Below are 121,185 nucleotides of genomic sequence, written 5' to 3'. Positions count from 1 at the left end.
ATTCACTTCTCTTCAGTTCTCTTAGACCAATGATGAAGCCTTTGAAAATGATAAAAACTAAAAAAAAAGTGATACTAGGATGAAACCCATTGGAAAAGGATCGCCAGTTATTTATTTTCCATTCATTTTTGTTATATTTCCTTCCTTCTCCAATGGGTTTCATTTTACTTATTATTTTTTCTCGTTTCAAAAATCGATAGATCCTACTCTGTCTCCCCTGTCAGTAGAGATGATGTTGGAGAAGACGTTATAAAATTCAACACCTTTGTATGTATAGCGAGGCTAAGAGAAAAACTAAAATAGTTGGCTTTACAAGTAGATAAATTAGCAATAAGTACAAGAGGGGGTGATAAGGACATGGTAGTATTATTAAAGATAAATAATACATACCCATATTGAGTACAACTCCTCGACACAATGTAATTAATGTAAGAATAATAGAAACAGTCTTTACTAACATTGTTCTAGAAACAAAAGTAATTCAAAGACAACCAATTAGCAGTCACACCCACAGACGAATAACAGTGACCAGGATATTTAATTATAGGTGGATCCAAACAATTGCTTCATCAGCTCACTCAATGCTAACAACTTGAATTGCAAAAGTTACGATATACCGTGGCTGCAAAATTGCAAATATCTTTTAATTTTGTCCAAACTTGTTTCACAAGTCACATTAATTTGAATTTGCAAATAAAATTGTATATCTCAGCTCTAATGTCCTGCTAATATTAATTAGTAATCAAAGAAAAAATCAAACATTATTTTTGTAAGGAAAAATATTTTTATTTAATCTAGTATTTACCATTGTTTTCTACATATTTCTGCCAACTAACGGGAAGGTTATTGTGCTCTTACGATAGAAGTCTAGAGATCTGGAGTAAAAAGACCTTGTGAAGGCATTTTTGTATTGACTGTTGAAAAGAAGAAAAACATTTGTTCATGTAAAAAACTCTTGAAATCCCAGAAAAGATCTAAGTAGGTCGATTGGGGCTATGTCTGCAGAATAAGGTGAATTTTTTTTTTTTTTTGAGAGGAGGTAACACGGTTACGTATTTACGCCCCGGAACGGGGCGTAATATGTCGGACTCGAGTGTCCGCGTAAGCGGACACCCCATACCGACTAAAACCTCCTCTGTGCTGTTAGCAGCCCTGGCTTTCACAGCGAAGTAGGACGTGGGCCGTGGAGGCCGCAAAGACTACGCAACAACAGTCGCGGGGCGTCTCCTAAGGTGACTCGAACCTCAGACCGGCTGTGTGCTTGTGGGAAGGAGAGAGAATGAAAATGAAGATGAAATGAAGATGAAAGATGAAAAGGTGATAAGAACACACTCGCCGGCGAGTGTGGTGATGTTTTGTGTAATGTATGTAAGTGTGTATGTATGTATTTATGATTGTATGTATGTGTGTTTGTATGTACGTAGTGTAAATGTTTGTGTGCATGTATGTTTGTGTTTGTGTCTGTTTGTGGAGTGTGTTTGTGATTGTGTAAGTGGTGTATGTCAGTCCGTCAGTCAGTCCGTGTGTAATAAGGTGGATGTGAATCCTGTATGATTAAAAGGTCTTGAGTCGTGTGAGATTTGGGGATCAAGATCGGCTGAAGAGTCGGGACTGTCTCTAAAGGAGTTTAGATAATAGTCCATAACACATGAGCTATTGATATTTTTCTTTTTACTTCTTATTTTTTATTATTTTGAATTATATTAATAAAATTGACTATTAATTGAGCTGTCTCACATATGTCTACTGTGCTTGTAGTGTTGCCGGAAATCGAAATAAATCATTTCTTACCCTTAAACACCCCCCACTGTTCGACTTCCCGACCTCAGATCGCCCTTACCTTTTTTTTTATTTCATTTTTGTTATATTCTCTTCCTTCTCCAATAGGTTTCATCTTACAATTTTTTTTTTCAAGAGGAGTAAAATACATTTACGTATTGAAGACCCCGAAACGGGGCCCATATGTCGGGCTCGGGTGTAAACACCCCCTACCGACTAAAAACCTCCTCTGTGCTGATAGCCCTGAAGGCTTTTACAGCGAAGCCGGTCGGGGGCCTTTAAGGCCGAAAATGTAGCTCACAGGCTCGGGGCGTCTCGGAAGGAGACTCGAACCTCGGACCGACTGCTCACTAGGCTGGATGGAGAGAAGATCACTAACGATCTAATATATCTGTTTGTCCAGTGGACTTTAGGTTTGAAGAGACTTCGCACTCGCCGGCGAGTGCGGTGATATATGTATGTAAGTATGTGTGAGTGTATATAAGTGTGTGACTATTTGTGTATAGTGTTATTGTAGGTGTGTGATTTGTGATGTGAGTGTGAGTGGTGTTAAACGATTACAGGACGAGGACTATCTCGTCGGGCTTCTATCAAAGTGTGTGAATCGTATTATATTAGGTTGTGGCCGCTGGAAATCGTCAAAGTGACGAGTGGCAGCGGTTTGATGTACACGGCCGCGCCTACGTCTTCGAGGGCGGTGTGGTTGGTTTGGTGTCGGTGACGGTGTTGGTGTCGCGTACGCGATCGTATTATAGTCGTCCGGGTCGACTAGTACGTGTCGAGGTCACCTCTGTTTGTGTGGTCTAGAGGAGTTTAAGCACATGCCTCCCTCACCAAGATATTAGGGTGCTCGGCCACCTTATCAAAGTAGCGTCGCGATATGTCCTTGAAATGTTGAGCGATGGTCGGCAGCTCAAGATCGCGATGGAGATCTACGTTACGTCCGGTGGCCGTGCGCGTGTATCTATTCTGAACCACTTGCAAGTGCCGCAAGTGGCTCGGCGGCGCGTGGGCAAACACGATGCTTGCGTACGACATAGTGGGACGTAAGATGGTCTTGTACAATGTCACCTTGTGTCTGAGTGGTAGTTTGCTTCGCTTGCACACAAGTGGATACAGGCGGCTAAGGACAAACCGGGCTCTATTGCAAACCGTGCTGATATGTTTTACGAAGTGCATGTTACTGTTGAACGTAACACCTAAATATTTATAATGTTGGGCCCACTGAATAGTGGTCCCATATAATTTAACAATAGGTATAGGGGCCAAAGATTTTATTTTATTAGTATTACCAAAGAGTACCGCTGCACTCTTTGAGGGATTGACTTCAATCCGCCATTTTCTGAACCAGTCTCCTAGTTCATTAACGGCGGCCTGAAGCACTCTTATATGAGTCGCGAGGCGCTCCCGAGTGGCGCCATAATAAAGAGCCGTGTCGTCCGCATATTGTGCAATTTGCACTTTCTGAGGCTTCGGGAGGTCACTCGTGAAGAGTGAGATATAATGAGTGAGAAATTGAAGTTCAAAAGAAATTAATTTATGACTCCTGCTTTGTGTCTTAACATTGCAGCGCCATCTATCCATTACAAGCAAAATGTATATGAATAATATCAGTATTCAAATGTAAACTACGTTTCATCGCTATCGGTTGAACGGTGTTAAGGCCAATGGGCTGCAGCGCCCTCTTGTCGTGACAAAGTAAATAGCATAGTGCAAACATTCAATGATAATATTATTAATATTATTTTTTCGTCTAACAGAAATTCAAATAAACGACAGATAAGTACAACGAAATGCATAGGTAGCTTAAAAACATTCTATTCCTGTTTTTATAGACACTATTTACAAATATAGATTATTCATAGATAATGAATGAAAACATGAATATACTTTATTGGACTAAAAACACATAAAGTTACAATTTGTTTAAAACAGTTTTGGTAGCACAATTAGGGCTATCTAGCGATCTGGTAACCTAATTAAATAGGAAATTTTATTTCTAACTTGACATATGGCACTAAATTAACATGATATATGTTGTACATAATATAATGGATATAATAATGTATATGATCGTCATTGCGTATACTGTTAGATAAACGCGCACAAAAAAGGAGAATAAAAAATTTTTTAACAAAAAAACAACCGGCTTCAAAAACACTATTCCAAAACTTTACCAAGATAATATAATGTGCACTAAAAAGTATAAAAATAATTGCGTGTTTTTATACAATCTAACTAATTAATCTAATTCTGGTTACTTTTATTGTTATTTTTGGAATGGTTTTTCCAAGTATTCACCACGTAGCTTAATACACTTTTCCATTCGCTCAATGAGTCCAACGAGTTATTATAACATTTATTCCACTTAAAAGTGAGGGTGTTCAAAATGGCTGACTTGAAAGCGTCGACTGCTTCTTCACCGGAATGGAACCGTTGACCACGAAGACTTTTCTTAATTTTAGGAAATGTAAAGAAATCGTTAGGCTTAGGTCAGGACTGTATGGAGGACAGTCAATATATAGTCAAGAATTTCTACTTTTCCTGCTTCAAATACTCAGTCGTTTGTCGAGCGCTGTGTGAGCTTTCGTTTTCGTGGTGCAGGATGATGCGCCGCTTTGAGTTAGATTTTCGAAGTTCGGCGAAGACTTGTGGTAAACAAACTGTGGTATAACACTCTGTGTTAACGGTTCTACGATTTTCAATAGTCGCAACTTGGCCGGTTTTTCCAACGAACGTGGCCAACATCTTCTGTAAAGTACTTCGAGAACGAACAACTTTAGTCGGCTTTGGCTCGTCTTGAAAGACCCAGATTGTAGATTGTTGTTTGGAATCAGGATCGCAGGCATAGATCCAATATTCGTCACCACTGATGATGTAGTAGACATGATTTGACTCTCCTCGGTTGAACCTTTACAGAGTTTTCTTACGCCATCTGACGCGGGCCGCCTTGTGATCGCCAGAAAGCAGATGCCGTATCCAACGGCAAACTAGCTTTCTCACACCAAGCGCTTCATGCAAGATCTTCTGAATGGTTGTCCCTGAGATGCCTAATAGAGCCTCTATCTCTCGATACGTCACATGACAATCTTCGAGAATTAGTTGTCTCACAGCAATGATGTTATCATCAGTGAAGGCGGATTTTGGGCGTCTTTCGTGAGATTTGTCACTAACACTAGTATGTCCACGTTGGAATTCTAAAAACCAGCGTTCCAAAGTCCGCAGACATGGGGCTTCAACACTGAACACAGATTACACAGTTAGCTCTTCAAAACAAGCCGTGTCAGGCCTCTTCTAAAGTTGTAGAAAATCATTGCACGAACATTTTCCTTCGAAAGATTCATTTTCGAACGTAACCTGACAGATTCCAATCAACGCTGTGATTAAAAAATAGCATTAATCCTAATACTTTCAACTGTTTGAGATTAAAAATTTAAACATATTCGAATTCGCCGGGAAATATGGAAACGACAGAACTTTAAAGGCATGCCTAAAATATATGGTGAAAAAGAGAAGTTTAGGCGTGATTTTTAATAAGCAAACTTTAAATTATTATATAGATATGAATGAATAAGTATGCATATAGAGGCACATATGAGTTCCAATTATCCGAATCACATTAAGATGATCCGATAAGCCACACAATACACATATTATGGGTTTGACGAACTCTGCGTGCATTATTTTTCGTTGTGGGTGTGAATTTGAAGTCATTGCCTGATCGACTTGTTAATTCTTTGAAATTTTCTGACAAGATTATTAGATTAAAATTGACTCACTAAAACAATTTTATCATTAAAGCTTTCGTAGGTTATAATGATACAAATAATTTATTTTCATTTCTTCACAATTCATTTCTTCAAAAAAAATATTTACTTTTTCTTACTGGATTATTTATATGGTTTTTTGTTTATTTTAATAAATTAAACAATTGTTTTGCAGTGAGATCAAAAAGGGTGAACCCCTTACCCCGAAACTAGTGGAAACTGCCTCTTCTGGATCAGTGATGATAATTAGGTCTATCATCACCATCATAATCTCAAGCTGGACAAAGGTCTCCCCCAAAGATCGCCATGACGATCGGTCCTACTCCGGCGATCTTAAACAGATCGTCTGTCCATCTTGTCTTGTATTGTTGCCTAACAACACTACGTCTTCCGATACGTGGTCTCCATTCAATAACTTTACTGCCCCAACGGCTATCTGTCCGTCGACCTATGGTGCCATGGAAACTTTTACCTAGCCCTTTTCAATGCCCATTGAGCGACAATGATCTTCCTCATAAGGCCCATAGTAAGCGACTACTGCGTTCCGTGGTCATCACTGGCAACACACCCTAGATAAAAACCTTTGTGTTCAGACACTATTGGTATTTTGGATGAGAAGATTTGACGGATATAAATGATAATAATCTTTCTGATAGGGCTGAACGAAGCTCGATATTCATCTGATGGGAATCGATACGCCTTAGGATTGTTGAAAACCTAGAATTTTTAACAGCACCGCGATTGTCGCTCGTCTTCCGTTTAGGCCGGATCCACATTATAACAAGCGGTGGCGAAAGAAAAGAGTGAAAGAGATGGGAGATTTTATCTGACCAATGTTCGCCATTACTACTTATACAAATTAATTAACAAAATATGTAAAATACCGACAATGCTTGTAATGATTAATTCACTACCGATTTTATTAAAGATTTTATTCATTTTCAATTTTAGGCTGACAAATTCATGCGTAGAGAAAACGTCGCTCCCACCAAACAAACTTACAAAAGAGACTTTTAAGTTATATATATAAAACGACAAAGTAAGAATAGCACCGTCAGAATAATACTTAGTTATACCACAGTAGACAATATGTCTACTGTTGTTTTACTAAACAATTTATTACTTGCCATGTAGAAAGAAGTTTTTTTTTACAGTCTGCTATTATCTATTCATCTTTTTATGAAAAAAATCATATTAAGGTGTAATATACATATAAATAATATATACTCGTATAATACTAGCTGACCCAGCAAACGTCGTATTGCCATATAACATATTTAAAAAATCAATTATTAAAATTTTGATAGCATTATCATAGCTTAACATTTAGGGGGATGAAAAATAGATAGTAGCCGATTCTCAGACCTACTGAATATGCATATAAAATTAGGTAAAAATGAGTAAAGCCGTTTCGGAGGAGTAAGGTAACTAAAATTGTGACACGAGAATTGTATATATAAGATATACATATAAAAAAGTATTTAGTGTTTAATGAATTATGATTGGCATCAATAATTTATTATTGTAATTGTAGATACTTAAACTAACTAGAGCAGGCATATAATGCAAATAGACGAAGCCGTGCTAGCATTTATCAATGTTTTCAAACTCAAATATAAAATATAGTGTAGGAGATGATGTATATTTCAATTATTGAAGAGTTTGTACGACACATTCCGAAACTGGTTGAAATAGAAGTGATAAGCTTCATTTAATCACTCATAAAAATAATTCATAGATTACACAAGATCTTGACGCTGTATTTTTATACCAAGGAATCCTATCCTACTGCTGGCTTAGGTTAAATAAAGATAAATTCTTGCACTAATAATTGCTCTCTATAATATAGAGTAGGTATGTGACTGATATTACGTAAATTTCGATAGAAATGAAGTATAAGTATCTACTTCGGATTCATTCAAGTAAATAATATTTGTTTTTTTAATTCTCTAAGTTTAAATTATTTTATTAATATTTATAAGTACTGTATTGTTAGTTTTCTATTCGTGAAAATTGTGGCTAATAAGTATGTAATTTAACTATAATAATTAGGAACTTAAATTTAGTAAAAATAACGAAATTACAACATATTATTACAAAATTCCATTCATTTGACCGCGTGCAATGCAGAGCAGCATATATTGTCGGGGACGCAGAGCTCTGTGAACGGATGGATCGCTTGGCGTTCCTTACAGACGTCGCTTCATTGTGTGTCTTCTACCCCATTTACCAAGGGGAGTATTCCGAAGAGCTGTTTTACCTGATTCCTGCCTCCGAATTCCACCTTCACACAAATTAGGATATCATCCTGACCATGTGCATGTGTGGCGGCCCTCCACAGTGCGGTTTTCAAGAAGCTTTCTTCCACATACTACAAAGCTATGAAATGAGCTTCCTGGTGCGTTGTTTCCGGGGCGATACGACATGGGACTTTCAAAAAAAGCGCGTACACCTTCCTTAAAGGCCGGCACAGCTCCTGTGATTCCTCTGGTTTCGCAAGAGATTGCTGCTCTTAATAGTGATTTTCATTATTATAACACTAGAAATAAGGGATTGCTTGTAACTAATTCTATTAGGCTTCATAAGATACATAATAGCTTTAAGGATAAATGTATACACTTCTATAACAAAGTCCCAGCCACTGTTCAGGCATTATCTATAAATAAATTTAAATGTTTTATAAAAAATGATTCAGTCGTAAATCCTATTACTCCACTGCTGACTATCTAAATGATCAGACAGCCTGGGACTAGATTGTGATTATTTTATAGCGATAGAAATTACTGTACAATATTGTATATTTTTATTGAAAAGAGCGCAAAAAAAAGAATGCTGGGAGAGTTTCTTGCGCCGCTTCTTCTCTCTCAGAGCGCCATTTGTTTCCGAAGCGGTAGTAGTATCTAGTAGTTATTAGAAATGACATCGAAAAGAATTCTAAAGGAATCAATTTTGAGAAAATAAATGCCTTTTATGCCTTTAATGTGGGCGCCGGTGATCACGTAACACCAGGTGACCCGGTAAAAAATATATATACGTAAAATTTTACGTTAATACGGTAAATTACGGTCTATCGCTAAGTTTATACTATTTTAAATGTCTACTAACAACTATTTAGCTTTCATTTTGTTTTTTGCCTGCATTTATGCCTAATTTAAAATTTATTCAATAATTAGATGTATTAACAACCTAATTTCTTGTTTCAGCATCTCTTAGGCTAACCGAAGTAATATATGCTGTATGTACTTGTGTGCCGGGTTGGAGTACCAGTTCTTTGCCTGCTCTCATAGATTATAAGACATATCAATCAAGCGTGACAAGAGAGGACTTAATGTGTCTCTTTATTTCCAATAGGTCATCGACACCTCTTGTGGTTTGGCCTGTCGTGATTTGCCATTACGGTACCTCGTCTGTCATGTACCCAACAGGAAAATTAATATTTACTTTCCATGTGTAGGTACATAGATACTTGGAATTCCTTACAACAGCAGGCCGGTTTTCGTTAAGGTATGACAAAATGTATATTTTATAGAAGTGTGATAATATTTTGCAATGAAAACTTTTATAGCCGCGATGGGTACTTTTGGGAAGGAGAAAATTATATGGGTTCGCGTCACTGACATGCTCACGCCTGGCGCACGTCATAAATAAATAATTAAAAAAATAAATATAAATGTACTGTGTACATAGTAAGACACTTTTTGGATGGGTGAAATACTTTAATAAGTATTTTAAAATTAATTTTATTTTTAAATAAGTTAAATGCTTATAGCAGTATATCTGTAGCTATACACTGTCCCCCTTATTCATAATGGTCCGCTAACTTTAAACAGCCGCTTAGGAGTGTTTTTTCTCATTCTGACTTAGGTCAATAGAAGAAGACAGAGTGAGAATTAGCAATGCTTTAAGTTAGCAGACTATTGTGAATAAGGGGGTAAGTATACAGCTGACGTATTGTGCAACATTAGTGCTTGTGTATATCTTTTCAGTGATAAATGAATAATGAAATGAATGGATTTAGTGAAAAGTTCAATGTGTATATACTGTGCATTGTTGAAATAGTTTTTTTTTTATTAATATATAATTGAAAATAAGTTTTAAAAATTAATTGAAATAAATAATTTAATTATTTCTAAACATTATGAAATTTCAAATTTTCACTTGTATCGGCAATCTCTATAACTCCCATTTTTTATAAAGGGGTAAAGTAGATAAAAGGTGATTAAAGTTTGTAAGACATGACCAATAATATGCCGCCGGTTGAGTTGTTTTTGAATTTATACTTCTCATGATGGAAGTTTTTTTTTTATATGAAAAATAAGGTGAGTATATTTTGTTACGTTGCATTCGTCAAGATTTTCCGACACCATAAAACTGGTATCCATGGTATCTGGTATGATAAATCTAGTTCTAGAATAGAGTGAAGTGGCATCACATGAATTTTAATTAGTAGATGACACTGTTTTTACATAAATAATAACAGGTAAGTATAGTAACTAACACACCAGAGTACCAATATCCTACTTGAGACTGTTTTAATTAAATAGTTTTAACTTTTATGCTGCGATCATATTGTCGTGATAAGGCGAAGTTTTGCCATGTCGCAACACGTCTAAACTAACAATTTGTCATATTATTTAACAAAAAGTGGGGCAAAACAAGAATAAAATAATAAATTATTCATTATTCTTATTTTCGAGACGAAACAGGAATAAAATCTGGGGCGAAACAAGATTTTTTTGTGTGGGGCGAAACTCTGCGGGGCGAAACAGCAACAAATCTTCAGGTTAGTTGTATGAAAAATATGTTAGTACTAGGAAATTATATCGATATAGTTAGCGATTTAGGAAATGAAAATATTATGTTTTAAAGAGCTGACGAAATTGCCGGCTTATCCCAAAGCTTACGCATATTGATATTATTATTACTGCACAATATGTTTTCCTAACAACCTTTAACTAATCTAGTAGCTGCAATATTTGCCCTGTGCTTCCCTGGAGCGTAAAAGGAATAGGGGAGCCCCAGGCCAAAGGGTGTCGTAAAAGAGTGCGACAAAGGGCTTTTTAGCAGTGGGAGAATCACGCTGCTTGACCGTTGATCAACGACCAACAGTACGGCTTTATCGCTATGGTCGATTGGCAGGCGATCTTCTGGTATACCTAACACATAGATGGGCGGCGGCTATCGAAAGCAAGGAGGGAGGCCTGGCAGTTAGCCTGGATATAGCGAAAGCCTTCAATCATGTATGGCACAAGGCGCTTCTCTTAACTTAACTTCCATCATTTGTGCTTCCCGAGAGTTTATGCAAGTGGACCTCCAGCTTCCTCACTGGGCGTAGCATACAGGTCGTTGTCGACGGTTATTGCTTGAACTCGAAGCCCGTGAATGCTGGAGTGCCCCAAGGCTGTGTTCTATCTCCTACACTGTCTCTTCTGCATATCAATGATATGTTGGACTACTGAAGACTGTTTGTATAGATTTTTTTTTCAGAAAAACTATGGTAATTTTCTAAGGCTGCCGGGTAAGTTAAGACCAAGCTAAGCCGGTCTGAGACAGCTAGTAGCAAATAAAAATTAATGACAACAAATAATGATTTCCTGATCCAACTGTACTGATTAATGTCCAAGATTTAATTATCATTAACGTATTAATATTTCAATAACTTTATTGATCAACAACAAACTTTAATTAAGTATTTAATTGTTTTATACGACGTCCGGTTACTAATTTGTATCTACGAATAAAGGCAGTACAAATGTGTTAACCCAGTTTTACTATACAAATTAAATTTGTAACCAAAATTTATGAACGATGCGGAAATCGAACCCGCGACGTCTCGGGCTCGTCCGAGTACTCTTACCAACTGAGCCAACCGTTCGATTGACGCATGGTTCGTAAATCTTGGTTTGTCTTGTTCAACTCTCAGGTTGGTGCTTAATGTATAATTAATAATAATTGAAACTAAAATTGCGTAGTAAATCTTTGTAAAAATAATACTACAATAATTAAGAAAGATACTGGGATCACATTTCATCAGTAAGTATTTTGTATTTTATTAATTTCAATGTAAAATAACGTGAAGCGTATGTTACACAATTTGAAAGATGCCATTGAGTTTGAAGATGCCATACACATAAGAATCTAATAGTTACAGTAATAAGTAAGCTATTGTTCTTAGGTAGTGCGGTATCTAGTTGGAGCGCAGCGGAGACCAATGCTTAATCTAAGTAGAAAAGTATTTATATTTACAATAGTCCATAAGAAAAGTCGGATAAAATAAAAAAGGACAATGAGTCGGTTGGTTTAAGTTTGCTTATATCCAAATTATAAAAATCTAAATTTATAAAATCCATATTAAAATTCACATTTGAAAGTCAAAAACCTAAGAAGAATGGGCGCAACAAATTCATCGGGCTTTTTTTTCATCAAAAAAATATGTTTACAAAATAAAATTGTACAAATAAACTTATTATTTAACAGCCTGAGGGCGGTCCCTCCATTCCCAATCTGTTGTATCATTAAGTCATTTATGTTATAGTACCTTTACAACTTCTATTGAATATCGTAATATTTTTGTTTTGAACATTTTCAGGAATCTTATTGTAAAAGCATATACATCATGCACAAAAGACTTACTTACTCGACTTAGACTTAGGCATTATAAGTTTATGTCTGTTCCTGGTGTTAACATTATGGTTATGACAGTTTCTAGCAAGTTCACATAAGTGCCTATGAACATACATTACATTATCGAGAATATATTGGAAAGTAACATTCAAGATGTTAATTTATTTAAAATTTGCTCTCAATGATTCTTTATAATAATATAATAATAATATTGACACACTTTTTACACAAATTATCTTGCCCCAAGTTAAGCATATATAGCCTGTGTTATGGGCTACAAGACATTATGGGTTACAATATATTTAATACAATATACTTACTTAAACATACATAAATTTATATTAACATACATATAAACATACATAAATACATTTAAACATCCATGACTCGGAAACAAACATCCATATTCATCATATAAATGCTTGTACCTACCGGGATTCGAACCCGGGACCTCTAGCTTAGTAGGTAGGATCGCTAACCACTCGGCTATACAGGTCGTCAAATACATAATGACATACAACATATATAATGAATTTGCAATACTAATACTTAATTGTAGAGTGTGAAGCTTGCTTTTGGAAAACCCATAATTAATTTGAACATTAACAGAACGATAAGCATCGGCTTAATTTCGAAGCTTAATATATCCATTAAACCGTCGTCAAATAAAGTGCATTCGATCGAATTAATACTGATTGAACGGTCACAGATTAAATAACATCGGTTCTTAGAATCCATTAAAATTTGATGACAACAAAGTTTTAAAATGTGAATTTGTCTTTAAAATATATTGTTTTATCGAACACTAATAAAAGAACCGGTCAAATCGTATGGGACTCGGAGAAAAATATTATTTTTTTATTGTATCTCATTATTCGTACAATATACGTGGGTAACACTGAAAATGTTTAGAACTGGCGAGTTAGAAACATTGCTAATGAATACTTTTTTTGAATTTAAATTTTAGAACTCTTTGGTAACCTAATGTAGCATATTGCATTCATTTGTCATTTGTTTTTGTGAATAGGCGGCAAATCTAAAACTCTTGTTACACGTGAAAAAGAACCTAACGCGAGAAAATTTTCGGTCAGTGATTTATTGTGACTTTCGTTGTGGGTTTACTCAATAACAAAGCTATGATAGGCTGCGATTAGCATTTCTTAATGAAGCCACCGATGGGTCACCGTATATGAAGTGATCATCGCTGCCCATATTATTTTTTTATGACAATAAGGGTCGAGACGAGCAGGACCTTCAGCTGATCGTAATCGCCCTGCCCATTACATTGGAGTGCCGCTCAAGATTCTTGAAAGACTCAAAAATTCTGAGCGGCACTACAACTACGCTCCTCACCTTGAGACATAAGGTGTTAAGTCACATTTGCCCAGTAATTTCACTAGCTACGGCGCCCTTCAGACCGAAACACAATAATGCTTACACATAACTGCTTCACGGCAGAAATAAAAATTTTCTTGCAACACACTCTTACAACTCAACAGAGGAATCACAGGAGCGCCGGCTGGCCTTTAAGGTGTACGCGCTTTTTGAAGGTACCCATGTCGTATCGTCGTGGAAACACCGCACAAGGAAGCTCTTTCCACAGCTTTGTTATATGTGGGAGAAAGTTTCTTAAAAACCGCACTGTGGAGGACCGCCACACATCCAGATGGTGGGGATGATATCCTAATTTGTGGCGTGTCGTGCAAAGGTGGAATTCTGCGGCAGGAATCAGGTGAAACAGCTCTTCGGAACACTCCTCGTGATAAATGCGGTAGAGGACACACAATGATACTTCATGATAGAAAAGGTTAGCAAGTCAATTGTTACTGTAGCTGTTTTGATTGACAAGTAATAAACTGTCATCCTGCGCTCTTGGCATTAGCTCGTTTGTATTTTGAATATTAAAACACTAGGAAATGCACACATTGACAAATATAAATTGGTCACGCATTATTGCGCTGTCGAGTCGTATATACATACATATATATATATATATATATATATATATATATAAAAGAAAGTCGTGTTAGTTACACTATTTATAACTCAAGAACGGCTAGACCATTTTTTCTGTTGTTTGATTTTTTGGGTTACTCTTAGTCCGGAATAGGATAATAAGTAATAAATTATCGAAAAAATCACAAAAAATATTATTATAAAAACGTTTATTTTCTCATACATTTTGTATGGATTGACATTTTCATGACATCTCGAGAATAGAAAGAATTCAATGAAGTTTTTTTTAAGTTTCACGCTACATGAGTAATAAAATACAACTCACAGTGCACGTCATGTTATTCAAGTTGACTGGTGGGTGCAATGACGTAATATAACATTCTATACATAAGATGTATAGAATATCATTGGGTGGGTGTGTTTGTTTCGAGTTTCTATTAGCTTATTGTGCCATCTTTCCCGACATAGACGTAATGCAACTAGGATTCGAAACATTGCGAATTGGACTGACGAACAAGAAATTGCAGGTAAAAGGCACCGCGTTAGTATGGGCTCGACGTTGTGTTTCTGAATCACAAGAGCAAAGCGAGGCAGCCAGTAAACCTCAGAGATCAACAACTAGATAATTTCGACGCAAAAGAAGAAATTTATGAAGTACTGATGTGAATCGAGCAGCGTTACGATACGATTGCAGTACTGATTACCGCTTGCATACTAGCGTTCACATTGTCGATGGTCGATGGACGTTGTTTGCAAGTATTTTCCGGAGAAACGCCAGGATTGTGCTGCCTTAGTGGGAAACTACCGAATCACGACATTATGATTAATCATCTCAAGGCCAATTCTTGATAGTTTGTGGTCTGAATCTAGAAAATCCATTTCCCATGGTCAATCTATATACGAGTATATCCACGTATATAGTCACTCATCACGATTTCTCTGGAACGATAAGGTGTAGAGACTTGAAATTTGGTAGGAATATTCCTTTCGCCGAGTAGATTTTACGAAATTCCATCGGCGAGAGTTTTTTTTTAACAGAACAACGTCTGTCGGGTCCGCTAGTAATAATAATAAATAATTATTGCAAAACTGTAGTGGTAGTGGGCAGGACACATAGTTCGACGGACAGATGGCCGTTGGGGCAGTAAAGTTCTCGAATGGCAACCACGTACCGGAATACGTAGTGTTGGTAAGCCCCCTAGGACAAGATGGACAAACGATCTGTTCAAGGTAGCCGGAATACGTTTGATGAGGGCAGCGCAGGACCGATCGTCGTGGAAATGTTTGGGGGAGGCCTTTGTCCATCAGGCGACGTTTTTCAGCTGATGATGATGAATAATAAAGCTTTATTTGATTCCATGCAAAAATTACATTTATTTTATCTTACTTCTTAGTTGCGATCCCTGGTTTGTATGGACCCCTTTTGGATGAAAGCCTCCTCCAAATTATTTCTTTCAGTTTTATCTGTACACCTACTACAAGGCCGGCCTCTCTTTCTGATGCCTCAAGGTCCTGACCATTTAAGTATTCTGTGTGTCCATCTGTCGTCAGTGTATCTGGCCACGTGCACCGCCCACTTAGAAAGTTTAGATTTACTTCGAATGTCTGCGTTTCTCACTCTTTCTTTTAATTTTAAACCTTGACAACTTCTTTGAGTAGTATGTATTCAAATGTCCAGGTTTGGCAGACATAGGATAGGTGAGACATGGTAGAATTTCAGAGTCCATAACTATAATTCTCTTGATAGGCATTGGAGGCTGTGATTTGAATATTTCTTTATGAGCCCAGTACTTCTTCCAGGTGATCGATATGCTTCTGTCTATTTCTTTGGCACCTCTTCCTTTACTAATCGAGATCTGTTTATCTGATATAGTATACGCTACTATATTCTAAGGCTATCGTCGCAATAGATAGCTTAATTATTAATAACTGTCTGTAGATGACGATCTTTTTGTTACTCACTAGTACGTATACATAAATATACAGAATTATAGTAAACTTTGCTATCAATTGTATTAGGCGTTACAAATTTTTCATTTGACACATTCTGGTTCTAGGCCAAAGTGAAGTACTCTGCAGGTCAAAACAATATGTTATGTTTTTAAAGTGATAACCCTCACTTCTAGGATAAATTCACAAATAAAATTTGAAAAACAAAATTTTATGAACGATTCGGGATTCGAACCCACGACGTTCGGCGTTCCGTGCCGGTGCTCTAACCAACTGAGCTAACCGTTCGAGTACCGCCTCGTTATAAAATTCTGTTTGATTTATCCAACTCTCAGGTTGTGGCTTCATCTGACCTGAGAGTTAAATAAAGCAAACAGAATACAACGTTCATAAAATTTTGTTTTTCAAATTTTATTTGTATACTCTGCAGGTGTTTCTACACCAGCGTGCTAATATATTAGGCTAAGATGACATTGATTGTTTTGATTAAATCATGCATTTTCTGGCAGTCGACGGAGAGGGGTTGAAATGATATGTTAATTTCAACTTTATGTGTTCGTACAATTCTGAAAAAGTTCTTGAGAAACAAACAGACAGCATGGTGCTCCTAAAGCTCATAAAGTTATCTTCTTCTTTTAGAAGTTTTCGAAAAAAGTTCATCTACCTACCATGTTAAATTCTTCACCACACCATGGAGAGACTTAATGGACGCTTTTCAGCGCGCTTTAGTCATTGGTCTTTTTGTTTTAAATTAATTTAACATACATTTATACTTCAGTAATATTTATGTCATTTTTGTGACATTTAAAACATGAGCGCTATTACTAAAATAGATAAACGAAGTTTCGGTTGACGGATCGTACATTTTCCTATCACGAAAGTGTTTCGGATCCGAGAATTGAGACGAAGCTCGCGATTAGACATTTTGTCTTTCGTTTACCTTATTCCCAAATTCACTTGACATTTACTTTTTATGGTTATGTCTATAATTCCGAAACGAAATCCATTCGCACTATTCGGATCTTAAATACTTTGGTAATAGTATTTAATTCGAAATTCGTCGTTCTTTCATTTCGGACCGAAACTTCGGCGTTCGATTTTGGTAACTGACCTCCAGTTCTCGATCGAAAATTATGCTGTCCTTAAAACGAATATGTATAAAACAAATTATAAGGTAAATCCATTCGAAAACACTCATTATTCCTCCGATAACTATTATTAAAGTTATGGGACACGCAACGCAATTATTTTGTTTACCAATGTATTAGCATTAAGAGCGCTCGTGTAAGTTCACTGATCTCCTTTATGTACTACATGAATTGATCATCTTTTGTTTCGAACATTTGAAACGGTAAATCGGCAAACGCCTTTCAAGATGCACTAAATCGAATCATTGTTATGTTGTAAGCAAGCTTTAATGAGTCGCAAATGTCAAATACAAAAGGAAAAAACCTGAGCTTACCTTTGAGACAAATGCAGAGTGTAGTGTAATGCATATTATAAAGCCTTCGATAGTTCCCCGCTGGGCATTTTGCGGAGTAGTTCCTTACGAGCCACACATCCTTGCCTGCTCACCGGCATAACAACTTCACTATTTACGCGGCGTAAATCGAGCCTTAACTCGTTTGTGTCGAATCAACAATGCGGTATTTAGTATTATTCTTATGTTTAATACTCTTAAATTGTTGGAATGTGTCAAAAGGTGATGGAGGAATTTCAAGCGATGGAGAAAATTATGGCCAAGACTCTGTTATCATTGAAGGTAAGGAATATTATTGTGTAATTATGTCTCAATAAATATATTTATTTATGGTTTATTTATAATTTTTATCACTCTTAAATTTCAAAAAAAATATTAAAATCAATAAATAATAATAAATACTTTATTTTCATTTCTTAACACTCAATGGAAATAGCTTAAATTAAAAAAAAAAAAAATTAAGTACAATACAAATAGTTCTATTGTTCTATTGTTAATGACGACCGATATAGCTGAATGGTTAGTGACCCTGACTACTGAGCTAGAGGTCCCGGGTTCGAATCCCGGTAGGTGCAATCATTTATAAGATGAATATGAATGTTTGTTTCCGAGTCCTGGATGTTTATATGTATTTATGTATGTTTAAGTAAGTATATTGTATTAAATATATCGTTGTCTTGTACCCAAAGTACAGGCTATGCCTAGTTTGGGGCAAGATAATTTGTGTAAAAGTATGTCAATATTATTATTATATTATTATTATTAATTGTAATAAAATTCAAAAACTATATTATGTATGATTTTGTTAGGAAGCCGCTCTGACTTTTATAACTTAAGTCTTGAACTATACGAGTAACTTAAAAAAAAACACTTCAAAACTATTTTAAAATTATAAATTATCATTTTTTGTATTACTCGTTCCCCGGCTCGCCCGCGATACTTTTTGTTGATCACATTCATAAGTGGTTCGCGTCTATTTGCGTTTGAGCATTACTATGAGGTTTTTAGGCTAGAGAAAGTACAGTCGTATTAGATTGGACGCAATTACACCGTATACTTTTTTAACACAATTTTATTAATATTAATTTCAAAAAAAATATTATTGTAGCTAAAAAATATATTCGCGCTATTTATAACCTAAGCTAAAGTATCATTAGGAGAAAACTTTGAAGAAATAAACATTTTGACTGTTGCATCTCTATTTATTCTTGATAATTTTCTGTATGTTCTTAAGCACATTAAGGAATTTGCTAGAAACTGTGACAATCGTAATGTTAACACGAGGAGCTTAAACTTAAAATTTTTTAAGTCTTTTATTGGGCAATGCTTTTACAATATGATCCCAGGAAATGTACAAAACAAACAAAAGAATTGTAAAAAAACGTTTGTGTCGGAAAGGTTATTATAACATAAATGATTTTCTTGATAATACCACAGACTGAAAATGGAGCGGACACCATCAGGCTCTTAAATTATAAATGTTTATTGTACGATATTACATTGTAATCCATATAAAATTAAAAAAAAGCTCGCCGAGTTATTGGGCCTGTTGTTCTCGGGTCTGAGGCAGTCTATTTAGTAGTTTTTGACGTTCAATAAGTGATTTTGAATCCTATTTTCAATAAAAATATTTGAAACCTCAATTTTTCGGTCGTCAACCTGGGCCCAATTTGGCGGCTATCTCGGCATGTGGTCTGATATTTGGAATCGATCTTGAAATCAATTCAATGCAAATATACCGACGCCTACACCGAGAGACGACAGCGATCAATTAAAGGTCCGTTGATATTTGTGGTGATACAATGGCGCGACTCAATATCTATATCGTAGACAAGTACACCATTTACATCACAGGGTACGCATATCATCAGAATCTTAAGGCTATTTTGAACTACCACATTTCTTTGCAGATATACAAGTTTTTTCTCGACATGACGCATTTATTTAGTGCTACTCTCAGAAAAGTTATTCTTATAGCTTGTACTTTTTCTGTGTAGGAACATTAATTGAGATTAGTAATCAATAATGAGAATTGTAAGCATATGAACTATTTGCGCCTGTTAAAATGTTGCGTTTTCTCCTTGTTTTTGTAGTTTTTATTCTTTTGACGCGTTAGGGAAAAATTATCAGAGTGAATTTATACGATGCGCGCGCATGCCATCACGAAAATTCGACATCCTAACGTTTGCTGCTCAAGAAGACCATTTGTATCATACTACAGCTACCAAGCCTCCTGTAACTCATATATCTATTGAACCACAACCATTGGATGAGAATTGAATAAATTTCAATATATTATTTCAATTTATTTACAGGTTTAAAATAAAAATTAAATATTTTGTCTCTAATTTTGTAAAAACAATAATAGTATAAAAATATTTTCATTGGTTGTATTAAATACCTTCTTTATAACAATAATGTTTTTTCTACAAACTTAAAATAACACGAGGAATATTTTTTTAAGCATTTTTGTTTTATTACGCCAAAGAAGAACAATAGTACATAAGAACACACACTTTTTAATTTAACTTTAGATAAATTAATATTAACGTTAGCAGACTATTATGAATAAGGGAGTATATCTGTAAATGCTATAAGTACTTCAAAGGCTTTAGTATAAACAGTTTGTTATTTTTGAAGTGATCTCCCTCACTTCTGGGATTAAATATACAAATTAAATTTATCGAGTGACGCATCGATCGCAAAACTTGGTATGTCTTGTTCTCTCACAGGTTTTTTTATAAGTCAAAAAAATTACTTTCCGGATAAGTAATCACCATAATCATAAACTATAAACCTTCTCCGAAATACGCTGCATTTTATGTTATAAGTATTAATCCGATTGGCTAAGTAGGTAGTTTTTGCAGTACCGAACAAAAGAACCCAAAATATTTTTTAGCCTTGATTAAATTCAATTCCCCTCATTCATAATAGTCTGCTAACTTAAAGCATTGCTAATTCACACTCTGTCTTCTTCTTGAGCTAAGTCAGAATGAGAAAAAACACTCCTTAGCGGCTATTTTAAGTTAGTGGACCATTATGAATAAGTGGGTATATTTAAAACCGCGTCCCATTTATTGGTATAGATAACAAGGCAAAACCCACGGAGGTTTGTTCGCCATGTTTCCTAAAATACTAAATTATTGGTTAGAATATTTATTTAGTCATACGGCTTTGCTCACGAATTATCGGTGTGGGTACGGACTAGTTTCGGACCATTCGGAGGTCTTTCATCGGGGTGGTTTGAAATTAAAATTAAATTTATAGATAATGCAAGTAGCAAATGCAATTAAAATAATTAAATTGAATCATATTTTTGCTATGGGTGTGTGTATAAACCCTTCTCAATTTTTCTAAAACAAGCGGAATATTGCATATTTTATTAGCATATTATAAATTGCATATATTATATATATCCACTAGCGGACCCGAAACGTTGTCCTGTACACACGTTTTAAATTTGAATAATCGGTCCAGCAGTTAGGAGAAGTTCACTAACATACATACACATGGGCAGGAGATTTACATATGGACAGAATTGAGAATCTAAGTCATTCTCAAATTCACTAGAACACAAAAAAAATCATCAAAATCGGTCCAGCTGCTTAGGAGATAGTTCAATTGTGAATCTAAACCATCCTCGAATCTACTTGAACACACGCAAAAAATGCATTTAAATCGGTCTAGCCGTTTAGGATGAGTTCACTGTCAACACACGTACAGAAGAATTATATATATAAAGATAATAAAGCCAGGATCAAACTTTGAAAACAGCCGGTGTACATCTCAGAAATTGTTTCTTTCACGACCAGTTGTTCCAAAGTGGAGGCTTATAACAATATGTAAATTGAAATTCTGTTGACGGGGAAGTTTGGAAAAAATAGAACTATCAGCTCTTTCATCCAAAAAAAAATGTAAATTGCGACCTCTTTAGGTATAAACTATAAATTGCGGTTTTTACTAGCGGTAGGACTTTTGTCGATAAGTTTGATTGCTCTTCAGATATTATGCGCGGATGAAGTCGTGGGCAACTGCTAGTATTATATATATATATCCATGAAGTGCCTAGACGCAGTTTTTTGTATTTTATATTTATATGGACCAAATTTAATTCATAGTTTTTGATTTAATAGCGTTGCTTAGAAAGGCACTGGTGATAAATGCCACGCATAGACGGTGGAAATTGCAGTCAAATGCGACGGCTCTACATAACATTTTCAATAGTTTTACGATTTATTTGTACTGTACGCTGCTAACTTTAGCATTATCATAATCAGCCATAAGACGTTCTGCTGTACCAACGCTTCTTCGAAAGATCTCCATTACAATCTTTGCGGTCATCCAACGTATTCTAGCATCTTTAACCGATCGTCGGTCCATTTTGTGGGGTGCCTACCAACACAACGTCTTCCGGTACGTGGCCGCAATTCGAGGACTTTACTGCCCCAACTTCAGCATCATGAGGTCACAAAAAAGTATTTTGTAGAAGTCGGCCGGCGTTGCGAATTTTTTGCGCCGCATATTGTGTCGAATGAGATTAACATAAACCGAGGGACAAACTTCAACCATCCAGAGTGCTGACATTTCTCACAATGAGGAATTGAACCCGGAATGTAAAACAACAATCAATCTCTTAAATTGGTAACTTAACTTGTTCTAGTGACATATAAATTCATAGATGACTTTGTCTATGCGCTACAAAATGCACTTTTTGCGTTCTAATTATTACAATCAAATGTTCAATTAAGATTTTAAATGTCGACAATGAATCACGTTTGACATTATTCGTTTGCCTTTTAGTTTTGATTTCGTAACTATTTGTAATTTATATATGCTCCTATTTAAGATAAATATTATGTAACTCTGATGCAACATAAACAATCATTCCATTTATAACAAGGTTGTCCATTTGATAATAGTTTACCAGGTTTGCATTTGTTTATCCATAGTACAGTTTTCAAAGAATTTTTTCAGTCTATCAAAACGGTTACATGTTTCTTATTGTCATCTTGTCTGTTGTCTGTCTCATACATTTCGTAGTGTTCGCATGTTGACTACTTGCTTTATGGCGGCAGGTTTCGTGCATCATGTAACCAACTACACCGTTCTTCTACCTTTATCTCTAAGACCGTTGTTCTTCTCTTATCTTTAATGGGCTAGACAGTAAGACGAGTTCGTTAAATGCAATTTCTTTGCATTGTTCTATCGTTGCTTCCAGATTCGTCAGTCTCCTCGTGCAACTTTGCCGGGGTATTATTTTTGTTTAGATTGAGGAATGTAGCACTAAAATCGTTATATTGATAGTGCACCCTGCATCTGCTGCTTTAATGATAACCATACTCGTAACGGTGACCAGATTCTGGCAAACACTTAGAGAAGCTTTTCCTTCCATAACCTTATCCGTTTAAAGGGGTCTCAGTGCGGTAGGTCCTCTAACTGGAGTGTGAGGACTTTAAGGGTCCTGACTCTCAATTTGGCGATGGCCTCAAACTCCAGTTATTTCTGTCGGGTTAAGGGTCTTCGTAGGCCACCAGAAATGCCAGAATCTGCGTAGGCTTTTTTTCCTTTTATGATAAAAACCTAAGATTTGTCATTTTAATTGCAATCTAGCCTTAGGCAAATACGCAATTTAATTTAAACTTAGACTTATTGAAGAAGAGTAATAAGAGTAATAATATAATAATAATATATACTAAGAAAGTTTCCATTAGCACTATTTCATTGTCTCTTTTAAGAGGAAAACACTATGTTCTTGTGTTCTTTACACTTATTACTTATCATTTTATAACTTCATCTGAATATGCTGGATTCACTGACGCCAATTTTGGCAAGGTGCTTTAAGTTTGCAATGCCGAATAGACGCCTGGCCAGCCCGCAATTGTAGCCACCTAAGAGCATCTTAGCTTACCTACGGCATGGTACCGAGAGACAATGATGATGAATGCTTTGTGGGTTTCCTGATTCTGCATGACTCTTCGCTTAGGGGTTCTTCGACACAACAGAAGGATCAGGTCTAGTGAAGGTCGAAGCCCCTTTAACTCATCGGATATCTGCCGGGGTATGCTATTGCTACTAATCTTCCAATAATGTAACAATGTGGTCTTCCCCGAGTTCTTCATTCATAACCCTTGTATTGTATTTGTATTCCATAAAACTGATTCCTTGAAGATATCCATATTTATAAAGATGTTGTTATAAATTCTTGAGTGTATCCTAATCTACAAGTTTTATTATTATTGCCATTCCTATCAATTGATTGCTTCACTTAAGAGCTCTGTTAAGAGGATTTTTATCTCAATAATGGTGGTAAGAAGACGTAATATTTGTCCGAATTATCTTATTTAATAGTTCATGCGACATAAACAAGATATTTTAATATTGACTACAAAGTTGCTAATATTAATGTTGTTACGAGAATCCAACTACTAGTATTACGCAAATATTTTTAGCTCAGGTACTTTAATTTTAAGTGTATTTCTAGTTACTTTAAAGTATCAATCTATTTACTTGGCAGCTTTGATGTTTCATTTTTCAATGCCATAATTTAATTGTGCAATATCTTGTTTCAAAACTCTACATTATTGCCCAGGACGCCGGCTAGATTATGGGTATTACAACCGTGAAGCAGTAATGTGTAAGCATTATTGTTTCGGTCTGAAGGGTGCTGTAGCTAGTGAAATTACTGGGCAAATGAGACTTAACATCTTATGACTCAAGGTGACGAGCGGAATTGTAGTGCCGCTCAAAATTTTTGTGTTTTTCAAGAATCCTGAGCAGCACTGCATTGTAATGGGCAGGCCGTATCAATTACTATCAGCTTTACATCCTGCTCGTCTCGTCCCTTACTGTCATAAAAAAAAGAAATATTAAGATAAGAAATTTTATATTTAGTCCTAATAAAAAAATGCAATTAAATTACAACTTTAAGAGTTGCACGAGACTCATAGGTAGTAGAAGTTCACCTAGTTGAAGCTCCTGACTCCCAACTGTAGTTTAATATTTTTAAAAAATAATTATAGCTAAACTAACTACTATGTTAATGTAATTTACTACATATTGCGAGAAATAACCGTATTTGATGACAAGTATCCAACTTCTAAAAGGCCGACAAGCCCTTTGATTGACTGATTTGACAAAAATAGAAAATTTTGATTCAGGATGTTAAAACTAGGTTTCAAGTGTCATGAAATAGGGTAAAACTCTGCCACAAACTCTTTGCAATCTTTTTTACTATCTTCTTCTGATTTCCTACATTGTTTTTTCCTTTCTGTTGGTCAATTACCATTTTTTATGTATGTGTTATATATTATATATAAATGGTTACTTTTGAACAATTTTTTGTTTCTTATTAAAGCTTTTCTGTTGTCTTTTCAAGCTTTGATTACTTTAACATCGCTAATTTTCATTGCTTTTCTGATGGATTAATATTTACAACCTCAATATTCTATGATGTTAAATCTCATTTTTCTTTTTATAATTTATTCCAGTCGAATTACAGAAAGCGTTTTCTGCGTAAAACAAAATATGACTGATATAAAATAACATTGGTGCAATGAATTGCGTACGATACTGGGCGTTCCACATATTTAACAACAAAGCCTCATATATTTTTATACAGCCTGCAAATTTTGTTTCTTTTGCCAACCTCTTAAGGTCTACATTGTATAAATTAATCCCGGTACCTAGGAGTACTAAATGTCTGCATACCTTTATTATGTACCAGAAAACCAGGTCTAATGTGGATGTACTTTTAGTCGAAAATCGCTTGTACTGTTAAGAGTTGACATCTTCAAGGTCGATTCTTTACTTATTTTTTACTTTATTAGGAATACTGACCGATTTATTTATTCACAACATTATAACCATTGATGTATAGAGCGAGCGATTTAACAGAATACATGTGTTTTTATTATCAGATAGGTATTTAATAATTAAAACTTTATCAGTAAATTAAAAATCAGTTTTACATTTAAACTCTTCGATGGACGATCTTTGATATCTTGATAAGTATTTGTTTGTATGATTCAGTAGGCTGGCGATTAAAACCAAATTCCAATCCGTACTCAGGCACAAATCTGCGACCGTTATGCGACAGTAAAACAGACTGCCATGCTCATTGCTCATATCGCCTCGGTGATTTATGAGCAATGCTTTTCGGACACGCATTGAATTCTTTATCGACTTATTAAAAGATAGCGTCATGAATCATAATTAATTATGAGATAAATTATTGTCTTTTTTTTTATTCGACAACCGGTAAACAGGTAAACTTTATAAGTAGAAATTGACAAGATCAATAATTATAACCAGATATTTGTACTTAGTTCTCACAGTTTCTTTTGCAATTCCGCATCAACAATTCTAAGATCGCACTTATATTATGTCAATCAAAATTGTATTATGAATAATTGATTGATTTATGAACGGAATATTATGGTGAGTGTGTGAAGACAGGTCGAGACACGTTAATACGTTTTAATGTAATGTCGTTTTGGGGTTCCGCAGTTAAGATAAGAAGATAAACCGGTTTAAGATAATATAACTAACAGCAGGTCATTTTTAAATAATTTTGTAAAAGAAACATTTACAATGTGAAATTTTATTTGGGTGCGTTGAGTATTTTATTTGGAGGGTTTGAATGATACTGGACTGTCACGCTTGGCTATGTAACGTTCCTTCAGGTAAGATCGGCTCGATTCGATTGAGGGATACTCGAGAGGACACCTGTTGCATCGTAACGTAGACTTTTTTTTAAATATTACCTATATGTATAGATATCGCTTAATTTATAGTCTTTTGTCTTATTTTTTCATCAGTACGAAATCCAAACATTTGGTCTTTAGGGTCTCGTTCCTCATAGGGAAAAAACGGAACGAAAATATAGGATCACTTTGATGTCTTCCCGTCCATTTGTCTGTCAAGACCCTTTATCTCAGGGACGATATACTCAAATCCACGGCGCGAAAGCATCAAACTTCTAACGTCTATGCCGTAACAAAATATAATGTAGATTTCTACACTCTAAAAGGTGAAAATCTATTTTTCATAATATGTACCTACAATTTTTTTTATAATAAGGACTTGCAAATTTTTGGAGTTTACTCCTTAAGAATCGATTTTCATATAAGGCGCCCGGTATGAGAAAAATATGGAGAGTAAAATCTACTCATCAAATGGCATAGTAACGTTTTTGGTGCGCATCATTTCTCGCGCACCTTTCACTTTCTTGAATTTTGAAGCTTTATTATATTATTGAAATTGATTTATTATTATACTTTCATATAGTTAAGTGAAAATTCTATAAATTATGGAAGAAAGTGGTGTAAATAATAGGGCCGGAAAATCTGATACGAACGTGGGTACTAAATAAATTACAATTCATACATTAATATGGCATGTATTGTATATATAAACATGTGTGCATTGTATTTATTAAATATTGAATTATCAATATAGTTCATACAAATTTATATGAGCTATGCACCATAATCAAATGCTTATATGGAGAGCATATATTATAGCGCATTTCACGCCAAATAGGCAATTTTTAACTGAACCTGTTCTCTTATTTTTCTAATAACTATGATCATTTTAAAGTAATTATGATTTATTTTCTGTTACTTATTTTTGTAGTTTCAGTTAATGGTTCGATAATATAATTATACCTAATGATGTAATCATGTAAAATCTACTTAAATGTATAATATTTGATATATAATTCGCCGAATAGTCGTAAAAAATGTAAAAAAAAATAAAAAAAAAAAATATATTCTTTAAGAATTTTCATAAATGCGTTTATATACCCTTACATATAATGATATCGATCTTTTTTAATTAATACGCTTTTATTAGCTTCTGCTGTATGTGTGTTTGTAACCGACTCCATTGGACTTGATTTTGTTTAATACCAGGTCAAAGAGAATCGTTCTTGAGGAGTAAACTCCAGGCGTGCGTCGGAGCTGACACACACTTTTTTTATAATATACTTGTGTACGTAAATTTTTTTTATAATATGGACCTACAATCTAATATATAAAATTCTCGTGTCATGGTGTTAAACATTGAACTCCTCCGAAACGGCTTGACCGATTCTCATGAAATTTTGAGTGCATATTGGGTAGGTCTGAGAATCGGACAACATCTATTTTTCATCCCCCTAAATGTTAAGGGTCGTCCACACGAAATTTTAATTTTTAATTTTTTTGAATTTTGTGATTATGAGTCAGCATTAAAAAATACATACAATTTCAAATTTTCACCCATCTACGATCAACAGTTACTTTTGTATCGCGATTTTAATATCGGCAATACAACGTTTGCTGGGTCAGCTAGTTTTGTATAAAATTGAAGTACAATTTTTGTATAATATGTGCCTATATTTTTAGTATAATATGGACCAACAAACATGTTTATAATTACAAAATTTGTACGGAACCCTCCGTGGGCAGTCCGACTCGCACTTGTCAGATTTTTAAATTAAGTAACGTGTTTTATTTTTTTCATGTTTGTCACTTTTAATTAATGTTCAAATGTTTTGATATTGTTCTAGCTGCAGACGTGAGAAGAAATAAACGACAAACAAATAGCACCCGAAATGAGAGGCAACTATATGTCTTACAGTCAAGACAGGTAACTTATGCATTCATATAACAATAATATTTTTTATATGCATGGTGTCCCAAAATTCAACGACAAGCCGAAATGGGACGATAGGATAGATAGTGAACATCATCAGAAAAAACAGAAAAGAAATCCATCCCATGTTCTTTAGAAATTATAGGCATTAAACAAAAGAAGCATTTTGCTCCCTTTTTTAACATTTTTTTTTTGTAATTGTGGCTTATTTTTGTCCATTTGCAACATGTCGCCATAAAGAATAAAGTATATTTCATCACAATAAAAAAATTTGACAGAGCATTCTGATAAAAAAATGTACTAGAGTGCCTTGGCAAGTACCATCAAAAGTTGGCGAGTTTAATCATAATACCAAAATCGTAAAAAACTTGTTGGGTTAGTGCTAAAAATTAGGGGTGAAAAATTGTTTACCATCTGTCCTATCGCCTCGTTTCGGCTAGACGTTGAATTTTGGGACAACCTGAATAAGTAGGGCAAACAGGCAACCGTTATGGACATCCGCAAAACCTTTGGTCAAGAGATGCGTAGACGTTCTTTAAATTGGTAGTATGCTCTATGCTTGAAGGTCTCTAACGGCCGTTCCCAATATACTATCTACAGACAAAGATAAATTACTACCTTCTACTGTCAGTAATTAGCTGTCAATAATCTGAAGCTGTCCCAATAAACCCGATAAGTCATTCTTATCGCCTTATATTGGGACGCGTGATTTGCAATTTCCATACAAACTTCTATCGCTGGTAAGCTATACGTCGTCCCATTGACAGACAGAGTCTACGGATAAGGTGAGTTACCGTCGATAAGTTTATTGGGACAGAAAATTCAACGATAGTTACGATTTTTATCTCAAGTAAGAGATAGACTGAATATTGGGAACGGCCGTAAGTAAACAGCCTATATCCATAAATCTTTTGGACTCCTGTGTAACGAATCTAAATTAAAAAAAAACGTCTAAAAAAAAGTGAATATTTCCGAAAAACAAAACCAATGCAGCAGACCAACCCAAAAAGGCAAAATAAAAAAACAAATCTTTTTGTAACGAAATAAATATTTTACTTCTATAATTAAAAGTAGTATATTCCGTTCGACCATGTTCCGATCGTGCTCACTCGCCTATCCGAACTGATCCGCGGGGGCCGGTACAGCTTTTAAGCCCTGCCCTACCTACGGCATAATTTTAGTTGTGCAAAAGAACAGAAACGATACTGACGATTTTTTTCTCAAGTAAGAGATAGACTGAATATTGGGAACGGCCATAAGTCGTACCGGTTCGGGAAAACTGCAGACGATTATTGATTCCCTCAAAGTGGCTATGCGAGGCAAGAAGTTCCTTGTAAAACGCGTGGTTTTGAAACGCCAAAGAATCAAGCCGATCGGAGATGACTTGATTGTCGATGATTCGAGACGCTCTTCGTTATATACGGTCAGTTGGAAGAAGCTCTAGAATGGAGGATTTATAGGAAGATGGGGAATAAAGCGTGTTTCATGAGAAAAATCAGCGAGATGAATATGAAGTTTACCTGATGACCAAATTTTAAGCAGCGTTACTTCTCATTAGTCCAGTAATTGCACTGGCTGCAGTGCCCTTCAAAGAAAAACCCAATAACTGCATAACGGCAGAAAACACGTCATTGCCATATTCGACATAGATAATTTTGCTTACATAGATAGGTTAGACTTAGATCATTAATAAGTCTAGAGAGACTAAAACAGCTGTGAAAACGTCAAAAAGACTCTTGTGACTCTTCTGGGGGTATACTACATAGACTGGCTGCACTGATCACAAACCATCAAGTGACCCGAATGTAACCCGTTGGTCTGCCGCCTTCGAAAAAAAAATAAAAAAATGCCATTTGGCCGTTTGAATAAAATCAGTAAATACGAGTAATTTTTTGTATCGTATGATTCGTTTTAAAATATTTCTTTCTAAAATAAAATTCTAAGTCTGCGCGTGATTGTCAATTGCGCGATATAGAGATTAATCGAAACCAACATAAAAGTTTTATCATACCTGCGTATTTTATGGTCATTTAAAAGAGACTACAATATACATTAATTACTTATACACTACTTTAAAAAGTGGCATGGATTGTATGTATTCTATACAATAAATTTTCTCGTTTTCGTTTGGATATGTTTTTATTATTTATTTGGACTTACTGCAGAACTCGTAAGGGGTTGTAAACTATACAGAATTTCAATTATTTCTATCACTCTATTTTTTTTCCTAGGCAATCGATGAAGCATTTGGCTTGGACTGCGAGACAACTTTGGGGAAAAAGGGAACATGTAAAACCTACCGAGACTGTTACCCTTTACTCAAAGTGGTAGATTTACCCGGCTTAGATGGCTGGGTTATGGGCCATTATGACACGTGCAGCTTTATAAATGGTGATAATACGGAGGTAAACTTGTAGTGGTAGAATTAACTGTATGTACAGTAAGCGTCTGAGGTCGTTCTGCCATCACACCTATTACTAACGCAGGAAAGGTGTATCGAAATTTTACCTGGTGCATGCTAGGGGCGAAAAAAAAATAAAAGGGATATCCGAGGCATATGGGTGTTGTAGGAGGTGACTCAAGGATTTGATGCGGAAAACTCACTGTACCATTTTACGAAGACAGTGAGAACAGACCAGACTTGACTGGCCGGTGCGCATATCAAAGGCCAGCAGTCCCTACCTCCGCTGGACATGGAATAATGGATGCACTCTGGAAAAAATAGGCCATATCATTTGGGCAAAATAGAAGGCTGTCCTGCTGAGCACTCTTTTTGTTTCAAGCTCGTCTCTTAACAACAATCAAAAGACCATACCATTGTGACAGAATTCTGTTCCTAAGCACAGTACAAGTACGACCATTCGCAACTAATATTTTCCTTGTAAGTTATGAAGTCAAGTGGGTTGGATATCAATTATCCCACTTGTGAGTTGACTCTGGTTCCAAAACGTTTTTTCCTGTACTCATATTCAAAATGCGTAGTCCGGGACGCATATTATAAGATACCCGTGTCTATACGATCCCTAATTATGGAGAGCCTTCTAAAAGAATGGCCATCTAAATAAAGGAAAATTTCTTGGCAGTTCGCAGCAGCCTTGATACAACGATAGTCTCGATTAAATATGCACTAGATTCAGGGTTGGAATAGAGAATGGAATGAGTCAACTTAATCAATAATCCCTACACTATCCATGAATACAAAACTATCGTAACCTCAATAAAAGTATTCCAATTAAAGTCAACTTTATTACTTTGTATGTTCAGGTTTAGTTTCAATTGAAGTGTGTAATCAAGAGAGCTTATTTGTTATTAATTGTTTTATAATAATAATGATTTTAAATTATGTACGTAATTATGTTTATGTATTATATAATCTAAGAGCGAAAGCCTTTAATCTAGTATTCGTACCATTGTCGAAAATTCTATCCTAATGCCTTCATAAGAGTTTTAGCAAGTAAGCCAGCTTCCGCATTGTGCGCATCCGAAATGTCGTTGTCGGCGGTTATTACTCGAATCTGAATACCGTGAACGCTGAAGTCCCCCAAGGCTATGTGCTTTCTTAAACACTATTCTTCTGCAGCTCAATTATATGTTGGATATCTATAACATGCCAATAAATCGCTGCGGTATAAGTGCTAAAAGAATCTTCTTTCGAGGCTACTCCTGCAGGAATCGGATTAATCAACCTTATTCAGTTTAAGCCCTAGAAAACTGAAAAACTATTTGTCGTAGGTACAACTACTCGTCAACAACACTCCCCTTACTGCTTCGCCTGGCATTCGAATCACGTCAATTGCCAATTTTCATCGGGAAGGCAAACCTAAACAGGCTTTGAAAAAACTGCGGATCATCAATAGGGCGAGACAAGCTCAATAAGGCGCGGGTCTGGCCATATTTTACTGGCCATACTGGAGTATTACTTCCATTACTAGCTCGAATCACTAACGCTTGCAACGCGTACAATGCAGATTTGCTCTTATCGCGTGAGATTCCATACCATGTGGGCTTGGAACGGCTCGAATTCTGCCGAAACTGCCGTATTGCGTAGATATCTCTTCTCCACCCCGGGAGTTTTTCGAAAAGCAGTTGGACCCTGCCGCCAGATTCCACATTTAAAGGAACAAGGTTTTCCAGGAACTTTCTTTTCCTCGCTCAACCAAACTTTGGAATGGACCTTCTAACAAACGTCCGTATACCTCTTTGAAGGGTGAGTGCCGATGCAATTAGGTACATTTACATAAGATATTAGATTGTTGTCCTTTACCTTCTCGTAAAAAATTCACCAGCAGCTTCTTTGCACAGGATGCCTGGCTAGATGGGTATGCTATATCCCATATACACCAATTACTAAACCCATTTAGACTGGTGACTTTTTTTTCAATTAGTAGTGTGTTTGAAAGTCTCCGTTACTAATGAAATCACTAGCTAATGAGACTAAATCTCAAAGTGACAAGCGCAATCGCAGTACCGCAAAGAATGCTTGCTTCTTCAGAATCATGAGCGGCACTCAAAACTAGATCTACAGGTCTGTAGGACTCGGGGCAATAAAGCAGTGGACTAGCCTCAAATTATTTTCCAAATAAAATGTAAAAAATTTATAAATAATGGTAAACAATAAATAATAATGAAGGTCGATTATTTCTGTTAATCTTACAAAGTACTGTAGGTAAAGGTAAAACGCAAAAAAAATATCAAAGGAAAAGTCGTTTGCTAGTGTGTTTTTTTCGAAGTCTATACTGTGGGGGCCCATTTTGTGGAGCCCCGGCTGCCCTACCCTAAATCCGGCCCTGGCGGCACTGCATTGTAGTGGGCTTGTCGTACCATCAGCTGTTATGGTCTCGTCACTTTATCTCATAAAAAAAATGTTAGAACGATTCCAAAAGGACATTAAGTTTCATAAACACATTGAATACGCCACATTTTAGTCCACAATGGAAATCTCTTAATATGATATCAATTCAACAAAGTAAAATTAAATGCGGCATATTTTTTTAAGCGTAAGTTTCCTTTAAATTTTTCAAATAAGTATTCGATGTTTAGTATTCGGTATAGACTAAGGCCGTTTTCAATGCCCTATCTATCCTTAGTTTAACTAACTAGAAGTAAGACAAATCTATTTTTTAACGCTTACTTACATTGCAATAACCTATCGACATAAAGCATTGGACTATAACTATATTGGACATAAGTATGCATAGATTAGATTATGGCATTAAACGGTGACAGCAATGTATCCGTAACTAGAGATACGTTATTGAAAATGGCCGTTATAGAATTATAGACAAGTTAAATGATTTTGTATTTAAAAGTAAAAGTGACAATCTCTATATCCAGTACAATATATCCGATATAAAAATAGCCGTGACTTTTAGAACGTTGTATCACAAGTTGTAGAGAACCACTAGTAGTTTTTGTTCGTTTTTCAGGTTTATGGAGTGTGTTGCACAGAGCCAGTAGCAACTCCACCGCAGCAGGAGCCGGACGTGCAGAGACTTGGCTTGTTCAGGCCTGCTGCACCTCTACAAATGGCACCAATACAGTACTCCACGTATGTTATAATATGTTTCTTGACCGAGAGTTGAACAAGATGTGTCAAAATTTACGACCCGTGCGTACTCGAACCCTTGGCTCTGTTGGAAAGAGCGCTCGGACGGAACCCGAGAGGTCGCGGGTTTTAGTCCCGCATCGTTCATAAATATTAGTAACAAATTTAATTTTTATAATTATTAATACCAGAAGTGAGGATTAATCCTTTAAAAATAGCAAATTGATTAGATTTGAAAGAGCGAAGTCTCAAGTTAGTTTCCTAATAAGTAATATGCAATTATTGGGGTTGAGCAGGTTATCAACTGTAAATTAGTAGTAAAAATCCTGTAGATGGAGCCATGAGAATTGCTACTTGAACGGTTGGCCTAGTCTCGCGGGTTCGAATCCCGTATCGTCCATAAAATTTGGTACAATTTAAGTTTGTATATTTCGTGTTTAGTATCAAGGACGTTCTATATACATATGGACATATCATTCACAGTCTGATAGCGGAAAGGCAAAAGTGTGCTTAAAGACAATGTAAGCACACTTTTGTCCTTAGTCGTGTGTCAACTGTCACTGTCCGAATAAAACCTGCACTTATTAAAATATGTTTTACATTGCTGCTTATACACCAAGAATATTTTAAACAACTGGAGGTAATGCGGCAATGTATAGGTGATAGCGGTCGAAGCTATGGTGTAATTTGTGGGATGGTTCATGTTGGTAAAGGACATCATTATATCAGTATCTTTAAAATTGGGCTTAGTACTTAGTTTTAATTTTGAATCACCTTAATAATATACTTTGATTAACGCGAATGTTACACATTTCAATAAAATACTTTTAAATAATTAAAACGCCTGTAAAATTACCTTTTTTGACATGAGATGTTTGCTTAAAAGTCTCAGTCCCCCTGAAAACGAGATCTGGAAAGGTCTTGAAACGTCGGGTTAACTAAGACAAAATAAAAATGACACTTTTACGCAAAAATCGATTTTTTATATGATAATAAGGGGCGAGACGAGCAGGACGTTCAGGTGATGGTAATAGGTATACGTCCTGCCTATTACAATGCAGTGCCACTTAGGATTCTTGAAAAACCCTAAAATTCTGAGAGGCACTAAGTCTCATTTGCCCAGTTATTTCACTAGCTTCGGCGCCCTTCAGACCGAAACATATACATTATTGCTTCACGGCAGAAATAGGCGCCGTTTTGGTACCCATAATCTAGCCGGCATCTTGTGCAAAGGTGCCTCCCACTGGTTATGAAAATAATGTAAAACCAGTAACAATAACACGCGTTTTAATCCCTTAATAGTGTTTTATTTAAACTAATAATTTTCCAGGTTTCCAAGTCGTCAGTCTGGGATATACTCCCAGTGGCCATTCAACCAGCCTAACATCCCAGCCAACTGGCCACCAGCTCAGCCTCCTCTTCCGACGCACCCACCAGACCATTCAGCTGCAACACACCCCCCATCACTAGGTACCTATACCATTAACATAAATGGCTCTGTCGTAAATCCTATTACTCCACTGCTGAATATCTAAATGATCGGACAGCCTGGGACTAGATTGTGATTATTTTATAGCGATAGAAATGACTGTACAATATTGTATATTTTTAATGAAAAAAAAAATGCTGGGAGAGTTTCTTGCACCGCTTCTTCTCTCTCAGAGCGCCATTTGTTTCCGTAGCGGTAGTAGTATCTAGTAGTTATCAGAAATGGCATCAAAAAGAATTCTAAAGGAATCAATTTTGAGAAAATAAATGCCTTTTATGCCTTTTAACATTTCAGATTATAATATTTAATCTACACATACAAATAAAATTGGAGTGTCTGTTTGTAATTTATTTATTTATTTCCTAAGGACAATCAACGGGTTACAATTAATCATTATTAAACTAAACAAAAAGAGGTACTTACATATTATTGTTAAAAATTGTAGACCCACTTAGAGATTGCCACAGCTTGCAAAAGAGATACTAGTTAGAAGCAGAAGAAACGAAAGAGAAGAGGGGCAAGATATTATAAGATCAAGCAAGCTGTAACAGTCAACTACTGCGAGTGCATTAAACTCTGGAGCAACACTCCAGGCTTAACCCATTCCAAAACCCTAATCCAAGCCTTCAACAAAAAGGCTGCGAATGAGGCACTATCGCTAAGTAGAGAAAACTTACGCATATTAACCAGGACATTAACGGGGCACTGGAGATTAAGCAAACACCTCTCAATCTTAGGTCTCAGAGATTGCAGAGCGTGTAGATTCTGTAATAGTGCAGATGCAACCCCGCTAACATTCTCTCTGAATGTGATCCTTTAATGCGTAAACGTAGCATCTCTTTGGGAAGTCCAATTCTTCAACCATTTGAGATACGTCAGCACATTGAAAAAGACATAAAAAGATTCATGAAAAGAATCAATGTTTGCAGTGAGCTATAGTTAACAGTGGCTATCACAATAGATCACATTGGTCGCAGTGAAACAGGGCTGAAATGAACTGGATCAAAGCCACTTTACAAACCATAACGATAACAGTCAACAGAACAAATAACACACAATTAGAGCTAAGTAAAAAATAAAATCAAAAAAACCTTATAATAAAATTTTCAAAATCTAGTACAATAAATACACAATCAGAGCTAACTTTAAAATAAAATCAAAAAAATCTAATAATAAAATTTTTTTTTTACAATTATTGTTGTCTGTCTGTGTGTCTGTTTGTTCCGGCTAATCTCTGGTATTGCTGGACCGATTTTGACAGGACTTTTGTTGACAGGTAGCTGATGTAATAATTTATTTTTGAAAAATAAAGTAATGTTGCATTGTCCAAGAAACGGTCTAACTCTAAAAATAATTTATATGAAAAAAAACGTTTGCCGGGTCAGCTAGTGAATTAATAATAATAATAATAATATTGACACACTCTTACACAAATTATCTTGCCGCAAACTAGGCATAGTCTGTACTATGGGTGCAAGACCACGATATATTTAATACAATATGCTTATTATACTTACCTATATATATATACAAATAAACATCCATGACTCGGAAACTAACATTTACCAGTGGGAGGCTCCTTTGCACAGGAAGCTGGCTAGATTATGAGTACCACAACGGCGCCTATTTCTGCCATGAAGCAGTAATGTGTAAGCATTACTGTGTATCGGTCTGAAGGGCGCCGTAGCTAGTGAAATTACTGGGCAAATGAGGCTTAACATCTTATGTCTCAAGGTGACGAGCGGAATTGTAGTGCCGCTCAGAATTTTTGGGTTTTTTGAGAATGCTGAGCGGCACTGCATTGTAATGGGCATGGCGTATCAATTACCATCAGCTGAACGTCCTGCTCGTCTCGTCCCTTATTATCATAAAAAAAAAAAATTAAAAAAAAATAACATTCATATTCATTATATAAATGATTGCACCGGGATTCGACCCGGGACCTATTTAGCTCAGTAGCATGGTCACTAACCACCGGGCTATAGTCATTTAAATCATTTATTCGAAAATGTATATCTCAGATCTGAGAGGAACGGACGCTACCATATCAGCAGGATTCGTCATCTATATTTGTGTAAAAATAAATTGCTGTTCGTTAGTCTCGCTAAAACTCGACAACGGCTGGACCGATTTGGCTAATATTGGTCTTGAATTATTTGTGGAAGTCAACGGAAGGTTTAAAAGGTGAATAAATATGAAAGTTTTCGGAATTAAATAAAAACAACAATTTTGTTTTTCCTTTGATGTGTCCCCCTTCGTTCGATATTTGTTTTGTATGGAAATATTTTCTGTGAGAGAATTTATTGACGCACGATTTGACAGTTCTGCTGTAAAACAATTTCATTACAACAACAGGGAGCATATTTTACGAAATAATTCTTGATGTTATGATATATTACTGATAAATTCATAAAAAAACATTATTTTATTTATTATATTATACAGAACAATGTCTCTCGGGTTAACTAGTTTTATATAAAAAAAAATCGATAGTAATTAATTAGCCTGATGGCGAAAATTCCCAAGATGATATTGAAATGAACATGAAATTGTCAAAAATATATTGCGAGGGAAACAGTTAATATGTTAATTTCTCTATTTTTTTTCTTAACCCGTGTGAAAGAGAAATATGTATAAGAAAAAAATTCAGATTTTAAATTCAATTTATAAGAGGATACACATAAATATTAGTATTATTATTATTTATGTAAATTTTAAATTTATGTAAAAGAAATAAATTTCAAGATTAAAATAAAAACCTCCTACAATACAAAATATTTTGAAATTCAAATTCAAATATTTTATTCAAAATAGGATTTATAATCACTTATTGAACGTCAAAAACTACCAGCCATTCAAAAGAGACTGCCTCAGACCTGAGAAGAATGGGCGCAAGAAATTCAGCGGGCTTTTTTTTTAAATATAAAATATGGATTACAATGTCATATCGTACAATAAACATTTATAATTAAAGAGCCTGAGGGTGCTCGCTTTATTCCTAGTCCGTGGTGTCATTAAGAAATTCGTTTATGCTATAGTAACCTTTCCCACACAAACGTTTTTTAACAATTCTTTTAAATTTCGTAACACATTTGTTTTGTACATTTTCTGGGATCATATTGTAGAAGCATGATATATAATATAATAAATTCAAAATCAGAGATACCTATTTCCTATAAATCTCTTTAGTCTCATATACCATGTTCTTCCCGCGTCTTAATTATTTTACGAAATCTGTAATTTATTAAAAATAACATTTCAATGACAAACACCTACTTTATTTAGTAACTAGCTGACCCGGCAAACGTTGTTTTGCCATATAAATTGTATTGATCTTTTCCTTGCTAGTTGATAAGAGATGGCGCTAGTTGTATTCATTAGTAACAATCACACTTATATTTTGAATAATTCACACTATAGTTTTATAAATTATAGCCTATTTGTTATTCTGGTGTGTAAGCTATATTATTGTAAAGTTTCATCAAAATCTAAAAAAGATTTTGTGTTAAAGAAGTTCAAACATACATCCAGACATACAAACGTTCACATTTATAATATTAGTAGGATTTCAAATATGCATAAATATTTTTTTATGTTGGAGTTTATGGATTATCTATTAACAACACAACATTATTAAATAAAAAAATACATTGGCTATAATTGGAGGTCTAAGTTATTCTGTACACCGAATTTTCTTCTAAATCAGCCTAGCCGTTTAAAGGTATTTGTTATACAGATTAAAATATTGTGTTCCCAAAAAATGTTACTTAAATTAACATTCTTTACGTACTAAGTGAAAATACCTGTTTTTCAATAATTAAACCTTAAAATTATGTAATGTCCAGATAAAATGTAATTATTATAGAAAATTTAAAAGATCTAGTACGTATTAATTAACAAATTATTATTATTTTTATATCATTACGCACGCACACCAAAACAGAGTGCACACTAAAGTAATAAACCTGGCCCGTTGTCATGTCTTACCTAACAGCAAAAGGATCTATCTGGACGTATAAATTATCTAAGTTATTAAACAATTATGCATTTTGAAAAGGCATAAAAGGCATTTTATTTTCTCAAAATTGATTCCTTTAGAATTCTTTTTGATGTCATTTCTAATAACAACTAGATACTACTACCGCTTCGGAAACAAATGGCGCTCTGAGAGAGAAGAAGCGGCGCAAGAAACTCTCCCATCATTATTTTTTTGCTCTCTTTTCAATAAAAATATACAATATTGTACAATCATTTCTATCGCTATAAAATAATCACAATCTAGTCCCAGGCTGTCCGATCACTTAGATATTCAGCAGTGGAGTAATAGGATTTACGACAGAGCCATTTTTTTTATAAAACATTTAAATTTAACATAAAAGATGGGGTATACTTTTATAATATGTTACATCTATCACTTTATTAGTTTATGCAGCTGTCAAATTCCTAAAGAAATATGATATTATTCTGTATATTGTATCTGTGGAACCCTCTTTCAGTTGCCGGTCAAGTAACGACACCAAATCCGGCCAGTACAGCACCATCAACCACGTGGGGTACGAGACCACCAAGTACTACGAAACAGGTATTTTCTTTTATAAAAACCATAAAAAATTGTGTGACGTATAATTAATATATAATTATAAGACAACACTCTTTTTACAAGGACATGTGAGCTTTGATTCACTGCAGTTACGTAGGTACGTAGCTCTTACTAAGTTTGTTCTCAAAATAATTCGGGGCAGAGTGGACTGCGTATACTTATTACAACGTTTGTTGCTTTTCTTTGTACCGACCTCGTACGTACGCGCGCTGCGACACGCACTATTAGCGCATAAGCACACGCCTGTAGTACGAGCCATCTGTCTTCTAAACTCTGTACTTGAGGTAGCACCACAGTGTGATCTATTTGCCAGCTCGATGGAATGTTTGGTCAAAGAATGTAAGAAAAGATTTGAGAGTTTGATGCCTGTAAGCTCTATAAAATAAGATAACTAGTTTATAATTTTCATTGTTTGTTTTTTCTTTAGTATAATATCTTTGTAACGCTTTAGATTTAATCTGTAATGTTACATAGTATCTTTGATAAATAAATACATAGCCCACACTTGTGCACATTTATTTGTTCTATTGAAAATAGAATAAATAATTTGTAGGCGTATTACTCACAGACGCGGGTTAGAGTACCATCATGCATAAATTTTGGTTGTACCTACATGTTATAAATATTTTTTGTAAAGCAAACTGTTTAGAAAGCTACTGGACGCCTTATGGCCGTTATCAATATTCAGTTTATCGCTTACTTGAGATAAAAATCGTAAGTAACGTTGACTTTTCTGTCCCAATAAACTTATCGACAGTAACTCACCTTATCCGTACACGCTGTCTGTCAATGGGACGACGTATAGGTTACCAGCGATAGAAGTTAGTATGGAAATTGCAATTCACGCGTCCCAATATAAGGCGAATGACTTATCGGGTATATTGGGACAGCTTCAGATTATTGATCAGTCAGTCACGCGCAACGGTCGTGCGCGGTCATGTATTTTATTAGTTAGTACGTGTGTGACTGTATACGTGCCTACCGAAACATTAGTTAAATTTTATTGTTAAAAAAAAAATGACGAGTCTTTGCAGTAGCTGTAAAGTAATAATAAATGAGTTATTAGCTTACATTCAGTGTAAACGGTGCCTTATGGATGAAGTTGGTCTTATTCAAGTTTGTTTATCGGGTTTCAAGGAATCCGATATCGAAAGTGCAAAGTTAGTTCTCCTTGAGGCTACCAAACAGAGGATAACCAGGAAAAGAGAGGGGGATCAAAAGAAGACGCTGAAAGAGATCGTGAGAATCCTTAAGGAAACAGATCCTGAAGATCTGCCCATCTTTGTGGCGAAGGACTTACACCGACTTCCCCCTGTGACATTTGATCACGTTGATGCCACAGCGTTACTAAAGGATCTGTTGATTTTGAAACAAGACGTGAACACAATTAAAACCAACTACGTGACGTCATCTGATTTGGACGAGTTTAAAACCCAATTTCAATTGAATAATCTAAACGAAAACCAGAAGTTGAGGGTAGACGAAAAATTATCTACGAGGCCGCCGCCGGAGATATCGAAACCGGTCGGAGTTACAACGCCCGCTGCCCCCGCCCCTCCGTCAAGCCGCTACCCCGCCCCGCTGTCACTGCCGCCACCGCCACATCATAGCGCTCGCGAAGGCCGTGTCCGCCAAAACTCCACGGCCGCCGCCTCTGCTACGCTACACAAGGGTGGTAAACAAAAGGATAAAAGGCAAGTTACTCTTATTACTAGTAGCCCCAACTCCGAAAGCCTTACGAGCTTTTTTGACACAGAAGGCGGTTTCAAGACCGTTATTAACAAGAAAAGACACAGGAAAAATAAACCTAAGAACAAGACACTTACTATATCGCAGGGATCTATAAAAAGAGTTGGGACAGCAGTTTTAGCATCGAGCAATATTAAGGTGGCGCCACGACTGTCATACATCTACGCGTCCAGGTTCGATTCCCAAACCACCGACAATAATATTACTGATTTTCTACTAGAAAACAACGTTGAGCCTGTAAGGGTTGAAAAGTTGATTCAATTCAAAAAGTCTGACTTCTCATCGTTCAAAATCACAGTAAATAAGTCGGAAGAAAATACCTTATTGTCAGCTGATATTTGGCCAGTAGGTATAGAGTTCAGGCTATTCCAATTTAGACCTAAACGCTATTACCGCTCGATCGTTTGTTCCGCTAATCAGCCCTCTACACTGATAGGCGTTGAGAATACAGCCGTAAACAAAAATGACTAGTGTAAAAATGATCTCATTCAATTGCCGATCGGTCAAACGTTCCTGCCAGCATATTCGTGATCTATGTAGTGAATATCAGGTTATCGCGATACAGGAGCACTGGCTCCTACCTGATGATCTTGACTTCCTGAATACTACTGATGAGAAGTTTGGAGCGTATGGTGTGTCCGCGGTAGATACGACGAGTGGTGTTCTCAAGGGTCGACCCTACGGAGGCGTCGCCATACTATGGAGAAACGATATTTTCCCTACAGTCAACCATATCGACTGTGGTAACCCACGTGTGGCAGCAGTCCGCTTAGAACTCGCGCGTCGCAGTATCATAGTGGTCTCAGTGTACATGCCCACAGAGGCCGCGGACAACCTACCTATGTTTACCGAATGCTTAGGAGTAATTAGTGAAGTGATCGCGTCACATGATGACGTAGAAAGTGTTATATGTCTCGGGGATTTTAATGGTGATGTGTCACATAAAAATAGCTTATTTGGTCGTGAATTAGTTGCCTATTGCGAGGAGGAAGACTGGACTTGTGCGGATGTGAGTACACTAGGTGTTACGTCAGGTACATACACGTACCTCAGCGACGCGCATGGCACGACTAGCTGGATCGACCATGTCGTAGTAACGAATGCTGCCCTGCGCGCGCTCAGGGGCGTGCGTGTACTCAATAATGTATATTGGTCGGATCATTTTCCTTTAGCTGTTGAATTCGATTTTGAAGTAATTGTACCAAGAAGTGTTATTTTAAATAAAACACTTGTTAATAAAATTCAATGGGGATGTAGGACCTCAGACCAGCAGTGTAATTATACCGAATTATGTAGTCAATATCTAGATAACTATAAATATAATAACTTACCGTGTTGTGGTACTTGTTGTAACATGCGTGATCACCACCAGTATATAGATTCGTTATATGCTAGCATGATTGAATGTATGACTAGGGCTGCCACTGACACCTACACAGGAGGAACAAAAACCAGGAAAAAGACAGTGGTGGGCTGGAATCGACATGTGAGGGAGTCCCATGCCAGGGCCAGACAGTCATTTCTGATTTGGAATCGGCATGGACGTCCTTCTCATGGAGATATTTATGAAGAAATGGCTAATTCTAGAAAATCATTTAAGCAAAAATTAAAATGGTGCCAATCCAATCAGGATAAAATTAAAATGGACATAATTGCAACCTTTAGACGAAATAATGACTTTGGAAAATTTTGGAAGGAAACGAATAAATTAAAGCCTAAATGTAGTACTCCTGTGTCGGTGGGTGGTTTACACCACCATAAAGATATAGCAAACTTATTTGTAAATACATTCCGTGTAGACTGCCCCTTAATCGGCGCATGCCCTACCGCTGAGTCACACCCCGGTGGCGACGCGGGCGCGGGCGACTCGTGCACGCTACACGTGTCAGTTGACGAGGTGGCGCGGTGCGTGCGTGACATGCAGCGTGGCAAGTCCCCGGGCCACGACCACCTCAGTGTGGAGCATGTGCTATACGGTGGCCCGAGGCTCTTTGAGATAATGGCTACATTATACAATTCATGTATCGATCATAGCTATCATATCATCATGACATAACATCCGTATATGGATGTTTCCTGGATCTGAGCAAAGCATTCGATACTATTAATTACAATATTTTGTGGAATAAACTGCGAGCTACCAAAGTACCTAGCAGGATAGTGGATTTGTTACAGTTTTGGTATACAAACCAAATTAACCAAGTAAAATGGCAAAATGATTTATCCGATACCTATCGGTTAAATTGCGGCGTTAGGCAGGGTGGTCTGACGTCACCGATTCTATTTAACATCTATGTAAATGAACTGATCGGGGAACTGAGCAGTGCTAGGGCAGGCTGCCAGATTGGAGGCGTCAGCGTTAACAATCTGAGCTACGCTGATGACATGGCTCTGCTCAGTCCCTCGGTCTGCGGCTTGCGTAGCCTTATTGTCATTTGTGAAAAATATGCGGAAAAACATGGATTATTGTATAATGTGTCTAAAACTAAAGTTATGATATTTAAATTCAAAAAAGGTCCAGAAAATGTACTGCCTATAAAACTATGTGGCTCAGAACTGCAATATGTGACTAAATTTAAATATCTAGGACATGTACTAAGTGAGACGATGAAAGATAATGAGGACCTAGAGAGACAGAGAAGGTCACTGGCAGCAAAAAGCAATATGCTGGCTAGGCGTTTCGCCCGCTGTTCCCGACAAGTAAAGGTCACCCTGTTCAAAGCCTACTGTCAGGCACTCTACACCTCTCAGCTCTGGTACAATTACACCAAAGCCACCTTTGACGCTCTCAGAGTGCAATATAACAATGCGTTTCGGTCTCTACTGGGGTTGCCATGGAGGTGTAGCGCGTCGGGTATGTTTGCGATGCACAGGGTTGACGATTTTTATGCTGTAATGCGTAGGGCTAGAGCGGGATTTCTGACGAGATTATATAATAATCGTAAAAATTGTATATTGAAAACGGTAAAACATTACCACCGAAACATACCAAAATTTTTTCTTATATAATAATGTTATTTTTAATATTTTTAATTTTCCATTTGTAATTTATACTTTTTAATTCTAATTTATATAAAATTTCTTTTACTAATTAATGTTATCTAATTAAGTAATGTTGTATACCTTTTTTAATGCAAAATTGGCTATGGATGATATAATCTGTCCGAAATAAAATATTTTTATTTATTTTATTTTTATTTTTTATTTTATTGACAGCTAAGTACTGACAGTAGAAGGTAGTAACTTATCTCTATCTGTAGATAGTATATTGGGAACGGCCGTTATGGCATCACCTGATAGAAAGCCGGCATATAGCAGTGCGATACAGCCACTTTATATTCTAATTCAATTTTTTTATTCAAAATAGGATTCAAAATGAATGCCTCAGGCCTGAGAAGGCGCGTTCTTCTCAGGCAGAAACTCCGCAAGAAACTCAGCGGGCTTTTTTTCATCAAAAAATATGTTTACAGAGTAACATTGTACAAGTAAACTTACTACTTAATAGCCTGAGGGCGGTCGCTCCATTCCCAATCTGTGGTATCATTAAGAAAGTCATTTATGTTATAGTAACCCTTACCACACAAACGTTTTTTAACAATTCTTTTGAATAACGTAATACTTTTGTTTTGAACATTATCTGGGATCTTGGTGTAAAAGCATTTACATCGCCCCACAAAAGACTTACTAACTCGACTTAGCCGAGTAGTAGGTATTATAAGCTTATGTCTGTTCCTGATGTTAACATTATGGTTATGATAGTTTCTAGCAAATTCACTTATGTGCCTATGAACATACATTACATTATCAAGAATATATTGAGAAGCAACAGTCAAGATGTTAATTTCTTCGAATTTTGCTCTTAATGGTAAACCATTAGGACCTAGGTTATAAAAAGCTTAAGCGGCGCTAACTTATACTTGACACTTGCTCTATTTTATGTCTGAGAGTTTAAGATTGATATAAAAACTTGTAATTTTTTTATTTTAGACATGGGCCCCAGCTTATCCAACACAGCCGAGCAGACCTCCAGCGGTTGGAGCGGAAACATCTTGTGGAATTAAAAATGGACCCCAGGTAACTAGACGAAATTTACTCTTAAATATTATGTTTTCCGGTAACAAAATCCAGAGATAACAAGCCCGGTGTTTTAATTGTAATAATGTTGGTATATTTTTTATGACAATAAGGGAGGAGACGAGCAAGACGTTCAGCTGATGGTAATTGATACGCCCTGCCCATTACATTACAGCGGATTCTTGAAAATCACGTCGAGACATAAGATATTAAGTCTCATTTGCCCAGTAATTTCACTAGCTACGACGCTTTTCAGACCGATGCACATTAATGCTTACACATTACTGCTTCACAGCAGAAAAAGGCACCGTTGTGGTACCCACAATTTAGCCCTGTGCAAAGTAGCCTCTCACTAGTAAATACCCTAAGTCGTCTCTTACCACACCCTTGGATTTGCCTTAGATGACCAATGATAAACCATAGATCATTTCATATTAGTGTTCAGACTTAAACTAGACAGACAAGTAACCACAAAAACCATGGATATTATACTGAAGTAAGAGTTTTTTTAATGAAAATAAGGGACGAGACGAGCTGTACGTTCAGCTGATGGTAATTCATACGCCCATACGCCTCTGAGGATTCTTGAAAAACACAAAATTTCTGAGCGCCACTACAATTGCGTTCGTCACCTTGAGACATAAGATGTTAAGTCTCATTTGCCCAGTTATTTCACTAGCTTTGGATAATTTATATATCTATGCAAATAACAATAAACAAATAAAACTTACAGACCTATGAGAGCATACAAGACGAGGAACGTATTGTGGGAGGTCATAACGCTGACTTGAACGAATGGCCCTGGATAGTTGCTCTGTTCAACGCAGGTCGACAGTTCTGTGGCGGCTCTCTCATAGATGACAAACACGTCCTCTCGGCAGCTCATTGTGTAGCACAGTGAGTATACTATCGATATTACTATAGGCCAACGAGAGGAGATAAAAAATGTAAACAAAGTCTCAGGGCTTCAAAACATAACATCCGCACGACCTTGCTCGGATTTTTATGAAGGTACAAAACTTGAACAAAAGAAAACTAATTGGACACCTGGATTCGAACCGGGGTCTTCTGCTTTCCGGATCAACCAATGTCCCATCTGAGCTATTATAGTCTTGTATATAGTGGCGAAATTTACTTCAGTATTGTAATGTTATTGTTGTTGATTGCTGTTTCTCATTAAAACACGGATAAAACTACATTTTTTTTAAAATTGAAACCGGGCTAGATCGATTTATCGCCCCCGAAATCCCCTGTATACTAAATTTTATGAAAATCGTTTTCGAGATTCAGATTATATATAGAAGAAGAATTGCTGGTTAAAAGACATAAGATGTATTTGAATTAATTACATAAGTGAAAATTATTGATTCCCTATTATAATCACTCTCATCAGACAAAGATGATTCGTCGGAAGAGTCCGTATTTATAGCAATACTGGCTGATAACTGATGATGGAATTGAAGATTATCTCTTGTCCTATTACAGTTCCGGTTTCCGTTTTCGCTCCTGTTCCCAATATATTATATGAATCGTATTTCGAGGATGATTGCTACGGCAAACTAAACCTACTATTAGAATAGTTAGAGCTCATCATCGGAAATGATGAATTTTTTCAGGATAAAATGACGTAGCCTATGGACCTTTTCCAAGCTCTAGTCTATCGGTGTACCAAATTTCATCAAATCGGTTCAGTAGCTCCGGCGTAACAAACAAACTTACATTCAAATTTATAATATTAGTAGGGATAACTCAGTAACGGTCCTTTTGTTTACATTCTTTATCTCGTCTCGTATAGATACATAATAGCTTAATGGGTAAATGTATACACTTTTATAATAAAGTCCCAGCCACTGCTCAGGCGTTTTCTATAAATAAATTTAGATGTTTTTTTTTAAATGGCTCTGTTGTTAATCCTTCTACTCCACAGCTGAATATCTAAGTGATCAGACAGCCTGGGACTAGATTATGAATTTTTTATAGCAATAGCAATGACAGTACAATATTGTATATTTTATTGTAAAGAGCGCAAAAAAGAATGCTGGGCGAGTTTCTTGCGCCGCTTCTTCACTCTCAGCGCGCTATTTGTTTGCGAAGCGATAGTAGTAGTATCTAGTATATTACAAAAGCCATCAAAAATAAGCCTTTTTATGCCTTTTAATGGGAATACGGGTACCTCATATTTAATGATCCTGCAATATTACAGGAATCATAGAAGCGGCCCTTCAGAAAAATGTACGCGTGTTTGTTTCTAATTACTTACTCACTTGGATTTTTTTACCGTTTTGAAAACATGCTATTGATCACAATGAAGGATTACATGCAGGCAGAGTAGTCAGCAAGGAGACTTCCTTAGAACCCGCGATATTTCGCAATTTTTCTGTCAATTTTTATCTGTCAAAATTTTTCGGAAATCTTTTCGCAATCACAAATGCTTGACTTGTCGTTTTGACTTATAAGATATTAATTATTAAGTCTGCAGATTAGCCAGATTTTAACTAAACACAATAAAAGCATGCACATTACTGGTTTAAGGCAGGAAACAAATAGATAATACTTATTGCCTTAGATCAAGGATGTTTACGCTGCGGTCCAACTAGATTGGTATGAACACCGCAGGCATAGTCGGTAAAGTGCGGCAACTCATACTACGCCTAACTGGGCGTACTCGAGGCAGTCTCGAACAATCGACATTGGGGTCCCATATCATTACTAAGGATTTTGTTTTTTTTAGGTAATTTCAATCTAAAATAACACGAAGCGTATGTTACAAATTTTGAAAGATGCAATTGAGTGTCAAGATGTCACACACACAAGCATCTAATAGTTGCCGTAATAAAAAACCTATTGTTCTTAGGTAGTGCGGTATCTAGTTGGAGCGCAGCGGAGACCAATCCATAATCTAAGCTTATAGCTTACTTACTTTAAATTATACTATTAGATAGTTTTTAATACTCGTATTTTAGTGAAAATATTTTACTAGCATGACATCATGGGACGTTGCACGGCTTACTGCGAAACTCGGAGACCACAACATTCGCACCAACACGGAGACACAGCACGTGGAACGGAAGATCAAGAGAGTCGTGCGTCATCGCGGCTTCGATATGAGCACCTTGGTAAACAATATATTTACTTGCATTTACTGTAATAGATTCTTGACTTAAATCTATATTTCGTATCAGAACCAGAATATTATACCAGTCAGGCGTCTGTGTCGTGTGTCAGCGACATCTCAAGTCAATTTCCAAATGTGCAAGTTATTGGGGTGAACAGGTTATCAACTGTTAAGTAGATCCTGTAGATGGAGCCACAACATGAGAGTTAAACAAGACATACCAAGATTTACGAACCGTACATCACTCGAACGAGTGCTTTGAAGTTACTCAAATCGTAAGGTCCGAGAAATACAGCGCGAGGAAGCTCATTTTATTAGTAGTCCGGGAAAAGTTCCTTCAAATCTACACTGTAGGAGAACACCATATATTATCTACATCCACATGGGATGTGCCCTTAAACGGATCGTACCAGCATTTTTCCTGTTAATAATATTAATTTACAAAAACAGGCGGCCTAAACTTCTATCGCAAAAAAACATATAAATCCATTTTAATACTTTCATTTTTCAATTCAACCAGAGTAATCATTCTTAACATAATTACGGTAATTTATACCAATATTTAATAACAGTACCTACCGACATTAAAATTTTACAAGTACATACACGGTATTAAAAGCTTTTTTATTCGTTTCAGTTAGTAACCTGTTAACGCCGAATAGTAATTTATTGATTATTTAATGTAATAAATGGTGTTTTTTAAGCGGATGTTAATAGCATCGGCAAAGTAAGTTTAAGTTTAATTCGCGAGCTATGGCTCGCGAATTGATAAGAATACGTGTGGAGTGTGGAGGTATACTTTTTTAGAACAATTTTGCCAATGTTATTTCGTCCGAGAACAGACATTTGGTGTTACTTTTACAAGGTTTGAAACACGATAATACCTTCCGAATTATCTACTATTTTAAATTGTTTTGTTTTTGTAAAACAATGACGTTCTATACATATAGACACATCACGTCATATAAAAACAAAGCCGAAATATGGAACATGCCACAAATTACACAAGAATAAGCTTAGACTGTTATATCTTACATTGCCGCATTTACTCCAGTTGTTCAATATCATCATCATCAGCCGAAAGACGTCCACTGCTGGACAAAGGCTTCCCCCAAAGATTTCCACGACGATCGGTCATGCGCTGCCCTAATCCAACGTATTCCGGCGATCTTGGCCAGATCGTCAGTCCATCTTGTGTGGGGCCTACCAACACTGTGTCTTCCGGTACGTGGTCGCCATTCGAGGACTTTACTGCACCAACGGCCATCTGTCCGTCGAACTATGTGCCCTGCCCACTGCCACTTCAGTTTCGCGATCTGGACTATGTCGATAAATTTGGTTCTCCTACGGATCCCCTCATTTCTGATTCGATCTCGCAGGGAAACTCCGAGCATAGCCCTCTCCATTGCCCTGTGAGCGACCATGAGCTTTCGCATGAGGCTCATAGTTAGCGACCACGTCTGCGTACAGTTGTTCAATATATTCTTGGTCAATAAGGAGTAATGTAAAACATCTGTACAATTGACACACGACTAAGGAAAAAAGTGCAGTAACATTGTCTTTAAGCATACTTTTACCGTTCCGCTATCAGACTGCGAATGATATATCCTTTTAAGTGTATAGAACGTCGTTGTTGTAAAACAATAATTTAAAATTATCCGTGCAATAAAAAAGAAATTATGAATAAGAGTTTTTCTTGCAGTATAACGACGTCAGCATTTTAACATTGGATCAACCGGTGTCGTTCACGAAAAATATTCGACCCATTTGTCTACCTTCAGGTGGGCGTGCTTACGCCGGAACTGTCGCTACTGTTATTGGCTGGGGAAGCTTGAGGGAAAGTAAGTAGACTCTAGGATCTTATATATCTTGCAAACTTTACTGATAATTTTAATAGCATTTAACAATATCATCTACATAAAATTTTGCACACATGTAACCAAATGAATCAATGAATCCTTTAACGTCGTGGCCCTTCTCCATTTTGATCGCTTGTGGGCTATTCTGGTCCATAGAGGTCTGGCTACTTTTCTGACGTCATCCATCAAGCTTCGATTATGCCTTCCCCTAAAGAAAATCGACCGTAAGTAATTTCAAAACTAAGTGATGTTTAGATAGGGATAGTTTCAAATTTCACACACGTACTAACCTGCTTTCTTAAGAATAAAATTAATTAGTCACATTAAATTCATCGTCCGCTAAAACTTTTTCAACATCTCCCTTCTGTGAATTTTTATTACTTATTTTATGACCATGGATGCTAGGTCCTTCAGTCGGAAAGTGTTTTTTTTTTAATTTTATGATTTCTTTTTTATGTGTTACAAAAATTATCATAACCCATTGGTCTGAGTTTTTATTTACCTATTCAAATGTATGTTCTGTGTTTTATTTACGTGTTTTACCTGTTTAGAGGTTGTAATTTTTTTCGTTATTTTCTTGAAAATTGTGCATTGTAATAAGATCAGTAGCACTATAATCGTAGACCAAATCTCTATCAACTATAATTTATAAAAATTGGTTAGGTTAGGTGTTAGAACAGTTAAAACAACGCCAGAAACGAATTCTAGGCGTTTCTCTTTCTTTCCTCTCCATAAAAATGTTCCAACCCTTAAATATGTCATTTGTGGTTAGGTTATACTGCTTTTTCTCTGGAACGGTGCATTACCTTGTAATTTGAGTGGTAGCATTATAATCGTGGACTAAGGCTCTATCAATTACAATATTTTTTACCCATAATTCGTGCTGCGGGATACTAAGTTTTAACCCAAATTTCATTCAGTGATGTCTTTTTTCTCTGTAATCCGATAATCAGACGGCTAATTAATTTTATTCGTCCGGTTGGTGGACGACTAGCAACAGTCAAAAATTTTAGCGGACGTTTAATTTAATGTTATTCATCCGATAATCGATCTAATTAATTTGTTTTTTTATTACGACTTTTTAAATTTGAATAGCAACAGTCTTTAAAGGGTTTCGATGTAACTGTATGTAGATGTGTAAAATCTTGAAGATTCTGTAGGTATTCATTTTGTCTGATTTTAGTAACGAGACTCCTTAAATACCTATAATTAACATTTAACAAACATCCATCTGGATGTGTCTGTGATGGACACACATATTCTGTGTGATCAACGGGAGTCGAGAGTCTCACATACTCTTCTCAGCCTTCTTGCACTACCAGAGGTATTACATGAAAGTTTTTTGATGCCACCAATGTGATATCAATCTGAAATAAACGCAGAGGAAAATTCATTCCAATCTTTGGTCCTTAAAAATTTTGGTGTAGGTTGCGTGTTTTGGATTCAATTTCTATTGTTGATCAATGACAGGAAGTCGCTTGCCCGAGGAAACAGGCGTGAGCAATTATACAACTGAATTCAAATAACACGTTGTTGGTACTAGCAGATCTTATTTTGGCATAAGTTTATACTTTACTTGGCCATATAAATTCACATTTCAGTCGTTATTTCAATTAAGTTCGCTTTTCTTTCTCAGTTGTGTTTAGTCGATGCTGACACATTCAGATTCTTATTTATTTGACGTACGGAATAATGACAATACCGCCTCTAAATAGTTCTGCTATGAAAGACAAAGAGAATTTAAACACTACGTTCACTATGATGAAAGAAAACGAATAAATACTGGACAGGCTATCGTCACTATAACCTTATTCCATTTAAGTACCTAATGTTTACTTACGGCGCTGTCGAGTGCCGTTGAACTAATATTATTGTTCAAATACGAATTCCATAGTATTCACTCACTCATTTTGTTCTTATGCTGAGATCTGTAGCGGGTACTTTTCTCAGACTTTACTTACTTTTAACCAGTGGGAGGCTCCTTTGCACAGGTTGCCGGCTAGATTATGGGTTCAACAACGGCGCCTGCTTCTGCCGGGAAGCAGTAATGTGTAATGCATCATTGTATTTTGGTCTGTACGGCGCCGTAGCTAGTGAAATTACTGGGCAAATGAGACTTAACATCTTATGTCTCAAGGAGACGAGTGCAATTGTAGTGCCGCTGAGAATTTTTTTATTTTCCAAGAATCCTGAGCGACACTGCATTGTATGGGTAGGGCGTATCAATTACCATCCGCTGAACGTCCTGCTTTTATCGTCATAAAAAAATTGAGCTGAGTGTGATAAAACGCCACCTTGACTTTTGCATTGGGCTGTCTTAGCTTATGCCTGCAAAATTTCAGCTGTCAAATGACTATAAACACAAAATCAAACATTATGATAAGCTAATACTCAGCTAAGTTTTACGTAAGTAAAGTCTGAGCAAAGTCTTAGTCTAAGTAATCTCAAAGAAATCAAAAATTATATAAATATAAGCAATATATACTTTCAGGTGGTCCCCAGCCGTCAGTTCTTCAAGAAGTTTCGATTCCAATCTGGACCAACTCCGAATGCCGACTAAAATACGGCTCGGCGGCTCCCGGTGGAATAGTTGACCACATGCTATGCGCAGGAAAAGCCAGCATGGACTCTTGCAGTGTAAGTTTATTATAGTTCTGCCCGATGATTATAAACAAAGAGAATGTAAATACTACCTATTACGAGACTGCCTAAGTCAAAATTTAAATTTAGTTAAGTTAAAGATTAAGATTTTGAAAGCGGTTCTAAAAGAGATATTACCCCAGGAGGGTACCGGCTCTACCAGAGCCAGAGAATCCCTCCCCGAGCATTCTCGCTCGGGCTCTGCCCCTCGTCTTTCTCCCACGTACTACAAAGCTGTGGAATGAGCTTCCTTGTTCGGTGTTTCCGGGACGATACGACATGGGTACCTTCAAAAAAAGCGCGTACACCTCCCTCTGGTGTTGCAAGAGATTGTGGGCGGCGGTAATCACTTAACACCAGGTGACCCGTACGCTTGTTTGTCCTCCTATTCCATAAAAAAAAAGTAAAAACGTGCAGTAATTTGACGTAAGTTTGAAATACTAGTAATTACAGTATGGCGATTGGCGACGAAGTATAATCCGGCTAAGTTAAAACGCGAACAGTTGCTTAAAACGTGCTGGATTTCGGCTATCTCCGTTTTTTACAAGATTATAGCCACCATGTGTCAAACTATCAATGATTGTTCGTTTCATACAATCGAGTGAATCGTTTTTTTCTTAGTTATATGTCTACTTTAGTAGTGTGGTAAACCACAACCAATATTTGTAAACACAACAGCTTCGGAAATATCTTTTTTTTAAATCAATCTTTTCATTAATTATGTGGGAAGCCATGGAATGTAAATGGCAGTAGACTTTTGTCTTGTTAAGTTTTAAATTTCTTTTTTCTGCTGGGATATGCCGAAATTTTCAGTCTTTCGCTTAGGCCTTGAATACAGCTGAAACTGTACTAAATTGTGCCTGGTGGCGGCTGTTAATACAGTAATAATTCTACATTTAATAATCTCGGATTTTTTTAATGATTTTTGTAATTAAATTGTAAAAAAAACTAGTTTCTCATAATTTGTTTTGCATGTTTTGTTCTAACAAACTCATTTGTATAAATCATCTTTCAAATTATTCTTATAGAAAGAAAAAAACACACAGTAGGATTTGAAATATATTATAGTAGGTACATTTAAATTTAAATAAAGTTATGAAAGAGACAACCAATAAACAAACAAAAACTGAAATATTTATACGTTACACGTTATACGTTAAAAAAATGGTTAGTGTTAGCAGATAAAAAAATGTTTCGTTTTTTTGACGTTTGACGAAAAAATTATCAGAAAATTAGGACTTCATATGACTGAAGCGATATATTTGTGACTTAAAATAATATGACAATATAATGACATTTTGTTTATTGTTTAGGGTGACAGCGGTGGTCCCCTGATGGTGAATGAAGGCGGTCGGTGGACCCAAGTGGGCGTGGTCTCCTGGGGTATAGGGTGTGGTAAGGGGCAGTACCCAGGTGTATACACCCGCGTTACAGCATTTCTGCCTTGGATACAGAAAAATTCCATGTAATCTAAAAACCGAAATTCCCTAGCACAACCAACCCCCGTACAAATATTTCAAAATACCCACAATTTCCTTTTTTGTTGTGGTACCAGATTTGTGCAGTTCAAAAGTCATACCACCATCTTTGACTCTTTGGCGTTGGTTTTAACTAGTATAAAATTATCATTCAATTATTTTAAGAAAGGTGACCCCATATTGCCTTTCTTAAAAAATTGATACACTATATCAATGTGCCAATTATAAGGAATAAATAAATCGTTTAGCATGAAATTGTTTTATTTTAATCTACATAAAATAAAAATTCACAAACATAATTACACGAATTCATCTGAAACCTACTTAATATAAATAACATTATAACTTATTCTGAATATATCACACATAATTACTGTCTAATCCATAATATCTTCATCCAAATATTTTTAGCATCATATACCTTGTGTCAAAGGTCGAAATTAGATACTTGCAACTGTTGGAGAATGTTGCGAGCTGAAAAATACAATAATATATGTAACCTTAATACTTTTAAACTATTATTTATATATACAATTGAGTTCTTTGCTAGTAGATAATGTGTAAACATTATTGTTTCGGTCTGAAGGGCGCCGTAGCTAGTGAAATTACTGGGCAAATGAGACTTAACATCTTACGAAACGAGCGCAATAATTGTAGTGTCGTTCAGAATTTTTGGGTTTTTCAAGAATCCTGAGCGGCACTGCATAGAAATGGGTAGGGCGTATCAATTACCATCAGCAGAACGTGCTGCTCGTCTCGTTCCTTATTTTCATTTAAAAAAAAACCAAAGCACGTACGTACAAGCTAATCTCGGAAACTTGTACAATTGTAAACTTTGGGAATAATACCCAGATATATAAACCCTTTCAGGTTTTCGTTGCCCTTAGATGTAAATTTTATTCTATGTCGGATTTCTCTTCTATAATGTTAGCAAGCGTGTACTATTTTCAGAACCAATTTAACCAAGCTGCAACGCAATTTATTATATTTTTATCAATCGACTTCGACTTACGCGCGAAAACGTGGTATAAACCAAGCGGATTTATTACACGTGACTTTATTCGAGGTTTTATATATTTTACTATATGTTTTTTTATGGAAGAGTAGGACAAACAAAGGTCACCCGATGTTAATACATCACCGCTACTCACATCTTCAGCAAAAAGTCAACACCAGAGGAATTACGCCCCTAAGAAAGGTACACGGGCATTTTTAAGGTACTCATGTCGTTTCAGAGTCAATATCATATAAACTTTACTCAATTAGGCTTCGACTAAGCGCTTTTTAATCGTCACTATAAATATTTCTTTTAAATTACTGAATCCACCATATGTTCGGAAAAAGTAGAGCTCGGGAGAAGAACATACAAGAAACTCAACGGCCACTCGTTTCAATAAATACAAAAAATTGTAATGGCTATAATGTAGAATCATGATCAAAGTTTAATGTGTATTAAATACCAAATATTTCATAAAAAGTATTAACGAATAAACTGTATAAATATACATTTATTAATTTATATATTTGGGCAACTAACAAATTACACTCTTTACATGCTTAAACTTAAAATATATATAATAATAAAATGGATAAGAGTTAATTCACTTATAAGCTACCACAGCATTCATAATTTTTACTACGCTTATAGGAACTATCCTATAACTACTAAGTTTTAACAATTTATAAACTAAAATCTAAAAATATTGTAATATATAATTTAAAATAAAAATGAAAATATGAAAACAAGATTTCTAAGTTACATGTGTAAATTAAGTATTATCTTTTTATATTGCGCAAGCGGAATGAATAAATCAATGTTCTGCGATTTGGCCAGTGAGTTATATGACCTACAGAGCCTAGAAAAAGTTGCGTTTTGACCCAGATAATCCTAGATTGTGGTACTACAAACAACGAATAGGCATTTTTTCTTATTAATTTTGCAGGACATTATAGGAATATAGGCAATATAGAAAATATTAGATGCATCAACCTTTAGCATGAATTCAATCCTATTTATCATCCTGGAAAGACTTTATTTGCGTATCTTTTTAATCTCAATATTTATATCACGACTGGGCCATGGGTATTTTGGAATCCTTACATCATATATTTTTGGAATTTACTCCTTAAGAATCGATTTTCATATAAGGCGCCCGGTATGAGAAAAATATGAAGAGTAAAACCTACTCATCAAATGGGATAGTAACGTTTTTGGTGCGCATCATTTCTCGCGCACCTTTCACTTTTCAGTTGTGTGTGTGTGTGTATATATACTTGTGTGTAGCCAGCATACACAGTATACTGCGTGATAGCTTACGCATAATATAATATATACGTATAATATACCTTTAATGGTGTGCCAAAACGTAACTTCCTTGATGGACCTTTTAAAATTGGAATTTTGAGTTCCGCTTTTAACAGGAATTGTGTTTGGGCATTTCCTGACATATTTTGAGCGTTAAGGGTTTATTTGATATTTAATTTATACGCTTTTATTACCTTCTGCTGTATGTCTGTTTGTAACCGACTCCATTGGACTTGATTTTGTTTAGTACCTGTTCAAAGACAATCGCTCTTGAGGAGTAAACTCCAGTCGTGCGTCGGAGCTGACACACACACATTTTTATTACTTACCATTAAAGTATCCAGTATCATGTATATCATCTGGTGTTGGTACAAATGGTGGCTCAGCATTCAGCTGGTTATCCCAATCAACATTCCTAAACAGAGGCATTATTCGTACTTCGGCTGCGGCCGGCCTGCAGCTGGGATCCATTGTAAGTAGACTCTCGATAGCACCCACGGCTTCAGCAGACAATGCTTCATCTGCTTCAGGCCATTCTATATCTAAAATTTAAAAAACATTTTAATATTCCAGGTCTCTAATAGCGACGTTCGATATTTATCACGATATTTGGATTTCGATCCAGGATCCACTATATTTATCGAGTGTGTACTATCATGATACGGATTCCGAATTCTAAAAATCCAGATATCTTCGATCTGTATTAAGTATCGTCGACAAATATCGAGCGTCTAGTCTCTGGTGGATATTTACTCTGTAAGCGATGGAGGAGGCCGCGCTTAACGAGACCGCGACCTCCACTGGAGCACTTACGATCGATCAATTGTGTTTGTAACAATTTATACATGGTGGTTTTTTGAGAAGGGCTGTGATGGCCAAGTCGGAAACTACGAGACTTAGAGAAGAGTTGTGAAAGGAGTTATGCCCTCAATTTATAAGAAAGAAATAGCTGCATATTTAGTTTTTTTTTAATTTCTTCAATTTTGACGGAAATCGACCGGAATGATTATTAAAAAAAATTACATCCTGTATTATTGAACCAACGGCCTATGTTGCTGATAAGGATCAAACTTGTATATGCGATGCGGGACTCGAACCCGCATGAGAGTTCAATAAGATATATTATCAAGATGTATGAAAGTGACGTCACTCGAACTCGAATTAATCCCAGAAGTGGGGGTTATCACTTTAAAAAAATTACAAAATGTTTATACGAGTATTGATCCTCATTAAAATCTTTTTAAAAGATTTATTTTAATATGTAATACCGCACATATTATTAGTAAATTACAAAAACATATCTGCTTACTTCTTTCCAATATATTTTTGAAGACATCTTGGGGAGTTTTATCATTGAACGGAGGCACTCCAGTCATAAACTCATACAGACACACTCCTAACGCCCACCAGTCCACTTGTGGGCCATGACCTTGTCTGAAAAGTTTTTCTTTATATACATCACATGTCTTATTTATTTATTCTATTCAAACTGGTTACTTAACTACATCACTAAATTTGAAGACGGACCTGCGATTATTTTTATTAAAATTGACATACACAAATTATCTTACCCCAAACTATGCATAGCCTGTACAATCACTCGAAAACAAGCATCCATATTCCTTAGCGATCCTACCTACTCAGCTCGAGGTCCTGGGTTCGAATCCCGGTAGTTGCAAGAATTTATATGATGGATGTGGATGTTTGTTTCCAGGTCATGGATGTTTATATGTATTTATGTATGTTTAAGTAAGTATATTGTATTAAATATATCATTGTCTTGCAACCCATAATACTGGCTATATATGCCTAATTTGGGGCAAGATAATTTGTGAAAAGTGTGTTAATATTATTATTATATTCATCATTTGTTTGCGCAATGATACTACTGAGATACCGAAACTTAAAATTTTATGTCTGAAGGTGATGGTGAAGGAATCATGATGAAGACAAAAATCTCAAAAACTAACATCCCCGCATTTGGTAAGAGATGCGAGAAAACAAGAGATTAAATGAATACCTACCAATACTACAATAAGAGCTTTTAACAGATTTTAAATCTGTTACTACCTATGCCTTATTTACCGATAATTCCAATATTAACAAGTTTGTGCGTATACCGCTAAAAAGTCTCCCTTTATCGTATCCCCTAGATTCGAGATCACTCCCCTTACTGCCACAGCTTGTATCGGCATGCTCAGCGTCGATATATCGAGCGACGTTCAGTTCAGTGGTCACTTGGAAGAGAAGGCCTCTAAAAAGCTTGGTGTACTCAGTAAGGTGAGACAGTACTTCACTAAAAGCCTATATAATGCGCAAATTCGGCCTCACATCTCTATGTGTAGAACAGTACTCTGTACTGTTCTCACCTCTGGGTCGGCTTGACTCTTTGGCGTTGCATAGAGATGTGGGTCCTCTCTGCAACTTCTACCGCATTTATCACGGGGAGTGCTTAGAGGAGCTGTTTGGGTTGATACCAGCAGCTGAATTCCACCACCAGTCCGGTGGTGGAGTTACGTCAAAATGCAAAATACCACCCGCATCACATCGACGTCTGGTATTCCACAACCGCGCGTTTTTAAAGAAATTTCTTGCCATGCACAGCCACTTAGTGGAATCAATTACGATGCTGTTTACCCGACGATTTAGGGACCTTCAAGAAAAGAGCATACTCCCACCTTAAAGGTCGGCAACGCATCTGACACCTGTTGTCGCGGATGTCCATGGGCGGTTGCCTCAACACTCCCATCCCGTGGGCCTCTTGCCCGTTTGCCTACTCTTATATCAAAAATTCTTCACATAGTAACTCCACTCACCTAAGTAACAATTCTGGAGCCAGGTAATCAGGTGTTCCCAGAATTCTTTGATCGGACACTTGACTCGCGCGCCGAACGCTCTTTGGAGTCCTGTACGGTGTTTGTGCCGCGGATGCTGGCGTTTTACACAAGTCAGACGGCGGTGAACTACCTTCACCCTGAAATGAGAATACAATTATTTTCTGGCAAACTGTCTGAAGGGGGACCGTAATTAGTGAAATAACTGGGCAAATGAGCTTAACATCTTATGTCTCAAGTGGACGAGCGCAACAGTAGTGACGCTCAGAATTTTTGGATTTTACAATAATCCTTAACGGCACTGCATTGTAACGTGCAGGGCGTTCCAATTACCATCAGCTGAATGTCTTGCTCGACTCGTCCCTTATTTTTATTTAAAAAAATTATAACAGTTAAATGGAGGCACTTTTTATGGATGAAACTATTGTCGATTGTATTTTATAAAATGTGTTGATTTAACTTTTGTGTGTGTCGTCAATTGTAACGGCCTAAAATTGTCGTAAAATTATAACTGAGAATAAAACAAGAATAAACAAAATGTTTACAAATACACATTTTGCTTACAATTGGTTTATGGTACGGGATGTATAACGTTTCCCACGTTTATTTGTAAGGCTGCTTGATATTTGGAAAACTTCAAAATTATTATTGTATTGACAGTGTTGTCAGTGATAGTTAACAATTTCATATTCTCAAGTATATTTTATGCCAAGTTTATTTGTAAGGCCGTAATAGGCATAATGGCATAAAAGGCATTTATTTTCTCAAAATTGATTCCATTAGAATTATTTTTGATGTTATTTCTAATAACTACTAGATACTACTACCGCTTCGGAAACAAATGGCGCTCTGAGAGAGAAGAAGCGGCGCAAGAAACTCTCCCAGTATTCTTTTTTTGCGCTCTTTTCAATAAAAATATACAATATTGTACAGTCATTTCTATCGCTATAAAATAATCACAATCTAGTCCCAGGCTGTCCGATCATTTAGATATTCAGCAGTGGAGATTTACGACAGTGCCATTTTTTTATAAAACATTTAAATTTATTTATCGATAATGCCTGAACAGTGGCTGGGACTTTATTATAGAAGTGTATACATTTACCCTTAAAGCTATTATGTATCTTATGAAGCCTACTAGAATTAGTTACAAGCAATCCCTTATTTCTAGTGTTATAATAATGAAAATCACTATTAAGAGCAAAAAGGTGAGCAAATAGTTTAGTTTACAACCACTTAAGAAAATATTGACAGTATAATTTACATTGTTTGATAAAACAACATGGGCCCTAACCTTAAAGAAAGGCGCGTACAAATCTTACTTATTTAAAATACCAACAGATTCATTTTTCTTGTGTTGCAGGAAAGTGTAGGTGGGTTTTTATACCTATTAACCTCCTCTCCCATAAAAATAAATTTAAGAGTATTTTTACAAAACATTTTAATGTTTTATATATATTTCTTAGATGGTCAATAAACTAACCAGATTATGGGTACCACAACGGTGCCTTTTTCTCCCCTGATTAAATTATATGAAAGCATTATTCTGTTTGGATTTTTCTGCAAAAGAGCCTCCCACTGTCTATATATATAGTCAAGCCGTAGCGATTAATACATTTTATATACAAACTTACATTGCTCATTCTTCGAACAGGAAAAATCTCTAAGCTGTTCGATATATGTTTTCCGAAAATTAAAGACTTGTCCTTTACACTAGAAGTTGAATCCTCCAAAGGCAAATTAAATCTGGTCTCCTTCTGTCTCTTCTGCATAGTATGTGCCTTGCTATTTGATACTGGTGTTGAAAATATTACTCCTACATTGAAGTGATGACTGTCATTCTGGGAGACCCATCTGTAATAATACAAAAATTTATTTAATGAGCTTAGTACAAATATTTAAAAACTATACTAAAGCCACATATTCATTAGTAAACATTTGTTAATAAACTGTTTATAAACTGTTCATAAACAATGTTTCTTAATGTTTCATCATTTCTGTAAACAGTTTATAAACAGTTCAGAAACATAGGTGATGAAACATTGTTTATGATACGTGTTGCCTACGAGTGGAGAGCAAGACGAAATATCTAGTTTATAAACAAAAGTCAGTTGGTGACAGTCTGGTGAAGTTCTGAAATGATCCATCAAATCCGCGGAGGTCATTAAATACATAACTTCTATTCAACAAATAGTTTCGAATCCACCACATTTTCTTCTTTTATTTTTCGATTAATGCTCTTGTGAATAATTATGTAAGCAGCAGAGAGCATCACTACCTCCTCGGGCGACATCCTATGAATAACTGACACGTGTGGACGGCCAAGTTTCAGAAACATGTGTTTATTGTAAACTTGTTACACTAGTCATAAACAATTTATCAATGTTTACTAGTGAATACGTGGCTTAACTCCATTGTTTTGTTGTCATTATTGTCGACAAAATTTACTTGAAAACTACACTACAAAAATTATTGGCCTGTTACTCAATTACTGTCTCACAGTGAATGCTTGGTATGAGCTGCATTAAGTTTTACACCAATGTTATTGAACTAAAAATAATAGTATTTTATGAGACAAGTGAGCTTGTTTGCTCATTAAACACGAGGCTGTGGGTTGCAGCTCGAGCCGCAGGCGAGGGCTTAAGTCAGCCGAGTGTCTAGTGAGCAAGTTGCTCACGAGTTTCATAAGCACTATTCCAACACACTTGCGATGTATTGATTACATATAGCGATACAGCCTACTTCAAAATCATAGTTTTAGTGATAAAATGCATATATTCTATTACAAATTATTGTGAATTATAAATAATATTATAATAATAAATAAATTTTCAATGGCATAAAACCTCTTTGTTGTTAAATAAAATGTATTACCCAATTAAATTAAAAATGATCTGTTTACTCTCATACGTTCATTTGCAATACAGACTTACTTAACTTTGAAGGGATAATTCTATTATGCACTAGTGTGTTATTATTATGCATGTGTGTGTTATAGTTTGGTTTATGGCCACTCACTTACAGGTCTCACTCAGATTACTTACAGGCAAATGTGTTAAAAATGATTTAATGGGCATAACTTTAAACTGCACAGTATGTATGCCGTGTGGTATAGAAAAAGTAGATATTGCGCCCAGACAGTTTGTGCCAACCCCTAGGCGTATAGTATTTTTTTTTTGTTTTATTGCTGAGACTTCAATAAATTATTGATTTATTGAGGTCTCAGCTAAGATAAATTATTGATTTATTGAAGTCTCGGCAATAAATACTTAAGTTTAATTAAGATTACATTACACACTTTAAAGAAAACGCATTTTTATTTGTAACAGAAGCTATGGCCTGAGACAGAAACTTAACTGTAATGTCGTGAAACACTTAACTATAACTGTCCTATTGTGCTAATGTACAGTAAAAGACACGCGTGTTTAATAATATCTTGTATTTTAAGTGTAACAGCATGTAAAATACACGCTAGGAGCAAGTTAATTAAAACTATATATTACCTTTTCTTAAGAACACCTTTTAAGGGGTTTCTTCTTTCTGGTGTGGGATGTATGGATATTCTCTTTGGTGTGTTCTGGGTAACTTCCAGTTCTAATGCCATAATCTCTTGTGTAAGTCCACTGTGATTTTCTTTGGATTCAGCTAGACTGGTTACCCCGGTGGGTGTGTCTCCATCACAATCTAATATCCTTTTTCTTTTTTTACCTCTGAAACTAGAAGATCCCAAAATTACAGTGTTAACCTTAGGCAGGCGATAGGCTCAAGTGATGGGAGGTGAGGCAACTGCCCATGGTCATCCTCAACACTAGGGTTTAAGAGAAGCATTCCTTTTAGGTAGGAGTATGGTTATGCTTGAAGTACCCTGGCTCATATCAGATGGGGGAAACTACAGCCGGTAAGTTATTGATGCGGCTGTTCAGGGCAAGAAGTTCCTTGCAAAAAGAACATGTATATGCATACAAATACTAGGTACTAGCTGCTATTGAAATACATGAATAATAATAATAATATGTCATTTGAATAAAATAGAATAAGATGTACTTAAAAATAAAATTGTATACATCACAGTACTTAATAATTAAATAACTTAAAACTATAATTGCCCCAAAGGGGGGTTCGTACAAAAAGTAATGTACTGATAATACTATTTCCGGTTAATGTCACGATGCACCGAAAGCCAGTAATGGAGTATAGGATTCTCTGGGTGCTCAGAGCATACACTGAGAATTTCGTTTTCGGATTCGCGAATGCGAGACCAAAAAGCAGCAACTGGTGATCTTATCACTGCGAAATAATCGGTGACTCTGGCGTCGGCAAACATGCCTGACGCACTGCAATATTTGGGCAGTCTCATCAGAATACGGTATGCATTAATATACTGCACTCTGATCCTGCTTGGTGAACCTCAGGCGCTTTTTTTTCTGACATACTTTTTTTTTATATATAAGAGGGGACAAACGGTCAAGAGGCTCACGGGATGGGGAGATTTGAGGCAACCGCCCATGGACATCCGCAACATCAGGTGTGTCAAGAAATGCGTTGCCGGCCTTTAAGGTGGGAGTATGCTTTTTTCTTGAAGGTCCCTAAGTCGTATCTGTTCGGGACAACCGCAGCCGGTAATTGATTCCACAAAGTGGCTGTGCGAGGCAAGAAATTTCAAGCGAAACGCGCGGTTGTGGAATGCCAGACGTCTACATTGTGCGGGTTGTACTTTGCACGTAATGTCGGTGGTGGACTTCGGCCGCTGGAATCAACCCGAACAGCTCCTCTGAGCACTCCCCATGATTAATGCGGTAGAAGATGCAGAGAGAACCCACATCTCTACGCCATCCCAAAGAATCAAGCCGATCGGAGATAGCTTGATCGTCGATGATTCGAATCTAAGACCGTCTGATTCCGTTGAACCTTCGCCGTCTCTAGGTGAAAGTGGACGGCATCTAAATTTGAGCGAAGCCCCTTAATATTGCATAAGTCCACAGCGAATGTGGAGGTTTGAGCCTCCTGCTCTGATTGCCCCAAGTCAGCACAGATTTGCCCCCTCTAGAATACGCGGGGCAGCCTGGGCAACCACTATTAAGTATAGGCCCTAATTGTGGACACCCAGGGACGGATTCTCCAGGACTGCATAGTCGTAGTAATTATCAGAGTGAATTTTTAGTCACGCAAATTCGACACCCTGACTTTAGTTTGTCAACTAGACCATTTGTATCATACTTCAGCTATCAAACCTCTTGTAACTCATATGCATACTGAACAACAATTAATAGACATGAATTAAATAAATTTCAATATGCGATTTCAACAAAAGTTTTAAAATAATAAAAATAATTGCTCTGTAATTGTAATAAAAAAAAAATATTTAATTACATGACATTTAACTACATTATGTGGTAAAATTATATTTTCATCAGTCGTATTTAAAGCCTTTGTTATTACAATATTGTTTTTGCTACAAACATCAACTAGCACTCATTTGTTTCATTACTTGTTGAGTGCTTACATAATTACACACACACATTTTTTTATTCATTCATCACTTGTGAACCAAATAATGATAAATTTGATCGTTGCCTCTGACTGAAAACTAGTTTACAATAAAATTATTTCCATACCTAGGGATCCTCTTCAATGAATGTCCTCTGCATAGTGGAGAAGTGGACTGATCATGCTGTGAATCAGTAAGAGCAGACTCTAATGATGATCCATTAGTGCTGCTTAGATCATTTGATTTAATACTTCTCGAGTTTGAGCTATCTTTATAGCTTTCGCATGTTGCATACGAACTCAACGATTCAGATCCGGAGTCTCGAGCCTGTAATATATATATTGCGATGAGTATATCTGTAGTTCTGAAAATTTGGAGTTTACAATTCACTCTAGATCTTTATTAGTGAAATAGAATTTTCTGGAAGAAGAGGAAAAAAGTACAAGAGGATTGAGCTGTGGGTGAAGTAAAAGAAGCACCCACTCTCTCTTGCAGGACTAGAGGATAATGGGCCTTAAAATTATAGAAATGTGTGTGATTGAAACACCAATTTAACATTAGGTGTTTGATAAAAAATTTATACTACTGTTGAGCCGATTCCCTTAGCCCTTAGAATATCACTTCAATGGGAAAAAGTTCAGTGGGAAATTTGGTTATAGTTACACAATCATTTAAAAAGATGTACTTTATTTACATGTCCTATTGCACTCACAAACTTAACCAAAGAAAATCCTAAAAAATAATATACATACAGGCACATCTTCTACATGAATGCTCTCGGCGCTCAGGAATGGGTGTATTCCTGACAACTGAGAATGTTCCACAGAGTTGGAACTTTCCAATCCACTCGTTCCATCAAATAATCCTCTCTGCTTACCTACAATAAATATTCTGATTATGCAACAAAATATAGTGTGTGCTCTTTCTACAAATACTAATAAAAGCATACTAATTAGTTTAAGCTCATCAAGAAGGTTCTCACAAGCTGCAACTTCTGAGTTATGAGTAGTATTATTCCCCGCAGAACCAAATGAAAGGTGTGACGTAAGGGACAACAGTTGGCCCGGAGTGTGCATGTTCAAACTTGGTGTCCTATTAATAAAATCCGAAAACTCCAAATCTGTAACAAGTAAGACATGTTAAAATATTTTCAAATAGTAGTTTGTATAAAATTTTGTTAAATATCAAATATCAATGATCTCCTAATCTGTCGCAGATCAATGAAAAGGCTGAAAAGGAAGGATGTGTTATAGGAAGGCAGATGAGACACTTGTCTCTTTGTCTAAACGTCATACTCACCCAACTCATCCGCTTATAGTCTTGCGACTGATTGCAGATCCGACTTAGATAAAAAAAAATATATATACATCAAAAATGTAGTAAATATTGATTGATCTATGGACCTCCACCTTTTTTTGGGTTACACTATATAAACATTTGTTACTAGATTTAAAATTACATTACAGACATCCATTTGTACCAATAATCAATTCAACAGGCAATCTGCTGTTCTTAAGGCAGTCCTATAAACATTCATTATTAGGTTTTTTTTTAAGAAAAATGATAACACAAGCAACACATAATGCCCAAGGCCAAATGCAGTGCCGCTAAAGATTTTTGAAAAAGCAATATCGCAATTGAGACATAAGTCTCGTTAGCCAAGTAATTTCACTAGCTATGGTGTCCCTCACACCGAAAAACAATAAGGCCTGCACATTACTGCTTGACAGCACAAAACAGTTGCAGCTGTGGTACCATCCTGTCATCCTGTTGAAAGAAGTGTCCCACTAGTATAATATCATTATCATAACTTACCAACCTCTGCATATTTCAATTTTAGATAAACCAAAATCTGTTAATTTAACATGCCCGGTCACAGACACAAGCATATTATCTGGTTTCAAGTCTCTGTGGACAATATTATGTTTATGCAAATAATCAAGTGCCAAAGTGACTTCTGCAATATAGAATACTGCCATTGATTCTTCAAAAAACCCATAGACACCTAATAGTGACTTCATATCTCCACCAACCATGTACTCCATTACCTAAAAATTAAATAAATACCATCCATTTAGTTGTCCTTTTCACTTTAATTTACATTAAACCAAATGGGCAAAATCTTTGAAGAGGGCTTTTCACTATCCAAACAGGTTAGCTGGTATATGTGTAGGAGTCATACCAGGACACTTGATTACTGTTTGCATTTTATGAGTAATATATAAGAAATCATTGATCAAAAGGTTTAAATGTTGGACAGTGAAAGCCCCACTTAAGACTGGAAACAAATAGATTATGTTTCATTTGTGGTATTGGTTAATAACTCAGCTCAAGGGTACAATAATTTAGCAATGAAAATATAAATTGCAAAATAACATGCACAGTACATACCAAATACACTGATGATAAGGACTGTAAGGAATAAAACAAGTGAACACAAAAGGGACTCCTTGACAGTGCTAATGCATTTCTTTCTGTCACCACCTGTGCCACCATATTCTTATTTATCATATCAGATTTCTTCATAACTTTTATGGCATACACTTGCTCTGGATTATTTTTCTTTTGAGCAAGAAACACTTTTCCAAAGGCACCACGACTAATAGGTTTTATTATTGTGAAATCAGTGATGTCGGGAAGCTGAAATTGTAAGTTGTATGTGTAAACATCATTACATTGATTTAGAATTTGTAGCATGTGTTAAATGTGCGTTACCTTATTCGTATGTACATCAGAATTGTCCAAATTAATTTTTTCTAAAATGGTGTGTCGGGAAGGCTGTTTATCCGGATTTGAGTCGTCTAAAGACATATTAGAGTTGGCGAAAGATACAGTGATAAAATAAAAATAATTATGACCCTTATTTATAATATTATCTTCGAGCCAACAAACGTATCTAACATTTTAGAAAGCTACAGGTAACAATCCAAGGAACACGAAATATATTAATCACACAGTACTTTTCTTTTAATATTTTATTTTAAGTAAGCAAGTTGCATTTTGCAAAGTGCTATTAATATTTAACATTTTAATTTATATAAAGTACGAAAGACTCCAATTTTCAAAATTAACGTGTGCTCACTGCTCAGTGCTCACTGATGTCGTTTTCCTGACAGTGACATACTGAAAACGTTGACAATTTGACAGATAACTATGTCAGTTCAAGGTCAGTTGACAGCCTTTTTTTTTCTTCACTCCTTTTTGGAGTTTTTGGCTCGAACATTCCTTACATCAGCCCAGCTTCGTTTTCCTGAATCATTTAATTTCATAGGTAAGTTTTCTTGCATAATCTATGTAATACTACATTAGAGACAGCCATTTCGGTGTCTTATTTATGAAAATAGAGTGAAAAAGATGATCAACCATCATTCAATTTCTTTGGACAGACCTGTAAACTTCCAATATTAGGTTATAGGTATCATTTATTTTTGGAAAAGTGATAACACAAGCAATAGGTACACATAATTACAATGTGGTGACACTATGGAATCCTCATAAACCAAAATCGTAATTGAGCCTTGTGACATCAGTAATTTCATTAGCTAGTAGCAATGGTGCCCCTCAAACGGAAACACAATAAGGCTTGAACATTACTGGTTCACAACCTTTAACCCATTTTTTTGTAAATTTGCGGCCGTTCCCAATTTACTATTTACCGATATAGGTAACTACCTTCTCCTGTCAGTAATTAGCTATCTAGCTTATGAAGCTGTCCCAATATTCCCGATAAGTGAATCTTATCGCCAGTTAACTGTAGATAAGCTCCCTATCTGAGCACTCCCATGCGTTAGAGCTTACGCAAAATGCGGAGAGAATTCAGAGGAATTCAGGCAGAAATTCATCATCACAAAACTTTTCTCTTTTCTATCTCAAGTTTTTTTTTGCAATAAAACAACGAGATAAACCAAAAAAAAGACACCAGTTAGGAATGAAGTTCCTTCAAAAAGTCAAACTCGATATTATGTAATTTGAATGTCAATTCGGAATATAACACTCTCAAGTGAAGCTTGAGATTATCTCTAGCTGAAAACCAATATCGTCACTCTTCGTTTAACCATATTTGTTTACATTTATTTACGGCTATATTACTTGCGCGTGAATGTGTGTTAGTTAGATCGGATGTTGATGTAATTAGGGATGGCTTTTAGATGTTTTTTTAGACTTTTAGATTTGATAAATAAAGTAAAAAATACCAACCTTCCACCAAATGCCAAATTATTGTCTCTCGACGTAGATAGTTTATTTACCAATGTTCCATATGAACAAACTTTAATTATCCTGGATGACCTCTTTGAAAAACAGAGGATACATCCCGGTGAAAATGATGACATCATCAATCTTACTAGGTTTTGTATGAAACAAAATTATTTTAAATTCAAAAATCAATTCTATCGCCAAAAAGAAGGATTAGCAATGGGATCACCATTAAGTCCACTTATGGCTGAAATCTTTATGGATAATTTTGAGTGTAATTACGTGGTGAGAGACCCACATTTCATGTTTTATTACCGATACGTTGACGACGTAATAATTTGCTGGACAGGCAGCGAACGTCACATCGATATTTTCATTAATAAAATTAACAAGATCCACCCTAAAATAAAGTTTAAATTAGAATTAGAAACAAACCAATCTCTAAACTTTTTGGATTTAACATTAACAAGAGTAAATAATACCAAATCTATAGAAAGCCGGCACATACAGATATTGCTATTCCCGCCTCATCTTGCCACCCCGTACAACATAAACTAGCAGCCTATCATAGAGGTCTTACTCATTGAAGAAGAAATTAGTGAATTTTGTTACCATGACTACAAAGCAGTCATGAAAGTCATTACGCTGTCATAAGAATAAAAAGTTGTAATTAATTTATAAAATTGTTTTCTTATATTAAATAATGGTGAATGCACTGATCATAGTCTACTGCTGATACTCTGCTCTATCTCATATAACAGGTTATGGTCCCAGAAAAGGGAATAAAAGAGAAAAATGAGTCATCACGTGCACATAGAACAATTGAAAAGAGAAATGTACGATACATGGAGGATCCATGCAAAAGTTGAGTAAGAAAAGAGTTGATTAAAAAAGCAAAAGAAATGCTTTTAGATATAAATAGATATAAAAATAATGGGATATGTCAACTAAACAAAGCCATATATGGTTTGAAACAAGCAGGAAGACAATGGTTCTTAAAGTTACATGAGAAATTGTTGGAAATCGGATTTATTAATTAAATAATTAATTCTTCAGCGGATCCTTGCTTGTATATATTAGAAAAAGGAGGAGAAAAGTTTTTTTAATAAATAAGTTCAACATGGCTGAATGTAAGCCAGTGTCAACGCCCATGGAGACTGGTCTGAAACTGGAGAAGGGTAATGGATTCACAGAGATGGAGAATATACCATACCAAATGTTAATTGGATCTCTAATGTACCTCGCTGTAGCCACAAGACCAGATATAATGTTTGCTGTTAGTTATTTGAGCCAATATAATACATGTTTTGATAATACACATTAGCAAGCTGCAAAAAGGGTGATTCGTTATTTAAAAGGAACGAAGAATGTAACCATCAGATATAAACAATCAGGAATGGCACTAACAGGCATGGCTGACGCTGACTGGGCGGCATGTACCGTTGACCGTCGTTCATATACCGGTTATATTTTTAAGTATGGTGGTGGCCTTATCAGTTATGCAACAAAGAAACAAAGAACAGTGGCTTTGTCAACAGCAGAAGCCGAATATATGGCGATGACAGAAGCAACGAAGGAAGCTTTACACTTGAAATATCTGTTGGAAGATATTAGAGTTTTTCAACAAACTGTGACGGTCTATAATGATAATTTAGCTGCACAGATGTTAGCAAACAATCAAATGACTGGTAAGAGATCGAAACATATCAGTATAAAGGAACATTTTATACGGGATTGTGTCCAGAAGAAATTAGTGACCATCCGTTACAAGGACACAGACCTTTTTACAAAGGCATTACCACAACCAAGATTGTTAAAGCTTCTAAAGATGATAGACGTCACTCAGTCCTGAAGGTCATCGTGAGGGGGAGTATCATAGAGGTCTTACTCATTGAAGAAGAAATTAGTGACTTTTAGTTACCATGACTACAAAGCAGTCATGAAAGTAATTACGTTGTCATAAGAATAAAAAGTTGTAATTAATTTATAAAATTGTTTTCTTATATTAAATAATGGTGAATGCACTGATCATAGTCTACTGCTGATACTCTGCTCTATCTCATATAACACAGCTTTCCACTGCTATGTTCACAGATTAATGTCAGTCCCACTGTCCCGTGACAACTTCTCGAAAGAACTTAATACAATATACCAAATCGCAGTTTCCAACGGCTATACAAACCAGTTAGTAAATAAACTAATAAAAATAAACAAAAATATTTAATTAATTCAGAACTTTATTCCGTCACACCACAATCAAATACCAAATATGTGGGTAGTTTGACATATATTAGTCCAATATCAGATAAAATAGCTAAAATATTTAGGAAAAACAATATTAATGTGTCCTTCCAAACGAATCACAATATCAATCGAATATGTAATGGAAAAGATCGATTAAATAATTCCGAAAAATCTAGCGTTTATAAACTGAGTTGTGACACTTGTAACGGGGTATATATAGGTCAAACAGGTCGAAATTTCGAAATTAGATTAAAGCAACATATTGCCGCACTTAAGAATAATCATCCCTAAAAATCACACTTCGCGAAACATTTAAATGACACCGGTCACTCACTCGGAAATAACAATAATAATTTTCATATTTTACATACATGTGAAAAAGGATTTCGCTTGAATGTGTTAGAGCAATTAGAAATAATAAAACACAAAACTGAGATGTTTACAATGTTGAATGAACTAACAAATTTGGTCCATTCACCATTGTTACATATCTCTTCCGGGGGTAATACGTCACAATAGCCGACCAATCACAGCGCGTCATTGGGGCCAGTCGCTGATGCAGAGGTAGAGGGGCCAGTATTATAACCATATTGTCCACGGTAATCATAAGGTGAATTCTGTTTTGAATATCCCCTGCTCGCAGGATATATGTGATTTGTCATCCCTTTAAAGTATTTAATTACGTTAAGTATTTCTGTCTCGCCAACTAATGACAAAAAAAACAATTTATCTTCATCTTCAACAATGCGCAAATTCTGTGATTTTTCATCGAAGCGTTTAGCTAATTTTTCAATTAAGACATTCTCATCTGTGATTGTAGTATTTAATTTTCTTTTGTTTCTTTCTTTGTTTATTTTATTTTGACGATTTTCACTTCCTTCAGACGTAATTTCAGTGTGCTCACTTTCTTCTAAACTGTTTGTTTTATCGGGTCTATCTTCTATTAGCATATCTGGTGTACCCATCTCTTAATGTCTTCCATTTTTTCTGTATTAACATGGCTGTAACAACAAAAAAAATATTTATTGGTACAATTTATTGATTAAAAAATATGTTTTTACAGGTATTTGGCAACTGGATGTACATTTATGGATTTGCAATATAGTTTTAGAATAGCATCAACAACAATTGGTAAGATAGTGAGGGATGTTTGCAGAAATATATGGATACATATGAAGGATATGTGTATGGAACAACTAACTGAAGATAAATGGAAAGACATAATAAATGGTTTCAAAAAAACTTCTAAGTTTCCGAACTGCCTTGGCGCCGTTGATGGCAAACATATTAGAATAATACAACCCGCGCAAAGTGGATCGTCATATTATAACTATAAAAATTATTTTTCGATAATACTTCTAGCAGTATGTGATTTAATGTTCACTTTCGTGGATATAGGCTCGTATGGAAGGCACGCTGACTTGACTATTTTCGAAGAGAGTTGTCTATATAAAATGTTACAAGAAAAAAAGTTAAATATACCTCCACCTTCTGCAATATCGCATTATGGACGTGTATTACCGAATGTGTTTATTGGGGATGAAGCATTCAGCTTGCAGGAAAATTTAATGCGTCCATATGGTGGCAAGAATTTACCAGAGAAAAAAAAAATAACTATCGGTTATCACGTGCTAGGCGATATATTGAATGCACGTTTGGCATTTTAGCTAATAAATGGCGGATCTTCCATAGACCACTTAACGCCAGTGTTGATTTCGCAGTGGATATAGAAAAAAGTATCATGTGTTCTTCACAACTACGTAAACAACGAGATGGAAATAAATTTGAGGATACGATTGACTCCCGTAGAAGGGTCTTCCTCACTCTATAGTACATTCAACCCAGCAAGTTCGCCCAGGTGGGCCTATGTTAACAACAATCCGTGAAGAATTTGCTAATTACTTTGTAAGCGAAGAAGGCAAACTAGATTGGCAATGGAATATGCTATAAATCAATAAATATGTGTGTGACTTTATAATATGACATAAACTTAATAAATGTGTGTGTAATAAAATGATTGACGTTTTTACTTACCGATTTTATTTTTTCTTGATTTGTTTTTTTATCAAAGTTCTCAATAACTTGGGCGCAAATAATTGCCCATGCATTGTTCTTCTTTATTTTGTCGCTGTGCTCCTTAAGCTTATAGTTCCAAATAATTTCATGTGTTTTAATTGCACTTATAAGCGCATCACTATCGCACACACCCTCCATTTTCAAAGATCAGTCGACAAATGAGACGAGATAGAGAGACACTAGACGCCGCGAGGCCAGAAGAGAAGGGAGGGGGAGGTCGTAGAGCTGTCGACTACTCTAGAGCCGCCGATGGCTCGAGCAGTCAGTGTATACCTCGCGACTGCACGCGAGCGGTCGACAGCACGATGGAATTTCATCATGTAGTTGACGGCTTGAAGCGGTCGCGACTGCTCGAGCAGTCGTGTGTACGGCAGCGAATGAATGGCTATAGTTCACCGCGCGGTCGCGGCTTCAAGCAGTCGGTCATAACTGCTTGAAGCAGTCCGTGTACGGCTGGCCTTACATGAGAAAGCCAAAAGAAAATAATATCGATGACAGCAGATTTCTTCAATCGGAATCTATATAAATTATGAACCCGTAATCATCATATTTACCTATGAATTTTACACGCTCCTCGTAATTTTTACAAGTTTCATTATCTTCATCAGATTCCCAACCACTCAGTTACAAAAGTTCATTATCACTTGAACTACTACATGAACTTTAGTCAGACATTATCTCGCTGTTCTCCAAAATCATGGAGAGCATAATTAACCGCCAGATCTTGGTGTACCTAAACTGTCACCAGTTGATCAAAGCCCGATGGTCGCTTGGCAGGTGATCTTCTGGTATACCTAACACATAGATGGGCGGTGGCTATCGAAAGCAAGGGGGGAAGGCCTGGCAGTTAGACTGGATATAGCGAAGGCCTTTGATCGTGTATGGCACAAGGCGCTTCTCTCAAAACTTCCATCATTTGGGCTTCCCGAGAGCTTATGCAAGTGAACCTCCAGCTTCCTCACTCGGTGCAGCATACAGGTCGTTATCGACGGTTATTGCTCGAATCCCAAGCCCGTGAACGCTGGAGTGCCCCAAGGCTGTGTGCTATCTCCCAAACTATTTCTTCTGCATATCAATGATATATTAGACACCTCCAACATACGTTGCTATGCAATGACAGCATGGGCGATGCCGTATACACGGGCCATACAGGTATCTCTAGGGAAATCGTCGATCAGTGCCGGGAGAAACTTGTGTCTTCTATCGAGTCCTCTCTTGAGAAGGTCGCGGAATAAGGTAAATTGAACCTTGTCCAATTTAACCCCCAGATGACTCAAGATTGCGCGTTTAACCACTAAAAAAAACCCCATTTGTATCACCGCTGTTGGACAACACTACAAAGCCAAATCGGCTTCGAAGAAACTGGGGGTCATTTATAGTTTCGTGAACTTCGTTTACGTAGATAATTTATCAGTAATAATAAAATTATCTAGTATTCTTTTTTTTAAACAAAGAGTAGAGTAGGCACTAAGGAACCTTCGTATAAATTGCGTTATTTTACGAAAGTGTTGGAATAACCTGCCACCACCACTTCTAAATTTGCACTCAAAGGAATCTTTTAAGAATCACTACAAAAAGCTATTATTGCAAAAGCAAACCCTAAATTAAATTCATCGATTGTATCAGGATGGGTATCATAATGGATATATTTTAACCATATTATATTACTGATGCATTTTTTATATATATATTTATTATATACTTGTATAGCTAGTGGGGATGTACGTTAATGCGTGTATCCGCATCACTACGTGATATATATTTAATTTTCAGATTTATAAATTTATTAAGTTCTGAGCTTTGTTTGTTAGATATAGGATACGATAAATATTTAAATACTATATTTATTTTTTCACACATTACCCTTTCCGGATCGGCGCGCTCCGGATCTCGCTGTACACTATAGATCGGCAAGCTTCCGGCAATTTCGCGGCATTTTCCCCGTGTGTATTATTTTACGTGTAGTTATAAAATGCTTATAACTAGGGTGATTTGAGTGACTGTTACTGAAAGCTTTTGAAACAAGCTATAAGACCATGTATAAATTATTCATATTGTCTTTCTTTTTTATTTCACACAGACTTTTCATTCGAAAAAAAGTGTAAAAATAGGTATATTTTAAAATAAATATTGTTATTATTGTTAATTACTTGTCTTATTTATTTCCTTTTATGTTTTTGTAATGAATAGTATATGTTAATTATAAAATAAAGCTTAAATCTACACAAAGAACGATATTCGTGTACAGTCTTGATAACGACCGCTCGCTGCGCCGGCCGGGAACAAGTGGACACATAAGTGCTTTGTCCGTAAAGCTATGACGTCGAATATTGGTGGCCTTGAATCGTAACGGATCGAAATGTGTTTGGGAATTCACTCGTTCATAACTGCGTAGGCAAATAGGTAGTAGGTATTATTCCCCGCAGAACCAAATGAAAGGTGTGACGTAAGGGACAACAGTTGGCCCGGAGTGTGCATGTTCAAACTTGGTGTCCTATTAATAAAATCCGAAAACTCCAAATCTGTAACAAGTAAGACATGTTAAAATATTTTCAAATAGTAGTTTGTATAAAATTTTGTTAAATATCAAATATCAATGATCTCCTAATCTGTCGCAGATCAATGAAAAGGCTGAAAAGGAAGGATGTGTTATCACTCACACCGAAAAACAATAAGGCCTGCACATTACTGCTTGACAGCACAAAACAGTTGCAGCTGTGGTACCATCCTGTCATCCTGTTGAAAGAAGTGTCCCACTAGTATAATATCATTATCATAACTTACCAACCTCTGCATATTTCAATTTTAGATAAACCAAAATCTGTTAATTTAACATGCCCGGTCACAGACACAAGCATATTATCTGGTTTCAAGTCTCTGTGGACAATATTATGTTTATGCAAATAATCAAGTGCCAAAGTGACTTCTGCAATATAGAATACTGCCATTGATTCTTCAAAAAACCCATAGACACCTAATAGTGACTTCATATCTCCACCAACCATGTACTCCATTACCTAAAAATTAAATAAATACCATCCATTTAGTTGTCCTTTTCACTTTAATTTACATTAAACCAAATGGGCAAAATCTTTGAAGAGGGCTTTTCACTATCCAAACAGGTTAGCTGGTATATGTGTAGGAGTCATACCAGGACACTTGATTACTGTTTGCATTTTATGAGTAATATATAAGAAATCATTGATCAAAAGGTTTAAATGTTGGACAGTGAAAGCCCCACTTAAGACTGGAAACAAATAGATTATGTTTCATTTGTGGTATTGGTTAATAACTCAGCTCAAGGGTACAATAATTTAGCAATGAAAATATAAATTGCAAAATAACATGCACAGTACATACCAAATACACTGATGATAAGGACTGTAAGGAATAAAACAAGTGAACACAAAAGGGACTCCTTGACAGTGCTAATGCATTTCTTTCTGTCACCACCTGTGCCACCATATTCTTATTTATCATATCAGATTTCTTCATAACTTTTATGGCATACACTTGCTCTGGATTATTTTTCTTTTGAGCAAGAAACACTTTTCCAAAGGCACCACGACTAATAGGTTTTATTATTGTGAAATCAGTGATGTCGGGAAGCTGAAATTGTAAGTTGTATGTGTAAACATCATTACATTGATTTAGAATTTGTAGCATGTGTTAAATGTGCGTTACCTTATTCGTATGTACATCAGAATTGTCCAAATTAATTTTTTCTAAAATGGTGTGTCGGGAAGGCTGTTTATCCGGATTTGAGTCGTCTAAAGACATATTAGAGTTGGCGAAAGATACAGTGATAAAATAAAAATAATTATGACCCTTATTTATAATATTATCTTCGAGCCAACAAACGTATCTAACATTTTAGAAAGCTACAGGTAACAATCCAAGGAACACGAAATATATTAATCACACAGTACTTTTCTTTTAATATTTTATTTTAAGTAAGCAAGTTGCATTTTGCAAAGTGCTATTAATATTTAACATTTTAATTTATATAAAGTACGAAAGACTCCAATTTTCAAAATTAACGTGTGCTCACTGCTCAGTGCTCACTGATGTCGTTTTCCTGACAGTGACATACTGAAAACGTTGACAATTTGACAGATAACTATGTCAGTTCAAGGTCAGTTGACAGCCTTTTTTTTTCTTCACTCCTTTTTGGAGTTTTTGGCTCGAACATTCCTTACATCAGCCCAGCTTCGTTTTCCTGAATCATTTAATTTCATAGGTAAGTTTTCTTGCATAATCTATGTAATACTACATTAGAGACAGCCATTTCGGTGTCTTATTTATGAAAATAGAGTGAAAAAGATGATCAACCATCATTCAATTTCTTTGGACAGACCTGTAAACTTCCAATATTAGGTTATAGGTATCATTTATTTTTGGAAAAGTGATAACACAAGCAATAGGTACACATAATTACAATGTGGTGACACTATGGAATCCTCATAAACCAAAATCGTAATTGAGCCTTGTGACATCAGTAATTTCATTAGCTAGTAGCAATGGTGCCCCTCAAACGGAAACACAATAAGGCTTGAACATTACTGGTTCACAACCTTTAACCCATTTTTTTGTAAATTTGCGGCCGTTCCCAATTTACTATTTACCGATAAAGGTAACTACCTTCTCCTGTCAGTAATTAGCTATCTAGCTTATGAAGCTGTCCCAATATTCCCGATAAGTGAATCTTATCGCCAGTTAACTGTAGATAAGCTCCCTATCTGAGCACTCCCATGCGTTAGAGCTTACGCAAAATGCGGAGAGAATTCAGAGGAATTCAGGCAGAAATTCATCATCACAAAACTTTTCTCTTTTCTATCTCAAGTTTTTTTTTGCAATAAAACAACGAGATAAACCAAAAAAAAGACACCAGTTAGGAATGAAGTTCCTTCAAAAAGTCAAACTCGATATTATGTAATTTGAATGTCAATTCGGAATATAACACTCTCAAGTGAAGCTTGAGATTATCTCTAGCTGAAAACCAATATCGTCACTCTTCGTTTAACCATATTTGTTTACATTTATTTACGGCTATATTACTTGCGCGTGAATGTGTGTTAGTTAGATCGGATGTTGATGTAATTAGGGATGGCTTTTAGATGTTTTTTTAGACTTTTAGATTTGATAAATAAAGTAAAAAATACCAACCTTCCACCAAATGCCAAATTATTGTCTCTCGATGTAGATAGTTTATTTACCAATGTTCCATATGAACAAACTTTAATTATCCTGGATGACCTCTTTGAAAAACAGAGGATACATCCCGGTGAAAATGATGACATCATCAATCTTACTAGGTTTTGTATGAAACAAAATTATTTTAAATTCAAAAATCAATTCTATCGCCAAAAAGAAGGATTAGCAATGGGATCACCATTAAGTCCACTTATGGCTGAAATCTTTATGGATAATTTTGAGTGTAATTACGTGGTGAGAGACCCACATTTCATGTTTTATTACCGATACGTTGACGACGTAATAATTTGCTGGACAGGCAGCGAACGTCACATCGATATTTTCATTAATAAAATTAACAAGATCCACCCTAAAATAAAGTTTAAATTAGAATTAGAAACAAACCAATCTCTAAACTTTTTGGATTTAACATTAACAAGAGTAAATAATACCAAATCTATAGAAAGCCGGCACATACAGATATTGCTATTCCCGCCTCATCTTGCCACCCCGTACAACATAAACTAGCAGCCTATCATAGAGGTCTTACTCATTGAAGAAGAAATTAGTGAATTTTGTTACCATGACTACAAAGCAGTCATGAAAGTCATTACGCTGTCATAAGAATAAAAAGTTGTAATTAATTTATAAAATTGTTTTCTTATATTAAATAATGGTGAATGCACTGATCATAGTCTACTGCTGATACTCTGCTCTATCTCATATAACAGGTTATGGTCCCAGAAAAGGGAATAAAAGAGAAAAATGAGTCATCACGTGCACATAGAACAATTGAAAAGAGAAATGTACGATACATGGAGGATCCATGCAAAAGTTGAGTAAGAAAAGAGTTGATTAAAAAAGCAAAAGAAATGCTTTTAGATATAAATAGATATAAAAATAATGGGATATGTCAACTAAACAAAGCCATATATGGTTTGAAACAAGCAGGAAGACAATGGTTCTTAAAGTTACATGAGAAATTGTTGGAAATCGGATTTATTAATTAAATAATTAATTCTTCAGCGGATCCTTGCTTGTATATATTAGAAAAAGGAGGAGAAAAGTTTTTTTAATAAATAAGTTCAACATGGCTGAATGTAAGCCAGTGTCAACGCCCATGGAGACTGGTCTGAAACTGGAGAAGGGTAATGGATTCACAGAGATGGAGAATATACCATACCAAATGTTAATTGGATCTCTAATGTACCTCGCTGTAGCCACAAGACCAGATATAATGTTTGCTGTTAGTTATTTGAGCCAATATAATACATGTTTTGATAATACACATTAGCAAGCTGCAAAAAGGGTGATTCGTTATTTAAAAGGAACGAAGAATGTAACCATCAGATATAAACAATCAGGAATGGCACTAACAGGCATGGCTGACGCTGACTGGGCGGCATGTACCGTTGACCGTCGTTCATATACCGGTTATATTTTTAAGTATGGTGGTGGCCTTATCAGTTATGCAACAAAGAAACAAAGAACAGTGGCTTTGTCAACAGCAGAAGCCGAATATATGGCGATGACAGAAGCAACGAAGGAAGCTTTACACTTGAAATATCTGTTGGAAGATATTAGAGTTTTTCAACAAACTGTGACGGTCTATAATGATAATTTAGCTGCACAGATGTTAGCAAACAATCAAATGACTGGTAAGAGATCGAAACATATCAGTATAAAGGAACATTTTATACGGGATTGTGTCCAGAAGAAATTAGTGACCATCCGTTACAAGGACACAGACCTTTTTACAAAGGCATTACCACAACCAAGATTGTTAAAGCTTCTAAAGATGATAGACGTCACTCAGTCCTGAAGGTCATCGTGAGGGGGAGTATCATAGAGGTCTTACTCATTGAAGAAGAAATTAGTGACTTTTAGTTACCATGACTACAAAGCAGTCATGAAAGTAATTACGTTGTCATAAGAATAAAAAGTTGTAATTAATTTATAAAATTGTTTTCTTATATTAAATAATGGTGAATGCACTGATCATAGTCTACTGCTGATACTCTGCTCTATCTCATATAACACAGCTTTCCACTGCTATGTTCACAGATTAATGTCAGTCCCACTGTCCCGTGACAACTTCTCGAAAGAACTTAATACAATATACCAAATCGCAGTTTCCAACGGCTATACAAACCAGTTAGTAAATAAACTAATAAAAATAAACAAAAATATTTAATTAATTCAGAACTTTATTCCGTCACACCACAATCAAATACCAAATATGTGGGTAGTTTGACATATATTAGTCCAATATCAGATAAAATAGCTAAAATATTTAGGAAAAACAATATTAATGTGTCCTTCCAAACGAATCACAATATCAATCGAATATGTAATGGAAAAGATCGATTAAATAATTCCGAAAAATCTAGCGTTTATAAACTGAGTTGTGACACTTGTAACGGGGTATATATAGGTCAAACAGGTCGAAATTTCGAAATTAGATTAAAGCAACATATTGCCGCACTTAAGAATAATCATCCCTAAAAATCACACTTCGCGAAACATTTAAATGACACCGGTCACTCACTCGGAAATAACAATAATAATTTTCATATTTTACATACATGTGAAAAAGGATTTCGCTTGAATGTGTTAGAGCAATTAGAAATAATAAAACACAAAACTGAGATGTTTACAATGTTGAATGAACTAACAAATTTGGTCCATTCACCATTGTTACATATCTCTTCCGGGGGTAATACGTCACAATAGCCGACCAATCACAGCGCGTCATTGGGGCCAGTCGCTGATGCAGAGGTAGAGGGGCCAGTATTATAACCATATTGTCCACGGTAATCATAAGGTGAATTCTGTTTTGAATATCCCCTGCTCGCAGGATATATGTGATTTGTCATCCCTTTAAAGTATTTAATTACGTTAAGTATTTCTGTCTCGCCAACTAATGACAAAAAAAACAATTTATCTTCATCTTCAACAATGCGCAAATTCTGTGATTTTTCATCGAAGCGTTTAGCTAATTTTTCAATTAAGACATTCTCATCTGTGATTGTAGTATTTAATTTTCTTTTGTTTCTTTCTTTGTTTATTTTATTTTGACGATTTTCACTTCCTTCAGACGTAATTTCAGTGTGCTCACTTTCTTCTAAACTGTTTGTTTTATCGGGTCTATCTTCTATTAGCATATCTGGTGTACCCATCTCTTAATGTCTTCCATTTTTTCTGTATTAACATGGCTGTAACAACAAAAAAAATATTTATTGGTACAATTTATTGATTAAAAAATATGTTTTTACAGGTATTTGGCAACTGGATGTACATTTATGGATTTGCAATATAGTTTTAGAATAGCATCAACAACAATTGGTAAGATAGTGAGGGATGTTTGCAGAAATATATGGATACATATGAAGGATATGTGTATGGAACAACTAACTGAAGATAAATGGAAAGACATAATAAATGGTTTCAAAAAAACTTCTAAGTTTCCGAACTGCCTTGGCGCCGTTGATGGCAAACATATTAGAATAATACAACCCGCGCAAAGTGGATCGTCATATTATAACTATAAAAATTATTTTTCGATAATACTTCTAGCAGTATGTGATTTAATGTTCACTTTCGTGGATATAGGCTCGTATGGAAGGCACGCTGACTTGACTATTTTCGAAGAGAGTTGTCTATATAAAATGTTACAAGAAAAAAAGTTAAATATACCTCCACCTTCTGCAATATCGCATTATGGACGTGTATTACCGAATGTGTTTATTGGGGATGAAGCATTCAGCTTGCAGGAAAATTTAATGCGTCCATATGGTGGCAAGAATTTACCAGAGAAAAAAAAAATAACTATCGGTTATCACGTGCTAGGCGATATATTGAATGCACGTTTGGCATTTTAGCTAATAAATGGCGGATCTTCCATAGACCACTTAACGCCAGTGTTGATTTCGCAGTGGATATAGAAAAAAGTATCATGTGTTCTTCACAACTACGTAAACAACGAGATGGAAATAAATTTGAGGATACGATTGACTCCCGTAGAAGGGTCTTCCTCACTCTATAGTACATTCAACCCAGCAAGTTCGCCCAGGTGGGCCTATGTTAACAACAATCCGTGAAGAATTTGCTAATTACTTTGTAAGCGAAGAAGGCAAACTAGATTGGCAATGGAATATGCTATAAATCAATAAATATGTGTGTGACTTTATAATATGACATAAACTTAATAAATGTCTGTGTAATAAAATGATTGACGTTTTTACTTACCGATTTTATTTTTTCTTGATTTGTTTTTTTATCAAAGTTCTCAATAACTTGGGCGCAAATAATTGCCCATGCATTGTTCTTCTTTATTTTGTCGCTGTGCTCCTTAAGCTTATAGTTCCAAATAATTTCATGTGTTTTAATTGCACTTATAAGCGCATCACTATCGCACACACCCTCCATTTTCAAAGATCAGTCGACAAATGAGACGAGATAGAGAGACACTAGACGCCGCGAGGCCAGAAGAGAAGGGAGGGGGAGGTCGTAGAGCTGTCGACTACTCTAGAGCCGCCGATGGCTCGAGCAGTCAGTGTATACCTCGCGACTGCACGCGAGCGGTCGACAGCACGATGGAATTTCATCATGTAGTTGACGGCTTGAAGCGGTCGCGACTGCTCGAGCAGTCGTGTGTACGGCAGCGAATGAATGGCTATAGTTCACCGCGCGGTCGCGGCTTCAAGCAGTCGGTCATAACTGCTTGAAGCAGTCCGTGTACGGCTGGCCTTACATGAGAAAGCCAAAAGAAAATAATATCGATGACAGCAGATTTCTTCAATCGGAATCTATATAAATTATGAACCCGTAATCATCATATTTACCTATGAATTTTACACGCTCCTCGTAATTTTTACAAGTTTCATTATCTTCATCAGATTCCCAACCACTCAGTTACAAAAGTTCATTATCACTTGAACTACTACATGAACTTTAGTCAGACATTATCTCGCTGTTCTCCAAAATCATGGAGAGCATAATTAACCGCCAGATCTTGGTGTACCTAAACTGTCACCAGTTGATCAAAGCCCGATGGTCGCTTGGCAGGTGATCTTCTGGTATACCTAACACATAGATGGGCGGTGGCTATCGAAAGCAAGGGGGGAAGGCCTGGCAGTTAGACTGGATATAGCGAAGGCCTTTGATCGTGTATGGCACAAGGCGCTTCTCTCAAAACTTCCATCATTTGGGCTTCCCGAGAGCTTATGCAAGTGAACCTCCAGCTTCCTCACTCGGTGCAGCATACAGGTCGTTATCGACGGTTATTGCTCGAATCCCAAGCCCGTGAACGCTGGAGTGCCCCAAGGCTGTGTGCTATCTCCCAAACTATTTCTTCTGCATATCAATGATATATTAGACACCTCCAACATACGTTGCTATGCAATGACAGCATGGGCGATGCCGTATACACGGGCCATACAGGTATCTCTAGGGAAATCGTCGATCAGTGCCGGGAGAAACTTGTGTCTTCTATCGAGTCCTCTCTTGAGAAGGTCGCGGAATAAGGTAAATTGAACCTTGTCCAATTTAACCCCCAGATGACTCAAGATTGCGCGTTTAACCACTAAAAAAAACCCCATTTGTATCACCGCTGTTGGACAACACTACAAAGCCAAATCGGCTTCGAAGAAACTGGGGGTCATTTATAGTTTCGTGAACTTCGTTTACGTAGATAATTTATCAGTAATAATAAAATTATCTAGTATTCTTTTTTTTAAACAAAGAGTAGAGTAGGCACTAAGGAACCTTCGTATAAATTGCGTTATTTTACGAAAGTGTTGGAATAACCTGCCACCACCACTTCTAAATTTGCACTCAAAGGAATCTTTTAAGAATCACTACAAAAAGCTATTATTGCAAAAGCAAACCCTAAATTAAATTCATCGATTGTATCAGGATGGGTATCATAATGGATATATTTTAACCATATTATATTACTGATGCATTTTTTATATATATATTTATTATATACTTGTATAGCTAGTGGGGATGTACGTTAATGCGTGTATCCGCATCACTACGTGATATATATTTAATTTTCAGATTTATAAATTTATTAAGTTCTGAGCTTTGTTTGTTAGATATAGGATACGATAAATATTTAAATACTATATTTATTTTTTCACACATTACCCTTTCCGGATCGGCGCGCTCCGGATCTCGCTGTACACTATAGATCGGCAAGCTTCCGGCAATTTCGCGGCATTTTCCCCGTGTGTATTATTTTACGTGTAGTTATAAAATGCTTATAACTAGGGTGATTTGAGTGACTGTTACTGAAAGCTTTTGAAACAAGCTATAAGACCATGTATAAATTATTCATATTGTCTTTCTTTTTTATTTCACACAGACTTTTCATTCGAAAAAAAGTGTAAAAATAGGTATATTTTAAAATAAATATTGTTATTATTGTTAATTACTTGTCTTATTTATTTCCTTTTATGTTTTTGTAATGAATAGTATATGTTAATTATAAAATAAAGCTTAAATCTACACAAAGAACGATATTCGTGTACAGTCTTGATAACGACCGCTCGCTGCGCCGGCCGGGAACAAGTGGACACATAAGTGCTTTGTCCGTAAAGCTATGACGTCGAATATTGGTGGCCTTGAATCGTAACGGATCGAAATGTGTTTGGGAATTCACTCGTTCATAACTGCGTAGGCAAATAAACCATCTTGTACACCTAATAAGGGTGAAAACTGGATGAGGTAAAAGAGTGCCCCGCGGCACAGCCGCTCTCATTGTTTTTTGAATTACCAGTGCCCGCGGGCACGGCCGATGCGGAAAGACTATTGCCAAAATAGCTTGCACGGAAAAAAATATAGGAAGTTCAAATATCATTGTTAGGAAAATACGTCCTAACGTTTGCTGAGAACTTTCCATTTTGCGAATCGCGCTGCTGCCTCGTTTGTTATCATTCTAGTTATTAAATAATCCTTCCATGTTTTAAAGCATAATATCTCTTCCTTTATTGTTTTTTAACATTTGTATTGTTATTTTTTCTTTTCTTTATATAATGTTAATTGTTCATATCTATTGTACTTGCAAAAAATTTGGTGGCAGTTTTTTGCAAATAACCCAAAATACCCACCCAATACGCTTTTTAAGTCGTACATGTACAAAAATTTTGAACAGTGGATGAGTTTATTAAAACAAAAAATGTCTGTATATTTATTCTTCAAAATAAAATGACGCAACACAATTACAAAACGCCTCAACATTTGCGGAACATAATAATGGTTGATGTGGATTGTCTTCGTAACATTTCAATATCTGAAAGAATTATAGGTATTTTTAAAATCTAAAGTTAACAGCACTGGCATTATACATTTATTCAAATTTTGTCGCACTTACAGGCTACATCTACTGAATTGACCTATTTAACAATCAATTAATAACCTATTTAAGTACTCATAGAGATATATTAAAAGGCATGTTCATAGGCGAGTAAAGTATTTCTTAACAGTAGAGTAGAGTACTCACGTAGGAATGTACAATGTACCTTCCATAATATAAAATATTCTTTCGACGGATGATGATGCCGTAATTCCATTAATTTAGTTATGAAAGATTGATAACTTTTCGCATAATGATGTATGTTTGACTCAGTATATATTATAATAAGCAGATCTTGAATAATTCTGCTCTCATTTTATTTTTCGAGCTCCTACAATATTCAATTTTCAATAAATATTCCGTAATTTCTGTTATCCAGAAACGAAAAACACTTCAAAAATTCGGAATCTACTTAGTTTTGCCAAAATTATTTTAATAAAAATGATGGCATTGAAAAAATAGTTGAGGTTACTATGTCGAATAGGAAGAATGTGGACGAGTATGTATCAAGCCTGAATGTAGCGCTTGCAGTTCAGCTACTTGGTGACTTGCAAAGAGATTCATGAAGATCAACAGCAATGACCCAATCTAGCTACTACTTAACTCATTGTTTTTTAATTCCATAAGCTGTCCAACGCAATAACTCTATCCGCATTTTCCATTCTTTAACCCCCTTATTCTTAATGGTCCGCTAACTTTAAACAGCCGCTTAGGAGTGTTTTTTCTCATTCTGACTTATGTCAACAGAGGAAGACAGAGTGAGAATTAGCAATGCTTTAAGTTAGCAGACTATAAACTATATGTATAAGGGGGTAAATTTTTATGAATACCCGTCGCTTTAATTCGTGTTTCATTCTTCTATAGGCGCAGTAGGATGATTTTATTTGCATCCTCGATTGATTCCGAAGTTATATGGACTTCATGAAAAGAATCTCTTAAAATTTTACATGCATCTGCTCTATTTGACCAAGGCGTCAAGGAGTTTGTTTGTACCATCTTGGCATTCATCGTGGCGTTCCTTCACAGTGCCGTTTTCAAGGAACTTTCTTCCACGTACAACCAAGCTGCGGAACGAGCTTCCTTGTGCGGTCTTTCCATGCCGATACGACATATATACCTTCAAAAAAAGGGCGCGTATACCTTTCTAACTCGCCGGCAACGCTTCTGTAATTCCTCTGGTGTTACAAGAGAATGTGGACGGCGATGATCACTAATCGACATTAGGTGACCCGTATGCTACTTCGTTCTCCTACTGCATAAAAAATATTTATTAAGCTCACTGCTATGGTAAATATTCTATCACAAATTTTTGCCAACGTGGAGTCATTATTTTTGTAAAGTTCTCCTAACTATCATATGACTGTCCACCGATATCTTCGATACTTGTCCTGTTTATTGTTTGTTTCAAAATAATAGCAAAAACATTTTTTCAAAAGTAGGTATTTGTATTAATAATGTAGTAATAATGTGTGTAACAAATAATGTATATTTAAGGTGTATAAATCAAATATTATTCCTTATCTTTTCTGCCCTACATAATATGTTATATATATTTTTAATAGCTTCTTAGTTACGGCTCAAACGTAAAAAAATTGAAGAATGTCTACCGCTAAAATGTACCGCGCTATGTTCCAGCCTACAATCACCCTATTGGTAAATCCGCTGTTGGTCAACGGTAATATTATTATACCTGAATACTATCAAAACAACTATACTTTACAGGAAACTATAGCAGCGAATAGGTATGTATAAGAGTATAATTTATTTTTAATTCAAATTTAAGTACCTACCTAACTCGAAGTTAATAAAAAAGCTTAACATTTTGTTTTACAAAATTTATGTCTCATTAATTCGTTGCGCTTCCACTTTTCCATTTTTATAATATCGTGCTAGTCCTTATTAGTAATGGATATCTCCTAGTGATGGCCGATTAAATGTATTTTTCACATTAGATAATTGCTTAAAAGTTTCATTTTTAAATTTATTTATTCAACCCGACGTCCATGACTTATGCAGGAGTACGTTTTCAAGTGGACTGCGTGCTTCCGCAAAGTAATAATTTTACGGCCTTACAAATAAAATTGGCATAAAGTTATAACTAACCAAGAAAATGCAAAATGTTTACAAATAGACATTTTGCTTACGATTGGTTCATTCGGACATATAACGTTTCCCGCGTCTATTTGCAAGGCAGCTTGTCATTCGGAAAACTTCAGAATTATCATTTTATTGACAGTGTTGTAAACGATATTGTAAACATTTTGCATATTCTTTGATTATGCTTAGTTATAACCTTAAACCAAGTTTATTTGTAAGGCCGTAAATGTGTGACACTCACGTAAATCAAAGATAATGTTACTCAAGTAATAGGTATGTACGAGTATAATAAAAGTAAATAATATAAAATAGTAAAAGCCAAATAGGTGCGCTATGCTACATATTAAATTAGTAGTAAAATTTGGCAGTCACCGGGTAAGCGTCTGTCGCCCGCCGCATGTAGAACATCATTCGCGTACTGAACAATCGACTTATACGATTAGATTTCATAATAATCGCCGTACGCTACCTACGTAAGTTAGCGTGTTTGAAAATGTGTAGTTTCCCAAAAAAAAACCATAACTAAATACGATACCTTAGAACGCCAGTTAAAACACCGTTGCACTTTTTTAAATTTTTCATCAAAGGTTTTTGGATTTGTATCAATAATACTTTTGGTTTTCTCGATTGTAGTTTCGTATTCTCTTTCGATAATTTTATTGATAGCTTGATGTTCATTTTTAAGAATTTCTATTCGATATGCCCAATAATCATGCTCGTCTTTTGATATTTCAATAGATTCTTTACTAGACATTAGATCAGACTTTTTCTGCAATCATGAAATAAATTTATAAGTTCTTTAATATATTTTTTGATAAAAGCTCCTATAAACCCATAATAATATAATATTACGTGGGTAACAATGAAAATGTTTAGAACTGACCAGTTAGAAACATTGCTTATGAAAACTTTTTTGAATTTCAATTTTAGAACTCTTTGGTAACCTTGTATTCATTTGTAATTTGTTTTTGTGAATATTGGCGGCAAATCTAAGACTCTTGTTACACGTGAAAATGTACCCAACGCGAGAAAATTTTTGGTCAATGATTTATTATGACTTTCGTTGTGGGCTTCCTTAACAACAAAGCTATTATGGGCATGGGCTGCGATTAGCATTTCTTAATTAAGCCCCATCTCAGGTCACTATTTACAATTGGTTTGACGAGTTTAAGCGTGGACGTAGCAATCTCAATGATGATCCGCGTGAGGGACGTCCTTTAACAGCGACTACTGAAGGTAACAACAGTGCTGTGCGACGCATGATAAAGGAAGATAAGAGAGTGACCCATCAGCAGATACGGGCAAGCCCAGGCATTGGAATGAGTCATGTTCAAAAAATATTACACGAACAAAGTTTAGAACGAAGTTTTGTATCAGATGGATTCCTCATACTTTAACCGACGACCAGAAACACCTTCGCATGGACTGGTGTTGCCAAATGTTAGATAAGTTCAACGGCGGTGACTCAAATGCTGTATTTGACATCGTCACAGGTGATGAAAGCTGGATATATTGCAACGAACCCGAAACCAAAAGACAATCAGGTCAGTGGGTGTTTCCTTTCGAGGATCGGCCAACTAAGGTAAAGAAAGGAAGAAGTCAAGGAAAAAAGATGATTGCCTCATTCTTTGGTCGGAAAGGTCATTTTGCGACAGTTGTGCTAGATGGAAGGACAGCTACTGCAGACTGGTATGTCAATCGCTGTTTGCCTGTTGTCATGGAAAAAAATCCACAGCAGCGCCCTCGAAGCAGGATCCTCCTTCAGCGCGCTCCACAAAATGGACTGTCGAATATGGCAGGTGTCGAGATGAATTATTGAGTCATCCGCCATACAGTCCTGACCTGGCGCCCTGCGACTTTTATTTATTCCCAAGAACTAAAAATAAAATTCGAGGTATTCGCTTTACGAGCACTGAAGATTCGGTGAAAGCGTACGAAAATGCCATAGAAGAGAAACCTCTAAGGAAGAATGGGCCCACTGCTTTTCTCAGTGGTTCCATCGAATGCGACGATGTGTAGAGAGGAACGGAGATTACTTCGAAAAACAATAAAAGTATTGGCAACTTTCTACATTAAGCCGTTTATCATTTTCTAAACATTTTCAGTGTTACCTAGATATTGTCCGCTTGTATGAAAACTGCATTCAAATTCATGTCCTTTCTGAGATAAGCGTGTACAAACAACATTAACAAAAATTGAAAGAAAACTTATTTAATTTACAGACACGAGACGCTACAATTCTATTTTATCTTTATATTAATTATTATTCTATAATATAACTAAAAAATTTGTCATACAAATGTCGTATGAATAATAAATAATTGTTTTGTCCGACAATTTTTAGGTTTGGTAAAACTTAGTATCTACGAGATAACTACTAATTTTTATTAAGCACGAATTATAAGGTAAAAAATATTGTAATTCATAGAACTTCAGTCCACGATTATAATGATACCACTCTTATTACAAGGTAATGCACCATTCCAGAGAAAAAAGCATTATAACCTAATCTCAAATTATGACATTTTTAAGGGTTGAGACATTTTTATGGGGAGAAAGGTAAGGGAAACGCCTAAAATTCGTTTCTGGCACTCTCCAGCCGCTGCCGCGGCACGCAACGCTTCGCGCGTTCGTTCAACTGTTCTAACATAACCTATCCTAACCAATTATTATAATTGTATTATAATTGATAGAGCTTTGGTCCACGATGATAGTGCTATCAAATTTTTATCGGAATTTGATATCGAAAGTCTGCCACGCTTTTCCAGAGGCCTTCTTTGAAATCATAATACACGAATGATTAAAGTTTAATTCTGGCCGGGGGATTTTGGCAGCAATAGAAAGTATTTACCTACCATGGTTTAAATTACGACGTGTTCTTGACACCCTATTCAATTAAAAATTTATCTTAACACCAAGCAAAGTGAGCTAATACTTATAAACTCACCGTTTCTAAAGGCTCTATTTCAAGAATATCATCATCTTGCATGCGTTTAGGTATAGAAAGCGCATTGTTCATAGTAACGGTATTATCAAAACTAATGCGTCGTGTATCTTTAGCTGTGAGATTTCCCATTTCTTTTAAATTTTGTGAATAATTAAGCGTCTCTCTAATCTATTTCTGTGAATTGTATATTTAAATATGGCTTTGGTTCAGCCATTATTATCCGGTCATTTTGACAAATGTATGACATACACATGACTTGAGATTGTTGAAGAAAAATTTGAATCGTTAAGGCTCTATTTCAAAACACGTTAAGTAACAGTAACTTACAAGAAAGTAAGAAGTGAGCAGAAAGTGATTTGAAATGGATTTGAATATTGATATATTGTGGAGGTCTGACCCCCAAGACACTAAATATATGGCGGTGTTTTTAATTAGTATGCGTTTTTAAGAGAGTGTCTACAGACTAAAATCATGTAAAAACAGACAATGCAACTTGAAGAAGGTACTATTGAAAAGGTTGGATAGAAGGTTCAATGGTCCAATACTTTCTGAACCTGAGACGCATGCCAAGGTGTACTATGCCATCAACCACTTGTAAATCTTATTTGTGTTTAATCTCTGTGACATTCATAATGTTAACACGAGGAACAAACATAAACTTGTTATGCCTACTACTCGGTTGGGTCGAGTTAGTAAGTCTTTTGTTGGGCGATGTATATGCTTCTACAATATGATCCCAGAAAATGTCCAAACAAATGTGTTACGAAATTTAAAAGAATTGTTAAAATACGTTTGTGTGGGAAAGGTTATTATAGCATAAACGATTTTCTTAATGACACCACGGACTGGGATTAAAGCGAACACCCTCAGGCTCTTTAATTATAAATGTTTATTGTACGATATTACATTGTAATCCATATTTTATATAAAAAAAAGCCCGCTGAGTTTCTTGCGCCCATTCTTCTCAGGTCTGAGGCAGTCTCTTTTGAATGGGTGGTAGATTTTGACGTTCAATAAGTGATTATAAATCCTATTTTGAATAAAAATATTTGATTTGAATATTATATTGCTAGAAATTAGTGCTTCAACCTTGGATAATTCCTAGCGATTCCTTGTCCATAGAAGTTTAAATTGCAAAGAAAATGTTGCAAATATTACAATACTGACATTTTAAATCAAGCTGAGATGTTACGTGCCTTAAAAACAGCTAGATATATTTTTTAGATATATTTTCAGGATAATATACAATTGCAATTCTAAAGCTGTTTAAAGAAGACAATTTGAATCAGAAGACGCAGTTCTTCAATTATATACTTACTGAAGCGACGCACCGCTTGATGTGTCGCACTGACTCACTAAGCCTCGCTGCACCGCGAATGGCGGCACTGCCCGTGAAAACATTTGAAATGCTTAAAATAATATTTCGAAGCTTTGTGCCGCGCTGTGCAGTGCTTCGCAGCGCTGCTATAATATTTTACAGCATGTATTATTATTTATTGTGTGTAGAATTGAATTGATAACAATCACATTATTGTGTAAAGACCAATTACTATGGCAAAAACTCACCTGGTCGAATGTACCGCAAAAAACTGTAGATCTGTTGAGATACTGGTACGAAAACCAAACAAATTATGTAAAATGGGGCGACGCCATCTCTAATGACTTTAGATTAGAGTGCGGCGTGCGTCAAGGAGGGCTAACCTCTCCAGACCTCTTTAGCCTTTATGTCAATGATCTGATTGTGGAACTTAGGAATGCCGGAGTTGGCTGTCATATAGGGAAAACGTGCGTGAATAACTTCAGCTACGCTGACGATATGGTGCTTTTAAGTCCCTCAATCAGAGGCCTCAGGAAACTGCTGGCTATCTGTGAAAAATATGCAGGGCAGCATGGCCTAAAATATAATATAAAAAAAACACAAATGATGGTGTTTCCGGCTAAGAAAGGTCTGGAGAGAATTCTGATGGTCTTTTTAGACGGTGTATCCATAGATAGAGTGGACCGATTCAGGTACTTGGGGCATATCCTAACTGAGAATTTGTGTGATAGCGAAGATATAGAACGCGAGCGAAGGGCTCTGGCTGTTCGATGCAATATGCTCGCACGCCGGTTTGCACGGTGCAGTCCTGAGGCGAAGCTGACACTATATAGAGCATATTGTCAATGCTTCTACACATGTCAGCTTTGGGTCAACTGCATTAAAACTGCACGAAGCAGCATCAGAGTGCAGTATAATAATGCATACCGTATTCTGATGAGACTGCCCAAATATTGCAGTGCGTCGGGCATGTTTGCCGACGCCAGAGTCTCCGATTATTTCGCAGTGATAAGATCACGAGTTGCTGCTTTTTGGTCTCGCATTCGCGAATCCGATAACGAAATTCTCAGTGTATGCTCTGAGCACCCAGAGAATCCTATACTCCATTACTGGCTTTCGGTGCATCGTGACATTAACCGGAAATAGTATTATCAGTACATTACTTTTTGTACGAACCCCCCTTTGGGGCAATCTTAGTTTTAAGTTATTTAATTATTAAGTACTGCGATGTATACAATTTTATTTTTAAGTACATCTTATTCAATTTACTGTAATGGGTTTATAATGCCTGAAATAAATGACATATTATATTATTATTAAAGGACAAAGTAAGTAAATAAAAAAGTAGGTACTCTTTGGTTGACAATTGACACTGAGATGTTCAATATTGAACTCGTGAACTTCAGTCTTCAATGTCTAGTTCGTCCTTCATGTCATATTAGTAGAGCTGAGATTAGAGAAGTGAGAATAGAGTAGATGTAGATACATTGTTTCAAAAAATGTCTCAAATTTAATTATTTATAGCTCTAATTAAACCATTCATTTGTATTATTAAAAAGGCAAATATAAGTTATTTTACACTTCTAGAGGTACTAGTTTTAAATTCATCTAGTGCATTAAGAAATACATTAACATAAAGTTGATATCAATTAGTGAAAATTTGGAATTAACGCTCCTGCATATTACTTCTAGGTAAAATTTATTCATAAGCCAGGATGTCTTTGTACGATGATTTAGACACCATCAAAGCCAGGACAACTGAGAAAGTTGCTGGTTGGTCATCAGGCATAAAATTACTACAATCCCAATTACAACTGAAGAAAGCAGCAGTGACACAACCAAAGAGAGAAGCTACAAGACGATCTAATCAGGTATTTTTACACATATTTAACAATTCATATATATGATTAATTTAAAACCATTATGAGCTTTGATGTAATTTTAAAGTTATTGTTTCATAGGTTTTGACACCAGTGATTGATCTAAAAAGCAAACTAAGCAAACCGGATGAAGATGAGTCAAACTCAAACAGCCCTCAACATCAAGCAAAGACATTAATGGCATCATTAAATGTGAGGGATTTTGATTGGAATGTAGCAAATGAATATGATCCAATGTGGCCTAATGACTATGAGAAAGTTGCTAAAGGTAAGAAAGGTGGGCAACAGTTTGGTATATGTTCAAGTGTTGCAATATCCTGGCTGACTATTACTGATCTAGTATGGCATTTATCATTAATCCAAAAGAAAGTATATAATATACATAGTAAGAAAATAAGAATTTTTGCATTATCATAGTATAATGAATTTATTACCCATATTACTTCAAAATTTAGAAATGCAAGCCAAACGACTACAACTAGATGGAAATGATAGAACCGACAGAACAGAGAGAAAGAGGAAATCAAGGTTTGCAGACGATGATGAAGTCATTCCAGAGAAAACCCTAATTCCAATGGTAAAAGTGTTATGTTTATAATTAATATATTATTTATTTAGTAGATTTATTTAGAATCACTTACAATAATATACACAAATATAAAAAGTAGAACTAGGAACTAAATGTAGTGATTAATTACAAATAAACACAACATGCACAGAAATAATTAATTTTTAAGTATTATACAGAATATGACATTAAGAAGTAAACAGTTTTTTTTAAATTAAGAATTGTGTAGGTTACATAGTTATACATTCATTTACTAATTATTATTACAGCAACCTGAAGAGGAAGAAGTAGAGGAAAAAACAAAGAGAGTAGCAGGTGTTGCTATAGCCCCACCACCATCTTTGACAGCAGAAGCTAATTCTCCACCGCCACAATCACTCTCCCCAGCTCCTTCCCCAAGCTTCTCATTGGGCGGCTATGGGGCAAGTTCAGTTGCTGCAAAAATAATGGCTAAATATGGATTTAAGGTTTGTGGCTATTGGAAAGTTCTAGTTTACATAATATAATAAGCATCTGCTATTGCAAGCAATCCTAATTGGTAAAATTGATTGTCCCTCCTTATAAACGAGTTTTTTCATTGAACGTCCCATCATTTAGACCTCGTCACACACACCTTCTGGCTGTACCAAAAGCTAACACCAACTACACACAAAACTCTGTTCTGCAACGTCTGGCTCTCACCTACAATAAAGGTTATTTTAATTTAGATATGTTTTGCTTGTCCAAAGTACAGCTAAAAAAAGAGATAAGAAATATACATGTACTGCAATGATTATCCAAACACACACACATACTACATACACCCTCAAATACACTACACACAACCTTACATACACGCAGACACACTCCTGTAACCTTATTTTGTAAAGCTTATTTTCTAAGTAGCTTATAGTAATTGTAAATATTTTGTTATTTGTATTATTATTCTGGCTTGTTTAAATCATAAAATGTTACTTCTTTTGTTTAATACCTATAAACTGTAATCAGTTTTGGCCTTATTTTTCTACTTTATAGTGTAATTATATTGTATATAAATTGTGACGCTGTAGATTACATGAAAATAAATAAATCTATAACTTTTCAACTGTGGCTTGAGAAGTCTGAGAAATCAGAATGATGTATGTAACATCATGCTGGGGCTTGATTTTCTTATTTCTTTTAACTGTGGTATGTTTGTTCACTTATCTTTCGTGTGGTGGCTTGCACCAAATAGACAACAATGGCATATAATTACGTGACAATTAATTTTTACATCATTTAATGTTTAATTACAATGATTTTGTACAATAAATTACTAAAAAAGTGCCATCCGGATAGAAATGATATGACAAAACTGAACAATTCCATTGCTTGTTTTACATACATTCTTTCATAATCATTAGAATAACAAGTTTTTTATGGAAATGGAAGGGGGGATAGGCTTTGACACTAACCTATGCAAAACATAATGTCACTAGGCTTCTACTTTACGCCAGTTTTATGAATGAGTGTCATACTTAATCTGCAAGAGTCTGCCCGTTCTTGCTGATTTCATAGGTCGGCAGCATAACTCCCACTTGTAAACCTTAGTCGTCTCTTACAATGCTGTTAGGCTTGGGCCTCTTGGGTAACAGTCATAATTTTAAATTTGACTTCAAATATGAGCAAGTTTCTTACAGGTAAACACTTGAATCAGACTCAAACAAGGCCCTTTTATGTATAAATGTGGAGACATGGGACGGGTCGTTCCCTTCCTTAAAATATGGTCGAGGGAGGTGGTGGTTGGCCCATGTGTCATGCTCGTGAACGGGTGCTGCTTGTGGTGGCAGGATGATCCTTTTGCTGGAGGCTCGGTGTCAGATTCTTAAAAGTTATTGTGTGTGTATATATATGTATGGATATATACATATTTAATTATTTATGATCGCTTATAAAATGCTCACAGAATACCTTTATTTATTTATGGTGTTTGTGGATGATGCAGCTACTGTACTCAATAACTTTTGTATTAATTTACATTTACCTTTTTGACTTACTCATGTAAGACATTGACTATTTGACGTTTGAGTGTGTTTGTTGCATCATTTTACATATTATATTGTAATTGAAATTATTTGTAAATCAATGTAAATGTAAATCTTGATATAAAAGAGTGGCAATGATTTTTTTGCTACTTCTTCTCATTAGCTCAACCCTTTACGAAGTAGAGGTAGATTCAATAAGAATTTTTTTTTTGACATTCATAAGTGTCATTTCCGTGACCTACGTGAATATTGATGATTTTGATTTGATTTGATTAAATCAGGTATAACTTGGAGCCTTAAATACATATTAAAACTTTATAGGAAGGTCAAGGACTTGGTAAAAAAGAACAAGGTATGTCAGTGGCTTTGCAAGTAGAGAAGACCTCAAAGAGAGGTGGAAGAATTATCCACGAAAAGGACAATAGTGTCATGCCTCCTCCCAGCTTTAGCATGCCTGCGGCTCCTGGATCAGGTTAAGTACTATATATCTAATATATACAATTCTCGTCTCATGGTGTTAAACTTTGAACTCCTCCGCAACGGCTTGACCAACCGAAACCGATTTTCATGAAATTTTGAGTGCATATTAGGTAGTTCTGAGAATCGGACAACATCTATTATTCATCCCCCTAAATGTTGAGGGTGGTCCACACGAACTTTTGTTTAACTTTTTTGACATTTTTATTTGTTTGATTATGAGTCAGCATAAAAAAATACATACAACTTCAAATTTTCACCAATCTACGATCAACAGATACTTTTGTATCGAGATTTTAATATAGGCTATACAACGTTTGCTGGGTCAGCTAGTAATATTATATATGCTAGGTCCATACTTTATGTGTGATAAAGAATATGTACAATCTATAGATTATGTGAATTATGAGATTATGAAATACAATAAAATAATATATCAACCTATTCAGTAATTCCTTAGTTTTTGGTCAATGCTATTCACCATTTTTGGTCAATTCAGTTATCTGAAATTAATTATAAAGAAAATAATTACATACAACATCACCCAAACAAGCGGTCCACATGAAATGATGTTAATTGTATGGTGTGATAACCATTAGTAACAGTCAATAAAGGGCAGCCCGAAGTAGGATGTGTTCAAGGCTTACAATAATAGATCAAAGTACATTTAAATTTTTAATAAGTATATATATAATAGGGAAAGTGTGTGTGAATGTTTACTTAAAACTCAAGAACCGTGAGCACAATTAAAAAGACACTTTGCACACATGTAAAGGATGTTATGACCAATCCAACGAACAAAGTTACTTAAGTGATAGATAGGTGGCGATAGTGGATCTGCAATATATTTTCTAGATCTTTATAGAATAGAAAGAGAATATTAAGTTTTGTGACAGCATTGTAACACCAACTAATTTGGTTACACTGGTAAATACGAAGTCGCGGGAAACAGCTAGTTTTAATATAAAATATCTTTTTATCTGATTCTATTTGAATTTATTATTTATTTATTAAAGAAGGAAACATCTTTGTTATATACAAAAATTTGTACCAAAATTGAGTGACCGAGGAGGAGCCTGAGAGTTGAACACAAGTATTTTATATTTGGCATATATTGTATGTGTTAAAGATTTTGATCATTCATCCAATAAACAAATTAACTTTTAATTACTAATTCTTGTCACTTGGTGCGAGCGTGGGATTTGCATACTCAATTATCTATTTATAACTCTACCGTTTTCGATCAGTTCAGCCAAATAAATTATATCATAGTGTATCAATAATTACTATTAAACAGTATTGATTATGAATACTACTTTTATATTTTATTTCATACCAGCTGTTTTGCCATATAAATATTTTTTTAGAGTTAAACCGTTTCTTGGACATTTCAACATTACTTTTTTATTTCCAAAATTTTCCTTATTACATCAGTTACTTGCCAATAAAAGTCCCGTCAAAATAGGTCCAGCCATTTCAGAGATTAGCCGGAACAAACAGACAGATAAAAATTTAAAAAAAAAGTTATTTTGGTGTACCGTATATATATATATATATTTTTTAAAATAACTATAAAAAAATAATTTTAGAATAGATCTTTTAAGTGTAAATCTATTTTTTTTTATTGAAAAGAGCCCAAAAAAAGGAATGCTGGGAGAGTGTCTTGCGCCGCTTCTTCTCTCTCAGAGCGCCATTTGTTTCCGAAGCGGTAGTAGTATATAGTATAATAGAAATGACATCAAAAAGAATTCTAAAGGAATCAATTTTGAGAAAATAAATGCCTTTTATGCCTTTTATTCAATCGGTTCGGTTCGGTTCTTAGCTAGGCTTATTAATGTTTGTCAAATCCAATGATACTGCCTTGGTTTCTATTAAAATTGGGCCCGAGACTCTTTTGAGGACTTTTCGCTATTTCCCATAGTTCCGTTTTTGCCATCAACGTCGACTTTAAAAATTCATCCTGCCTTTCCAAATAGCTGTTTGTGTGAGCTCCAATTTTTACATTACAGATTCACCAAATGCATCAAATTCGCCACAGCATGGAAAACAGGAGCCATCTATCACTGAAATTATGAAGTCGCCAAGCAAAGTTGTGCTGCTTCGAGTAAGTTTTTCTTTAATTCGTTTTTTTTTGGAAACATCATTTCGCTTTTTTATAGTAATACATTTTTATATTGCATATATTGACGTCGGGGGTCACACGTGTTCAATTAGTATTGTTTTCGCACTAGAATAATAGATGGCGCTAGGCTCTACTTGGGTCGCGTTGACATTGGTTAATACGTAATATAGGATATGAGCAAGTTTATTTTTTTTATTGAGCTCTTACAATTCTTGGAAGTGGAGATATAAATATATAGTTTACTTGAATGTAAATAAAGTGGTTAGTAATACAGTAGTTGTGAGTGTTTTTATTGCGCTTGATCCCGAACAAACGAAATTGAACACACGTGCAATCGTTTGTCCTCAGGCCCTTCCAAAAAAAAAATCACGACATAGGCTCGATTTGCATAATTGTTCATGTATAATGTGTGTTTATATTTTTTTTCCATGAAACTATATTGAAGAATGTTGTCGCCTCGTCTAACTTCTAATTAGGTTTGACTTGGCTGTGAATAGTTGCACAGTAACAAAGTTTGGCGAGATGTAAACTAACTATATGAAACATACGTGCCTTCTCGTATGAGAGACAACAGTGTAATTATCAAGCGAGCGGCGTCGATTTATTTATTATCTACCATGCTTTAAATCCTCTGTTAAAGATTCTTAAACAGTTTGCTTATTGCCAACATTAAAACTCTAAATGTCCTAATAACCATTACATCATCCAAAGGAGTGTTGTAATGAAGTTCACTACAACATTATATCATATATACCGTTTTCATAATAACACTCCTTTGGATGATATTATGGTTTATTATTACAAGGACTGGCTTTTTTTATGTTAGCAGTTAGCGAACTGTTTCAGAATCTTTTATAGAGCCTTCATATTATGGGTGGTAACCCACATACGTGTTTTAATATCCCTTATTACACAACAGTTGCATAAATAATAAGTATTATAACTCGGTAAACAATTTAGAACAAAGTAAAAAATAATTCACAAATAAAATTTGATAACAAACTTTTATGAACGATGCGAGACTCGAATCCGCGACCTCTCGCGTTCTGTGCGAGCGCTCTTTTCAACTGAGCCAACCGTTCGAGTGATGTATTGTTGATAAAATCTTGTAAGCTTTCTTCAACTCTCAGGTTGTGGCTTCATGAGAGTTGAACAAATTTTCAAATTTTATTTCAATTTTGTTTTTAAATTTAATTTGTGTATCAATCCCAGAAGTTAGGGTTTTCACTTTAAAAAAATAACAAATTGTTTAAAAATAATTCAAAACACATACACATTTGATTAAAAATGTAGGTATTTTACTTAATATATATTTTATGTTTTAGAATATGGTTGGGCCTGGAGATGTTGATGAAGAACTGGAACCTGAAGTCAAAGATGAATGCAATACAAAATATGGAGATGTAATAAAGGTGCTTATATTCGAACTACCTAACGCACCATCTGATGAAGCTGTTAGAATATTTGTTGAGTTTAAAAGAATCGAGAGTGCCATCAAAGCGGTTGTTGATTTAAATGGAAGATTCTTTGGAGGAAGACAAGTGAAAGCGGGATTTTATGAAGTAGAAAAGTTTAATACATTACAGTTGAATGAATGAAAAAAAAACATAGATAGTGAAACTTTTGTTGTTTTATTTTGGAAATGTATAAACATTCCCACTGGGAACGGCCGTAAATCTATTGTTCTATATCTGTATCTGTTCTATATTCAAGCTTGCAATTAATAAATAATACGTGTCACGCTAACCCCGAGATTGTCAACTGTCTCTGCGATCGTCACCCGGTGTGAAGGTGTTAGGCCTACCATATGCACATCCGCATTTGTTACAGATCCCTATTTATGAAAACTAGCGGCCTATATGTAAACATTGCATTTTGCTGAAATATTTGATATACAACCAACTTTATTTTGCCATGACATACACTTTTAGGGTAGGTTAACTATGTCTTTCGTTTTTTCTTCATTTCTATAGTAAAATTCTTCACATATGCCGAAAACGAATGCAGAATATTGTCTTGATAATCGTAATGTAAATTTTGCATCGAATACAGCGATTCCATTGATTGGCTTTTTGGTCGTCATATTTAATTTGAAAATGTACTGCAGTCGTACTATATCAACAACAAGATCAAAAACAGTAATTGACACAGTATTCCAAAGATATATTGGCCATAGTAAGGCCAAAGTATTTATTTCATACTTTAGTTACCATAAGACTCTTGTATCATTTATCGAAAATGTAAGCTCTGAGTCTGAATAAATCTATGTAATATATACGAATAAAATGTAAAATAATGATGAAACTTTGTATCACTATGATCATTTTGCCCTGTGCTGCCCCGGGGCGTAAAAAGAATAGGGTAGCCCCAGGTCCAAGGGTGTAAGAGGCGACTACGGGCTTTTTGAAAGTGGGAGAGTCACGCTGCCGTGTTATGACGTCAGCACAATCGGGCCAGACTCGTCCGGGCTACTTACCACACTCGCACAGAATACCGGCGTGAAGTAGCGGCCTAGTGCTGTTTCGCATAGGTCAGTGTCGAGGAGCAGAGGCCATTCCCCCACCCAAATATGAAAATATGAGAGCGGTATTCAAAGAGAAACTACCCCAGGAGGGTACCGGATCTTGTAGAGCCGGAGAATCCCTCCCCGAGCATTCGCGCTCGGGCTGCCCCTCGTATTCTGGGGAGGGCACAGTACCGCGCATGACCAAGGACAAACGAGGCAGTATCACCACGGCACCCCGCTCCACACTCAACGTGAACTTTTGCAATATCAGGGGAATTCACTCCAACTTAAACGCCGTCCACCACCACCTTGAGACGGCGCAGCCGGCCTTGTGTTTCCTTACTGAGACGCAGATATCTCGACCTAGCGATACGTCATATTTAACGTACCCCGGGTACAAAATTGAGCATAATTTCATGCCTCATGCCGGGGTATGTGTGTACGTTAGGGAGGATATCTGCTGTCGCCGTCTCGGCAATTTTGAGGGTAGGGACCTGTCTACTCTCTGGCTCCGCGTAGATTTAGAGGACCGCGTCCGCATCTATGCGTGTGTCTACAGGTCCCATAGTGGTAACGCAGAAACGGATCACCTCATGGGCTGCGTTCAAGCGGCATTTGATGACGTGCTTGCACAGATCCCCCCCCGCTGAAATCGTAGTCTTGGGTGATTTCAACGGGCACAATGCCGAATGGCTTGGATCACGTACTACAGACTACGCAGGGCGATCTGTGCATAATTTTGCATTGGTGTATGGTCTGTCCCAATTGGTTGAGTCGCCAACACGGCTCCCGGATCTGGATAGCCACATGCCGTCCTTATTGGATCTTCTGCTGACTACACATCCCGATGGTTACCAGGCCTCTGTCGACGCCCCTCTCGGAACGTCCGACCATTGCCTGGTCAGAAGTGTAGTGCCTATCCGACGCCAACGTCGCAGACCACCAGCGACCCGCCGCTTTTGGCACTACAAGTCAGCAGATTAGGATAGGATGCGTTCCTTTTTCGCATCCTACCCTTGGGGCAGGGTTTGTTTCCCTTCGGATGATCCTAGTGCCTGCGCCGTTGCAGTAGCCGATGTGATACTGCAGGGCATGGATATTTTAATACCAAGCTCTGTAGTACCGATCGGTGGCAGATCACAGCCCTGGTTCGATGCGTCAGTTAAAGCAGCATCTGACTGCAAAAAACAGGCGTATTGAACTTGGGTTCCGGCACTGGGCTCAAAGGATCCGAACTGCAAAGTTCTGAAGAGGAAATATAACCGTGCCTCCAGATTTTTTAAGCGGCAAATCGCCCGTGCGAAATCGAAGCACGTCGTCAAAATTGGCGAGCAGCTTTCCAGCTACCCGACCGGGACACGCAAGTTCTGGTCGTTGTCGAAAGCTGCTCTTGGTAACTTCAACCAGCCGTCCATGCCGCCGTTGCACATGAGGAATGACATCCTGGCCCATACGGCAAAAGAGAAAGCCGATCTCCTGTGAACTCTTTTTGCCTCCAACTCGACTCTTGACGACAACGGAAAAACACCGCGAGCTCTGTTTTCGTTAGACGTCAGGAAGTCGAGCGGGCCGGATGGCATTTCTCCAATCGTGCTTAGAACGTGTGCCCCTGAGTTGACGCCGGTCCTAACGCGTTTATTCCGGCACTCATATTCAAAAGGCGTAGTCCCTGATTCATGGAAGTCAGTCCTTGTCCATCCGATCCCAAAAAAAGGAGACAGTTCGGATCCGGCAAACTACAGGCCTATTGCTATTACCTCCCTACTCTCCAAAATCATGGAGAGCATAATTAACCGCCAGCTCTTGGTATACCTTGAGGGTCACCAGTTGATCAAGGACCGGCAGTACGGCTTTCGCCATGGTCGGTCGACTGGCGATCTTCTGGTATACTTAACACATAGATGGGCGGCGGCTATTGAAAGCAAGGGGGAAGGCCTGGCAGTTGGTCTGGATACAGCGAAGGCCTTTGATCGTGTATGGCACAAGGCGCTCCTCGCAAAACTTCCATCATTTGGGCTTCCCGAGAGCTTATGCAAGTGGACCTCCAGCTTCCTCACTGGGCGCAGCATACAGGTCGACGGTTATTGCTCGAATCTCAAGCCCGTGAACGCTGGAGTGCCCCAAGGCTGTGTGCTATCTCCCAAGCTGTTTCTTCTGCATATCAATGATATGTTGGACATCGCCAACATGCATTGCAATGCAGACGACAGCACTGGTGATGCCGTATACACGGGCCATGCAGGTCTCTCTCGGGAAAACGTCGAGCAGTGCCGGGAGAAACTTGTGTCTTCTATCGAGTCCTCTCTCGAGAAGGTTGTTCCATATCTTGTGCGCAAAAAGTGCAATTTTTAAAAAGTAAGGTGACGAGAAGCAGAACGTCTTATACACCATTTAAGTATTAGTTCGGATAATTATAGTGTATGCTGGGATATTCTTAACCATAGATTTAATAATGACAAGCTTATATTTACATCTCATATTAATATCGCTGACGGAGCTGTTGAAATTAACAATGTCTTGAAGTTTGACAACTCTCGTCATATACTTCGAAGGGTTGCTACGCAACACTGCCCCCTCCCAAGACATGATCGTCCCGATCATCGTTGCTTCCGTAGTACTAAGCCACCCGATCGACATGTACAATTTTCGGGGGACTTCGAGAGGGTACGCTGGATCCTGAGAGTCACATCATTTATCCTTGTGATTACTTTGTATGGTCCCTCCCAACTTGGTTGGAGCTTCGGAGACTTCCCCTTTCGCCATACAGGATTGTGTAACCAAATCAGGGTTCCCTCTTCAAAACTAGGAATATTAGCTCTTCGATCGTAGCGGGTCTTCATCCGTTCACCTACCTTAAGCCCAGTTATTCTAATTTCCTCGTAGATGTAAACCATATTTTTCGTAACTCATCCACATATTCTGTTATACTTTTCGGAGTATCCGGTGGACAGCTTGAGAGTAAATCAGCTGGCAATTTTAATTCCCTTCCAAAATTGGCGTACGCAGCAGTCACCGCCCTGCGTAGTCTGTGGTACGTGATCCAAGCCATTCGGCATTGTGCCCGTTGAAATCACCCAAGACTACGATTTCAGCGGAGGGGATCTGTGGAAGTACGTCGTCAATTGCCGCTTGAACGCAGCCCATGAGATGATCGGTTTCTGCGTTACCACTATGGGACCTGTAGACACACGCATAGATGCGTACGCGGTCCTCTAAATCTACGCGGAGCCAGAGAGTGGACAGGTCCCTACCCTCAAAATTTCCGAGAAGGCGACAGCAGATATCCTCCCTAACGTACACACATACCACGGCATGAGGCAAAAAATTGTGCTCAATTTTGTACCCGGGGTACGTTTAATATGACGTATCGCTAGGTCGAGATATCTGCGTCTCAGTAAGGAAACACAAGGCCGGCTGCGCCGTCTCAAGGTGGTGGTGGACGGCGTTTAAATTGGAGTGAATTCCCCTGATATTGCAAAAGTCCACGTTGAGTGTGGAGCGGGGTGCCGTGGTGATACTGCCTCGTTTGTCCTTGGTCATGCGCGGTTCTGTGCCCTGCCCAGAATACGAAGGGCAGCCCGAACTAGAGTGCCCGGGGAGGGATTCTCCAACTCTGGTAGAGCTGGTACCCTCCTGGGGTAAAATCTTTTTTAGTACCGCTAGTTCATATTCGGGCGGAGGGGGGGGGGATGGCCACCGGTCCTCGACACTAACCTATGCGAAACATAGCGGCACTAGGCCGCTACTTCACGCCGGTATTCTGTGCGAGTGTGGTAATTAACCCGGACGAGTCTGGCCCGATTGTGCTGACGTCAAAAGACGGCAGCGTGACTCTCCCACTTCTATAAAGCCCTTAGTCGCCTCTTACGACACCCATGGGCCTGGGACTCCCCTTTTCCTTCCCTTAACGCCCCGGAAAAAGTACAGGGCGAATTCCATCCGTATTCCATCGATGAAAACTTGGAGCAACATTTCTTCTATTGCAGCTGGCGACGACTGATATGCTTTACGCACTAGTTTCTCGGCTTCCACGGACCACTGCTGTAGAGTTTCGCTGGCCCTTTGACTGCGGTCCTTAAGTTGCGCCCGGTACACATGTTCGAGGTGTTTATCACCATAGCGTGCCTCCAACGCGTCAATAAGGTCTGTGTAGGTCACTTCCTCCTTCCCAGCGCCGAGTGCTTCCAATACGGAGAGTGCTTCGTCACGGAGCGCCAGTGTGAGGGCAGAGTGCGCTTCTTGGTCACTCCAACCACAGGCTCATCTGATCGTCTCCAATTGTAGCTTAAAAGCAGCCTAGGAAGACTTGCCGTCGTAGGGAGGTACTTTTAAATTTCTGCTCGAAGTGGTTCCGCAGGAAACTCCTGTGTTTGCTGAAGGACACATGACCCTCCCATTGAGCTGATTAATGGGAACTTCCATCTCTCCCATCTTCCGTTGAAAGTTCTCTTCAACTTTGTTCATCTTCTTTTCCACACTGTCAATCCGGGCGATCTCTTTTTCCACAGCGTCAATACGGGTGGAGTTTTTCTGCACAACGGATAAAATGTCTTTGGAGAGGCCTTCATGCAGGCCTCGCAGCTGCTCCTCCTGTCGGCGTGCTTGTTCCTCCTGTTGGCGCGCTTGCTCCTCTTTCAAGCCCCACAATTGCTCCTCTTGTCGGTGCGCTTGCTCCTCCTGTTGGCGCGCTTGTTTCTCTTGCAAGCCCCGCAGCTACTCCTCCTGTCGGCGCGCTTGCTCCTCCTGTCGGTGCGCTTGTTCCTCTTGCGAGGCCCGCAGCTGCTCCTCCTGTCGGCGCGCTTGCTCTTGCATCATGGCGGCCATCTGCTTCATGAGCGCGCTGATGTCAACGGCAGGAGCCTGCGGTGCTGACACGGTCGCACTGAGTCCAGAGCCGGATGTTTCTGACTCGTCATGCAGCTGCTCCAGCTCGCGTGGTCACTCCCTTCTCGTTCCTGGGCACTAATGGCATCTTTCCAATCCCACCACCCACGACACCAATTGACACGGGAGTGGGTCAGTGATTGGAAATAATACTCCGCTTATAGGAACGAGTCTTTATTTGCGTTCACTTTTCCTAAACTTGCACTTCGCCGGTCTGCCGCTGTTCCTCTTATGGGCGGCGGTACCTTCAACGCGTCACACCGCACCGAACACTAAGTCTCTTCTAACTTCTTCTTCTTGGAACACTTCCACTTTTCACTACTTCTTCTTCTTCTTTACACTTTCGAGTCAGAACTAGAACTGCCGTAAGCCACGCTTAGTACGGCTTATATACCCCCGGATCCGTTCTATTTTCAAAATGATTCTCCCATTCCATCTTTAAATTTAAATTGTACTAGAAAATTCTTTTAACTATTTTTATCCTGCTTACACATTTTCTATCCCTTTTTTCTGTTCGATTTGATCCTGAACTTACTAGAAATTTCCTTTAACTTTACAAAACCCAAAAAAGTCCATACACTGGTAGGTGTATCGAACCCGGGTCTACAGCGTCTATAGTAAACACTTTTCCGCTGAGCTACGAGTATTTTTTAAAAGTTTATGGTAACTGAAATAAGAAACATAAGTTTCAGACTTGATATCTTCTAAATATCTGGAAAATACCGCGTCAATGGTAGTCCCATATTTTGTTGTGGATTCTTGTGGATCATTATTCATTTTCAAATTCAATATTTTCGAAAGAAAAGTTGTCAACCGCTCTGATTTTTTATCAGCGAAGTTGATGTTGCGAAAATAAGTGGAAATTTATTACCAATTGTGCCAAGTTTTTTCGAGCCTTCTTCAGTGTACTCCAGTAAAGTGCGATGAATAAAATGCTCTACCTCGTCCAATTTTAATTCGGAGAAATGTAAATTATAATAAAAATTAAAAAAAAAGAGATAAAAAAAAAAGAAATTAAAAAAATCAAGACCCCAGGCTCGAACCTAGGACCTGCACAAACACCATACGTGATAACCGCTGTTCCACGGTAACTGTAACGACCGTGGCGAAATATCTATATACATGTAATAAGTGGGGTGTTAGGTTATTTTCGTTACGGAATTTCTGGATTCGGTCTCCACGCTCAAGGCCCGCGATAGAAGCTATGCAATAGCTTAAAAGAGATTGTTCACACAGACCGCAAGGGTTTGAGTCCCACATCGTTCATGAATTTTGTTTATAAATTTAATTTGTGTAAAATAGTATTCTGCTATACAAACACAATAAAGATGTGAACCTCTCCAAAAATAACTAGATTCTCCGGCACACCTGGATTTCTGACTCACTCGCTGAGATAAAGCATCCATCTTAGCATATTTGTTAAACTCCACAAAGTTTGTATTAACCCCGAGTCCAGTCTGCAGTTTAACATAAATGTGTTGTTGTCAGAATTCATAATATGACACATTAAACATTTCCGGCCATAGATATGTTTGATGATATGACAATTTTGAGGTTACAAATCATCGTTCATCATCTCTTCAATTTTATCAGACACCTCTTTAATTAGTTTCTGACTATAATTTGGAAATTTTTCATAAAACTCATCTTTTAACGTTGACAAATCGAATCTATCTTTCCCTAGATCATCCAAAGCCTTTCGTGTCTTCTTGAATTCTTTAAACTTGTCCATGTCCAGGTTTGAGTGTTTGTTTATCTGTTCCAATCCTTATATCGCATCATTAACTGCATCCAGGAGCTCCTTGTGACCCGATTCCTTATTATAACCAAAGTCTACATTTTTTGTTTCTAATCTATTTAAGCAAGCTTGAGCCATCTGAATATCTATCTCATTCTCTCCCGCTTAATCTTATCGTCAATCAAACAATCTTCTAGCATAGTTCTTAGAAACTTATCCAAGGCAACCTGTTGATACAAATCGTGGAAGTCAGTGGTTTCAGACTTACTCGACGAATCAAATTCCATCACAGTTTTCGATTTTGGTTTGGGTCGAAGAGGTTCTTTCATATTCCGTGCGGTTGACGATGATGGAGCTGGCATTACTGAGAAGCGCTTCGCTTTTTTGGTTTTTGACTGAATCGTGCCTTTTTTGTCAATTTTAGTGACGATAATTTATATATTTCAAAAAATTCGCAGTTACAAGAAAAAATACAAACTCTGTTGATGTTAGCTACCATAGCAACGACATAGATAACAGTACATACTCTACTAAACCTTATGTCAAGTAATTCGGTATTTTTTGTTTAGTAGTGATATAAATTTTGAGAGAGTACTGGATCTCCGTCAATTCGAGCAGCTTTCCGTTCCATGCGATTTAATGGTTAGAACTGATATTGGGGTGCACCAGATCAAAGATGAGAACGATATTCGTTATGTGGCCGGAACCGCGCCTAATAAAACGCTCAGATATGGACCGGCTTGAAGAAGTGTTCCACACAACTTTAAAAAAATATTGATAAAGACTAAAATAATGAATTATCTACTTAGAACACCATGGATTGGATGGATTGATGGAGAACAAATGGATTACCCAATTTTTCGGGTAAAGTCCTGTTAGAAATGCATTTGATATGTTGTTATTATTCTGTGGCTTTATGCGTCATTGTCACTATCATTTATCTTGTCACATATATATACGTAATGTACGGTTGTCGGCGTATTATTAATTAATATCGATAAAGAATGGTTTCCTTGGTTAATTAAATTAGGATAAAGTTCTGTATTTCCAAATTAATATAGATATTGTTGTACTAAAAATTATTATTATTTATTATATTATTATTATGAAGCTCTGTGTCCTGATTCAAAGCACTTTTTTATTATGCACTTTTTATCCGCAAGAATGGCTTCCTTGGTTAATTAAAATAAGATAAAGTTCTGTATTTCCAAATTAATATAGATATTGCTATACTAAAAAGGTGTATTATTTTAACAAGTCCCTGTTTATTTTTGGATGTTATTATCACGCGGAGGTTTTGTGTTCCAAATATAGAATGTATTTGTATTATGAAAAGAAAAAAAAAATAATGTTATAACTACTTACTATTCTATGTGTGAAAGGTAATTTTTTGACACTTTTATTGCAACCCAGCATTGTTTATACACGTCAATTTCTCAATACACGGCCACATTTTATAAATATTTTAATGCGACATAAACTGATCCGTCACAGACAATGGCAGATGTCATAATGGCGGTTGATCGGCTTATATTAGTGTAAGTGTGTGCGTGTCTCTATGTATTTACACGTTAATTGGCTTATTTTGATGCTTCACTGTTATGTAGGTGGCACGGAGTCCTTCTTTTTGTACTCGTCCGTGGTTGTAAGTTGTGATTTTTCTGGAAGAACAAACACTATGTGTTTTATTGTTGGTGCTTTACACCTCAGATTAATTTCGTTCGTTCACTCATACATAATATAATCATTACACAATGATTCTTTTGTTATTGTCTGTATCAATGTGATTTGTAATTGTTTGTGAAATAACAAGGAGTCTAATAATTATGAGGATACATTTAAAGTGAATGCGAAAAATATTTTACAAGTAATGTTATAAAAGGAAGAATAAATGACTTAAAAAATTGTTGTTTTATTATTATATTAACCATAGTTATATAGGTAACAAATATAAATAGTAGATAGATAGTTATGTGTAGCTATTGCCTTAAAAAGTTTTCAGAACACGATAACAGAAATGATGAACATAGATACGGCGAGATTAGTATACTTTAGTTATTTTCATAGTATTATGTCCTATGGTATATTGTTATGGGGCAGTGCGGCCGATATTAATACCATCTTAGTGCTGCAGAAGAGGGCTATTCGCGCGATTAATAACCTAGGTCCTAAAGAATCATTAAGAGAAAAATTTAAAGAAATAAATATTTTGACTGTTGCTTCTCAATACATTTTTGATAATGTTCTGTACGTTCATAAGCAGATTGAGAAATTTTCTAGAAACTGTGACATTTATAATGGTAACACGAGGAACAAACATAAACTTGTTGTGCCTACTATTCGGTTGGGTCGAGTTAGTACGTCTTTTGTTGGGCGATGTATATGCTTCTACAATATGATCGCAGAAAATGTACAAAACAAATGTGTTACGAAATTTAAAAGAATTGTTAAAAAACGTTTGTGTGGGAAAGGTTACTATAGCATTAACGATTTTCATAATGACACCACGGACTGGGAATAAAGCGAACTTCCTCAGGCTCTTTAATTATAAATGGTTATTGTACGATATCACATTGTAATCCATATTTTATATTTAAAAAAAAGCCCGCTGAGTTTCTTGCACCCATTTTTCTCAGGCCTGAGGCAGTCTCTTTTGAATGGGTGGTAGTTTTTGACGTTCAATAAGTGATTTTAAATCCTATTTTGAATAAAAATATTTGAATTTGATGGCGGTACTTTTTCTTTCCCATTTTAATAGTTGAGTTAGGTCTCTGTTACTATTATATACAAAGGTACTCTGTGGTGCCATCGGCCATTGAACTTCATTGGCGTCTAGATTTTCGTGCTGTTAAGCCTTATATTTTTTAACGCTGCTTACGTTTGTAAAATAAAATTATTCTATTTTAAATAATATTATATTAGTAACATATTAATAAAATTACATTGAATGTTACTTACTTTCGTTCTCAGTAATTGTTCTACAAAAATATTAAGAGGTTTTGTTAACAACCTACAAGTTAATTGTGATTATTTCATAACAATTATTAAGCTATTGCATAGCTTTTATCGCGGGCCTTGAGCGTGGGGACCGAATCCAGAAATTCGTGTGACACTCGGGGACTGCCGCGGTGAAGCTATTGCATAGCATTTTTTGTCAACTTATGCAATTATAATTATTTATTTATTTTATTTATGCAGTATTTTTTTAATAAAATTAATTTTAAAAAAACCAAACAGGAACTGAGTAAAATTGAACTTGCAAGATTTGATTACAGACAGACAACGGGACAGGTGAAACTAAATAAAAATGCTTGTCATAATAATAAAAATTAGAAAAAGGTGATAAAAAAAATAAAGAAATTAAAAAAAAATCAAGACGTACCCCAGGCTCGAACCTGGGACCTACTGCACAACGAGCATATGTGATAACCGCTGTTCCACGGCAACTGTAAAAAGTGTTCCGAAATATCTATATAATCTAGTAAGTAAGTGTTAGGTTATTTTCGTTACGGAGTTTCTGGATTCGGTCCCCACGCTCAAGGCCTGCGATAGAAGCTATGCAATAGCTTAAAAAACATATTATCATGTCATACTATATGTCTAATAAAGAACTTTTTATATTAAAACATCTATATATTTTAATATCGACCATTATATGTGTGTTATTATGAATTATTTGGCCAGCAAACGTTGTATTGCCTTATAAAGTAATAAGAAAAAATCAAGAATTATAATTTTTGGGGTATAAAAAAAATAGATGACGACCGATTCTCAGACCTACCAAATATTAAGTCGTACATAACATTTACCAACTATAGGTAGCTAAAATTCAGTTTGTTTTTTACCTCCTGAGAAAGTTAGAAAGATATAAAGATTCTAATATTTATTCATTTTAAACTATTCTTTCAATGAAAAAACAAAATTGTTTTTTATTTAATTCCGAGTATTTTCATATTTATTCACCTTTTAAATCTTCTCTGGACTTCCACAAATAATTCAAGACCAGTCCAGCCGTTCTCGAGTTTTAGCGAGACTAACGAACAGCAATTCATTATTATATGTATAAGATATGTAGACCGCAATGTATCTCCAGAGTTACAGGCACCGTGGAAAATCATTGCTGTTTTATAGCCACGGCCGTGTCACAAGTTCTTAGTCGGTTACCCAAGGATTGCACAGGAACTCTCATCAATCACAGTTTAAAAATGTTATTTTTCTGTTTGTTTTGTGGGTACTTTCATCTAATTCTACTAAATGTATCCTGTCATAGCCTACTATTACGTATCAACAATAATAATAGGCTATGATCCTGTGTTGTGTAAAATAAATGTTTTTCTTTCTCTTTCTTTCTGTAGGTCTCGTTACCAGGCCATAAAATCCAAAAAAAAAAAAATCTTTCTTTCTGTCATTGTCATTAATTGTCACATAACACTTCTGACTTCCGTTATTCTACTAATATTATTATTGGAATTTTTTTGAAGCCTTGTTTTTCTACCTTACGTACTGATAAATTATCTCTAATACCTTAAACTCTTGTCATATTATAATAATTTATATCGTGGACTATGGCAAATCATATTATAAAACATTGCCGTATCTTGGAAGTTGAGTGAAAATCGTTTTCAACAGTAATTTTTAAATTCTAATAAAGTTTATTAACATGGCATTCTATTTATGTAGTCGTTATAGGATATTAGTTTTAATAATGATTATCTTGATTATGTGGCAAACATATACAAACTATTCTCGGTTCATGAAAAAGAATGGAAACTTGACAGAGGTATGGTAAATGAGCAAATACGTAATTTGTTTCATACTCAAGTACTAACTAATAGCTCAAGTATTTACAATTATGATTGATCTCTGTTTATAATAAATCAAAACCTACCAACCTCTATAATACTACATCTTTTGCTTGTTTCAGAATAGTATAGTACAATTGGAAGATGATACCTACAATAAACATAAACAAGACAAAGTGAAAGTGCGGGTTTATTATGAAGCTCTGTGTCCTGATTCAAAGCACTTTTTTATTAAGCATTTGGGCCCAGTAACGGAAAAATTATCGGATTTTTTGGATGTTGCCTTAATTCCATATGGAAAGGCTACAGTGAGTTATTAATAATTAACTTACACATTTACCTTTCTCAGTTGTGTATTAGCATCAACACAAACTTCAATAATATTATCATTATCGTCTTATGTTAATTATACCCACACATATCCCCAGAACTGGGACCCAGACATAATGTCTGGTATCAGAATGATGATAACTGTGCACCAGACATATTGTGTTCAACCTGCCATAGCAGGTGGAGACCATAGTCTCAGATTTCTTTTTCTTTATTATAATTGTGAACACAAAATTGTAAGAGTGAAACAAAACAAACTTGTGTCAACAAGGAAAGCATTCAACTTTAGCTAATAATTGATAAAATTGCAAAGTCTTTATCACTAAGATTATTTAACAACGACATAGTTTATTTTATAACCAATGCGCTGGTATGAGAATCATATCTATACTCCTTATAGTTTCTGAAAATTTGTTTATATTGCTTGCAGCACTTGAATGCTTGCGAAGCTGAGGGGATATAGAGATATATTAATTAATTCCAATTTATGCAGCATATATAGTACAGCTTTAATGTTTACTTGTGTACAGGGCTGTGACCCTGTTGATTAGGGTGTAAAATTTGGGAATAAATAAATACTAAGGCTGGTTGCAGTGCTCCACCAACCGTTGGTGTGAATGTTCAGTCCTGACGATACATATTAACCAACCAACAGTGTGTATCATTCAGTGCTCTCCTGGCCAACAAATTGACCTGACTGGTACAGTCGTACACGCAATAGATGTGAATTTCGAATAGTTGAATTGCTGAATTTAATAATATGAATTTTCATATAAATAACATGCGCCGCTGATGTAGGCACCGACAGTGGGTGGAGCGCTGAAACCGGCCTAATAACAAATGTTTTATTTATAATTAGGTACATAAGTTTGATGATTATAAAGGGTATTTTATTTATTCATGTTATTTTTATTAATTTCTAGACAAGTGAAAACAATGGACAATATTATTTCAATTGCCAACATGGTGAAAAAGAATGCTATGCGAATAAAATCCATGCATGCAGTATAGACATATTGAACAATACAATGACTGCTGTAAAGTTGACAGTATGCATGATAGATGATAATTATGATGCTGACGGAATCCTTACACAAGTAAGCGGATATTATTATAATTCACAAATTATCACTCTTTCTTCACTATGTTCACTTTGAATACCTTTCTTTTACCATCCTTTGCATAGGATGCCAGCTAGATTATGGGCACCACAATGGTGCCTATTTCTGCTGTGAAGCAGTAATGTGTAAACATGATTGTGTTTTGGTCTGAAGAGCAAATGAGACTTAACATCTTATGTCTCAATCCTGAGTGGCACTGCATTGTGATGGGCAGGGTGTATCAATTACCATCAGCTGAACATCCTGCTCGTCTCGTCCCTTTTTCATAATAAAAATGTAAATAATAGATTAAGAAAGACTTAAAAGCCTTATTATTATTATTATTATTTATAATATACCAATCTTAGTAGAATTAGTTTAGTTAAATTTAATTAGTTCTTCATGGTCTCGCAAGAAATTAAATATCAACTACATAGTTTAATGGTTATATATAATTTGCAGTTTATTATTCGGTACTAGTCGTCATTTGTTATTGTTATTTTATTTTATTACCACGAACCGTTTAGCCAATATGGTCTATAATTTAAAATCTGTAGTAAATCTTTATTTTATTTCAAATAATACTTTCAAAAATGTATATACCATAATGTTCCATAGATCAGAACAGAGTATAAATTCGAATGTTCGAAATATCAATACTGTAGAAATATGTAAATATTTCCTCATTTATCTTTACTGTATTAGTATAGATCAGATAAATCTACTGAACCAAAAAAATTGAGATCTAGTGTTTAAATGATGAAATACTAATATTAATGACACACTGTTTTAGACATTATATCTGACTCCAAACTAGGCAAGTTCTGCGGGTGCCAGATAGCAATATATTTAAAATGATATGCATATTAAAACATACATAAATACATATAAATGAATGGACTCGGAAATAAACATTACTGGGATTCAAAACTGGGACCTCGAGCTCAGTAGGCGCTCGTAGGTTACTAACAACTGAACTTTGTTTTTTTTCATGGAAAAGGAGGACAAATGAGCCTGCAAGTCTTCTGGTGTTAAGTGATCGCCGCTGCCCACATTATCTTGTAACACTAGAAGAATCACGGCATTGCTTGCCTTTAAGGAAATATGTCTCGTCAAATAAAAATGTTATTTAGGTATATTATATTTGTATTTAAAGGCCTCAATGTTTGTCTATATTGAGGCCTTTGTCCAGCAGTGGAAATGTTCCGCCTGAAATGATGATGATGCATGTATATTTACTTACAAATAATTATCAACATATATCATTTTATTTTTCAGTGTGCAAAGCAATTAAGTATTGACACCGATCCTATTTACAACTGTGCAGGAAGTGCTCACGGATCAGAGCTCTTGAAGAAGTATGGAGATGATACACATTTAATTAAGCCAACATTCATTCCTACAGTCATTTTAAATGGTTCCAAGGGTAATCAAGCAGCTATACTTAAGAATTTTTTGTTAGAAGTATGTAAGTTAATTGATATGCCGCTGCCACCACCTTGCTTGTGACATTTTCGTTTGGTTCATAACCAATATGTTAAGATATATACGTGAAAAATGAATGCCACCGAAATGAGTGTACTAAAAATTACAAAAAGAGGAGGGGTTCAATGGCTAATGATTGAAAATCTTGCAAGTGTTGCCATATTCATTTCAATCCCCCAAAAATTGTAATATCATATTTTTTGGGTTCCATACCCGGTGATTATTCCATGGGTGGTAAACCTATGGCTCCACTGTATAATAAAAAGAGATGGCATATTACAAAATTTTTATGTATTGTTTATTAACAAATTTCTAAATGTTGTTATAGCAACATTTCTTGTTTCTTTTTAAAGCCAAAATGGCGATTTACAAATTATAACGACATATTGTTGTATCTTGTACATTTTTTTTTAAAAGTATTTAATATTTATTTAAATAAAGTACATATTAAGAGATGAAAACACCAGTTATTGTAACTGTATTTTACGTTAGGTTTCTGTGTAAAAGTTACATTAGTGTATAAATTTACATAATATTATGTATTCCTAATTAATGAAATTATTGTGGTTGAGCGGGTTATCTGTAAAGTAGAACCTGTAGTTGGAGCCACAACCTGAGAGTTCAATAAGACATACCAAAATTTCTGTAGATGTGTCATTCTAGCTACTGTAAATACATATTTTCTAATGAAATGTAATCAGATGTGTTCTGACTTATTGAATATTAATATGATCTTTTATATGATCATTAATATGATCTTTGTTCTGATTTATTGAATATTAATATGAGCAAGAAACCCTATTGTATTACTTGTTAAATATTCTTTGGAGTTGTATTAGGAATTATAGTTTTATCTAATTTTAAATTAATCTAAATCGCCACATGCACTTGTAATTTGTGATGCACATCACCAAAGAAGATACATTATGTATGACATAATTTTTCAAACCTTCAAAAAAATTAAAAATCTGCATTTCACAAAAAACAATGTTATAAACTAGATTTGCCTCAGTGCTATCCAGCCTAGTGAAACTCTCTAGGAAAAAAGCGATTCACTCGATTCTATGAAACATGCAGTCATTGATAGATTGACAGATGACGGCTATAATCTTGTTAAAATCGGAGATAGCAGAAATCCACAACCGTTTTAAGCAACTGTTTGCCTCTTATTACGTAGTATTTACATCCTCTTTGGTGGTTTTTGGTGGAACAGTTTGTGGCAATAATTACATGACTTGAGAAGAGTTGTCAAGGTGAATTTATTAAAATATTCTTTATGACTGAAAAGGGCAGCTAAGTATTAAGTTATTAGCTTTTAGGATCTATGTAATCACTTAACACTGTGAATAAATATATTGTATCTTCCTATTTACCTACATTATTTCAATAGAAGAAATAATTTTAAAGTTACACAGTAAGTAAGCACCAAGATAATAAGGGGGCGTCCATAAATTACGTGAGGTGTTTTTTGAATTTTCTACCCTCCCTCCCCCCCTGGTGAGATGTCGTGAGATTTTATTCAATCCTCTCCCCCAACCCCTCAATCTCACGTGAGATTTTCCAAAATGTGGGTTTTTTACGTAAACGCATTGGATTGTTATTGTAAAAAAAAATTGCTTCATGCTTTTATTTACGACTACTTACCAATATTGCTGAGAGTTATAAGTGTAATAAAAATTTAACAATAGATTACTTAAATCATAACTACTGTGATTAAAAAAAGAATATCTACTCTAATTCAATCCATGGAGAATCATGCGCGGTGTCAAGAGAGACTATTGGAACCAACATGTCCAAACCAAAATTGCGTGATATTTGCCGAGACCCCCCTCTCTCCAACGTAAGATTAGATGCGATTTGACTCGACCCCCTCCCCCCCTTTTATATCTCACGTAATATATGTACGCCCCCTAATTGATTTATATTGTATTGCTTCAACATGGAGTTCTAAAGTGTAACGCAATCAACATGTCAATATTTTGTATTTAATCGTCAAAATGTCAAATCAATGTTTAATACTTCTCTACCAATGTTAAACTACTAATGTAAATATGGGTGATTGGATACGTCAGAGTGGATAGAAAGAAACGAAACTGGTGGTACCTACCAATGACTACGACGGAAACTCTGCCTATGCGTCTATTGGGCAGAGTTTTCGTTCAGTTGTCATTTGACCGTGCGCTGAATAGAACGCCACATAATGACTAAGTGCTTAGCGAACTGCCCAAATAACAGGATATCCATACTTAAAAAGGATGGACTTATTATTATTTAATTAACTTGTAAATACGTTACTTTTTATAGTATTGACACACTTTTATATATACCTATACTAGCTTTTACCCGCGACATAATAGTTACTTTGGACATAATTTTTTATTGTTTAATATACTCACTTTGCAAACGCCAAAACACGCTAAACCTTAACAACAAACAAACTTACATTCACATTAATAATATTAGTAGAGATTTTGCTCCAAATGAAGCATATCTAGCCAATACTATGGGTGTAGGGTATCGATACTTAAACATATAAATTCACATAAACATCCCTTACTTTGTAACTAACGTCCGTATTCATCATATTTTGCTTCTTATAATTAAAATGTGTAATTAGTTGTAATCGATTTTGACATGTGGACAAGCTTTTAATAGGTAATTTATATGTTTTGTTCTTAGAAGCAAGACTGACTTCGCGAGTTCCTTATTTTTATGTAATACTTACGTAAAATCGAATATTTTTAATCTTGGTTGTGTTTTTTACAATTGTTAGTGATTTTTATTTTGAGAGGCTGTATAATTATTCTACCATAAAATTATTGTATATCTTATGATAATGAATTGTGATTTTCAATGCTTATAATTAATAAATGTATCTAATCAATTGCTTCGAATACCTACCATATCTGTTTAAGTAAGAATTTTAATATATATTAACTAATTTAACTATTAAATATACATAACATTAATCGATTTATTTAAAAACTCGTCAGAAAATGTGATGATGATAAAGGCTCAATTAATAAAATACTATTGTTCTCAAGTAACAGTTTATTTTTTTTGATCCTTGTGGATTTTTTCCACTTTCTCGCTCCAAAACTTACCTCTATTTAGAGCAATTCACTCACACTAACACTAAGTGTCATACAAATCACGATTGTAAGCAGCTTGTCTCGCACATCATCATCAGCCGGAAGACATCCACTGCTGGACAAAGGCCTCCCAAGGATTTCCACGACGATCGGTTCTGCGCTGCTCTCATCCAACGTATTCCGGCGATCTTGACCACATTGTCGGTCCATCTTGTGGAGGGGCCTACCAACACTGCGTCTTCCGATACGTGGTCGCCATTCGAGGACTTTACTGCCCCAACGGCCATCTGTCCGTCGAACTATGTGCCCTGCCCACTGCCACTTCAGTTTCGCAATCATTTGGACTGTGTTGGTAACTTTGGGTCTCCTACGAATCTCCTCATTTCTGATTCGATACTCCGATCACAGCCCTCTCCTTTACCCTCTACGCGACCAAGAGTTTATAAGGCCCATAGTTGGCGACCTCGTCTGCGTACCGTAAGTCACCACACCTGTCACGCACGCTAAAGTATTATTCCTGGCCTGTTTTTATCGGTTGTCTAACAGCAAGAGACTATTAAGACTATAAATTATCTAAGGTGGTGGTAGCTAATCTTGATGGAGTCTACAAAAGACAACTAACTCCTTTTAGGGTTCTCTTCGAAAATAACTTGCACAGGAGTATAATGGTAAGGATAGAACCCTGCAATATATACTGTAGGCCACTCTTTCCATTTTCTTACAGAGTCGTATGGTGTTTATCGAAATTTTTATTTCATCGATAAATTCATGCAGAATATTCTCTTCGTAATATACGACATGGACTATGGACATGAATATACACTTACGGAATTAATTTGTCGTCTCTCTGCACTGTCTGTCTTATTCATAAACGCAAGTTACCTACTCCATGCTTAAAATTACGTGTCCCTGTCATGTAATTCTGTACCTAGTGACAAAGGTAAGATAGAGACAAACGGCCTTCCTTACTAATAAACTTGCTATAAAGTTATTCCTACCTGAGAATAAACCAAGAATATGCAAATAGACATTTTGCATAAGATTCAATGACGTTCTATAGAACGTCATTGATAAGATTGGCTTATTCGGACTAATAACGTTTTTCGCCTTTATTTGCATAGCTGATTGACATTCGGGAAACTTCAGAATGATCATTGTATTTGACAATACTGTCAGCGATATAAGTAGTCAACATTTTATAATTAACATATACTATTCATTACAAAAACATAAAAGGAAATAAATAAAACAAGTAATTAACAATAATTACAATATTTATTTTAAAATATACCTATTTTTACACTTTTTTTCGAATGAAAAGTCTTTGTGAAATAAAAAAGAAAGACAATATGAATAATTTATACATGGTCTTATAGCTTGTTTCAATAGCTTTCAGTGACAG

At 36.0% G+C, this 121,185-nt stretch overlaps 5 protein-coding genes across 11 annotated transcripts; 3 read left to right on the top strand and 2 right to left on the bottom strand.

Moving 5' to 3' along the window:
• Positions 1–17,589: 17,589 nt before the first annotated feature.
• On the top strand, positions 17,590–54,995 carry LOC126966321 (trypsin-1-like). 2 transcript variants are annotated; one of them, XM_050810310.1, is made up of 12 exons: positions 17,590–17,838; positions 28,106–28,185; positions 30,423–30,596; positions 33,618–33,739; positions 35,067–35,206; positions 39,722–39,807; positions 45,562–45,648; positions 46,382–46,545; positions 48,629–48,764; positions 50,466–50,604; positions 53,114–53,259; positions 54,576–54,995. In XM_050810310.1, the coding sequence occupies exons 1-12, from the start codon at positions 17,718–17,720 to the stop codon at positions 54,729–54,731; spliced, it is 1,551 nt and encodes a 516-aa protein (XP_050666267.1). In that variant the 5' UTR covers positions 17,590–17,717; the 3' UTR covers positions 54,732–54,995. The 2 variants fall into 2 exon arrangements, with proteins under 2 accessions (XP_050666267.1, XP_050666268.1); XM_050810311.1 differs by lacking the exon at positions 30,423–30,596 and having other exon boundaries at positions 17,592–17,838.
• LOC126966315 (serine/threonine-protein kinase greatwall) lies at positions 54,984–77,932 on the bottom strand. 6 transcript variants are annotated; one of them, XM_050810298.1, is made up of 12 exons: positions 77,566–77,932; positions 77,242–77,490; positions 76,670–76,898; positions 66,317–66,487; positions 66,120–66,244; positions 65,495–65,694; positions 63,383–63,595; positions 61,514–61,733; positions 59,862–60,019; positions 58,355–58,479; positions 57,375–57,587; positions 54,984–55,214 (listed from the first exon to the last, which is right to left on the bottom strand). In XM_050810298.1, the coding sequence occupies exons 1-12, from the start codon at positions 77,659–77,661 to the stop codon at positions 55,168–55,170; spliced, it is 2,046 nt and encodes a 681-aa protein (XP_050666255.1). In that variant the 5' UTR covers positions 77,662–77,932; the 3' UTR covers positions 54,984–55,167. The 6 variants fall into 6 exon arrangements, with proteins under 6 accessions (XP_050666255.1, XP_050666260.1, XP_050666257.1 ...); XM_050810303.1 differs by having other exon boundaries at positions 66,350–66,487; XM_050810300.1 differs by lacking the exon at positions 76,670–76,898 and adding an exon at positions 67,187–67,415.
• Positions 77,933–86,237: 8,305 nt separating this feature from the next.
• On the bottom strand, positions 86,238–91,774 carry LOC126966359 (MICOS complex subunit MIC25-like). The gene is made up of 3 exons (XM_050810359.1): positions 91,479–91,774; positions 89,067–89,300; positions 86,238–86,371 (listed from the first exon to the last, which is right to left on the bottom strand). Exons 1-3 carry the CDS (start codon positions 91,605–91,607, stop codon positions 86,270–86,272), a joined length of 465 nt encoding a protein of 154 aa, XP_050666316.1. The 5' UTR covers positions 91,608–91,774; the 3' UTR covers positions 86,238–86,269.
• A 2,442-nt stretch (positions 91,775–94,216) lies between these two features.
• LOC126966332 (splicing factor 45) lies at positions 94,217–101,466 on the top strand. Its single transcript, XM_050810322.1, has 8 exons — positions 94,217–94,385; positions 94,489–94,667; positions 94,758–94,944; positions 95,132–95,253; positions 95,514–95,711; positions 97,569–97,719; positions 99,734–99,828; positions 101,172–101,466. The coding sequence occupies exons 2-8, from the start codon at positions 94,512–94,514 to the stop codon at positions 101,442–101,444; spliced, it is 1,182 nt and encodes a 393-aa protein (XP_050666279.1). The 5' UTR covers positions 94,217–94,385; positions 94,489–94,511; the 3' UTR covers positions 101,445–101,466.
• An 11,966-nt stretch (positions 101,467–113,432) lies between these two features.
• LOC126966349 (gamma-interferon-inducible lysosomal thiol reductase-like) lies at positions 113,433–119,726 on the top strand. The gene is made up of 4 exons (XM_050810348.1): positions 113,433–113,754; positions 113,899–114,084; positions 115,030–115,203; positions 116,485–119,726. The coding sequence occupies exons 1-4, from the start codon at positions 113,635–113,637 to the stop codon at positions 116,713–116,715; spliced, it is 711 nt and encodes a 236-aa protein (XP_050666305.1). The 5' UTR covers positions 113,433–113,634; the 3' UTR covers positions 116,716–119,726.
• The last annotated feature ends 1,459 nt before the right edge of the window (positions 119,727–121,185 follow it).

Source organism: Leptidea sinapis, chromosome 10 (genome assembly GCF_905404315.1).
Source record: "Leptidea sinapis chromosome 10, ilLepSina1.1, whole genome shotgun sequence".
NCBI lineage: Eukaryota > Metazoa > Arthropoda > Insecta > Lepidoptera > Pieridae > Leptidea > Leptidea sinapis.
The sequence above is the reverse complement of the archived record's forward strand: the minus strand, read 5'-3'. Positions and strand labels throughout refer to the sequence as shown.

Excerpts from the sequence above, each read along its gene's own strand:
- LOC126966359 (XM_050810359.1), bottom strand. The coding sequence starts at position 91,607 with ATGGGAAATCTCACAGCTAAAGATACACGACGCATTAGTTTTGATAAT. Across the intron at positions 89,301-91,478 it reads AAATAGAGCCTTTAGAAACG|AAAAAGTCTGATCTAATGTC; the intron begins GTGAGTTTATAA and ends TCATGATTGCAG. Across the intron at positions 86,372-89,066 it reads GTTTTAACTGGCGTTCTAAG|ATATTGAAATGTTACGAAGA; the intron begins GTATCGTATTTA and ends TAATTCTTTCAG.
- LOC126966315 (XM_050810298.1), bottom strand. The coding sequence starts at position 77,661 with ATGTCTTTAGACGACTCAAATCCGGATAAACAGCCTTCCCGACACACC. Across the intron at positions 61,734-63,382 it reads AAAGGTGTTCTTAAGAAAAG|ATGGGTCTCCCAGAATGACA; the intron begins GTAATATATAGT and ends GTATTATTACAG. Across the intron at positions 58,480-59,861 it reads GCTCCAGAATTGTTACTTAG|ACAAGGTCATGGCCCACAAG; the intron begins GTGAGTGGAGTT and ends AAAACTTTTCAG.
- LOC126966332 (XM_050810322.1), top strand. The coding sequence starts at position 94,512 with ATGTCTTTGTACGATGATTTAGACACCATCAAAGCCAGGACAACTGAG. Across the intron at positions 94,668-94,757 it reads CTACAAGACGATCTAATCAG|GTTTTGACACCAGTGATTGA; the intron begins GTATTTTTACAC and ends ATTGTTTCATAG. Across the intron at positions 95,712-97,568 it reads TGGCTAAATATGGATTTAAG|GAAGGTCAAGGACTTGGTAA; the intron begins GTTTGTGGCTAT and ends AAAACTTTATAG.
- LOC126966321 (XM_050810310.1), top strand. The coding sequence starts at position 17,718 with ATGCGGTATTTAGTATTATTCTTATGTTTAATACTCTTAAATTGTTGG. Across the intron at positions 39,808-45,561 it reads CACCAAGTACTACGAAACAG|ACATGGGCCCCAGCTTATCC; the intron begins GTATTTTCTTTT and ends TTTTTATTTTAG. Across the intron at positions 46,546-48,628 it reads GCAGCTCATTGTGTAGCACA|CATGACATCATGGGACGTTG; the intron begins GTGAGTATACTA and ends ATATTTTACTAG.
- LOC126966349 (XM_050810348.1), top strand. The coding sequence starts at position 113,635 with ATGGCATTCTATTTATGTAGTCGTTATAGGATATTAGTTTTAATAATG. Across the intron at positions 113,755-113,898 it reads AGAATGGAAACTTGACAGAG|AATAGTATAGTACAATTGGA; the intron begins GTATGGTAAATG and ends TGCTTGTTTCAG. Across the intron at positions 114,085-115,029 it reads TTCCATATGGAAAGGCTACA|ACAAGTGAAAACAATGGACA; the intron begins GTGAGTTATTAA and ends ATTAATTTCTAG.